This window comes from Ornithorhynchus anatinus, chromosome 9 (assembly GCF_004115215.2).
Source record: "Ornithorhynchus anatinus isolate Pmale09 chromosome 9, mOrnAna1.pri.v4, whole genome shotgun sequence".
In the NCBI taxonomy this organism is placed as follows: Eukaryota; Metazoa; Chordata; class Mammalia; order Monotremata; family Ornithorhynchidae; genus Ornithorhynchus; species Ornithorhynchus anatinus.
Window position 1 is genome coordinate 6,020,692 of NC_041736.1, and position 144,179 is coordinate 6,164,870.

Consider the following 144,179-nt stretch of genomic DNA (forward strand, 5'->3'; position numbering starts at 1 on the left):
GGTGCCGAGGGGGCCGGGGGAAAAGGAGACTTCTCGCGAGAGCCTCACGGTGCCAGGCCCCAGCAAGGAAGCGGAGAAGCAGCTTGGCTCAGTGGAAAGAGCACGGGCTTTGGAGTCGGGGCTCGTGAGTTCGAATCCCAGCTCTGCCACTTGTCGGCTGCGTCACCGTGGGCGAGTCACTTCACTTCTCTGGGCCTCAGTTCCCTCATCTGCAAAATGGGGATTAAGGCCGTGAGCCCCACGTGGGACGACCCGATTCCCCTGTGTCTACCCCAGCGCTTAGAACAGTGCTCGGCACATAGTGAGCGCTTAACAAATACCAACATTATCATTATTATTATTAAGGGGGAGGTTGGGGAGGGCGAGGCTGCATGGGGCCAACGGGCTTGGCCTCGTGGAGTCGCACCCAGACCCCAACTCCGGCCTCCGGGCAGCCCTCGCCTCAGCAACTGCCATTGCTGCCACGGCCGCCATCAGCGGGAAGCGTCCCCGCACGATCGTATGCTCTACTAGGAGAGGTGTATAGACAAATATCCACTCGCCCTCAACAAGGGAGTCTGTGAATCCAGGACCTCCAAAATGTTTTGTTAAATCGGGGCGATTTCTCTTTGGGTGGACCCCATCTCTCTCCCTAGGTAGGGATAGGAAGTACCCACGATCCAACCCTTGGTTTACAGGTCAGTCTATGAGCAGGGAAAATATAATTGCTAATAATCGGTTGAGCCCTTACAGCGTGCGAAGGACTGTGCTCTATGCTAGGAAGATACAATCAAATCGGATCGGACAGGGTCTCCGTCCTACCTGGGGCTCACGGCGTAAGGGGGAGGGAGGATCCCTAGTTTATAGGTGAGGAAACTGAGGTACAGAGACTTCTGTACTCGTCCGCTCAACTGTATATATTTTCATTACCCTATTTATTTTGCTCATGACATGTACATCATCTCGATTCTATTTATTTGCTATTGTTTTAATGAGATGTTCATCCCTTTGATTCTATTCATCGCTATTGTTCGTGTCTGTCCGTCTCCCCCGATTAGACCGTAAGCCCGTCGAAGGGCAGAGATTAATAACAATAATGTTGGTATTTGTTAAGCGCTTACTATGTGCAGAGCACTGTTCTAAGAGCTGGGGTAGATACAGGGTGATCGGGTCGTCCCACGTGAGGCTCGCGGTTAATCCCCATTTTACAGATGAGGTAACTGAGGCACGGAGAAGTGAAGGGACTCGCCCACGGTCACACGGCTGACAGGTGGCAGAGCCGGGAGTCGAACTCATGACCTCTGACTCCGAAGCCCGGGCTCGTCTCTCTCCGTTACCGATTTGTCCATTCCAAGCGCTTAGTACAGTGCTCTGCACATAGTAAGCGCTCAGTAAATACTATTGAATGAATGAATATTAGAGATTTGCCTAACGTGACTCATCGGGCAAGTGGGGGCTGGGACGATGATGATGTATTTTTGAAGTGCTTACTATGTGCCAAGCACGGTACTAAGTGCTGGGGTAGATAGGAGATCATCAGGTTAGACACAGCCTCTGCTCCATATGGGCCTTACAGTCCAAGTGAGAGGGAGAACAAGTATTGAAACCCCATTTTTCAGATGAGGAAACTGAGGCACAGAGAAGAGACTTTCCCAGGGTGACCAATAAGGCAAGTGGCGGAGCCAGGATTAGAACCTGAGTCCTCCCCTCTACATTGTAAGTCCGTTATGGGGGCGGAACACGTCTCCCGACTCCGTTATACTATATTCTCCCAAGGGCAGTACTCTGCACAGCGAGCACTCGGTAAGTACGATCGATCGATCGATTCGACTCCAAGGCCCGGGGTCTTTCTCCTGGGCTCCGCCGCTTCCCTAATCTGCCGGAAGGTTCTGCGGATCTCCGAGCGGCCCCTTCGACTCCAGGGACCCACCGAGCCAAGCACAGAGGCCAACGGGCCCGACCAGAGCCGCTCGACGGGGCGACGGTCCTTTGTCAGCGGGGAGGGGCTGAACGGGTGGAACTCTCCGGTGGAAAGAGGGGACATATAAGCGGGGGCCGGGGAGGAAAGCCCACGGGGGACAGATCGGGGTCATTAACGGCCCCTCGCCGAGACCTTCAACTTCAGCTTGGCAGTTGCAGACCTTGACCCAGATAGGCACGACGTGCCCGGAGGGAAAATGTGGGAGGTGGGAGGAGCGGGCCGGTGGTCTTGGGTGATGGGGTGAAGACTGTCAGCTTCGGGGTTAAATGAGGCTTTCGGTCTCCCCCCCCCCCCCCCGCCCCAGCACCCGTCGTCCCCAAGGCTTTAAAGCGGAAAGTCAAAGAAGGGGCCTTACGAGGAACCGGTGATGCGCACTATCGAGCGGCGTGACCTAGTTGAAAGAGCACGGACCCGGGAGTCAGGAACCCTGGGTTCGAATCCTGTCTCGGCCGCCTAGCTGCTGGGTGACCTGAGACAAGTCACTTCACTTCTCTAGGCCTCAGTCGCCTCATCCGTCAGATGACGATTCAATACCTGTTCTCCTTCCTACTTAGACCGTGATCCCCGTGTGAGACGGGGACTGGGTTCAACCTGATTCATTTATATATACCCCGGCATTCAGCACAGTGCCTGGCACGTAGCGCTTACCAAGTACCGTTGAAACAAAAATGACGAGAGGGCACCTCTATCATCTGCAGCGGCACGGAAAACCGGGTAGACCTTCTGGAGGAAAATACCCATCTAGCTGAAACAGGTCCAGTTTGGACGTGTTGCCTACTATCTAAGAATCACCCAGGACGATCTAGATAATGAGGGTTCTCCCAGTTAAACCGCCCAACTGCCCCACTGAGTCTTTTCTAAGTACTCTTTGTCTCATTTGGAGTTTAATCAAAATCTCACCTCAGAGAGAACTGTTGGTAGGGTCCCACAAAGCCCGAGCCGCACGAAACCCAAGTCCTCCGAGTCACCGTGGTGATTTCGAAAGGAGCTCAAGACACCAGAGCAGATCCCTCGTACCTCACCCACAGGCCGCACCCTGAACTAGAAACCCCTTCTCAAACAGAGATCTCTTTTTTCCGCAGCGGTGGATTCTCGTCACTCTGTAATTATCCGGGGGCTTTCGCCGGACGGGCTCTGGGAGAAATTCATTCGTCTCCTCGATGGTTTGGTAAACTGAGGGGAAAGACCTTATTTGATACGAACAGAACCACGGACATTAAATGCTAATAAAGAGAGCACACCGTCGCGAGGCAACGAGAGAAATCGGAGTCCGGCCCCATGGCTGACATCTGTCCAAGGGGGAAAGTCGGGTTTTTGAAACTTTTAAAAGCTCTCATTTTCTTATCGATCTATGTGGGATCTGAAGACTTCCCCCTCCAGGTTCTTGAGTGAGTAAATTACGTCATCTGTGGCCTTGCGATCTTCTCTTTCATCCCGTTCCCCGAGATACGTGGGTTCCCGGGAAGAGACCGCTAAGACGATCAGAGAGACGTGGCCGGCTCGTAATCGGGAACGCGGGATTCCGAGACCGTCCTTGACGAGGCAATTTCCCCGCTGGCCCGTTCTCCTGACGGCACCATCCTCCCGCTGACATTTAAGCCGACCAGTCGGAACGTCGGTCGCCGGGAAGAACATCTCCCCTCCTCCCTAAAGACCGGTGGGTCACAAGATAAATCCTGTGACATTAATGCTAAAACAGAGGGAAGAGCGTGGCCTAGGGGGCAGAACGCCGGGCTGGGAATCAGGGAGGCCTGGGTTCTAATCCTGGCTTCACCCCACTGTGTGACCTTGACCAAGTTACTGAACTTCCCTTGGCCTCGGTTTTCTACGGGGCTAAGATACCCGCCCTCCTCTCCCCTCAGACTGTGTGGACCAGGGAGGACAGGGACTGTATCCAGTCTGCTAACACTGCATCTCCCCCAGCACTTAGCGCAGTGCTTGGTACATAGTCAGCGCTCAACAATTCCACATACTTCCCCCACTTCAAAGCCCTACCGAGAGCTCTCCTCCTCCAGGAGGCCTTCCCGGACTGAGCCCCCCTTTTCCTCCTCCCCTGCCCATCGCCCCACCTCCCTCCCTCTGCTCTACCCCCTTCTCCGCCCCACAGCGCTATCTATGTACATATTTATTATTCTATTTATTTTATTAATGATGTGTATACATCTATGATTCTATTTATTTATATTGATGCTATTGTTGTCTGTCTCCCCCCTTTCTAGACTGTGAGCCCGTAGTTGGGTAGGGATTGCCTCTACCTGTTGCCGAACTGTACTTTCCAAGTGCCTAGGGCAGTGTCCTGCACACAGTAAGCGCTCCATAAATACGATCGAATGATCGAATGAACAATTATCAGTCAATCGTATTTATCGAGAGCTTACTGTGTGCAGAGCACTGTACTGAGGAGCGCTTGGGAGAGTACAATATAACAATAAACAGACACATTCCCTGCCCACAACTAGGTTGCAGTAGAGCAGGAGACAGACATTAATATAAGTAGATAAACTGCATATTCTGGACATAAGTGCTGTGGGATGAATATAGGGAGCAGGTCAGGGAGCAAGTCAATAAGGCTTTGAAGGCAGGGAGAGTCACCGTAGGTCAGATATGAGGTGGAAGGGAATTTCAGGCCAGAGGCAGGACGGGGGCGAGCGTCGGTGGTGAGATGGACGTGATGGGGGCCCAGCGAGAAGGTCAGAATTAGAGGAGCAAAGTAATAATAATAATAATAATGTTGGCATTGGTTAAGCGCTTACTATGTGCAGAGCACTGTTTTAAGCGCTGGGGTAGATACAGGGTCATCGACCCGTCCCACGTGAGGCTCACGGTCTTAATCCCCCTTATACAGACGAGGTAACTGAGGCCCAGAGAAGTGAAGTGACTCGCCCACAGTCACCCAGCTGCCAAGTGGCGGAGCCGGCATTCGAAGCCACGACCTCTGACTCCCAAGCCCGGGCTCTTTTCCACTGAGCCACGCCGCTTCCCCGGCAAAACACGCGGGCTGGGTTGAAGTAGGAGTCGGCAACATCGTGAAAGACCCGCAGCCGAGGGATTTCAGAGCCGGATGTCAGTTCGATTGGAAGTAAAAGGATCGTGTTCGTCTGAGAGGAATCTTCCGTTTCTTCCCAGCTCTCTCCCACCGGAAGGGTCCAATCCCCTCGGGAGAAGACCTTGGTGGAGTGTGGGGGGGGGGGGGTGAGCGTGTGAGTATCCTTGCTTCGGAGAGACAAATAAAATTCCAATGAGACTTCATTTTCACCAAACAATGGCTTTGATTTAGCGCTGGGTAGTTTATGGATTTATTTTTTTTAAATGTCACAGCCGCAGATACTAAAAATGCCTTCGAAGATAATATAGAGCTCCTCGTGTAGCAGAGTGAGCAACTGAAAAGCAAAAGACGAAAAACTAATGAAAAATGAAAAATGGAAGCGCCGTTGCAGCACATCCTGAAGGAGAGCTAAAAGGGTCAGAGGACCTCGCCGAATACGATAGGCGTGTTGACCGAGATCTCTTGCTGATCGTAAGAGCCTGAAATACGTGCAACCTTAATTTTCCCTTCGTTCCATTCTCCCAATATGCCAAACGAGCGTTGAAAGAGAGGTCGGATTTCCCTCCGATCAGTTAATTGGATCTGCTATCGCCACACTCTATCGCGGAGTTTGATTAAATTCTGAAATAAAATGCAGCCATTAGGTGCTCCGCGGCAGGTTTGCTGTTTAATAATTGTGAGTCGGGATTAGTTTCCGAGGAGGTGAAGTGATGAAAGTCTGCATTCCTGGACTTTGGACTTGGAGAAGCAGCGTGGCTCAGTGGAAAGAGCGCAGGCTTAGGAGTCAGAGGTCATGGGTTCTAATCCCAGCTCTGCCACCTCGCAGCTGTGTGACTTTGGGCAAGTCACTTCACTTCTCGGTGCCTCAGTTCCCTCAACTGTAAAATGGGGATGAAGACTGTGAGCCCCACGTGGGACAACCTGATTCCCCTATGTCTACCCCAGCGCTTAGAACAGTGCTCGGCACATAGTAAGCGCTTAACAAATACCAACATTATTATTCCTCAGAGGTTTCCACAGGACACAGATCAGAAATTCCACAGGACTACCATGATTGGTACTGACTTGTTTGCGGAGCGCTGTAGAGAGCACCCAGTGTGTGCGGAGCACTGTACTGAGTACTCAATGTTTCCAGAGCACTGTACTGGGCATCCTAACATATACTGAGCGCTTTCTATGGGTAGAGCACTATTCTGAGCACTTTCTGTGCTCAATAAATGCCACTGATCGATTGGGGAGCGCTCCGGAGTCAAAAACATGATTCCTAACACTTGGAGAAGATTCCCTTAGGTAGGGAAAGGACAGAGAACAGAGATGTAAGAATGGACGTGGCTAGTCAACTCTCTGCATTTCCACACCGGAGTGGAATTCACTCATTTAATCGTATTTATTGAGCACTTACCGCATGCAAAACACTGTACTGAGCACTTGGGAGAGTACGTTAATTATACTCCCGTGCCTGGGCTAGATTTTACGGAGTTGCTGTCCACCGCGTCCCCAACCGCATCCCGGGGCCGCGAAGGTTGATCTGACTCCAAACAAAGCTGTCTCGCTCAGATGAAGCAGCACGGTGTAGTGAACAGAGCACTGGCCTGGAGTCAGAAGGTCATGGGTTCTAATCCTCGGTCCACTGATTTTTTTTTCTGCGTGACCTTGGGCAAGTCATTCTGCTACTCTGAAGCCCATCTGTGAAAGGAGGATTGAGACTGTGAGCCCCACACGGGACAGGCACTATGTCCAATCCAATTCGCTTGAATCCGCCCCAGGGCTTAATAGAGCACCTAGCACATAGTGAGCGCTTAACAAACACCATTATTATTATTATGTGAAAAACACTTACGCAAAAGGAGACGTAGACTCTATCTACCCACGCAAATGAAGGACAGCAACCCCAGGAACAAATACGCAAAGTAACCCTTCTTCCGGTCATAATAATTAGTACTATTTTTAGGGTATTTACTAAGCGCTTACTATGTGTCAAGTTCTGTTCTCAGTTCTGGGGTAGATACGAGTTAATCGGTCCAGACAGAGTCCCTGCCCGCCTTGGGGCTCCCGCTCCAAGCAGGAGAAAGAACGGGTTTTGAATCCTCACTTTATAGTTGAGGCAACTGAGTCCCGGAAAAGGCCCTTAGTTGAGGCCCACTTCATTTCTCAGTGCCTCAGTTACCTCATCTGTAAAAGGGGGTGAAGACTGAGCTCCATGTGGGACATGGACTGTATGCATCCCAGCGCTTAATACGGTGCCTGGCACGTTGTGAGTGCTTAACAGATAACATTTTTTTAAAAAAAGGATGGATTCTAATCTCTCCTCTTCTTTGTGACCTTGGGCAAACCGCTTAACTTCTCTGTGCCTCCATTTCCTCAACTGCATAATGGGGATTCAATACCTGTTCTCCCTCCTACTTGGAGCCCCGAGTGGGACAAGGCCTGTGTCCGTCCTAATTATCTACCTCAGCACTTAGCCCAGTACTCAGTACATAGTAAGTGCTTCACAAGTCCCATAATCATCAATGATAACATTTCAAAAGAAGCCCCAAATCTGTCCCCAGTTTTCAAGAATCTGGAAGGCGGAAAGCATTTTCCCGAGCAGTGACGGTGCCGGGTCTGGGGAACACCGTGTCTGTTTTTCGGAGAGTAGGTCTTCCCAAAAACGTTCCTTTTGCATCAGGGCAAACGCTTGTCTGGCCACCTTGTGCACAGAGAACGGATCGCTCCCACCAGCCCCACCGCCCCCGTCCGCCCCCGGCTCTCCGGCTGTCCTTTCGCCAGCTCGCCGCAGCGCGGCCAGTCATTACGGGCCCCGTGACGGCGGTGACAGTTCCGCGCTGAGGTCAGCTGTGAGACAGATGAGCACGTTGCCAATGCGCTCCGGGTCCCCTGGGAGCCGGAAGATTGATAACGGCCACCGTGATGCCCGCTGGCCTCTCAGCTGCCTTTTGTTTTCCTGGCCACTTCCTTCCCTGCTTTTCTTTGAAGGGTTTTAATAACAATAATAATAAAATCACATTTGTTAAGCACTTACTCTGTGCCAAGCACTGTAATAAGAGCTGGGAAAGAGAAAAGATAATCAGGGTATTGTCTTGAGAATAGCTTAGACCGCCGTTCGACGCATAGAAAGCGCTTAACAGATACCGTCATTATAATTAGTATCATTGAGAATCGGCGTGGTCGAGTGGATAGAGCATGGGCTGGAAATCAGAAGGATGTGAGTTCTGATCCCAGCTCTGCCTCTGTCTGCTGGGTGGAATTGGGCAAGTCACTTCACTTCTCTGTGCCTCAGATGGGATTAAGACTGTGAGCCTCACGTGGGACACGGACTGTGTCCGACCTGATTAGTTTGGATCTCTCCTAGCGTTTAGTACAGTGCCTGGAACATAGTAGGTGCTCAACGGATACCTTTTAAAAGGGGCGGGGGGGGGGGGGAGACGGTCCTTGACCAACATGGCGTTGACAGTCCAAGGAGGTCACCCAGTACGTATGTGGCAGGGTTAGGATTAGAACCTAAGACCCTGGAGTCAGGCTTGTACTCTCTCCGCAAGGCCTCACTGCCTTTTGGGGGGCAACATTCCAACCAAAGTGGGAAAACCCGGCAGAAAGAAAAAACTGGTCCACTGGTCCGAGGAGGAAGGGAGGAACTGGCCTGAAGCAGCTATGAAGGGAGGGGATCGGGAACGGTGAATAACTTGGAGAGGAAGCTTCGCCGGATTGAGTCAGGGAAATAAAATTGGGAACAGACCTGGCACATTACAGCTTGGGTCCTCGGTCCTCACTGCCTGACTGGTGCGGAGACGATATAACCAAACCATCCAGTCCCCGAGCTAGGAGACCAATCGATAGTTGTTACTGAACGCTTACTGTGTGCCGAGCACCGTACTAAACGCTTGGGAGAGACGATGCAACAGAGTTGGTAGACGTGTTCCCTGCCCAGAATGAGCTAAAGGAAGGAGACTGAACTACAAAACTCTGGACTTCTGCTCTGAACTAAGCATGTTGGGTGTCGAAAACCATCCCACGTATGCCCGAATCTCTCGGAAAGAACCTGCGCAGAGCTGCCTAGACTTCCTGCTTCCTTGAAACCTTTTGCGCTTTCTTGAGTTTCCCTTGTCAGTGAGAAGGACCTGGCTTCTAATCCCGGCAAGGTTGCTTTTCTGCTGTGTGACCTTGGGCAGGTCACTTCACTTCTCTGTGCCTCAGTTAGTTCGCCTGTAAAATGGGGATTAAGATTGGGAGCCCTATGTGGGACGGGGACTCTGTCCAACCTGATTAGTTTGTAGCTACCCCGGCACTTAGCATAGAGCCTGTCACACATAAATTAAAAAATGACTGAGTTAACTTCAGCCAGCTAGCCTTCCTTGAGGGCAAGGATTTTGTCTATTAATTCTCTCCCAAGCGGTTAGATTGTAAGTTTTTTGAGGGCAGGGATCGCGTCTACCAACTCTACCGTACGACATTCTCCTAAGTGCTCGGTTCAGCTCCGCATATAGCCGATGCTCAGTGAATACTACTGGGTGACTAAATTAACTCCGGATTTTAAACCTGTAATCACTAGGATCCGTTCCGGCGGTCGAGTCAAGTGAAACGTATCTATGTCTATTTTTAGCAAGCTGCGTGAGGTTCCAGATTTTGGTCACTTAAGTGGACCTCGAGTAAACCATTCACTTTTGACTTGGGAATACGGGGCAGGACATCATTTTTCTATGAACAACAAAGAGAAGAACAAAAGCCATCCTTCTGATTAGACTGTCCTTCCGTTAATAGAGCGAATGCTAGCTAATGTAATAATGCCTCCGCAAGTCCCTTGCTCGGTGTCTCTCCTCCTTGAAGAGATAAATAATACTCTCGCTCCGTATGACACCGATACCGGAGTCAGACAAAAAGGGGCTTCACTGCAAGCCTAGGAAAGAGCTAATTTTCTAAAATTGGAACATTATCTGTCATGAGCTACTACTCTGTAATTATGACTGTTATTCTGCTTCAGAAAAGGGATATTTCAGGAAGGGAAAGGGATTTTTTGAAATGAGGCTTTTAATATAAAAGGGCAATTACATTAAACTACTGAATTCCATACTTAGTCACTGTGTGGATACATTATATGGTATTTGATGTAAATTTAGGAAATGATATGCAAGCTATCTCCCTCTGAAAACTTAAAAATATGACTTTTGCCTTAAGTAGGGCGGGGAATTATCTTCAGAAATATGTGCATGATTTTAATGCCGCCATAGCTTCCGTTCATTAATAATGCAGTGTTGTTTTTCTAGAAGAATGAATCGTTCTCATTTGGCCGTGAATCTGAAATTTTGCAAGAATGATTACATCTTTTTAAATGACCGGCTTCGTTGGACAACGGGCAAGAACGAAAACAGAAATTAGATCCGTGACTCGTCTTTGCCTGAGAGAAAAAAAGACGACACGTCCAAATTGCCTGGCCTTTCTGGCTCCTCTGCGCGGAGGACGACGGGAGGAAACACCGAAGCGGGAGGAGACGAGTTGATTCTTGGGGATGGGAGATGGGGAAGGGCGTCGTCAGTACCGGACGGGCCGGAGAGCGGACTGATCGAATCACGGTTCCGTAGCGTGGAAACTCCTCTCGGGAGGTTACGTTCTCTAGAAGCGGATTGACTCTCTTAGGCTACTAAGAGTCCGTTTGAAGTCCTGCAGCCGAGTTTACTGGTTCGCATCTTCACCGTCGTCATCGGCAAAACCTAGGTGCCCGTCATCGCCACGGTCCTCTTCCCCCTCGCCATCATCCTCTTCGCCATCGCCATCATCGCCATCCATCGATCAATCGTAGTTATTGAGTGCTTACCGTATGCACAGCATTACACCAAGAGCTTGGGAGAGTACAATGTAACAGTGTTGGAAGACACGTTCCCTGCCCGAAATGACCTTAGAGTCTGAAGGGGAGTCGGGCATTAATATAAATAGATAAATAATGGATTTGTACCTAAGCGCCGTCGGGTTGAGGGAGGGGCGAATGGAGGGGTACAAATCCAAGGCAAGGGTGACACCGAAGCAGCGTGGCTCAGTGCAGAGAGCCCGGGCTTGGGAGTCAGAGGTCGTGGGTTCTAATCCCGCCTCCGCCGCTTGTCAGCTGTGTGACCTTGGGCGAGTCACTTCACTTCTCTGAGCCTCAGTTACCTCATCTGTAAAATAGGGATGAAGGCTGCGAGCCTCACTAGGGACAACCTGATGATCTTGTATCGACCCCAGCGCTTAGAACAGTGCTGGGCACACAGTCAGTGCTTAACAAATACCAACATTATTATTATTATTATAATTAAGGGAGCAGGAGGAGAGGAAATGAGGGTTTAGTCAGGGAAGGCCTCTCGGAGGAGATGGGCTTTTAATAAGGCAAATCATGCCGTGGGTTGCGTCAAAATGAATTTGATTTCCACTGGCGTCATCATCATCGGTACCAATTGCAGCCATCATCGTCCTCACCATCATCTCTACTACCGTCTTTCTCAAAATCAGTGTCACTGTCACTTATGCCGGCGAGTCATCTCCGACCCACAGCGACACCACGGACACATCTTCCCCAGCACGCCCCGCTCTCCATCCGCGATCGTTCCGGTAGCGCATCCGTAGCGTTTTCTTAGTAAAAGTCCGGAAGCGCCTTCTGCGCAGCAAACTCGAGTCTCCGCCCTCGACCCTCTCCCGTCCCGCTGCTGCCCAGCGTGGGTGAGTTTTGACTACTGTCATCATTATTGATATCTCTATTATCGTCGTCAACATCATGATCTTCATCATCACCCGAGGCCTAATCATTAACATCGTCGTCATCATCGTAGTTGTCGACGTCAGCTGTCTCCTTGAGACCCTGTCAATCAGTTGCATTTATTTTTATTTGTTTGCCCTGCACTGACCTAAGCGCTTGGGAGAGTCCATAAAGAAACATCTTCCTTACCAGTCCTAATCCCATCTCTCGGGACCTTTAATATTCTAAAAGGGAAGGCAAGAATAACCGACCTAAAATCCTCCCAAATGGAGACGTATTTTCAGCTTTCCACCTGGCTTCTGAATCTAGTCCATCACCTCGTGTTGGAGAGAACTAATTCATTCAATCGTATTTACTGAGTGCTTACTGTGCGCAGAGCCCTGGACTAGGCGCGTAAGGAGTCGGGTTCCCTTTTCACCACCCTCTCCAACTGCTGAGAGAGTTGCCCACAATCCAGTGGTAGCATGACTCTGGTTGTCATAATAATAATAATAATAATAATAATAATGATATTTGTTAAGCATTTAGTTTACATCAATCACTGTACTAAGCACTAGGGTAGATATGATGTATGTATGTATGGTCCCTGTCCCACATGGGACTCACAGTTTACGGGGGAGGAAAACAGGTATTGAAGTGAGACCCGGGTCATTCTGACCTGGGTTCTAATCCCGGCTCTGTCACCTGTCTGTTGCGTGACCTCGGGTAAGTCACTTCACTTCTCTGGGCCTCAGTTCCGTCATCTGTAAAATGGGGATTGAGACAGTGAACCCCATGTGGGACAGGGACTGGGTCCAACCAGATTTGCTTGTACCCACTCCAGCGCTTAATAAAGTGCTGGGCACAAAGTAAGCCTTTAATACCACAGTTATTATTCTTATTACTATTACTATTATTAACGTGTGTCTACCCCAGAGCTTAATAGAGTGTCTGGCATATAGTAAGTGCTTAACACACAGTAAGTGCTAACAGATAACGTATGAAAAAGAAACCGTATGTTATAGATGAGGAAACTAAGGCCCAGAGAGATGTTGACTGACTTGAGCAAGCAAGTGGCAGAATCAGGATTAGAACCCAGGTCCTCTGACTCCCAGGCCCGTGCTCTTTCCCCTGTGGCTTCCCAGACCGAGAGGATGGAGGAGAGAGGAGATGAGATGGTAGAATTTCCATCTCTACCTGGCTTTCGGTTCTTCTCCGCTCCTCCCTCGATAACCCTACCTTCCGAAGGAAACAGCTGAAAGATTGTGAACTCCTCGTGGCCAGAGAACCTGTACTCTCCCAAGCGCTTAGTGCAGTGCTCTGCGCGCAGTAAACGCTCAATGAATACCAGTGATAGATTGACAGAAAGCGCAAAGAGGTAGAGTTCCACCCCCCTCGAAAATACCCCATCGCCCCGCTGCCCTAATCCCTTACCGGTTGGGGAACTGGGAGTTTTCATATTTCCTGCAGTATTTTGTCCAACCATGCAAATTATTTGAAAAGCGGGGTCGTTCTTGCAGAACCTGAGTCATGGCTGAATGAATAAATACTGCCTTATCTAGGAATGCATACAAATGCATTTCTCAAGGCAGCTCAGGCTTTCCCTCGTGGAAGGCAAAGTTCATCTTCTAAGCATTCCCTGAAGGGGATTCTTTGATTTAGCATATGGTCTTACTAAATTTGCTCTCTGTATGCAAGCCGGAGAAGCTGAGGGCTGCCGCAGGGAACCGGCCTGTGTGCGGAGACAGCGTCGGGCCCGCTAGCTGGTGTTCTCCTCCCTCGTAGAGGGCAAACTCCCAATGGGCGAGGAATGTGTCACTTTTTTATGGTATTCGTTAAGCGTTTACTCTGTGCCAGGCACTGCTATAAGCTTCCAAATTAATCAGGTTGGACACAGTCCATGTCCCACATGGGGCTCACAGTCTTATTCCCCATTTTACAGAGGAGGAACTGAGGCACAGAGAAGTGAAACGACTTGTCCAAGGTCTCACAGCAGACAAGAGGAGGAGCGGGACTAGCATCTAGGTCTTTCTGACTCCCAGGACCGAGCTCTGTCCACTAGGCCATGCCGCTTCTACAGGCCTTGCCTCTTCTTCACTTCAGTGCACTTAATGGAGTCCACTGAACCTCACAGGTGATCAATAAATGCTAATAATACTATGAATAGAAAGTTCATTAGGTTCAGTGCCCCGCAAGTGCTTGGGAAAGAACAACAGAAGCAATCGATCGTATTTATTGAGCGCTTACTGTGTGCAGAGACCTATATTGAGCACTCGGGAGAGGAGAGAAGAACAGATTTTGTAGATACGGTCCCTGTCCTCAACGAACTTACAGTCTAGAGAGGATAATAGCCCTGTTGGCTACCGTTGCTTGCCTCCAGCATTCTCCAGGCGGGTCCCACTGCTCAAGATGGAAACATGCAGATGGTGCCTGTTTCTCTGTCAAAGAGGCTAACTTTGAAAATTAGAAAACCCACATTTATTGAGCATTTTCCCAACCTGATGGAAAACATTCCCACTTTTCTGTATCCATTCAGGACCCTGGGTCCGTAGGGAAGAGTAAATTCTCATCGGACTTTCAGCATCCGAACAGACTGGACAGCCCGGCCAAAGAGAGACGGTTAAGAGAGACTGGCGAAGCGGCACGGCTTAGTGGGTAGAGCCCGGGCCCGAGAGCCAGGAGGTCATGAGTTCTAATCCCGGCTCCACCACAAGTCTGCTGTGTGACCTTCGGCAAGTCACTTCACATCTCTGGGCCTCGGTTACCTCATCTGTAAAATGGGGATTAAGGCTGCGATCCTTCTGTGGGACAGAGACTGTGTCCAACCTGACTCCCGTATATCTACCCCAGCACTCAGGACAGTGCTTGGCACATAGTAAGAGCTTAACAGGTACCATTATTATCCTTATTAAAGGCCCAGAAGCGGACAGAGTAATGATAGAGGGGAAATTAAAGGTATCGTTTCTCAGAGAAGACTACGGGGCGTGAAATTTGTTCGTGGGAATTGCCAATCTCCGGAGACATGAGCTGCCCTAATGCTGGAAAAGAAAAGCTTTTGAATGAACCACAGGATAAAGCAAAAGGTAGTGTGTGAAGGCTGCATTTAACTCACAGTGCTGTGATCAACCGGTCCCAGAATGAGGCGATTCAGCTGTTCGCTGAATTCTGTCAGGGCTGAGAATCAGAAACCCTTCTGAAACCTGATCCTGGGAATCCACTGGTGCGGGGAGCCGAAGGAGCCCCCACGGCTCGAGAGAGATCAATGAGAACCCGCGGCAAGCGGGGCCGCGGAAGGTGAGGAGGTACGGCCCGGGAAATGAGGCGGTACGGCCCAGACGCGGCGGGGGTGACCCTCGGGCCCGTCACTCATTCAACGCGTCGGGCAGAAGCCCAGGCTCACATCCCACCATCGGACGTTCATCGCGAGGACCGTCCCGACTCCCACGAGGCTCTGAAAGCAGGACACGAGAAACAAACCGACCAGGAAAGACCGTTTGAGACGGACCATTTTTCCCAAGACAGCCGGTGAGGTTTGCTACAACCAGGCGGCAGAGGGAAAAGCTGAACATTCACAGTCACGGACTTATTTACTCCGCGCTTTTCAAATGCGACACCGTGATCGGCTCCCACTGGCCCCACGGTCTCTGCTGCTGGTCCGTCAACGGTGAAATCTCTTCGCCTCGAGCCTCAACTAGCCAGCAAGCGATTCGATTCTTCATCCCGAGAGAACGCTATCGTCGTCTTCGGCGATTTCGCCAAGTCCCGCGGCGTTCCGAGGCTTGTCCGCGTCCCCTCTCAGAAATACGCGTGTCTTGTTTTCCGGAAATGAGTCGGCAAATTGAGAGATTATTCAATATAGAGAGAATAGGGCCAACCTAACCTTCTCCGAATACTTGATTATAATATTATCTCCCTGCCGGCACCTGCCACGGAGTTTATTTGCAGTCAATAAAATATTCGGGTTAGCCGGGGGTAGGGGATTTTCTCGTTGTTTCAGCCGCTCCCTGCGGTCATAAAGCCAGAAGTAAATCAGTTTAAATGATCATCTCTGAGGTTCTGAATGAGAAAGGAAAAGCAGAGATGAGATAATGAATAAACGTGATCTACAGAAGGAAGGAAATGATAAAGCAAATAATAAGCTGGCGGTTCTAGGGGCTAAACAAAGAGCTTAGGAATCTTTCCACTTCTGGTCCTGGCAGGCACCGAATCAAAATAGTTGTTTCTTTATGGTATTTGTCATGTACTTACTATGTGCCGGAGTCCACGTCCCACATGGGGCTCACAGTCTTAATCCCCATTTTAGAGATGAGGTAACTGAGAAGTAAACTGAGTCACCCTAGATCACACAGCAGACAAATGGCAGAGCCGGGTTTAGAACCCAGGTCCTCCTGACTCCCAGGCCCACACTCTAGCCACTAGGTCTTGCGGCTTCTTGTGATACTTTCTCCCGCCTGGAGTTTAAGTTCTTCACTTTCTGCTCCTTCGGGGCAGAGATCGTGTATATTTTATTGTAATACTAATAATAACTGTGGCCTTTTTAAGTGCTTACTATGTGCTAAGCATTGTACTAAGCGCCGGGATGATACAAGATAATCAGGTCCCACAGGGGGCTCACAGTCTAAGGAAGGAGAACAGGTATTGAATCCCCATTCTGCAGATGAAGGAACTGAGGCAGAGAGAAATTAAGTGACTTTCCCGAGGTGATCATCCAACTGGTAGGTGGTGGATGCAGAATTAGAACCCAGATCCTCCGTCCCCCAGTCCCCTTCTCTTTCCACTAGACCTCCCTGCTCATTCCATGGGTTTAGTAAAGAGGTCCGCACACAGTAAGCAGGGAGAATGCCTGCTAACTGTTCTACTGCGCTTGCCCAAGTACTCAGTACAGTGCTCCGCGGATAGTAAGCACTCAATAAATACCACCGATTACTTGACTTAGTGACCATCACCCTGCCAGACCGTAAGCTCCTTGAAGGCAGAGATCGGGTCCGCTAATCTATTGTACTCTCCCAAATTCTTAGCTCGGGGCTCTGCGCACACTAGGGGCTCAGTGAACACTTTTGATTGATTGTTCTTGGGTGGTCAACGCTTAACTGCAGGTTCTTCGGTCAACTGCTGGTGTCTCCGGGGCCCCTCCGAAGTGGGTGAGTGTCACCTCAGCCACCACGCTGTACTTCGGTGCCCGAATCTCCGGAGTCCGCACTTGATGAGGTGGGAGATGGAAGTGGATAGGCTGGGGGTCTGTCTTCCGTCGATCGGAGAAGGAAAATATGGGAGGTGAATGAGAGATTTGGCTTTCATCAGGCCAGCCCTTCAAACACAGCCACATCTGACTCCTAGGGTAGGGGGAGTGGAAGCAGGTCAGGGAAGGAGGAGAGGAAGCGGGAGGAGGAGGAGGAAAGTAAAAGGAGGTCAGGGATGGGGGAGAGGAAGGAGGGTGGAGAGGGGGAAGTGGAAGGAGATCGGGGAGGAGGATGAGGAAGAAGTCAGGGATGGGGGAGGAGGAGGAGGAGGAGGAGGAGGAGGAGGAGGTCGGAAGAGATGGGAGAGAGGAAGGAGGCCAGAGAGGGGGAAATGGAAGGAGGTCAGGATGGGGGAGAGGAAAGAGGTCAGAGATGAGGGAGAGGAAGGAGGTCAGGGAAGTGGGAGAGGAAGGAGGCCGGAGAGAGGGAAGTGGAAGGAGATCAGGAAGGGAGATGAGGAAGGAAATTGGCGGGGGAGAAGGAGGTCAGGGAGGGGGATGAGGAAGGATTTCAGAGAAGGGGGAGAGTCAGGAGGTTAGGAAGGGGTAGGGAAATGTCAGTGAGGGGAAAGAGGAAGGAAGTCAGGGATCGGGGAGTGGAAGGACGACAGAGAGGAGTGATGGATGTAGAGTGCGGTGGAAGTTCCTGGGAGAAGGCTAGTCACCCTCCCTAGAACTTGAAATGAGCTGCCGCCTTGATATTCAGGAGCGACCGGTCACCGCCGTTGCCGTGATGATAAAGGCCGGATCCCCTAAACCGGTGCCAGAACCACCTCTCTTCTGTACTCAGACAACCCGCACCTCAGAAACCGACCTTCCGTCTAACGCCACTGCAGCTTCTGATGCACATTCTCCTGATCCCGTCTGCCTGTAACATCGTCTCCCTTTTCATAAGCAAAGATGCCGAGGAGCCTCCCCTTCCCCGCTGCCACTGTCCTGTTCACACACACACACACACACACAGCGGCAGCTCGGGATTCGCTTTGTGTAATAAAACTGTCAAGGACAGAGTCCCAGTCAAAGGCAACTCCCCAGGGTCCGGCCCGGCCTGATGAGCTTCCAACCTAGAAATTCCACCGTCGGATTCTTAAGTGACGGCCCCTGATCGGACACAACTGCTCACCCCCGCCGGCCTCCCAGAAATGTGAGCGACCGCCGAGCCGGCCGGCTCGGCCTCGCGTCCGGCGGTACGGAGAGCACTAATAGGACATGGCTGAAACGCCGTTGTCTGCTGTCAGGGAGAGATAGCTCGCTCCCTCGTTAGGAGAACTCTGGTTCCGCGTTCGCCATGGCAACCTCTGGAGATGCATATCTCGCCGAAGTCAGTGACACGCCGACACCACAGTTTGGCTCCTTAAAAGCCGGACTAGATTTTATTATCGCCACTGGGCAGTGACTGTGATATGCCGGGTGGCGGGAGGGGGGAGAAGATAAACGGCCGTCCCAGATAAAAGCGGGGAATGTGTCCACCGCCTCTTTAACATCCTGTAGCAGAAGAAAGCCGGTTTATTCTGTCGAGACCGCCGGTTAATCCTGATAAAAGTCTAATGACATCTGACAAGGAATCCAATTTCTAGTTGGCCTCCGCCCAATTCTTTACCACTTTTATTTTTATTTATCTGTAAAAAGACTCTTGGGTTTTTCCCGCTCTTTGTTCGATTCGCCACAGAGCTAGTGGGTATGTTTTGTTTTTCTCGGGGTGTTGGGGGGTAGGGAATACGGTATTTGTTAAACGCTTATTATTTGCCAGGCGTTGCACCGAGCTCTGGAGTAGATACAAACTAATCGGACTGGAAAGCCTCTTGGGGGATTGATGACGGGGCGACCTGTAACCCCCCGGGATGGTACGATTCCATTTTAAGCTTCTTGAGGGCGGGGAGTGTGCGTCTTGCTACTGTGGCATTCTCCCTAGCTCTTAGTATGGTGCTTAAACATCCGGTAGCTGTTTAATAAACGGTCACTGAGTGATAAATCTTTTCTCGGAGTAAGAAAAGTGCCGTAGACTGATGTTGACTAATCTGAAAAAGTCTGAGGCTAAAGGCCAGCCCAACCCTGCCAAACACTATTTACAGGACTCCCCCTGGGAACACGGAGATACTGGTTATTTGGGCAACAAGGGCTAATGATCCAGGGAAAGATAAGGAAGCACAAGCCTGAATTATGAAGGCTAATAATAGTAATAATAATAATAATAATAATGGCATTTGTTAAGCATTTACTACGTGTCGAGCACTGTTCCAAGTGCCGGGGTAGGTATAAGTTAATGGGGTTGGACAAGATCCCCGAACCACATGGGGTTCACAGTCTAAGTAGGAGGGGGCGACAGGCCCTGAATCCCCATTTTACAGCTGAGGATTCTGGGGCACAGAGAAGTGAAGCGACTTGGCCAAGGTCAAACAGCAAGCTATTTGCAGAGCCGTTGGCGGAACTGGGATAAGAACCCAGGTCCTCTGATTTCCAGACCCGGGCTCCTTCATACCGGGGGAACGGATGACCACCGGATGCCCGAATGGCATCTCTGCAGTGAGCCGAAATGGGGCCGCAGCCATAGGCCGAAAAGGGCGGAAGAAGTGTTGAGGTTAACCTCAGATGACATGCTGGAGCCATGAACGCTTGGGAATCGGCCACAGACCGATAGATCGGCAGGGCAACAACAATCTTAAATAGTGGCCCTATCTTAAAGTCAATCATTCGATCATATTTATCGAGTGCTTACTATGTACAGAGCACCGCACTAAGCGCTTGGGAGTGAACCTTAGCACAGAATTAGCAGACACATTCCTTACCCGTGACGAATTTATGAGTGAAAAATCTTTGCTCCGCTGCTGAGAAGAGAGCAGCTACTCTACTCAATTCAATTATATCGATTGAGCACAAACAGTGTGCAAAGCACTGTACTAAGCACTTGGGAGAGTACGCTACAACCGTAAACGGAACCATTCCCTCTAATGTTTAATTTCGGTATTTAAGCGCTTACTATGTGCAGAGCACTGTTCTAGGCGCTGGGGTAGATACAGGGTAATCAGGTTGTCCTACGTGAGGCTCACGGTCTTCATCCTCATTTTAAGGATGAGGGCACTGAGGCACAGAGAAGTGAAGTGACTTGCCCACGGTCACTCAGCTGACAAGTGGCAGAGCTGGGATTCGAACTCATGACCTCTGACTCCCAAGCCCGGGCTCTTTCCACTGAGCCACGCTGCTTCCCTAAGACCATCAACCCGGCAACGCAACCCCCAGCCACCCCGGTGTGAGCTACACAGGTTCCCATCCCATCACTCAGGGGTTTCTGGATTAAGAACTGAAGGAATGAAGCTTCCGAAAATTAAATTATCTTTTTTTTTTTTTGACAGGTAGGGGAACGGTCAGACTACCCGAGCCAACAACTGGACTACGGAGAGTATCATTTATAAAGATCTCTCAGCTGCTCCTCTTCCGCACGGTGGGGAGAACGGATGTGTGCTTTCTGTCCGGACGTAGGGGGATTGCGCCTTATCCAACGATCCTCTCAGCTGTCTCTGGGTATAAACCTCGGTTCGATACAGTGGAGCGTTGAGAGCGTTGTCCTCTCGGTGACATATGGCTGGGGCCTCCCGATGGAAAATATCCCATTTCAATGGGAAACCTGTTCGGTCTTTAAAAAAAAAAAAAATGAAATGGCATTTCGGGACTTCCAGAACCATCAGTGGCCCGCGATCAATCGTTTACTGCTTGCAAAGAGTAGCGTACTAAGCGCTCGGGAGCGTACGGTATAGCAGAGTTGGTAGGCACCTACCCTGCCCACAGTCGGCTTGCGTCCAGAGGACTGACATAAGAACCGAATCTCAGAACCGTCGTATTTTTCTAATCTGAATTACGATCATTATTATTACTGGCTGACCCGAAGATCCTCTGGCCATGGGAGCCCTCGTGGTCTCTAACGAAGAGGGTCGCGGGGACGATTATCTGGCTAATTTGAGAAAGAGGGCCTGGTGGGTGAGAGGAGCGAGGCAGAGACGGAATGGGATAGGGTGCGTTTCTGGAAATCACCGGTGAGAAAGCAGCGGAAGAGGGAAAAAAAAAAAAAAAAAAACAATGGGAAAATGCTGAAGTGAACTGACTGAAATTCGTGAGGCAAGAGGGCAGAGGGAATTCTTGCCTCAAGGACAGTGAGATCTTGCGGTGTCAGTGTTAACTGCACTAAGCAGGGAACCGTGTCTCTTGTAGTGCACTCTCCCCATCGCTCAGTACAGCGCTCTGCCCACGGCAAGCGCTCAGTAAATAATACAATAATAATGGTGGTATTTGTTAAGCGCTTACTCTGTGCACTGTTACACTGTCACACTCTTACACTGTTCTAAGCGCTGGCGTAGATACAGGGTAATCGGGTTGCCCCACGTGAGGCTCACAGTCTGAACCCCCATTTTACAGATGAGGTAACTGAGGCCCAGAGAAGTCAAGTGACTCGCCCACAGTCACACAGCTGACAAGTGGCGGGGCCGGCGTTCGAACCCGTGACCTCTGACTCCAAAGCCCGGGCTCTTTCCACTGAGCCACGCCGCTTCTCATGGATACCACTGGTGAGCTCTATTTCTTCTCCCTCCGTCTCCTCTCCTCCCCAAACCCAAGCAGGCTTGTTCGATGTAGAGCGAGAGAGCTTTCTTACGAGTAGCTCTCCCCGGATTCCGAGAAAATGAAGACGACGGGGTGCTGATGAGTAGCCTCGGCTTGAGAGGTACGAGCCAAAACTTTTCAGGGCTAAGTGGATTCCAGCAGGAGTAAACAAAGGGGTCGTTGGCCATCCCAGACCAATTAGCGTTTGTCTGGAGGCCTCTGACAGGAGGTCTCGCTCAGCAGCCGGAACTTCCTGTCAGAATTTTTCTCGTAAAAATGTGAACCGGGACGTTTAAGTGCTTACTATGCGCCAGACACTGTACTAAGCCCGGAGACGGATACGGGCCAGTCGGGTTGATGCAGTCCCTATCCCACATGGGGCTCACAGTCTTAATCCCCATTTGATAGACGAGGGAACTGAGGCCCAGAGACATGAAGCGACTCGTCCAAGGTCACACAGCAGAGGAGTGGCGGAGCCGGAATTAGAACCCGGGTCCTTCCGACTCCCAGGCCCGGGCTCTATCCGCTAGGCCCCGCTACCTCTTTAGCCACATTTCTCCTCAGATGGTTTCGATTCCAAAGAGTCCTGATCTCCGCTCCTCCCCTGTGTCAAAAAGCCCCTCCAGCTGCGATACTCATATGTTTCTCTGAAAAATTAGGCATTCTCTCAGCCGCTCCCCTGCCTCAAATCGAACACGAGCCCCGCCGCCCGACGAGAAAGAGGCGGAGCCGCAACTGAAACCCAGGTCCCCTGACTTCCCGGGCCCACGCTCTTCCCACTAGACAACACGGTTTCCTATGGTAAGAACGTCAAGTGGCCACCGTGAGCAAAGCACTGGAGAAAATAGGCAGGTGACACAGGGCCCCCGATTGAAAGAAATAGGTGGGAGGAGGATGGGCGACAGATTCGTAGGGAGCTACTGAATTAAGATAATAATAATAATAATGGTGGTATTTGTTAAGCGCTTACTATGTGCCGAGCACCGTTCTAAGCCCCGGGTTAGATACTGGGTAATCAGGCCGTCCCACGTGAGGCTCACAGTTAATCCCCATTTTACAGACGAGGTCACTGAGGCCCAGAGAAGTGAAGCGACTCGCCCACGGTCACACAGCTGACAGGCGGCAGAGCCGGGAGTCAAACTCACGACCTCTGACTCCCAAGCCCGTGCTCTTTCCACTGAGCCACGCTGCTTCTCTTACACGTTCCCTGCCCTCAACCAGCTTTCAGTCTTGGGGGGGAGCGGTCAGGATTCCTCTGAGAAGGGCGCACTTCGGGTGTGACGAGCCAGCCGCGGGAGGAGTCCCTTAGGGTCAAACGTCGAATCAAGACGGATTATCCTCCGCTACAGCTGGGTGATGATCGGGGGGTGATTCCGAAGGACAAGACACAAAATAATTAGGAAGGAGAAGAAAGAGAGGATGAATTTCGGAACTCGGTAATGAGGCAATTAAATTCCATTAAGGACATTTTCTGACTGGGGATCTTATCACCTCTCTTCGTGATGTGTTCCAGAGCTCTTTGAACTCCTCTTTTCACGGCCAAACCACCCCTACAAAGAGTCACCTCCAACTGACATCCCATTGGCAGCAAAATTCTCCCCGCATTCAACTGTTGGGATGAACCCATCATCCATCAGTCGATCGATGGCGCCTACCACGTGCAGAGCACTTCCTTAAGTGCTCGGTTGGGAGAGTACGGTACAAAAAAGCTTGATAGATACATTCCCCGCCCGCAACGAGCTTCCAGTTTCAAATGCGATATTCTCCCCTTCCACCCAGCGGCCTCAACATCTGCCCCCGAAACTGATCCCTAGGAATTCCGGGGAGACCGTCGGGTCTCTCGTCGGGTCTAGGGAAGACCAGGGTTGCGGTCTAATGACCTCCATCCTGCTCTACCTTGTCAAGTATCTAGTGGTATTTAGCGAGCACTTACTGTGTGCAGAGCACTGTGCTGAGCATTTGGGGAAGTCCTTTTTTATGGCAATTACTAAGCGCTTACCATGGGCTAAGCACTTTACTGAGCGCCGGGGTAGATACGAGCTCATCAGGTTGGACACGGGCCACGTCCCACATGAGGCTCCCAGTCTTTCACCTCTTTTTAGAGGAGCAGCGCGGCTCGGCGGAAAGAGCCCGGGCTTGGGAGTCGGAGGTCACGGGTTTGAATCCCGGCTCCGCCACTTGTCGGCTGTGCGACTGTGGGCAAGTCCCTTGACTTCTCTGTGCCTCACTTACCTCGTCTGTAAAATGGGGGTTAAGACCGGGAGCCTCACGTGGGACAACTTGATTACCCTGTACCTCCCCCAGCGCTTAGAACAGCGTTCTACACATAGTAAGCGCTTAACAAATACCAACATTATTATTATTTTTTTTACAGATGAGGGAACTGAGGAGCGGAGAAGTGAAGTGATTTGCCCAAGGTCACAAGGCAGACGAGTGGCAGAGTCAGGATTAGAACCCTGTGCCTTCTGACTCCCATCTCCCAATCACGGTCAATCGGTCAGTGTTCATTCTTGAGCATTTAATTTTGTGCAGAGCACTTTACTAAGTGCTTGGGAGAGTATATTACCACACAGCTGATAGACACATTTCCAGCAGTTATTACCTGTCAAACACTGTCCTAAGCACTGGGGTAGCCACAAGACAATCCAGTTGGGCCCAGTTGCTCTCCCATACGGGGCTCCCACTCTAAGCAAAAAGTCGGACAGGTATTTAATCCCCATTTTACAGATGAGGCACCTGAAGCACAGAGAAGTGACTGGCTCAAGGTCGCACAGCAGGCAAGTGGCAGAGCTGGGATTAGAACCCAGATCCTCTGACTCCCAGTCCCACGGGAGTCCACCAGGCCTTGCTGTGTTACTGAAGTTCACATTCCGTTGGTTAACGGGACTTGAACTGCGTGGGTCACCCCTAGAGTACCAAGCATACGCGACTAATTCTCCGCCAGACCGTTTTTTCTCCGTAAATAAGGCAGGCAGTTGGTTAAGCGGCGTGGCTCAGCGGAAAGAGCCCGGGCTTGAGAGTCAGAGCTCACGGGTTCGAATCCCGGCTCCGCCGCTTGTCGGCTGTGTGACTTTGGGCAAGTTACTTCACTTCTCTGTGCCTCAGTCACCTCATCTTTAAAATGGGGACGAAGACTGGGAGTCCCATGTGGACAACCCGATTACCTCGTATACCCCCTCGGCGCTTAGAACAGCGCTCGGCACATAGTAAGCGCTTAACAAATGCCATTATTGTTTTATTATTATTATTATTATTAAGCAGGGCCTAGTGGAAAGACCGTGAAACTGAGAGTGGAGGGACCAGGATTCTAGCGGGACCTCAGGCAAAACAGGTAACCTTTCCGGACCTCGGTTTCCTCCATGGTTAAAAATAGGATAAGATCCCGGCTCTCCTATTAAATCGTGAACCTCATCTGGGACAGGGACTGTGTCCGATCGGATTGTTTTGTATCTACCCCAGGGTTTAGCATATTGTAAGCACTTATCGAAAGAAGAATTAGAATTTACTAGAAGTCGAGAATTCCACCCTTTTTTTAGCTAAAATTGGAGCTCTGGACAAAGGAAGGAAGGCAGGGAAAGTCTGAATCATGCAATTAAGTGCTACAGAATGAGCGGCTAAATGTTCCCAGTTAATCTCCCTGTCCTTTATGCTTGAGCAGATACTTTTATGGCTTCCAGTACTGATTTTTTTTTTTTTTAATGACAGTTAAATGCTGACCGTGTGCCAGACACTGTACTAAGCACCGGGGTAGATACAAGCGAATCGTGTTGGACACGGTCCACGTCCCACACGGGGCTCGGTCTTAATCCCCACTTTACAGGTGGAGTAACTGAGGACAGAGAAGTGAAGCGAAGCCCAGGGTCACTCAGTAGACGAGGGGGATCGGAACCCGCATCCTCTGACCCCGGGGCCCGCGCTCTGTCCGCTAGGCCAAGCTTTCCGCCAGAATGAACGGCATTATTCTCGCAGGATCGAGCCCTGGTTCGACCCTTTCTGTTTGGTTTTGTAGTTTGCCCGTTGTCCGCTGGAAATTTCCATCCCGGCGTTACGATCCGCGGGATCCAAGCAGAGCCGTTCGTGCTGGGTTTAAGCATTCCCTCTGACACGGGGAAATCTGAGCCGTCTGAGGGAGTAAAACCACCAGTGCGGTCTCTCCGTTTTAATACTGAACAAAATGCAAATCGAATCATCCCATTAAGTGAATTTAGTCTCCGGCATCATAAAATATGCACTGAACACCCGCTGCGTCCCCGCCTAGCCCAACGGGCCAGAGTGGAGCCCGAGCCATTCGTTCATTATAAAACAACAGATCAAACCCGGGTGTCACTTCCGAGCGTCGAGTTTCATTTACCTACCCGAAATACCCGCACCTCACCCACGGCAAATACGTTTCGGAGTCTACGGGCGGGGAGAGAGATGGTGATGATAACAGAAATGCTGAGAGAATTGTTTTATGAATTCCCTAAGCGTAGGCCTGAAAACCACGTTCCTCTTTCTTAAAGAAAAATATTGGGCTTAAAGCCTATTGAGCTTGGTGCTATTTGAAGGTTCTAACTTCTTTGGAGTGCAAATAGCCAAGCTTCAAAGAGAACGAAAACCCGCTCGGCATCTTTTCTCCCGGGGAAACCGAACGCGGTCGGATCCCATGTCGACGGAAGGTAATGCTGGGGAGGTGGCGTTACCTGCCCAAACTACTTCACAGGACACGCACGGGAATGATTTCAGTTGTCATTCATTCATTCGATAGTATTTACTGAGCGCTTACTACGTGCAGAGCACTGTACTAAGAGCTAGGAATGGGCGATCCGGCAACAGATAGAGACAATCCCCGCCCAGTGACGGGCTCGCGGTCTAATCGGGGGAGGCAGACGGACAAAAACAAGACAACGGAATCACGATAAATTGAATGAAGGGGATGGACACCTCGTTAACAAAATAAATAGGGGAATTAAAATATAGACAAATGAGCACAGTGCTGAGGGGAGGGGAAGGGAGAGGGGGAGGAGCAGAGGGAAAGGGTCGGGGAGGGGGCTTAGCTGAGGGGAGGGGAAGGGGGAAAGAGCAGAAGGAGCAGAGGGAAAAGGGAAGGGAGGGCCTCTCGGAGGAGGTGAGCCCTCAGTAGGTCCCACTTCGGGGGTAGGGTGAGGTAACCCCCGAAGGCCAGCTGGAGCTGGAGTGGACGGACCCCGGTGCAGGTTTGCGGGGGACATATTCAGGATCGTGGACTTTCCAGGCATTTAGCAAGTTTTTACTACGTGCCAAGCACCGTACTAAGCGCTGGGGTGGAGTCATTCCTTCAATCGTATTTATCGAGCGCTTACTCTTGCAGAGGACTGTACTGAGCGCTTGGGAGAGTACGGCACAACAGTAAAGGGTTACATTCCCTGCCCACGACCAGCTTACGGTCTTTACTAGATAATCAGGATGGGCCCCGTCCCCGTCTCCCACTGGGCTCACGGGATAGGGGGCAGGAGAACGGGAATCGAATCCCCATTTTACAGATGAGTGGAGTGAGGCCCAGAGAAGTAACCCTTCGCCCCCAGTCAGTCGATTTTATTGAGGGCACACTGCGTGCAGAGCGCTGTCCTAAGCGCTTGGGAGAGTACAACAGAACAGAGCTGATTGAATACTGAAAGGGAAAGTGTCTATCGTATTTACTGAGCGCTTGCTGTGTGCAGCGAGTTTACAGTCTAGAGGGAGTGCTTAGCGCAGTGCTCTGCCCCCAGGAAGCGCTCAGTAAATACCGTTGACTGACTGATGAAGCGACTTGCCTAGGATCACACAGCAGATAAGGGATAGAGCCGGCATTAGAACCCAGGGTCTCGGACTCCCAGACCCGAGGTCTTTCCACTCCCACAGGTCTATGAGGAAGTTGGGGTTGATAAAACAGAGCTGATCATGTCGGTATTTGTTAAGCGCTTACTAGGTGCCGAGCACTGTCCTAAGCGCCGGGGGAGATACGGGGTCATCGGGTCGTCCCACGTGGGGCTCACGCACTTTTCATCCCCATTTTACCGATGAGGGAACTGAGGCCCAGAGAAGTGAAGCGACTCGCCCACAGTCACACAGCCGACAAGGGGCGGAGCCGGGAGTCGAACTCATGACCTCTGACTCCGAAGCCCGGGCTCTTTCCGCCGAGCCACGCTGCTTCTCCGAAGAGGCTCCCCGGACGGCGAAACGCTCACTCCCAGTCAGCTCTTTCAGGCCATTTTTCTTAAGGAAAGCCCCGAGCTCGCTGTGGGCAGGGCGTGTGTCTGCAAATTCTGTTATATCGTACTCTCCCAAGCACTTAGTACGGTGCTCTGCACACAGCAGTCACTCAATAAATACCATCGGTTGATTGATTGACTGAGGACAGAAATCACTGTGCACGGGGATTGCTCTGCTGGAAGAGTCCTGCTGAAACCCTGAAAGGGCAAAGGGAAAAATCGGGAGAATACCAGATCGATAAATTGACCGATGGTATTTATCGAGCGCTTGCTTAGAACACTGTACTAAGCGCTTGGGAGAGTACGATTCAACACGGTTGGCAGTCACATTCCCCGCCCACAGTGACGAACATTCTAGGAGGGAGAGACAGCTATTAATACAAATAAATTGCAGATATAATAATAATAATGTCGGTATTTGTTAAGCGCTTACTACGTGCAAAGCACTGTTCTAAGCGCTGGGGGGGATTCAAGGGGATCAGGTTGTCCCTCATGGGGCTCACAGTCTTCATTCCCATTTTACAGATGAGGGAACTGAGGCACAGAGAAGTCACACAGCTGACAAATGGCGGAGCCGGGATTAGAACCCATGACCTCTGACTCCCAAGCCCGGGTTCTCTTCCCCGAGCCATGTGCTCGGAACTGAGGACGGGGTTCATATCAAGTTGCCAAAGGGTACAGATCTGAAGGCATAGAAGCGGCGTGGCCTAACGGATAGAGCGCGGGCCTGGGAGTCAGGACCCGGGTTCTAATCCCGGCTCCTCTACTTAACTGCCGTGTGATCTTGAGCAAGTCGTTTCACCTCTCTGCGCCTCAGTTACCTCATCTGTAAAATGGGGATCGAGAACGCGAGCCCCAAGTGGGACAGGGACCGGGTCCAACCGCTCCGGTTGTATCTACCCCGGCGCCTAGGACAGCGTCTGGCTCATAGTAAGTGCTCAACCGACACCGTAATTATCATCATCAGTATTAGGCCGTAAGATCCTCGAGATCTGGAATAGCTACTCCGCTCTCCGGGCGTGGCCTGGTGGATAGTGGGAGCCGGAAGGACGTGGGTTCTAGTCCCAGCCCCGCCGCGTGTCAGCCGTGTGACCCCTCGAACAAGTCGCTTCGCTGGGCCTCAGTCACCTCAGCCGTAAAATGGGAATTAAAGCTGGGAGCCCCCCGGCTAACGGGGACCGTGTCCGACCCGAACAGCTTGTCTCTACCCCGGCGCTCAGTACGGTGTCTGACACACAGAAAGGGCTTAACAAACCCCATCAAAAGAAAAGAAAAAGGGTCCTCTGACTCCCAGGCCCGGGTTGACGCTTTCGGTCCAAACCGGGCCAAGCCCCAGGACGGGGCCATGCCGGTGCCGTTTGAGAAATCCACAGAGAGTGATCTTTCCCTTCCCCGCAGAGGGGGAGAAGTCTCCAAAAATGTCATTCCCCCACCCAACCGGACTTGGGCAGCTCAGGCATCCTTTGAATTCTCAGCTGGTTCCCATCCGCTCAACTCCAGAAAACCCGTAAGTGTTAATTGCTTTCCCCTGGACTCCCTTAGTAGGCGTAAACCTTCCGTCTGAGGCCCGAGGGCCCTGCCCCGTGAACCTCGTTAGTGCTAATAAATAAGGCCGGAAGGCGGACGCGGCCGTCCTGCCAGAGCAAGGCCGACATATGGACTCAAGGTGACTGACGTGACCCGAGCGTGGCCGCCAGCAGCAGCTAGTGGTGGCTGAAAGGGCCCAAGACCCAGAGTCGGTCATACCTACTAAGCGCTTACCGAGCGCAGAGAACTGTACGGAGCGCTTGGGAGGCCGCCACAGAACAGACACGTCCCCGGCCCGCAAGGAGCTTAATAATAATTGCGCTATTTGTTAAGCGCTGATTCTGTGCCCGAGCACCGTACTAAGTGTTACCTTGTATCTACCCCCAGCGCTTAGAACAGTGGTTGGCACAGAGTAAGCGCTTAACAGATGCCATCATCATTATTATTACAAGTAAATTGGTTGGACACAGTCCCTCTCCCACGAAGGTAGAGAAGCAGCGTGGCTCAGTGGAAAGAGCCCGGGCTTGGGAGTCAGAGGTCACAGGTTCGAATCTCAGCTCTTCCACTTGTCAGCTGTGTGACTGTGGGCGAGTCACTTCACTTCTCTGGGCCTCAGTTCCCTCACCTGTAAAAGGGGGGTGAAGACTGGGAGCCTCACGTGGGACGACCTCATTCCTCTGTATCTCCCCCAGCGCTTAGAACAGTGCTCTGAACACAGTGCGCCCTTAACAAATACCAACGTTATTATCATTACTATAATTATGGCTCACGGTCTCAATCGCCATTTTGCAGATGAAGTAACTGGGGCCCAGAAGTGTAAAGTGACTCGCCCGAGGTCACACAGCAGACGTGGCAGAGCCGGGATTAGAACCCATGACCTTCTTTCTGGCTCCCGGGCCCGTGGTCTAGCCACTAAGCCACGCTGCTCTGAGAGTTCGAGAGATTTTAGCTTAAGAGATCTGAGTTTGATTTCCTCAGCCTCTGTCTTTCTTCCAGAGGTAATTAGGAGGAAACACCGGGAGACCAAGGTGTTTTGGTCAGTCGATCGTATTTTATTGAGCTCTTCCGTGCGCAGAGCGCTATGCTAAGCACTTGGGAGAGTACAATAAGCTTATCTTCTAGAGTGTAAACTCACTGTGGGCAGGAAAGCAGCGTGGCTCAGTGGAAAGAGCACGGGCTTTGGAGTCAGAGGTCATTGTTCGACACTTTTCAGCCGTGTGACTGTGGGCAAGTCACTTCACTTCTCTGGGCCTCAGTTCCCTCATCTGTAAAATGGGGATGAAGACCGTGAGCCCCACGTGGGACGACCTGATTCCCCTGTGTCTACCCCAGCGCTTAGAACAGTGGTCTGCACATAGTAAGCGCTTAACAAATACCAACATTATTATTATTATTATTTTGGTATTGTGCTCTCTCAAGGGTTTAGTACAGTGCTCTGCCCACAGTAAGTGCTCAATAAATCCAACCGAGCGAATGAATACAATGTAACAGACTTGGCAGACACGTTCCCTGCCCGCAATGAGTTTCCAGTCTAGAAAGGGTCCCTTCGGTTTGCCCGGATAAAGACCACTCGGACTTCACTGCTGGATTAGCGAACCTGAAACCCAGGGCACCGAACGCAGCTTACTGACAAAGGAATCCAATGTGCCGAGGGTCCCGAGAGGGCAGCGGGGTCTGAGGGCCGGTGGATGGAGCGGGGAGGCGGAAGGTCTGGGTCCGAGTCCCGGATCTGCCTCTGGTCTGCTGGGTGACCTCGACCAAATCACGAACCTCTCTGGGCTTCCATTTCCTTACCTGTAAACTGGGAATGCGTACTTTTTGTGGCATTTAAGTGCTTACAGTGTGTCAAGCACTGTTGGGAGCGCTGGGGCAGGTGTTATGATTGTCATTATGGTACTCGTTAAGCCCTTACTGTGTGTCAGGCACCGTTCTAAGCGCTGGGATAGATACGAGGTAATCGGGTTGGACACAGTCCCTTTCCCACATGGGACTCACAGTCTTGATCCCCATTTTACAGATAAAGTAACCGAGGCCTAGAGAAGGGAAGTGACTTGGCCACGGGCAGACGGCAGACGGGCGGTGGAGCCAGAACTGGAACCCAGGTCCTTCTGACTCCCAGGCCCCACGGGTTCATCCAACCAGATACGGTCCCTGCTCCACATGGGATTCGCAGTCAAGTAGGTGAGAGAACAAGTGTTGAATCCCCATTTTGCAGGTGAGGAAACTGAGGTACAGAGGAGTTAAGTGACTCGCCCAGCTTCACACGGCAGGCAAGTGACAGAGCCGGGATTAGAACCCGGGTCCCCCGGCTCCAACCCCGCGCTTTATCCACTAGGCCATGCCGCTTCCCACGTGTCCATAATTTTCCTCAGAGGTCACGGATGTTGCCACAGATGGAGTTTGCCGTATAACCTCAACAGACCGGTGAGGAATTAACTATCCCGACCGCTCCGGGCCCCCACAGAAATGGTCTCCGCCTTTCATCCTCACCTCCTCTAAGATCGGTCGTATTTACTGAGCACTTCTTGTGTGTGGAGCGCTGTGTTAAGCGCTTGGGAGAGTACGACAGAGTTGGAAGATGTGTTCCTTGCCCAGAACGAGGTTACACCTTCTCGAAGCTTCCGCAGCTCCTTTCCTAGTAGCGGGGAGCCATCCTGGCCCGTCTGCTACAGATGTCTTCTTGCGAACAATTATTATAATTATATTCATTAAGCACTTACTATGTGGCACGTAGGACACAGTCCCTGTCCCGCATGGCGCTCGAAGTCTAGGTGGGAGGGAGTAGGATTTACCCCCCCTTTTATAGTTGAGGAAACTGAGGCACAGAGATCTGCCCACCCAGCGCACGAGGGGCAGGAGTGGAATTAGAGTGGGAAGCGGCGCGGCTCAGTGGAAAGAGCCCGGGCTTGGGAGTCGGAGGTCACGGGTTCGAATCCCGCCTCTGCCACCTGTCAGCTGGGTGACCGTGGGCGAGTCACTTCACTTCTCTATGCCTCCGTTCCCTCATCTGGAAAATGGGGATTAACCGCGAGCCTCACGTGGGACCACCCGATTCCCCGTATCTCCCCCGGCGCTTAGAACAGTGCTCCGCACACAGTAAGCGCTTAACAAATAGCGACATTATCATTAGAATCCGGGTCTTCCGACTCCCAAGTCCGTGCGCTCTCGAGTAAAAATAATAACAACTGTGGAATCTGTTGAGCCCTTACCGTGTGCCAGGCAGCGTCCTAAGAGCCGGGGTGGATACGAGCAAACCGGGCTGGACACGGTACCTTTCGGCCACAGGGCTCCCAATCTTAGTCCCCATTTCGCAGCTAAGCGGAGCACATCTCCTAATTCTACGGCGCGCTCCCAAACGCTGAGAAAAGGGTTCCGCGCCCAGTAGGGGCTTCCGTAGATTCGACTGATTTCGTATCGCCGCGATTCCCCTCGAATGCCGGATCGCCTCCGTCTGCCGTGACTATTTCGATTCCGAGGGCCAGGAGCGTGGGCCATTCACCTGAAAATAGGCAGCTCACGTATTTGTTTAATGACTTCAGCGGGGCTGGATTGGAGGGAGACTCGGGTGCGGGGGGAAAACAAATCGCGGACACCGGCGCGTCGCTGCAAAACCGGAGAAGATGAAGGGCCGGAACAAAGGGCGTGATTTAGACCTGGCTCAGCTTGTCACTCTAGATACGAAGACCTAATAATAATAACGTTGGTATCCGTTAAGCGCTCGCTACGCGCCGAGCGCTGTTCTAAGCGCCGGGGGAGATACGGGCTCATCAGGTCGTCCCACGTGAGGCTCACGGTTGATCCCCATTTTACAGATGGGGTCACTGAGGCTCAGAGAAGTGAAGTGACTTGCCCAAGGTCACGCAGCTGCCAAGCGGCAGAGCCGGGATTCGAACCCATGACCTCTGACACCCAAGCCCAGGCTCTTGCCACTGAGCCTAACCTCTAACCTAACCTCCACAGAGCCCTCTCTTTGGCAGGGGGCAGGGCACGGGGCGGGGAAACCGATCACAAAACGAATGACTTGGAGGTGTGGCAAAAATGAGGCCGTCCCCTGGTCTATCGGACTTCGGAGGTCCGACGCTCGGAAAGGGAAACGGTAACAGCCGTTGTAACGTGGCCTAGTGGATAGAACACTGGCCTGGGAGTCGGAAGGACCTGGGTTCGAATGGCGGCTCTGCCACCCGTCTGCCGTGTGACTGTGGGCAAGTCACTTCTCTACTCCTCGGTTATGTCATCCGTAAAATGGGGATTGAGACCGTGAGCCCCTTGTACCCGCCCCAGGTGCTTAAAACAGTGCTCGACGCACAGTAAGAGCTAAACAGATACTATTATTATTATACTGACCATCCGCTGAGTGCAGTGCACTGTCCTAAGCATTTGAAAAAAAAAGTGCAATAGAAACATGAGACATCCCCCCTCCATGGGTTGCTAACATTCTAATCGGGGAGACGGACACAAAATTGTCTCTCTCGCCGTTTCGCCGGACCCTCGAAACAGGCGGCTATCGAGGACAAGCGGGGCGATCCCAGCTATTCCCAGGTTGGTTCGAACTCCTAAATACCATCTGACTGCTTTTACCTAGGAATGCCGAGGGGGAGGAGGGAGAGGGAAATGCCATCATTCAAAAGCATCTGGAAAATCAAGAGTTTCTCCAAAGGCATTAGAGCGGTATTTGGCGGTAGGGATTATTTCTTGCAAAAATATCAACATTTTCAGTGTAATTTCCCGGGCTCGCTCCCCAAAGGCTGGAAGCCAGCTGTTCTCACCACCACCGAAGGCACGACGAGACGTTCTTACATAGCGGCAAGGCGGGCTGCCGTGCGACGGCAGGAAATCGTGAGGTCTGAGACTTTCGAGGGAGGTTGGGGATGGTTCCTTCCCCCAGGGTCTTGGAAAACAAGAGATGCTGCTCGTTCTGCAACATTAGGGCGTGTCCTGCTGGTATTCCCCATTTCCTCATCAATCGGCGGGAGCTCTGACCCATCCTCTGTGCACGGTCTGGCTAGAGGAATCGTGCGGCAATCGATCATATTAAGCGTCTAACGTGTGCAGAGAACTGTACTAAGCGCCCGGGAGAGGACAACATCAGGAGAGTCGGTAAACACATTCCCTCCGGCCTAGAGGGGAGCGAGGGGTGGAAGGTCTGGAGTTAAGCTCGGGCGATCTCTTCCAGGCGCAGCCTGAAGTAAAGAGTCGAGCTGAATTCCGGCAGCTTAAATGGACGAAACACAAAGGAGGTTTTCGGGGGTGAGTAATTCAGGTAATTCCCTCGACTTTCCGAATCGCCTTGCACGTTTGGGCACAACCCGAGTCTGGCGGGTTAATCTCAATTAAGAGGTCTCTCTTTTAAAGGCCCGTTCTTGGGAGGGCTCAGAAAGTTGGAGATTTGCTGTCACTGAGGGCCGGGAAGTGAAGCGTCTGCATGAGGAAAACGACTAGAAAGGACGGAACGTCCTTCGACCTAGGCCAAAAGCCAGAGTTAAAATTTCACACGACCGCAAACCACCAGAGCCTCTTCCCATCCGATTTTCAAATCACGGCTCTTTACCCACCAGCCACCTCCAGTACTTATCCATTATCTATACTAATTCTCGGTACTTGCGGAGGTACGGATAATTTCACCGAGTGAAATATGATTGATTGAACATTCAGTTAGTTATTCGGCTTCCACTCGGTGAAGGTTTTTCAATGTCTGTTTACCCCATTAGAACGTCAGCTCCTTGTGGGGAGAGAACATCCATCAGTGGTATTTATTGAGCGCTTACTCTGTGTGCAGAGCTCTGTACTGAGCCCTTAGGAGAGTCCAATATAGTAGTTGATAGGCATGGTCCCTGCCCATAAGGACCTTAAAATCCAGGGATACGCCACCGTTCACCTAGCAGGGGCCGTTTAGTCCTCATTCAAGGTTCTCTCTGGCCCCTTTGGAACATTTAATACCCCGGTGAAGAATGCGGATAGAAAGTGCGGTGATGGTCACTTGTTTCTGAGGTGTGCTAGAGGACCCGTTCTCGAGCCTCGCTGCTGAAAATAGATTCTGCCTTTCAGGGCCTTCTCCGTTTTTCCCTCCCCCAGTTCTGGCTTGGCTTCGGTCTCCCCTGGGCCTGTCCGAAGTTCCTTCGTGATGTCTTTAAAGACAAAGTGAAGGCACTCAGAGCCTCTCCTCTTCCCGGCAGCTGGAGGTGGGGGAGACATTCCTTGGTCCACCTTTCTTGCTTAATAAGATTCCTTGGATGACCTTCTATAAATCAAATATAAATTTCTTTCCCGTGAACCTTATCTGCCCTCTCGGTCCCAAAGCCCTTTTCTCCCGTGGACAGACTCCAGAGCTGACTTCCAACATTGGCCTGGGGTGACTGATCCACTCTCCAAAGAGCGAAGAGGGAGGGAAGGCTTGAGCAACAGGTTAATGGTGTGAGAGATAAATGAGGCACAGGCACAGGAAACTGAAACCGGGGAGTTAAACGACTTAATGTCCATCAAAGTCCAACCCAGTTAGGCCAAGCAGCAAGATACACTTCCGAACAAACTCAATCAAGCCGTCGTATTTACCGAGCATTTACTCTGTGCAGAGCACTGTACTAAGCGCTTGGGTGAAAACAATATAACAGTATGAGTTGATAGACACATTCCCTGCCCGCATCGAGCCTTGCGTCTAGAGGAGGTTTGGGGGAACTTTGCCCTGCATTACAACCCTTCCTCTAGACTGTAAACTCGTTGTGGGCAGGGAATGGGTCTGTCTGTAAGCTTGTTATGGGCAGGGAACGTGTCTGCTAATTCAGTTGAATTATACTCTCGCAAGCATTTAAGGACAGTGCTCTCTACACGTAGTAAGCGCTCAATAAATACAATTAATTATATGGTTATATCCTACTTTCCCAAGTGGTTAGTACAGCGTTCTGCTCACAGTAAGCGCTCAATAAGTACGATTAATGGATCGATTCTTTGGCTCATCCTTGCTTCTCCTATTCCTCATCCTACGGAATCCGTTCACCCCAGAAGTGACTGACTGATTAGAGGTGATCTTCTTTCACTGATTAGTCGGAGATCTGCTCTTATCCTTTTCTTGGCTTTTGGGAGGTTTGATTTTTGGAACAGCACTGCTTTAAGTTTCCAAGTTAACCAGGATTTAGCAAGGGCTGATTCAGCTGCTCATTTCTTTTTTTCATTTCCTTTGCATTTCTCAGACCAACTCGCCATCTTTAGGTGGTGTTACTGGCAGACAGCCCCTTTCGGTCTGAACAGGGTAAAACGCCCAGACTGGAAGGAAATTTGTGGTGGAAAATTACTCCCGTGCCCCGAGTCCCTGACAAATCCAGCTGCGAAGCCCGTGTTCACAGCGAGGCCAGGGAAGGCCTAGCATCGTGTAACTCTTGTTCTCTCCTCCCAAGCCAAGCCGGGGGGACCCTGAACTCAGTCAATCGTATTTATTGAGCGCTTACTGTGTGCAGAGCACTGTACTGAGTGCTTGGGAGAGTATTAAACAGTGAACAGACACATTCCCTGCCCACAGCGAGCTTGTAATCTAGACGGGGAGACAGACTTTAATATAAATATAGAAATGACACGTACATAAATAAGTGCTATGGGGCTGGGAAAGGGGGATGAATAAAGGGGGCAAGTCCACACAACGCAGAAGGAAGTGGGAGAAGAGGAAAGAAGGGCTTAGTCAGGGAAGACCGCTCGGAGAAGCTCGCTGTGTCTGTTATATTGTACTCTCCCAAGTGCTTAGAATAATCCCCTTTCCACAGAAGATGAAATTCCCAACCCCATGGTCTTTCCACTAGGCCAACCTAGTTTTCGTGTACTTGTACATTCCTTCTGTCAGCTAGTTCATCCTGACGTCTGCATCACGTCCCGTTGCAACCCTGCACTTCCTCCCGCGATTTGTAAATCATTTTTATCTGAGATCTACCCCGCTGGATTGGAAGCTCTTTGAGGGCAGGAGGCCTGGGTCTTGCTTTTGGTAAACATTCATTCATTCATTGGTGTTTACTGAATGCTTACTGTGTGCAGTGCACTGTACTAAACGCTTGGAAGAGTTCTACACAGCAATAAACAGTCACATTCCCTGCCCACAACGGGCTTACAGTCTAGAATCTACAGTCTAAACACACTCAGGCAGCTAGTTTGGTTTAATGTTGGTATTTATTAAGCGCTTACTATGTGCCGGGCACTGTTCTAAGCGCCGGGGGAGACGCAGGGAAATCAGGATGTCCCACGTGGGGCTCACAGTCTTAATCCCCATTTTACAGATGAGGTAACTGAGGCACAGAGAAGTGAAGTGACCTGCCCACAGTCACACAGCTGACAAGTGGCAGAGCTGAGATTCGAACTCATGACCTCTGACTCCAAAGCCCATGCTCTTTCCACTGAGCCCCGCTGCTTCTCTGTGGTTTACGCTCACTGTGGGAAGGAAGAGTGTTTATCGCTATATTGTACTCTCCCAAGCGCTTAGTACAGTGCTCTGCACACGGTAAGTGCTCAATGAATACAGTTGAATGAATGTATAAAGCGTGCGGTGCTCAATAAGTACCACCAGCTGACCGACTTGGAATCCAGTCTGCCAGTGCCGATCCCGGTTTCCTCCCCTGGAACTTGCTCTCTGACTCAGACAGCTCATCTGAGGGACCTGAAAAGAAGGCAGTGGACTCCATCTGAGAAATGGCTCTAAAAATTAAGCCACGCTTCTCTTTCGGGCAGCACTTGGTTTATTTATTCCAGTGCCTGCTGACGAGGGAGATGGAACCACGGCGAATTGAGGTATCCATCTTTCCTGAGTATGGGAGAAAAGATAAACTGATGGAGCGGCGCACGGAAAAGGGTCTCGGCAAAAAGGCCCATCGTTCACGAGAGCGAGGTGCCGTGTCGGTTTGATGCCGAGGGCTTTATCGGAGTAAATCTGGGCTCTGACCGTCCTCAGCTGAGGAAGCTGAGTCGGTCTGTTTCAAAGGGAGGAAAGCAAGTTACCGGAGGACTGAAGCACATTCTCAGCCTGGGCCGGGATCCGTCATTTAATCGAAAAAAGTTAGCGCCGTTTCAAATGTCATGGGGGAAGAAATAGAGTTTCCGGAAAACCATCTCACTGAATGGCCACTGTCAGGGGTGGGCAGCTGGGCCTCAGACCCTCGATTAACAGGAACAAATGACAGCAGGAAGAAGTCGGCCTTATGCTTTGATAAGCGCTTAATGGAGGTGATCTAGAAACGATAGAGCTATTACAGTCTGAAAAATACAACGCTGCATGCCAGCTAAGAGGTACGTAGCTTCGACCTTACAGCTCTATAGCTATGTTGGATGTTGCAGGCCCGCCCGGTATTTAGAGAGAGTTGCTAGGCCCAGTTACCTCAAGTACACGACCCTCTCTCCCCGACCCACCTCAGCAATAGCTATAAGTACACACCTGGGAAGATAAGCAGGGGGTGTATTTTGCTAATATTTAAAAAGAAAACTCTATATCCCCCAGTATCTCTCTTCACAACCAAGCTACCTGTACAAAAGTGTCCTTTTTTTTGTCTCCCGAACTTATTGAGCAACACCATGCAGAGTTTTCCTGTAGGTGTTTGGAAAATTACAGTAGAATCAGCTGATGTTATCCCTACCCTCGAGGAGCTTACCATCTAGTGGTGGGAGACAGACACCAAAACGATTTATAGGTAGGAGGAAAAAGGAGGAGAAATAGTTATGTATTCAAGGTAGTCCCGTGCGTGTGTGAGTCCGGGGAGGATGATGGGGTGACATAAATATGCGTGCGCTGTTCATTAAGTGCAAACGAACATATTTTGTTAAGCTTATAGCAACGCAAAAAATCATCAATTCAGCACTTCACACCAAATTTAACTTTTTGGTAGAGAAGTTTGCTTATTTCTGGCAGAATACAGCACCCTGTTTAAAAAAATACTAAAATCTAAAATAAAAAAAGCTTCATAGGGTTACATTTTTAAAAGTGTAAAATGCTTCCTGGACACCATGTGTTCTTGCAAAAACAGCATTTTAATGATTTGAGAGTGAACCGGCCAGAAACATATGGGTTACATTTTGCCCAGAGTTCAAACGAATTTCAAAAATTAAGGGAAATGTGCTTGGCGAAAGCCGAAATGTTTTGAAAATGGTTCGCGATACTGAAAAGCATGAAAATTTAGCCGAGTTCTCCGCTCCAACCTCTCACGGTCTTTTCCTTTGCCCATCTGAGGTTTCCGAACAGATGGGCTGTGATGCTGAAAATAATTTGAGAAAAACACCCAAAAAAAAATCAGCGGACATTTTAACCTCCCATTTAAAATGGGGAAAGTTCTGGACTAAACGCTTAGTGGAAATGTTCGCCAGAAGCGAGTCGGAGGAGGATGCTGTAGCCGGTTGGTACTGACGCACGTTCTTCACTCTAACCCATTCCTCCAAATCGTCGATGCTCGTACGGGGTATGTGGCTGAGGCAGAGTGTCTGCCCAAAGACCAGGATCACGTGGAATCATTTTGGAAATGAGATTCTGCCTTTGGCTTGCTATTCCAGCTAGGTACCCAGCTGGTGTTAGTATGGGATATTTCACAGACATTTAGTCCTGTATTTAATTAATCTAAATTAGTGGCATCAAAATGAGATATTGTCATGCAAAGTTAGGCAATATGATGTGACATCTGCACCCTTGTCTTGTTTGTTTTGCGGTTTTTTTCAGGTCTACGGAAGAGATTAAACACGGATAAGCCGTGAGCTGTCTGCTGCCGCTTATTTCCCAAATTTTTACTCAGCTAAAATACAAATAATCATACTGAGAAGAATACGAACGTTGGCAGGTTTAGAGAAATAGAGTTGCTGTCGGACACTGCCGTGTCTCTGCCTGAGGTGTTTGGCGACCAAGCAACCTGCTCAGTAGGAGACTGGTCATTCCCTCTGTCCCTTCTCCCATCCCCTGCAGACAAATTACCGATTGCCATGGAAACCCAGACTCAACCACCCCCTCCAACACAACCCTTCCCCCCGCCCCCCCCCCCCGCCGCCCATTCCCATTCATTCCCAGTAAATGTCCAATTACTTCTTTTCTCTTCCAGTCCTCCCCTGTAAAGAGGGATTTCTGGGAAGGGAGAAATGGAAGGAGGGGATTGGGGTCGGGATAGAAGAAAAAAGAAGAACAGGAAAAAAAACGAAGGGAAGAAGACTTGGGGAAAAGGCGAAATTATTCAGATCATTTTATGCCCGGAGGAGCCCAGTGGTTCATCAACCGCTTCATTTCAGAGGAACGACCAGGACAACAGGCAATATTTCTGTGGTCAGTTGAGTCTTATCTCTAACTTAAGCACTTCCTCTTTCCCCCTCAGCAATATTTCAGAGTGGAAAAGTTAGAAAGAGGATAGGGGATGTAGAGTTAAAGGCTCGAGGGATCCTGGGATAACCAAGACTCCCAGAATGGTGTGAGGCCATTACTGAGCCAGAATTGAGCCTCATGCAGCCTGAACATGGAAGTCCAAGCAGTGTAATGTAAGAGCAGATGGAAATCATTGGTATATTTTCCTAAAGTTGCCCAGGAGCACCTACAAAACCCTGCGCCAGTCTCAGCGAAACAGAGACAAGAGGACAACAGTTTGCTTGCAAAATGAGAGCTGTAATGAAGTTCCCATTGTGAGGCAAGATGAGGGGTGGAACTTAGACAAGATCATTTGAAGCCAGGCACCGGGAAAAGGATGAACGCCACGTCGTTTGTCCCGACTGGAAATGTTTCAAAGCAGACACTCCTTTCTAACGTTTGTTCGGATCCGAGCCGAGCCTCGCGGACCTTGGCTTCAGGGGGATTGAGTCATCCCTTCACTAGCGTCTCTTCCGGCCGGCAGGACGCGACTTCTGGCTCGGCCCAGTTACCACGGCACCTTTAAATCCATTGGCCCCGCTCTGGTATGACTCGATTTTAACTTTCAATCAATGAGCTCTAGGCTGTGAGTTCGTTGTGGACGGGGAACGTATCTGTTTATTGTTATACGGTACTCTCTTGAGCACTTAAGTACAGTGCTCCGTGCACAGCAAGCACTCGATAAATACGACTGAACTGAATGAATGAATCAATGGTATTTATCGAGCACTTGCTGGAGCAGAGCACTGCATTAAGTGTTTGGGACAATAAGAATTGGGAGACACACTCCCCCAGGAGTGGGCAACCAAGACCTTCCCACCCTGTCATTTTTTCCTCATTTGTAAACCAAAACCTTGGGACCACCGAAAACTTCTCTGATGTTGGCCTACCCAGAACAAACCATTATGAGCCATTCCGAGGGCACGAACCATGTGCCCTCCAGACCCCTTCAACCTCGACTCCCGACCTCACTCATTCTAGGCTTCTGACAATCAATGGTATTTATTAAGCGCTTACTGAGTTCAGAGCACTGTACTAAGCGCTTTGGGAGAGTACAATATATCAGAGTTGGTAGATTCATTCCCTGTTCACAGTGAGCTGACAGTCTAGAAGAAGAGACAAACATTATTATTAATGAATAGATGACGGATATATACTCGAGTGCTGTGGGGCTGAGGGATGGGTGAATAAAGGGAGCAAATCAAAGCGCAAGGGTGACGCAGAAGGGAATAGGAGACAGGAAATGAGGGCTTAGTCAGGGAAGATCTCTTGGAGGAGATGGGTTTTTATTAAGCCTTGTAGGTGGGGAGAGTGACTGTCTGTCAGACATGAAGTAAACTTGTTACGGGCAGGGAATGCGTCTCCTAATTCTGTTTTACCGAACTCTCCCATGTGCTTCGTACAGGCTCTGCACATACTAAGTGCTCAGTAAATACCATCTATTAATGGAGAGGCAGGACGAGGGAGAGAAGATGGCAGTGAGATAGAGGAGAGTTCAATTCAGCGTTTAAGAGATTAAAAATGGTGGCTTTCCAGCCTATCAGCTCTTCAGAGTCTGTCTCTACCTCGCCCCTCCCCAAATCCCTGCCCTCCTTTCATTCCATGCTCAAAATGAAAGTTTGGCATCTATGTGCCAACCATCCCTTTCCTAGAGTCCCACATGCAGGGGCTTCCTAGGAAGATGGGCAGAACAACTGGAGGGAACAGTTCAGTGGGTGGGAATGAAGCTGATGGATGTAACTCAACAGAGCTGCTTCACGGCTAATGACAAATTGGACTAGAAAAGATTGTTTCCTGCGCTGGTCCAAGTATCGATAGTGATGTCCAAGAAGTGCCTGCCCAAGAACTCACCCTTAGCACCAATGGGCTGACAGGACCCTCTGTCATGTGATTTGGTAGGAGTCTAATGGAAAGGGCATCCATCTGGAAATACAATCCAAAATCATCGAGGAGAACGGACGCTGTATTATGATAACCTTAGTTAGGGCTATAAATCAGCCAAAGTATGTGTCACTGTAAATTAAAAATGACTAAACTCGAGTTCTTTTACCCCCTTTTCAGTAACGCTTCTTAATGACCTTAAATGAAACAGAAAATTAAAAATCTGTGAGATGAAGACAGTAGCAAATTGGAATACTTACTGAAGAATGATATCAACATGGCAAGATGTTCACGGTTTGGGTCTAAGTTCACTTGGCTTCTGGGAAGGTGGTTTGATCAGGAATTTCACCCAATAAGAGTCACACATGTTCATAAGTACTTATTATAACTGGGGTATTTCACAATTTCCAGTTTGCTGGTCACTAAAAATTGCCTAGTCCTTTAGAGGAATTATGAGAAATTAATCCTCAAAACAACAGATAATTTATATGGTGCCTAGACTTTTGATATAAGATCACAATCAATCATTTATTGAGCACTGTGTTCAGAGCACTGTACTAAGCGTTTGGGAGAGTACACTACAACAATAAACAGAAACATTCCCAGCCCACAACAAGTTTACAGTCTAGAGGGGGAGACAGACATTAATAGAAATAAATGACAAATGTGTACAGTCTCTTAGAACGGTCCAATCCAAGTCCTCATCCTGGTCTAAAAATATCCAGTGGCCATTGTCAATCCAGTACTGTACTAAGTACTGGGGTAGATACGAGCTAATGACACTGGCCACATTGGGCTCACAGTCTTAATTCCCATTTTACAGGTGAGGGAACTGAGACACCGAGAAATGAAGTGGGTTCAGGCAGCAGACAAGGATATCGGGCTCATCAACCCAAAGGTTTATTCCAATCAGAGGTTTATTTCTGTTTTGCAGTTATTCCTGACCCATATCTGCCTTATGAGCTGCAAACGGTAATTGGCACATCATAAACACGTCAATATAATAATAATAATAATCACTGGGATTTAATGAGTGCGACTCTAAGCTCATTGTGGACAGGGAATGTGTCTACCAACTCATATTGTAGTCAATCATATTTATTGAACATTTACTGCGTGCAGAGCACTGGACTAAGCATATGGGAGAGTAGATGATAATAGTACAGTGCTCTGCACAAAGCGCTCTTTAAATACGATTGAATGAATGAGTAATAAAAGCGGTGAACAATTGAGCCACTGATGTAAAAATCCTCCCGCCCAAAACGGCTGGTGACCCCGGTATGGCCACCTCAGAGAACGTAGCCTGGGAAGCGGCTCCCTGAAGCAGGGCATATTCTGGCGACGGGGCCGAGGAGATGGCTTCAGGTGGAATCCCTGAAAGATCCAAGCTCTAATCTGAGGGATAAACAGAAGCTTACGCTGCTAGCTTCCTGGAGTTCTCTAGGCTCTTCAAGACACTTTATAGATATTATTGACTGATCATTTGAGTTTGCCTCAGCCAGAATTTACCTGCGTAGATTGGCGCTTCACTCCTTAACCCTACATTTTAGAATGTCTCGACTCTTTTTGGGACTGTTCTCTTCACCAGGTATTCACCAGCCCACTTTCTAGAATCCTCCCAAGTGAACATTTTCACTGGGCCTCACTCTCACCTCTCCCACCTCCATCCCTTGATTTACTTCCCTTCCTCCTGCCTAAACCTCCCTCCCCTTTCAAATCCGTCAGGCCACGGCTCTCCCCGTTCTTCCAAGCCCTCTTGAAATCCCACACCTTCTAGGAGGCCTTTCCTGATTAATTTTCTTTTCCTCAGTTCACGTCCTCCCTCATCAGTACTAATGCACTCCGTTCCACCTGGAGCACTTTTCAATGTATCGATTTATATACTCTAATGTTCTTGTTGTTGTCTTACACTGTCGAGTCGTGTCAGACCCATAGCGACGCCAGCGACGCGTCTCTCCCAGAACACCCCACCTCCATCTGCAATCGTTCCGGCAGTGGGTCCAGAGACTTTTCATGGTAAAAAACACAGAAGCGGTTTACCATCGCCTCCCTTCGTGCAGTAAACCCGAATCTCTGCCCTCGACTCTTTCCCGTGCCGCTGCTGCCCAGCACAGGTGAGTTTTGACTTGTTGCAGATGGCCTTCCGCTCGCTAGTCACGGGCCAAGCTAGGAATGGAACCAACAGGCCTCTGCTTGACTCTCCCTCCCGTAGTCGAGACTGGTGGAGGACTGGAAACTCTCCAGGGGCAACCCTGAGAGGTGACATGTTCTACTACTTAAGGATTATTCACCCAGCCATCCATCCATTCTCTTTTTTCTCCTCCCTGTAAAACATTGTCTATTTACCCTAATAAACTGTAAGTTCTCTGAGGGTAGAGATCGTCTCTTACCTCTAGTGTACTCTCCCCAGTGCTTAGTAAAATGCTCTGTATTCATAAACAATCAATATCAGAGAGGGCTTACTGAGGGCAAAATACTAGGCTCTTCAAGTCACTTTATAGATATTATTGACTGATCATTTGAGTTTGCCTCAGCCAGAATCTACCTGCATAGATTGGAACGTCACTCAACCCTACGTTTTAGAAGCACTGTGATGGCAAGTAAAACATCTCAGCTAAATAGACTTCTCAACATTTTACAGACATTTTACTTGGGTTTGCCTGGTGACAGTGAATTCTTGTCACCTCAGATTCTGGATATTTCTGAGTTCAAATCCAGGTCTCAGCCCTCACCTGCCCCCTTTAAGAAGGATGACAGTTCTTGACAGAGTCGACGTTCCTAACGGCGAAGGAAGGAAGTCGCGTTAAACCTAAAAAACAAAACCATCTGCCGCTGCCCAGCTGTGGAAATATTGTGTCTCATTATTTATGGCGGTACCTGTGCTTAGGTCTTCTTTTATCCCAAACTACAGCTCCTCGTGAGTTCAAATTGACAACCCTGATGAGAGAGTGAGCTTGTTTGCTGAGGAACAGGGGTAGAAAAACTTCACAAGCGTTTAGTACGGCGCTCTCCACCCGCTAAATCTGTTCAAACCACCAAAAGCCTGGTCACCAAGCATAACAAGGAAGAAAAGGCAATTCCTCTGCTTCTGTTGCTTCCAGACAAGCATGATGTTCTACTAACCCTTTTATTCTCTTCCAAGCATTTAGTAAGTAAATGCTCCCTTAATGCTACTAATTGATTCCACTTTCAATCATTCCTTGAGCACTTACTACTTGCAGAGCATTTTCATTCATTCAATCGTATTTATTGAGCACTTGCCGTGTGCAGAGCACCATACTAAGCGCTGAGGAGAGTCCGATACAACGGAATTAGCAGACACGCTCCCTACCCCTAGCGAGTTTACGGTCTAGAGGGGGAGACAGATATGACTATGAATAAGTAATTTATAATGTATAATTTAAAGATCTGTACATAAGTGCTGTGGGGTTAGGGGTTGGGCCAATATCAACTGTCCAAATGTCTTTCTCTTTTTGTCCCCTTTTGCAGGTGGATTCGCGGATCCTCTGAGAAAATCCCAAAAACGAGAAGCGGGGCAGTTGTGTATTGGGTGGGGGCACGTTGGAAGGAGTCTAAATCATTTCAGAAAAACTCTGCTTATCTTACACTCAGGAGGAAAGTGTATTGAAAACAGTGGGGCTTCAGTACAAAAACCTTCTGGGTTGGAGTAGAATTTCAGAGCTCTGACCAATCTTAAAAGAACAGAACTCACCTGCCTCCATTTCCCCCTCTCCTGCCACAACCAGCTCCCTGGCTATCTTTTTTTTTAATGGTATTTGTTAAGCACTTACTATGTGGCAAACACTGCCCCACACCAGTGTAGGTACAAGTTACTTAGGTGAGGCAAACTCCCTCTCCCACATGGGGCTGACCATCTGAACAGGAGGGAGAATGCATATTGAATCCCCATTTTACAGTTGAGGAAACTGGGACCCAGAGAAGGTAAGTAACTTGCCCAAGATCACACAGCAAGCAATTGGCAGAGCCTGGATTAGAACGCAGGTCCTCTGACTCCCAGGTCCATGCTCTTTCCACGAGGCCACGCTGCTCATTTTGTGGACAACCCCTTCCCCCCCTCCGAAAAATAACTTGTGTCCTTTCACGCGGCTGAACAATCGATTCCCGCTTTGCCTTCGCAAGAGTCCCCTGCCGCGTGATCTCCGGGCATTCTGTTCTACCTGCGATGTAGACTTGCCCCAAGGATGGATCTTGGCGGCAGGGCCGTCACCTCCCATCTCAGCCCACCTAGTCGCCGGTCCCTCGGATACCCTGTCCAGCGAAACTGTCTTGAATGGGCACGACGGCCCTCCCCCGGTGAGGTCAACTTTTCTGCCTTGCAAAGGAGATCCTCGTCGGCTTTGAAAAAGCCATTTTCCTTGCTCCGGCACAATAAAGATCGACACGGGACCCTCTTTCCAACGGCTCGATAGAAAACGCTACCTTTTAGCGATCGGAGGCTGGCGGAGTACATTTGGGCCATTTAAAACAGCGGGGGGTAGCTTTAAATGACTTTTCCCCAATGCGAACGGAGAGATATAAATTGCTCCGCTCGCTAAAAGGGGTGGGTCTTTCTCCTTGCTGAAGAGCTGGATTTTTAGCGTGAGGAATGTTGTGGGAAAACCCACAAAGCTCACTCTGCACTATTCGCCATGGGCAGCCAAGCTTGTAGCGGTGTGAATAGCATGGATTTAGTACCCCCTGGGTACAATGCGCTGTACTGAGCATTTGGAAAATACAAAACAACTTGCAAACACACTCTCATGGAAACAGAACTGCGGCTGGTGAGTTCTTCACCCTCTAACATCCTCCTGCCAATCGGAGACTGGTCCAAGCCGTCCCGCTCCCGCACGAGTCTTGGGGTACACAACAACTAGATGTTTTTACACTCTAGTTTCAAGTCGATAATAATTATAATAATAGGATTTGTTAAGCTCTCGTCCCTCTAGACCCTAAGCTCCTTCTTATCAAGGAACGTGAGTGCTAACTCTGATATACTCTCAAGCACTTAGCCCAGTGTTCTGCACATAGGAAATGCTCAACAAGTTTACGGTAATAATAATAATGATGATGGTATTTGTTAAGCGCTTACTATGTGCAAAGCACTGTTCTAAGCGCTGTAGGATACAAGGTGATCAGGTCGTCCCACGTGGGGCTCACAGTCTTCATCCCCATTTTACAGATGAGGTCACTGAGGCACAGAGAAGTGAAGTGACTTGCTCAAAGTCACACAGCTGACAAGAGGCGGAGTCGGTATTAGAACTCACGACCTCTGACTCCCAAACCCCTGCTCTTTCCACTCGCCACGCTGCTTCTCTACTAAGCACTGATACAAGATACAAGATAATCAGGTCGGACACAGACCCTGTCCCACGTGGGACTCACAGTCTCGATCCCCATTTTACAGATGAGGGAACCGAGGCCCAGAGAAGTTAAGTGACTTGCCTAAGCTCACACAGCAGACAGACAAGTGGCAGAATTGGGATTAGAACTCGTGATCTTCAGACTCCCAGGCCCGGGCCATGCTACTTCTCAAACGCAGTTCAGATTTTCCTCAAGGCCCAAGACGGGCATACGAAACCTGTTTCTGCGGCCCTGGACTTAATGCCGCTGTCTTCCTACCCTGGAAATGTGACCTTATTGCCTGGGGCATCTTTTGGAGAGTCTAGATAGACTACGTGATCCTGACTCCACCGAGAGCCAGCGGCGAGCAAACAGTAACAAATTCAGATCACCCACTAGAGTCCTGATCTCTCAAATGTTCCTTTTTGGGGTTTAATAAATGAGTCAAAAGACCCTTTGAAAAGTATGGGGTGAAGTTGACACATACACTCTTCGAACTTATTATGACTAATATTATTTACCAGGCGCCTACTGTGCATGAGACACTATGCAAAGCACTTGGGAGACGAGAGAATTAGCAGACACGATCCCCTGCCCTCGAGGAGCTTACACTGCTTGGCACATAGTAAGCGCTTAACAAATACCATCATCATCATGATTATTATTATTACAATCCATAATCATTTCCCTCAGCATTTCGGGACATGCTACATATTGGATCTTATGAGAACAAAACATCCAAAATAGTTTTCTTTCTGATAAAGAGGTCTATTGTCTTTCATATTTGAAGATGACACAGTTGACAGAGCGACGGCGTCTCCCCGGTGAGAGTCGAAGCAGCTGCTTTCCCAAGATCTTAGCTCGGTGCATGGCAATCAATCAGGGGTCATTTTTTGAGCACTGTGCGTAGAGCGTTTTACTAAGCGCTTGGAAAGCGCAATTACGATAGAGTTGGTGTGCGTAATCCCCGCCCACAGTGAGTTTATAGCCTACGGGGGGGAGACAGACGTGAAAAGAAATTAGAGAGAGGAAAAATGGCGGAGGTATAAGGATGTGTACATGGGTGCCGTGGGGTTGGGGTGAAGGTGTACCCCCAAAGTGCGTATATAACCAAGTACATAAGTGATACAGCGGGGGAGGTGGATAGGTGAAGTGAGGGCTTAGTTAGGGAAGACCTCTTGGAGGAGACGTTTTTAGGAGGGTTATGAAGGAGGGGAGTGATGGATTGGTTTAATCAATTCCTTTCCTCCTCCTCCTTCTACTACTACTGTTAATATTTTTATCTCCGCTCCCACCTCCCACCCCGCCCCAGACAACTTAACTCTCCTCAGAGGGCCTATTGCAATCTGCAGCTCAGTCAACTTTTCAGAAGGACAAGGATGTGAGCGATGGAGGTAATTCTCCGGTGAATGGATGTGATAACTCCCGTTCCATCCAGAGAATCAGGCTCCACTGAGACATGAACTCAGAGCATCTCCCAAAGCATCATCAGCCAATTTGCCTGGCGTTTGCCTTTCATTCCATCAGCCGGCTGACACCTCGCCGGGTGGTGGTGTGGAGAGGAGGGTGGGGAGGGGAGTGAAGCAGCCAATCAGTGATGTCTACGGAGCGCTTTCTGTGTACAGAGCGCTGTGGTAAATTCTCGGGAGAGTACAATAATCCCCGCTCTGCCACTCGTCTACTGTGTGACGTTGGGTGAGTCACTTCACTTCTCTGTGCCTCAGTTACCTCATCTGTAAAATGGGGATGGAGACTACGTGGGACGGGGCTGTATCCAACCTGCATATCTCGCATCTACCCCAGCTCTTAGAACAGTGCCTGGCACCTAGTGAGCGCTTAACAAATACCATTACAAACTCGGTTACGGTGTACTCTGCACAGAGTAAGTGCTCAATAAATACAATCGATCGGTTGACTGGGATCGAGAAAGGCACCGAACAGACCACCAGCCCTGGAATCAATTCTTCTGCCCGGAATCCTCATCTCAAAGATTTCACGTGGGGATCGAGGCTCAGCTGTGGTTTTCGATGGAAGTCTCCATTCATCCGGAGGAGTCCGTTGACCCGTCTGCCCCATTAAGATGGGGTTCTCAAACACGGGGCCCCTCTAGCCTACAACCCGGTTGGGAATCTGGATTTCCTAAAGCCATCAGTTGAAGTTGGATTGTCTGGCGAGTGGCGCCATAAAATTCTGCAGAGTTTTGATTCACTAGGAAGCAGATCAAGTGTAGTGGAAAATCTTGCGGATTTAAGGAATCTAATTAGCTCAGACTAGGACCAGGAAAGCCTTTTTTTCCACTCCCAAACACAGAATTGTAAATTCTTTTGACTGGAACCATACAGGATTTTTCCTAAATGCTCTCCTAAGGTTTACGTTCTAAATGTCTCCCTCGGATGGGGCTTCATCAAATGCAGTCGTGTTTAACCTACATAAAGCAAAGAAATGCTTTAGTGAAACACTGCAAATGCATTATTAATAAATGATAAATGATGTCCAGATGTTTTCTCCTAATAAATGATCCTAAACCATGATAAAAACATCCTGAAAGGCCACATATAAATAGTTTTACATGCTCCCACTTACGAACCCTTTAGTACCGATTACCGAACCATTATCCACCACATGTGAGTCGTAGCATACTTAATCGGGCAATAGCAAACGGTATTGTAATTTTCGAGAAGGGGGTGCCCTCGATTCCATTCACTGTTCCCCTTCTGTGCCTGCCAATTCCAAATTTCCTCAGAGCTGACTGACAAGGACATTCCCGCAAAAGGTAGTCTCCAGTCCTCTAGACTGTAAACTTGTTGCGGGCAGGGAATATGTCTACCAACACTGTTATGTTGTACTCGCCCAAGCGCCGAGTACGGTGATCTGCACCCGGTAAGCGTTCAGTACGATTAACTGGGTGGCAAAACCTGATTTCTGGCCAAACAACAACTTCCTAATCTGGGTTTTGAGTCTCAGAGTCACCGATCGCGAATACGTATTCAACCGGGTACTCAGCAGCGGAAACGAAGGGGGTTCTAATCCCGGCTCTGCCACTTGTCCGCTGTGTGACCTCGGGCGATTCATGCGACTTCTCCGTGTCTCGGTCATCTCATCTGTCAAATGGGGATTAAGACTGTGAGCCCCATGTGGGAGTGTGTCCTACCTAATTACCTTTCATCTACCCCAGAGGTCACAACAGGGCAACACACATGGGGCTCACAGTCTTCACTCCCATTTTCCGGATGAGGGAACTGAGGCACAGAGAAGTGAAGCCCAATGTCAAAGCAGACAAGGGGCGGAGGCGGGATTAGAACCCGACTCCTTCTGACTCCCAGGCCAGTTGCCTATCCACTAAGCCACGCTGCTTCTCTGTATGCCCTGCATCCCTCGAGTGTTTAATAAATCCTATTATTACTACCGCATGTCTTTGGGCACGGCTTTATAGGGTAACGACTCCCGCTTTGTTTGGGGACCGGGATGGCTTCCCCAAAGATAGAGGCATGTTATCGGAGGGGAGGAGAGGGAATAGCTTCACTTGGAAGCTCCCTTTTGAGAATGAGGACTATAACAATTAGCATCGTGTTGGTAAACATTCTTTGGAAAGAGCTAAAATACCTTTCAGCTGCCAGATGAGGTGCTTTATCCCAACTTACGCTGTTTCCCTTAATTAAAATATGCTCAGTTGCAGAGATAAAGAACCTTTGAATCACAGTTAGATCTAATTGATTTCTGGGCCCAAGAAAGAAATGCAAAACAGTCCCACTTTTCAGTCAAAGAAGCTAAATAGCATGACTTTAAGGCCCAGGACTGTACTGGGAGAAGGTCGTAAACTCAAGATTTACCACGACCCAGACACTGTTCGATTCACCCTGAATTTGATTTAATGAGAAAGTCTGCTAACGAGGCAGGCAACTCGTTGTAGATTTCATCTCAAATGTTCAGAGAACTATTCTCTTCTCCCTGCCCTTTTCATTCTGCCTTGCTGACGTGTCCAACTCCGTAAAGGCCTTATTTTCGTACTTTTGCCTGCGGGCACTCGACCTTGAATGACTTCCGAGAGATATTTAATGAAAAGTGCAGAGATGCAAAGGCCCTGTGGATTGGCCTTTTTATGCATTCCGGAAGCAGGTGAACAAAACTAAGAATATGAAACGTACTATGAGATTACCCAATTCCTAGCTGCTCGATCTGGAGATTTTGGAAAAAAAAAAAAATCACTGGATAAATATTCTTCCCCTAACGCACCTGGGGACCTTTAATATTCATCCACAACGGACACACTTCTTCCAAAAAGCCTCTAGATGGTAAACTCCTTGAGGGCAGAGATCGAGTTAACCATCTTTGCTATATTGAAATCTCCCAAACGCTCAGTACAGTGGTCTGCATGCAGTCAGTGCTCAATAAATACCATTGATTGACTCCATTTCCAAGATCTTGCCTAGCTGAAACAGTTAAAGTGTTAAGCTCCTTGTGGACAGGGAATGCGACTCTTCTTGGTTTTGTACTTTCCAAATAACTTACTTCTTTCCACTCGGTGGTGTCCAATAAATACTATCACTAAAAAGCCTGTGTCCTATCAAAATTAGGAAACAGACTCTCTCCCTCAGAAAGATGAAGTTCCAGTGAAATCCAAACAGATTTTTGAATCTACAGGCAAACTCAGCAAAAAATTGATTTACAGATTTTCTGGCTGAAATAATTGCCATCCTCATTCTGCAGAGTAAGACATTCTGCTCTTGAAAAATTGCTCTGATATCTCTGCTAGTCCATGGCCTGAACACCAACTCATCAGTTCCAATCACAAAAGTAAATTATATTCCCTTTGTTTATATGATTTTTCTTAATTAGGCCCATTTGGAATTCGTCGTGTAATTCCTCCTCTTGCTGTTTACTTGGCTAAAATCCCTTCTTTGATCCGGTTTCAGAATTTAATTATCTTCCCCATTAATCAAAATCTACTCACCTTCAGCAAGTTGGTCTTTTCCCTTCCCTTTATAGCCCTTGCCACTTATCCTCATCTCGCTGGCTTGTCAGTCCAATAGGAAGGGCACGGCTCTGCCGATCGGGACACCTGGGTTCTAGTCTCCTGTGGAGGCTATACCGTCAGGGGTGAAAGTTTCTGACCGAAGACCTAGCTAGGGCCGTTCTACAAGGTGGACGGGCCCAGTAGGGACGCTGGGAAAACTGGTCGATAGAGAAGGGCAATCCTACAGTGGTTACCAAGGCAACCTCCTTCCTGGTCATGGAGCTCCCGCACAACCCTGGCACTCTGCTGCAGTCAATTCGGTCATAAATGATGGTGATGGTATTTGTTAAGTGTTTACTACGCGTCAAGCACTGTTCTAAAAGCTGGGGTAGCTACACGCTAATCAGGTGGCTCACGGTCTTAATCCGCATTTTACAGATGAGGGAACTGAGGCTGATTTGCTTGCTGTATTGTCCTCTCCCAAGCGCTTAGTACAGTGCTCTGCACATAGTAAGCACTTAATAAATCCAATTAAATGAACGAATTCATCCCCCCTCCCAGCTCCACAGCACTAACGTCCATATCCGAAATTTATTTATTTCCTATTTATGTCTGTCTCCCCCTCCAGACCGTAAGCTCATCGTGGGCAGGGAATCTATCCGTTATTGTTACACTGTACTCTCCCAAGCCCTTAGTACAACGTTCTGCACGCAGTAAGTGCTCAATAAACACAACTGACTGACCGAATAACTCAGCTCAGGTCCATCCACCAGGTTTCTCGGTAAGAATGTGTCATGAATTTCCCAACAAATATTTGTTCAGCAAATTGGCCCTCGAAAAATTTAAATAAACATTTTCAGCACAGATGGCTCTCTGCTTAAAAGTCAAATTACAGTGAACGTTCTAAGATTTTATTCTTCTAGACAACAACCGTGCCCTAGGTGCCAACTCACCGGGGGACATGGAAGCCGTTGCTCCCCCGGCTTTCCAGGGATGGGGCAAGACCAATCAAGTAATGGTGTTTATTGTCCACTTACTATGTATTTCACTAAGCACTTGAGAGAAGATAGTATAACAGAATTGGTTAGACGTGATCCCTGCCCCCAGTGAGCTTACAGTTTAGAGGGGGAAACGGTCCTTAATATAAATTACAGCTGTGTACCTAAGTGCTGTGGGGCTCAGGGAGGGATAAGGTGCAAAGCTAAGGATGATGCAGAGAGGGAGTGGACGAAGAGGAAATGACGGTTTAGTCAGGGAAGGCTTCTCGGAGGAGATGCGCTTTTAATAAGGCTTTCCACGCACACGATATTGAAGGGACCGTCTTCCACGTGTCCGTCTCATCACCACACTGGTGTGCGCACACACGCTAAACTGTAAGCTAGCTCGTTGTAGGCAGGGACTATGTCTGTTCACTGTTATATTGTATTCTCCCAAGCAGCGTGGCTCAGTGAAAGAGCCCGGGCTTGGGAGTCAGAGGTCATGGGTTCGAATGCCGGCTCTGCCATTTGTCAGCTGTGTGACTGTGGGCAAGTCACTTCACTTCTCTGTGCCTCAGTTACCTCATCTGTTAAATGGGGATTAACTGTGAGCCTCACGTGGGACAACCTGATTACCCTGTATCCCCGGCGCTTAGAACAGTGCTCTGTAAGTAGTAAGCGCTTAACAAATACCAACATTACTATCATTATTATTACAGTCCACTGCACACGGTAAGCGCTGAGATACATACAACCAACTGACACACACCGACACAGGTAAGTGTTGAAGCTTCAGTTGAAAAATGGCTCTGGGGAAGTGTTCCCTGAACTGTAAAAAGGAGGCGGCCTCCCCCGTGTCTTCATGCCCGCCAAACGCAAGGCAAACGAGGTCCCAAGTCCCACCTCCTCCTCCTCCCCGGGTCCCCCAAGGAACAGCACCAGATCAGAGAGGCCTCCCTCTCTTAGCCCTGCCGCTGTCCCTTCTGGACTCAGTCTTTTCCAGGGAAAACTGAGATACGGTCTTAGGACGGGAGACTCACTTTGAATTCTCACTGGGTGAAGCAACATGACCTAGTAGTAGCGCACGGGCCCGGAGTCAGAAGGATCTGCGTTCTCATCCCAGTTCTGCCACTTGCCTGCTGTGTGACCCTGGGCAAGTCACTTCTCTGGGCCTCAGTTACATCATCTGTAAAATGGGGAGTAAGGCTACAGGGACTGTGTCCAAACTGATTAGCTTACATCTATCCCAGCGCTTAGAACAGTGCTTGATACTTAATAAGCGCTTAAATATCATTTATTATTATTACAAAACATAGACACACACCAGCCCCTAGGCACGCATTTATTCTCCCATAGCTTCCGATCGACATATAAATAGACGTACTCTTCGGAGCTCCCCTCTCTGCCATAATCAGATCACTTACTTAACATTTCACTTCTAGATAATTACAAATGCTAAAATAAAATGTCAAGTATAATTTGGGCCTGTGAATATAAAGCAGGCAGCTGGTGACATTCGGAGCCTTGACGTGAACTTACCAGACATAGAAAGAGTAATAATGAAATAATCCCGACAGTCACTTTGGAGCGAACCGTGACGCTTCTCGCAAGAAGGGAACTGTTGCTTTTACTCTTCCTTGTTTAGAATGCACAGTGACAGATTAGAGTGTAAAGCTCCCTGAGGGCAGGATCCGGGTCTCAGGTTTAGCGCACGGTGCTCCGTATCAGTAGCGCCGAGTCAATTCAGATGAGACTCGCAGGCAAAGTGGTCAGAGGCCACTCAATCAATCGATGCTATTTATTCAGCGCTGACTGTGTGTCGAGCGCTTATTGTGCGCAGATCACTGTACCGAGAACTTGGGAGAATTCACTATAAAATAGTGGTCAGACATGCTCCTTGCCCACAGGGAGCGTACAGTCTACATTCAGGTCACAGACGTCATTTTCTGGGGTCCAGATATTTTTCCACACGTCAAGAGGAAGCCGGGGGCAAAGTCCTCTGTACGTCTCTTTGTACGTAAGAGAAGTCCCCACCAGTGACTCTTTTGGGCTCAGAAATGATTCATTCATCCCATCTTATTTGTTGAGTGTTTACTTTGTGCAGAGCACTGTATTAAGTGCTTGGGAGAGACAGACACGTTCCCTGCCCACAACGAACTTACAGCCTAGAGGGTAGCCAAGAGGACTGGGCTATGGTAGGGGCAGGAGTTGAGCAAAGGGGAGGAGAAAGAAGGAAGAAATGTGGGATAGAGGTGAATGTCAATATATCTATCTATCGTTGGGCCCTACTTAAAGGAAAGTTATAGGGATGGACCATATTTTTTTTTTACATTGCTCAGATACAGTGCATTTTACCCAGATTTACACCACGTCTTTGGGTACAAGACGTAAATGTCAAGAGGCAGGAGGGATTGCCCTGAAATTGAAAGCCTCAAAGCAAGCGCCTCCCCGCATTAGGGCTGAGAGCAGAGATGGTGTCTTCCGAGCCCCTTGTACTCTCCCGAGTGCCTAGTACTGTTCGATGCACACAGCAGGTGCTCAATACATTTTATTGATCAGGATATCTAGCAGAGCCTGCCACTGGGGAGAAAGGATGGGGCCAATGACAGAGAGGAGAGACCAGAGGTAGGTACAGACCAGGGATTTCTGCACAGATAATTGAAATGAAGAGTGAACTCCGGTCCAGAACTCCGGAATATGGTCCCTTTAATGTGTTGTTCTAATTAATCGTCACAGAATCGGCATTTTTATATGCAAAACAAAATCTGCCTGCAGTCAACCTGTTAACCTAAGAAAAATCTGTTTCACTGTATACAACCAAGCCTTTCTAGCGAGACAACCTGCCTCATTTTAACGGCAGTCGGCCCTTCTTTGGGTTAGTAACTTGCGCCTTCGATATTATCGCCAGCAGTAGAATTCGCAAGTGATTTTTGCCACTTTTCCACTTTCCTTTGAATGAGCCCTCACGATCCAGGGTAATGTTCCTGACACAATACGCATTATGAGCTTCTTTGGAAAACTGTAATCACCGAGTGCCTGTGACTCTAATGAGTAAACCCGCAATGCCCCAGCATCAGGCCGCATCAGCGAATAACCCGACAGACTGAAGTGAGAGGGGGAAGTTACCATCTTGGCTAATTGAAAAATCAAGCATCTCCCCTGAAAACGCTCAATCTCCGATTTCTCCAGAGGAAGCCCGAGACCAGCGCTTTATCATCTTTCGGTGATGTAAATTCTTTACCTGTTGCAAATTTAGAAGCTGAAAAATTATTGAAAATAATCCAGTGTCAACTCCATCCGTGAAGATGGAAGGAATATCTATCGCTGAGCCCTACTTAGAGGAAAGTAATTGGGATGGACAATATCTTTACATATATATATATATATATATTGCTCAGATACAGTGCATTTTACCCAGATTTACACCACGTGTTTGGGAAGGGTCTTGGTCCTTCATTCATTCATTCAATTGTATTTATTGAGCCCTTACTGTGTGCTCTCCACAGTACTAAGCGCGTGGGAAAATACAATACAAGAATAAATAGTTCGGGTCACTGCATATTCTTACATTCCCACAAAAGCATTCGGTGTTCCCCAACATCTTAAATTACCTCTCCTTTCTCCCCATTCCTGCACCTCCGCCTACTTGTCAAGCGACAATCAGTCTAGATAATCAAGTACTTCATAAAGCAAAATGCTTAGTGAATTACCAATCCACTGTACTAAGAGCTTGGGAAGTAGAAAAGTCAAAATGGCATGTTCCCCTCCAAAAGGAGTTTACATTATAAAGGGAAAGACGGGCATAATATTTCCTGAGAAATGGGGCTTTAGCTAGAGATGCTTCAGCAGGCTATCTCGGACTATTTCTAGACAGGATGAGGGAATCCTTTTTTCTCTAGTGAATCTCAAAAAAAAAAAACCCAAAAAACTACACGTCTGGGGAAGTCCAGTGATTTATATATCACCCTTAGGCCAGGAAACCAGAGCAAACTTTCAGCGAGATGTCTCTGTGTTTTCTTTTGGCTTTGGAGCCTTTGAACCTGATCAGATGCGGTTTAGCAGCAACGAGATCCTGGACACGAGACTGACCTCAGACTAAGGTTCTTCGGAGTCAGCTGGTTTGGGCTTTCTCTTGGGTGGTTTTCTCCAGATGATGCTCGACTTGGGTTTCCCCAAATAACGCCACTCCCTAATCCCAGAAGAATCACGGAGCCTGGGCCTGGGAGTCAGAAGGACCTGGGTTCTAATCCCGGCTCTGCCACATGTCTACTGTGCGACCTCGGGGGCAGGTCACAGAGCAGCCGAGAGGTAGAACCGGGACTAGAACTCAGGTCCTTCTGACTCTTCTCTGTGCCTCAGTTACCTCTTCTGTAAAACAGGGGTTAAGACCGTGAACACTGTGTGGGACAAGGACTGCGTCCAACCCGATTATCTGGTATCTACCCCAGCGCTTAGTACAGTGCCTGGCACATAATAAGCACTTAAATATAGCCATAATAATACTACCCACTCCACCATTTCCTACAATCCCCTCTGCCCACCCCCAGGAGGAGAAGATGGCTGATGAGACCATTATCCATCTGCATAAAACCAGCCCTGGCTTCCTCTTGACTCATCTCTTTAATGTCGGCCACCACGACATCTTGCGTGAGGCATTCCAGCCCGCCAACCCCCAAAATAGCAGCAATTCCTTACAGAAAGCGATGACTTTTGGAGCAATAAAACTCTTTAGCATATTAAAATGCTGAGCATAATTAAGCATTCCGGGAAGAAATCAAAGCCAAAAGCTGGATTCCTAATAGCTCCCTTTTTAGATACCCAGGGCCTTTGAAGCTCAAAATATTCATGAGCCATTTACATGAGAAATTTAGTCTGAGTGGAGTGCTGACTACAAGCTTCCTTTTTTTTTTTTAATCATTTTTTTAGAATTTGTTTTGCCGCCACCACTGAATGCTTACTGCTGGAAGGATGTCAAAAGCTGAGAAGTTGGAAGAAAATTGCATTTATTGATTTCCGTGATGTTTTTGAGGCCTAGCTCTGTCCTTGTCCTGAATGTCTTAGCAGCTAATGAATTATCTCTGCCGTTCCACAAACAAGAGGCGAGGAAACCCTCTGAGGAGCTTTTCAAGGAGAAACCGGATGAGTGGATCAAATTAACAACAGAGTCACAAATCACGGGATTTTCCGGGATTTGGGGTTTTCTGATGAAGATATAAGGGGGGATTTTCCTCCGGCGTTTTGTTGTTTGACCCCCCGTTCTAAGTGTAAGAGCAGAAATCTGGGGGTTTCAGCCGATGGCTTTCGGGTGATCTATGAGCCTCGGCAATAAGAGGCCGCGGAACGGCGGAAAGCTACCGCCTGGGTTCCTGTTCATTTCGCTGAGGAGCTTTCCCACTCCTCCCACAGAAGGAAGGAGGATTCTAGTGACAGTGTGGATTTTCTGACGGGAAACTCAGTCAACACTTGGCAGTGTCTAGTTCTTTCCCAGTGTAAGCGCTCTGCACACAGTAAGCACTTACTCTGCTTAATTCCTCTGCCGGGGACTGAGTCTAACCCTCCAGAGAGGCCAAAGCATCCAAGGGCTGTGAAGCTGAGCAGAGTAGGCTTGGGAACTTCTTGCCTCTTCCTGAGAAATAACGACAGTAATAATAATATCTTCTTAAAAGTCAAATTATAATGACGGTCTATGATTTCTTTCTCCCAAACATAAACGGTCTCCTAGTTGCCAACTCACTGGGTGGACATGAAGGCTCTTGTACCCAGAGTGTCCAGCAATGGGGCAAGATTATTCCATCAATTGTATTTATTGAGTGTTTACTATGGACAGAGCACCCTACTAAGAAGTTGGGGAGAGTACCATATAACAGCGTTGGTAGACACGTTCCCTGCCCGTAGCGAGCTGGCGGTCTAGAAGGGAAGACCATTAGTTAAGAATTTAACTGGAGCAGATGCAATACGAGCAGATCCGAGCCGCTTCCTTTCCCGCATGGAGCTCACAATCTAAAGGACAGGTATTGAATCTCCATTTTACAGATGAGGAAACTGAGGCACAGAGAAATTAAATGCCTTGCCCAAAGAGTCACACACAAGGCAAACAGCAGAGTCGGACTGAGGTGACTCCCCCTGGGGGAATGTGACAGATCCCATTTAATGGGAAGACGGGCAAACACAAAATAATTTCCAAAAAGCAGAGATTTGGCCAGCAGAAAGCAAAGCACGGAAAGGCCAATAAATAAATAAAATACAGAATACGGGCATTGCTAGGTACATAAATGCTAAGATTTGTTTTAGAAGTATAAGGGCCAAGGGTGGTTGTTAGAATAACATGACCTGATAAGTAAATATTTGCCTAACATAATAAAACATTAATATCACTGATTCATAGTGAAAAGTCAACTAAGGATGATTTGCATATAAAAACAGTCTGACTCAACAATGAGGCAGGAAGTTTCCTAGGAAGGAGAATGCTAAAATGTTTTTTTTCTATCTCTAATCGTCCCTCAGCACTTCAGATTCTAACCAGCCTGAAGACAGGAATTGTTTCTTTCACCTTGATTTATACTGAAAATATTTTCATGTTTGTCTCTCCCAATCCAGCATAAGCTCCCTGTGGGCAAGAACATGCCACTTTTTAATGGTATCTATGTGCCAGGCACTGTACTAAGCCTCGTGGTGGATCCAAGCAAATCAGGTTAGACACGGTCCCTGTCCCACATGGGACTCACAGTTTTAATTCCCATTTTATAGAAGAGGTAACTGAGGTGCAGAGAAGTTGAGTGACTTGTCCAGGGTCACCCAGCAGACAAGGGGCAGAGGCGGAATTATCATCGTAATCATCAACATCAGTGGTATTTGCTGAGTGTCTGCTTTATGAAGAGCACTCTACTAAGCATCTGGGAGAGTACAACAGATTCGGTAGACACAGCCCTGTCCACAGTGAGCTTTTAGTCTAGAGGGAGAGACAGATGTTAATGTAAATAAATTGATAATGTAATTTATAGATCTATGCAATAATGGTGAGATTAGAAGCCAGGTTTTCTGTCTCCCGGGCCTGTTCTACTAGACCTGCTTCCATACAGGGCAGGGAACAAACAAGTTGAAAACAGGACTATCCGGTTAGGATCAGATGAATGAATGCCCTAGTAATGCCTCTTTGAGCGGGTACAAATCCGGGATTTTTTTTTTTTTTTTGCCAATTAACAGGTGACATCCTTCAGGACTCTCCCACATTTCTCCAAAAGGCTAATCCATTTTGGCATCAGAGCCTTCCTGGGGAGGCTCCTGGGACTATATTGGAGAGAAGTGCAGAGAAGGCCTTGGTAATAATAACAGTAATAAATACAAACTTCGGCATTTAAGTACTTGTCCTGCATGGGGCTTAATCTAAGGGGTGGGCGTACAGGTATTTTGTCCCCATTTTACAGATGAGGAAACAAGCATAAAGAAATCAAGTGACTTGCCCAAGGTCACACAGTGGGCAAGGGGTGGAATGGGGTTAGAATAATAACAATAACCGCTTAGACTGTGAGCCCATTGTTGGGCAGAGACTGTCTCTGTTGCTGAATTGTCCGTTCCAAGCCCTTAGTACAGTGCTCTGCACATAGTAAGCGCTCAATAAATATGATTGAATGAACGATAGTATTTATTCAGGACTTGCTATGTGCCACGCGCTGTACTAAGCGAAGGGGTAGAAACAAGCAAATCGGGTTGGGTACAGTCCCTGTACCACATGGGGCTCACAGTCTCAATCCCCATTTTACAGGTGAGGAGACTGAGGCGCAGAGAAGTGAAATGCTTCCCCAAGGTCACACAGCAGACAAATGGCAGAGCCGGGATTAGAACCCTTTTGACTCCCAGGCCCGTGCTTCATCCACTACGCCAAGCTGCTTCTAGAACCCAGGTTTCATCTCTCCCAGCTGGCGTCAGCTGTCCCTTTCCCTCTGTCCCTTCCCCCTTCCCCTCAGCACTGTGCTCATTTGTATATATTATTTATAACCCTGTTCATTTTGTTATTGAGGTGTACATCTCCTCGATTCTATTGATCTCGATGATGTTGTCTTGTATTGCTCTGTTCGCTTTGCTGTCTCCCCCATTTACACTGTGAGCCCTTCACCGGGCCGGGATTGTCTCCATCTGTTGCCGAACTGTCCAGTCCAAGCGCTCAGTACAGTGCTCTGCACCTAGTAAGCGCTCAGTAAATATTATCGAATGAACGAATGAATCAGCCCTTCGGCTTGCAGCTCAGATAACACTGTACTGAGCACCGGGGTGGATACAAGACAATCGGGTCCTACATGGGGCTCCCAGGATCCCTTAGCTGGTGTATAAACCGGTTTATTTAAGGGCAAAATGGGAACGTAACCACAGTTTGGTCAAAACAGAGGAATGAATCACAGCGCCTTTCCCAGCAAGCTTGCGGTATTGACTTCTGGCAGCATTTAGATGTGGGAGTGGGGAGAAGATAGAAGGAGAGGACTCAACTCATCCCGTCATTCAAAATTAAAAACACTCTCCTAAGGCAGCCAGCCTGGTGAACGTTTCCGCGGTACGAAAGGCGGGATAAAGGAATAGTCAAAAAGGACTAATTACGGAATCAGAGGCTTTCGGGAAACAAGGAAGAAAACAAGGGGCTCGGAAGGAGCAGAGAGAATGGAGAGAGGGGAGACTGATTGGGAGGGGAGGCGTATTTACGTCCCCAGTTCTCATTTCCATTTGCAGCTTCGGAAAAACACGAAGCACCGAATACAGCCTGATGGAGAAAGAAAGCGGACGCCGATGAGTTGGAAATGCAGAGGGGAAAGAAGGGGATCGTTGTAAATAATGTCATTTGGGATGTTTTAAGAGTCTCTTATTTGTCCATCAGCACTGGAAAAATCTTCTCGACAAAAAACCCATTAGTATCACTAGTTCGGAGGAGCCCGGTAGAAACGCAGTTTCATTTATCGTTTATTACCGTGTGAATTATACGTCTGAGCCTTTGCCTCTGCCAAATCCGTGGAGGCCGGGGAACGACTTCTCGCCTTCGATCCTCCTTGTGGGAGGAGAATGTGTCTGTCTATTCTCATGCCGTACTCTTCCAGGCGCTTCGCACGGTGCTCTGCACACGGTAAGTCCTCAGTAAACATGACCAATAGCCATAAAAATCACTTTACCATCTGTCTCCGTTAGACCGTAAGCTCCTTGACGACAGGGGCCCGGTCTACTACGCTCTCCCACTTCCTCCCTACGGCGTTGTGCACACTGAAGGCGGCGAAGCTTGCGGGCCGGTGGCAAATGACATTCCAGGCCGGTCTCTGGAGCGGGGATCCTGGCAACCAAGGACTCCGGAAAAGACCGAGGGGTCTGGAAGGCCCGGGTTACACCGGGACCTTCCTCTCCCCGCCCCCACCTAGCGACGACGGGTTGAGGGAGGACAGAGCCGTCCCTTAACCGGACGTCCCCAAGCGCCAGGATTCGCACGCGGGAAAAGCCGCTAGGTGAAAAGACTGGTGCTAAGATGATCCCTCCGCCTGGTGTTCCTGCGGGTAAGGCCGGCGGCTAATCGAATCTCTTTATTCTACCCTGGGTTGTTTTTTGTGGGGGGGTTTTTTCCCACCCTCTCCCATTTTCCCTTTAGTAATCTTCCGATCCTTCTGTCTTCCTTTCACCCAGCTTTTCTCTTTGGAAATCCCGCCTGAACTCTGCCTGACCTCCTCCACCAAGGCGGCTGAATTTTTCCTGGGAACTCGTCCATGGCGGGCGGATTGGGTTTTCCCAACCTTTCCCAAGCTTTATCCTGGTTCTAGCGCCCTCTGCTGATCTCCAGCTCTTCCCAATAAAAGGAAAGCCGCAGAAATTCGGGAACAGCCCAAATCAGTGTCCCGCTCCACTAAACCTCTCCTTCCGGCAGTGTGGACGGCCGGGACTCCCCCCCCCGGCCCCGGGACAACTTGGACATCGCCGAGGAAGTACGGCAGATCCGACGATACGGGAAACGATGCCTGTCAACTGCCTAAACTAAGCGCTTGGATAGATGAGCAGCGCGGGCTTGGGGGTCAAAGGTCATGGGTTCTAATCCCGCTCCGCCGCTCGTCACTTCTCTGGGCCTCGGTGACCTCAGCTGTAAAATGGGGATGAAGACTGTGAGCCCCAAGTGGGACAAATAAATTGTGGTATTTGTTAAGCGCTCACTATGCGCAAAGCACTGTTCTAAGCGCTGAGTGATACAAGGTGATCAGGTCGTCCCACGTGGGGCTCACAGTTTTAATCCCCATTTGACAGATGAGGCAACTGAGGCACAGAGAAGTTAAGTGACTCGCCCAAGGTCACACAGCCGACGAGTACCTGATCACCTTGTATTCCCCCCAGCGCTTAGAACAGTGCTTTGCACATAGGAAGAGCTTAATAAATACCAACATTATCATTATTATCATATGATAACCGAGTGGGCACAGTCTCTGTCCCACACAGGGCTCGCACTCTAAAGAGGAGAAGCAGCATGGCATAGTGGATAGAGCACAGGCCTGGGAAGCAGAAGGTCATGGGTTCTAATCCCGACTCCGCCGCGTGTCTGCTGTGTGACCTCGGGCAAGTCACCTTACTTCTCTGGGCCTCCGTTACCTCATCTGTAAAATGGGGGTGGAGACAGTGAGCCTTACGTGGGACAACCTGACTACCTTGTATCTACCCCAGCGCTCAGAACAGTGCTTGGCACATAGTAAGCGCTTAATACCAACATTCTTATTTTGATTATTCTCTGGACCTCAGTTACCTCATCTGTAAAATGAGGCTTGAGACCGTGAGCCCCACGTGGGACGGGGACTGTGTTCAACCCGATTTGTTTGTATCCACCCCAGCGCTTAGGAAAGTGCTTGGCACATGGGTGCTTAAACGCTACAGTTATTAGTAGTAGTAGTAATATCAATAAGAACAGATTTGTAATCCCCACTTTACAGATGATGAAGCTGAGCACAAAGAAATGAAGTGACTAGTCTAGGGTCACACAGCAGGCAGGTGGCAGAGATGGGATTGGAATTTAGGCCCGGCTCTTTCCACTAGACCAGGCCAATCTTCCTAAATGGCAAGTTCTTCTATTTTCTTGTTCTGTCTCTTCCAGAGATCCATCACATCTCCTAGTATGGACAATGGCCCGAATCGGGAAGAACTTCTTTGATTTTGAAAATGTGTGACGTTTTCTGGTTTTAGACTCTGGGTGTCAGGTTGGGGGAAAATATATTTTCAAAAACAGCGATGGGAAAAAAATTCCCATGTCCGGGAGCTGTCTTTGATGGACTCCAGTCATAATGTGCCTTTAGTTTTAACACCTCAAAGTACGTATAAGAGACTGATGGCATCCACCCATCTTTCAGAGAGGAAAACTGAGACCCAGAAAGGTTAAGTCATTGCCCAAGATTAGTTGGCAAAGGAGGGATGGAGCTGGGAACTCAACTCGAAGACTGCAACGCCCTGGATCTATCATATTCTATCACAATTCCTCGTATCTACCAACTCTGTGGTACTGTCCTCTCCCAAGTACTAAATACAGTTAGAGAAGCAGCACGGCTCAGCGGAAAGAGCCCGGGCTTGGGAGTCAGAGGTCGTGGGTTCTAATCCCGGCTCTGTCACTTGTCAGCTGGGTGACTTTGGGCAAATCACCTCGGTTCCCTCATCTGTAAAATGGGGATGAAGACTGTGAGCCCCATATGGGACAACCTGATTATCTTGAAACCCCACTAGCTATTAGAACAGTGCTTGGCACATGGTGAGCGCTTAACAAATACCATCATCATCATCATCATTATTATTATTACAGTGCTCTATACCTAATAAGTGCTCAAAAAATATCATCAACTGACTAATTGTTATTTCAGTGGAAAGCAATGGAGAAGCAGCGTAACCTAGTGCATCGAGCACTGGACTGGGAGTCAGAAGGATGTGAATTCTAATCCCAGCTCCACGACCTGACTGCTAAGTGACCTTGGGCAAGTCACTCCTCTGGGCCTCAGTTAACGCCTCTGTAAAATAGGGATTAAGACAGAAGGCCCCATGCGGGATAGGAGACTGTGTCCAACCTGATAACCTTATATCTTACCGCAGCACTTAGTACAGTGCCTGGCACATATTAACAGCTTAACCCAGACCACTAAAATAAAAATACACTCCAACTGCCTCCACCAAACTCAACTGTTCCTTTTGGCTATTTTTTCCCAATGTCAGGGGTTCTGCTTTTAGGGGTACAGAATGCCAAGATACAGTGCAGTTCCACTACAGCTAAAACAGTCTTCTCAAAGACTTTCACAATTTTAATATCACGCACTGTCGTGAATTTTTCTCTCTCGCACATCAAGCTGCCTTTCCCAGACAATAGAAGCAGCATCAGAAACCCCATACAGCAGATCCTCGCTGTTGGAGTTGATACACATGACCATAGTTCTTATAACAGAAAAAAAAAGTCCCTTTGATCTCTAAAGCTCTTCACATGTACCTCTTCTTCAGTGTTTGAGATTATTCGTGTTTCCACCCAGAGTTGTGGGCAGTGGCTTTTGCCGGGGACATCTGGATCAGTCATCAGTATAACTTTCATTTTTAGCATTACCATTTTTAGCATTGGATGTGGATTATAAACCGGTCGTGCCTAGGTTAGATAGGGAAAACACAAAATGACAGGCCCGGGAGCTTCGGTAGAGACAAAACGAATCAGATTGCTTTCTGTGTGGGCGTCTGTGGGAGGGTGTGCGTGTCTCTTTGTTTGAGAACGCACCGCAATCACTAACACATACCTTAAGCTCATCCAGGATATCTCATTTCCCATATAGGGAATATATTTGTCTGCCCAGACTTAGCATGTCTCCTTTATTTTGATGATCTGAATGAAATGTTTATTCATTTAACAAATCTACTTCATCTTTTTTTGTTGTTGTTGTTGTTACCCTTTTTCTATATCACCATATTTCCTGGCATGTGTTGATTTGGACAACTCAAATCAAGGAGACCATCTCTTTACTGCCTTATCCTTGGCGCGTATTGTTCCCGCACCTGTTAACTTGTGGCCTGTATTCATTATCTTCGCAAAACAGAGCAACCTCCCAAGGAAAAATACTATCAAACTGTAATTTGCATCTCTGTAGTTTTCCAGTCCGTTAAAACTCTAAGCGTGATAGGAAATAAGGAAGAATGAAAATTAGCATATTATGAATCGGGCCCCAAGCCTGCCTGTGAGCCTGTTCAAAGCGTCTGTTCAAACAAAAGTTCCCAGTGCCACGCTCAAAACCGCAGATCCGACGCCATCGTTGCCGACCCGGAATTCTTCCGGGCTTCAAGTCCTCCCTTCTTCTACAGAGAACACAAGCTAACACCCAACCACCTCCTCCATTCCTATTTTCCTTCCCTTGTTTCCCTCATTCTTTTTTTTTGATGTGTGGTGTTGGAGAAGGCTGAGCCTCAGTTAACGCATCTGTAAAACAGGGATTAAGACAGAAGGTCCCATGCGGGATAGGGGACTGTGCCCAACCTGATAACCTTATATTTTACCCCAGCACTTAGTACAGTGCCTGGCCCATATTAAGAGCTTAACACAGACCACTAAAATAAAAATACATTCCAACTGCCTCCACCAAACTCAATTGTTCCTTTTGGCTCTTTTTTTTTTTTTTTAAATGTGGTGTTGGAGAAGGCATTTGAGAATACCACAGACTGAAAATCAAACAAATGGATTTTGGAGCAAATTCAACCAAGTGGTCTTTGGAAGGCCAAATGACAACTTAAAGTAGCATATTTTGGATACATAATCAGGGGGACTAATTCTCTGGAGAAGACACTAATGCTAGGAAAAGTCCAGGGAAAACGTGGAAGAGGCAGATCGGTAGCTAGATGGATAGAGACCCTAACAACGATAACGGAAGAACCATTAGAAAGGTTGCGGGTTATGGCAGAGCACAGGCTGTTCTGGAGAAAATATATCCATGGATCTGCTATGAATCAGAAATGACTCGATGGTACTTAATAATAATAATAATAATAATGATTCCCTCATGCTTCCCCTCCTTTCCCTTCTTTCTAATGGTGGTAATAATAAAGCATGTTTGTTAAGCACTGACTGTGTCAGAAGAACTTCCTCTCCGCTCTCCATTCCCATCTCTCTCTCTCTCTCAAACTGTCCTTTCCCGTTCTCCTCAACTTCCCACACTTCATCTCACTCCCTATCTTCCTCTAGGAGCTCATTCTAGGATCGCAACGCAGTCAATATGACTCACTACTTCTTTACTCCAAGATGAGGATGGCCGCCTCTCTTTTTTTAAAAAAAAAAGGTATTTGTTAAGCTCTTACTGTGTGCCAGGCACTGTTTTAAGCGATGGGGTAAATACAAGTTAATAAGGTTGGACACGGTCCCTGTCCCTTAAGGGACTCACAGTCTTAATCCCATTTTACAGATGAGGTAACCGAGGCCCAGAGAAGTGACTTGCCCAAGTTCTCACGGCGAAGTAGCAGAGTCCTTCTGACTACCGGGCCTGTCCTCTATCCTCTAGACCAAACTGCTTCTCTACCCTCACCTCAAAGCACTGCTCAATGAACCTGGGATCCCAACCTGAGTTTATCCTCTTGATTAAGGTGGAAAGACAATTACTCTGACAGACTCTAAGCTCCTTAGGAGACAAGGACCTTGTCTACGAACTCTAATGCCCCCTCCCAAGTGCTTAATATAGTGCTCTGCAAAGAGGAAGTGCTCAATAAAAGTTGTTCACCGAAACACGCCTTGTTTTCATTGTATTTCCCAAAGCCCCGCGTTCAGTGGGTGTCCACTTAATAGCATTTATGACTCCCACTACTCCTCCACCAAGAATGTCAGGATCAGCGTGGAACAGACACGTTCTAAGTACGAACGCTGAATCGGGACGATCAGACCTCTTCGCCTTCTGTTTGCCGAGCGGTCTCGAGATCGCTTCCCCGATATTTAGCAGCACCTTCCTCTTCACCCTCCACAATACCGACAAAGGCGGTTTCTCCAAGAGCAAGCTGGCCTGCCCCAAGATCAGAGGTGTGCTAACAGGAAGAAGGGGCGAGGAATAGGGTGACGAGGGTGACTAAGGGAGATGAGAAGTGAAAGAGGAGGGCAGATGCCTCGAGTCCAGGACAGGAGAAGAATGGACTGGCAATTACAGGAAGAACAAGGATGTGGGAAGTTCCTGGATCCCTGCCGGTTTAACCCTGCCATCTGATTTCTCCTCATCACCCGCTTTTCTTTCAGGGCTTGGGAAGGCACCCATAAGCCTGTCTGCCCGTCTCCCCTACGATACGGATTTTCCAGGAGTGCAAAGGGGAGCCATTCATGAAGAGGAGCGATGGAACTTTCTTAATGGGAATCAGTAAAGCGAATGCCAAAAATTGAGTTGAACTTGGTATCAGACCTCCCCGAAAATAGAAAATCTAATAAACGAATCAGCGCAGAAGGGGCTTTGACTGTCCAACACGAGGAAGTTTTTACTTTGCTTGACAAGAAAATAAAGACGGTGAATAGACTATTTGATGTAGCGTTGATGGCGATTATCACGCATTTTGGCAGGTGCACGGGGCTCAAATATCCATGATAATGGTTTAAATGGAAATAGGGTTAATGAATTTTAATATCCCGCTAAATCATCTATTCATATTTCCATTTGCACAGTGACTCCGGCCTCAGATCCTTTTGTAAATATTGTAATGAAATAAACATAAGAGGAGAGTACAAAGGATGCATAGAATTATCTCAGCAGATAGCTCTCTCTCTATAAAGGCAAATTAGAGTCAGATCGCAGATCAGAGACTGGCGGGAAGGAAGGCGTTGGCATTACGAGAGCTCCCACCATCTCCCCCATATTATAACAGAGGGGTGTCCCACACACCATCATGACTATTTCCTTTTCATGTCTCTAAGGGTATAAGCCAAGTACCCTCCCCAGACGGAGAAGGAAGAAATTTATTCCGACTTCCATGCCTCCTCTCTCCTTCATTCTCTCCCAAGGGACCCGAACGGCTTCCAAATGAAGATGGGTCAAGAAGGTGACGTTTCTCTAGTCTGGAAATACAAAAGCTGAGAGGGGAGATGATTGAAGTTTAGAAATAATCATGAACCGTGTGGACGGGGGGGAATGCAGAATTATTGTTCGCCAAATTCCACAACACCAAGATGAGAGGCACCCACTGAAGGCTGAAGGTTGGAAATTCAAAACAAACAACAAGGAAATACTCATTCTCCTGGAAGGCGGTTAATCCACGGAAGTCATTCCCACAAGAAGCCGTGCAGATCAAAAACTGTAGAAGATTCTACGATGGGTCATGGGTTTTTGTAAAGGACAAGTTCGGCCCACCGCTTCTTCCCTTCTCTCCCCCTCTCTTGAAGCGGTCATGAAAGTGGGGAATGGGGAGGGAAGATATCGATCTGGGTCTTCCCAGTTCTGTTTTCTCTGAGTTTTCTGCAGTAGAGTCCCCTCTCCAAACTATAAGCTCCCTGTCGGCAGGGACGTGTCTACTCTGTACTCTCTCAAGTGCTTAGCACAGTGCTCTATAAAGAATAATGTTGTTTATTATTATTAATAATAATAGTGATATTTCTTAAACACTGTGTGCCAAGCGCTGTTCTAAACACTGGAGTAGATACAGAGAAATCAGGTTGGACACAGTCCTTGCCCCACAGTCTCAATCCCCATTTTACGGATGAGTTAACTGAGGCACAGAGAAGTTGAGTGACTTACCCAAGGTCACACAGCAGACATGTGACACAGCTGGGATTAGAGCCCCCATCAAGTTCAGAGCTTCCTTAAACTGGGAAGCAGTGTGACCTACTGGATAAAGTAAGGGTCCAGGATCCAGAACTCATAACTCTGCCACTTGCCTGTGGTATGACCTTGGATAAATCACTTGACTTCTGTGCTTCAGTTCCCTCAACTGCAAAATAGGGGTTCAGTGCTTGCTCTCCCTCCTAGATTGTGAACCCCACATGGGACAGGGACTCTTATCCAGCCTGAATGACTTGTATCTACCCCAGCATTTCGAACAGTGCTTGACACACAGTGAGCGCTAAAAAAAGCCATTAAAAAAAGAAAAAGTTGAACAGCTGAGGTGTTCCAGTATCCTTTTCCAGGCCAGCCTGGGTCAGATCAGCCTGATCCAAGTCCAAGACGTCCAATCCATCGAGGGCTTTACCGTCATTATCAATGGTTATTTTATTGAGCACTATGCAATTAATTACAGTACGTACAGTAAATCGAGTAAATGCTGTATAAGCTAACAGAGCTCCCTAAGTCTGACCGAATGAAAACATCAGTCTATGTCAGGAGAGCTACTCTGAAGAATATAGATAAAATGGATGGAAAAAAAAAAATCACTGAATCAAGATTATGTCCCTTTTCCTGACAAAATTATTTTCTGGAGGCTTTTTTCCTAGTCTTTAATCTGCCCCAGTCATTCCTTAAATTAAATATTCTTTGAAATCCCTCTAGGCCATAAACTTATTGTGGACAGGGAGCATGTCTACCCAACTCTGTTATACTGTCCTCTCCCGAGCACTTAGTACAGTGCTCCGCACACAGTCAGCGCTCGATCATTACGACTGATTGATCGATATACATATCTATACAGTTCCTCCCTGAACTGGTGCTTTCTCTTGGTGTAGGTAGCCAGTTAGATTCCTGAGAAATATATCAATTATGCAGGAGTTTTTACTGTGGGCTTAAAGGGTAGACACACTATCGTTTTTAAGGGAAAGCAACTCAACCCAGCAGGCATATCAGGTCTGTCGACATCTGAAACACACTCTTTTGTCTGCGATATTTCTGGGACGATATGGCCCAGATCCTCTCTCCAATAGCCCAGCTTACCTTGCCTGAGGTAAACACAAAATTTCCACACTAGAGCGAGGGGCTTGGCCCCGGGCGTTCCGATATCGTTTGCTTCTGTTGGAAGAAAAGTAGACTATGAAAGAAAATCGAATGGAAAATTCAGAGAGGGAAGACAGGGTCTGGCATTTGTTGTCGATCGATCCCGCTTCTGTACTTTTATAAATAAAATTCCCCCATGATCTGGTGCTTTCTCCCAGTCTAGCCAGCTAGAATCCTGTGAAATACATCCATCATTAAACAGTTTTTACCGAAGAATGATTGTGTGCAGAACAGTGGACTAAGCTTGATAGAGTACAGTAGAGGGTCAAGTCCCTGTCCTTGAAGAGAATAGGATCTAAAGGAGGAGACAGGTGCAAAATGATCGACCATTAGGAGGAAAATGAGAATGTGAAAGCAGAGAAGTAAATAAACAAATGCTTAACTAGCAATAGGTGAATTGATTTGTACCCAAGAATTACCCGTGGCTGGGAGGAGAAAGTGGTAGTTGGGAGAATAGGTTTGGGAGGGGAGAAAATTAGTTGGGGAAGACCTCCTGGAGGATGTGGGATTTTAGGAGGACTTTGAAGATGGGAAGAGCCGTGACCTGAGAGATTTGACATGGGAGGGAGTTCGAGGCTGGGGGGGGGGGGGTTGACGGTGACAAAAAATCCATTTTTCCTGCAGGAAGCCACTTAGCCTCTTCTGAATGAATTGCCTTATGCAGTGTTACGCTGTGAAAATTAATGTTATATTCATGAGGCCTTATTCCATTTTAATGTGCCACACTACATCGCTGAGATCCCAGTTTCAACAAAATCAAATTATCCTAAAAGCTGATGATGCCATCTTAATTTTCCTATATTTCTGAAAATGCAGACTCCCGGACACAGTCCCTAGAGAAACTTTGCCTCACTCAGGTGCTTGAAATTATTTTTCTAATGGTTGCTCTGAAATGTCTTTTTCCATGTTCACCTGCTCTTTCCTGCTGGGACTAAAAATTATAATGTAGGCACAGAGCAGAGGCAGATTGAAAACAGTCCCTTCTAGAATGAAACAAACCAGACTTAATACGAAAGCGGTCACATTTCATTTTAAGGACCTTTTTATGAGGTAAGAAATAGGCAGTTAATTTTGATAGCTTTGCCTGAGAAACCTCCCTATATATTATTTCATTTGAGTTTTAGATTTAGTCTTTTGTAAAATGCTTAAATCAGCATATCTCTTCTCTTAAGTGACCAGAAATAGTTGCAGCATTTGCTGTGACAGGGAGCCTTCCATTATTATATTCTGGTATGTTTTTCCCTAGTGGGTAATAGGAGGGACATTTATATTTCATGCATATATGGGAGAAATTTACACATATGCATTCAAGCACTGAGTGTAGGCGCATATCCCCTGACGGTAAATTACATATCATGCTTATATATGAAAGACAGAATTACCCTTTAGATTTGAAGAGCACATCTGACAGTGTTACCCTCCAGGTGTAAAAATGGGACTGAAAAATGTGTGTTATTCGTGATCTTTTTGCTCACCAGTGAGCAAAGGACAATCAGTCTTCAGCGGGGCTACATTTGTTCGTGACTCCTACCCTCCCAAGCTCCTCCTCAGATGAAGATAGGAGATATATTATCACCCTGCCCCTCTCTGGAAGTCCTACCTGTCAGAAAGAGACACTTAGCACTATGCCACATGGTTTACAGTTGACCCTCAACCCCCTTTAGACTGGAAGCTCCTCGTGGGCAGGGAGCCGTATTCCACTTTGCCTCGCAAAGGCCTACTCAGGCAAACTGCTCTCTGACTGCTGCATCCGTTTCCCCCATTCTATTCGAGGGGAAATGGGAAACGGTTACTTTTGGAAAAAAACTACAGCTCCTGGTCTAGACTCAGTATCGCCGTGGTCCTTAATTCATAAGTGATGGAAGAGTGTGGACCTCCACAGAAGCTGAGTTCTCATGTTGGCACGACCTAATAATAGAAATAATTATGGTATTAAGTGCTTATTATGTGCCAGGCACTCTACTAAGCACTCTATTAAGCAAATCGGGTTGGGCACAGTCCTTGTCCCACAAGGGGCTCACGGTCTCCATCCTCATTTTACAGATGAGGAAACTGAGGCACAGAGAAGTGAAGTGACTTGCTCAAGGTCACACAGCAGACAAGTGGTGGAGCCAGGATTAGAACCCAGGCCTGTGATCTATCCACTACGCCATGTAATGGCAGCTGTTGGGTTGGCAGGCCTGAGGTCTTGTATACCAGGGGATCAATCAATTAAAAATATTTACTGAGCTCCTATTTTTGTGCAGAGAAGTGTATTAAGCACTTGGGAGAGTGCAATACAATAGAATTGGTGGAGACATTCTCTGTCCATAATGAGCTTACAGTCTTATAAATCATTTATAATAGAATTTAATGGTCTCAAAAAGGGTGTGGAGAGGGCCAGACTGAACAAGGAAACAGGAAGAGCAATTCTCTGTCTGGCTGCAACTTAGAGTTCCCACCTTGGCCTCCCCTATCCATTAATCAATGACATTTATTGAAAACCTACTTTGGGCAAAGCACTGTTCTAAGCCCTCGGCAGAGTAAGATACAAGAGTTGGTAGACCGTGGCCTAAGGAGCTTACAATCTATCCCCAAAGAGGAGAAATGGACTCGATATTCACAGGACACCATTTTGCCATCAGGGCTTTTTTGGATATTATACTTTCACAGACACGCAGCCAAAAATTTTCCACTCTGGGCACCGAGTCTGGTGCATACCGAGAATCGTGCTTACAGACCTAGAGAGGCTGACCCAGCTAGAGGAGAAACGATTCGTGGTCATAAAGGACCTGAACTTCTCTTGCTAGTCTCCCTGAGGTAAGGCTAATCCGAGAAACCAAAAACCCTACCCCAGTGTGGTTCGAGACTCTGCCCGTTAACTTTTTTAGACTGTGAGCCCAATGAGGGACAGGGGTTGGGTCCAATCTGTTTAGCTTGTATTCCCAAAAGCACATAGTAGCTTAGAGAAGCTTAGAGTAGCTTAGAGAAGCAGCGTGGCTCAGTGGAAAGAGCATGGGCTTTGGAGTCAGGACTCCGATTAGACTGTAAGCCCGTCAAACGGCAGGGACCGTCTCTATCTGTTGCCGACTTGTTCATCCCAAGCGCTTAGTACAGTGCTCTGCACATAGTAAGCGCTCAATAAATACTATTGAATGAATGAATGAATGACTCATGAGTTCGAATCCCAGCTCTGCCACTTGTCAGCTGTGTGACTGTGGGCAAGTCACTTCACTTCTCTGTGCCTCAGTTCCCTCATCTGTAAAATGGGGATTAAGACTGTGAGCCCCACGTGGGACGACCTGATTCCCCTATGTCTACCCCAGCGCTTAGAACAGTGCTCGGCACATAGTAAGCGCTTAACAAATACCAACATTATTATAGTACAGTATCTACCGCCTTAGGGCCAAGGACTGTGATCAACCATCACCTGAATATTTTTCCCTCTCTCTCAGCACAGCGTTCTGCACATAATGCTCAATAAACATGATTGAGAGAGCGAATATAGTTTGTGACTGTGTGAAGAGAGCACTGTGCTAAGCATGTGGGAGAGTACAGAGTAGACACGTCCCTGCCCACAGGGAGCTTATAGTTTGGAGAGGGGACTCTACTGCAGAAAACTCAGAGAAAACAGAGCTGGGAAGACCCGGATCGATATCTTCCCTCCCCATTCCCCACTTTCACGACCACTTCAAAAGAGGAGGGAGAGGAGACTGGCTATATTATGACCCATCACCCAGCCGAGTCCAGCCATGCAGCGGACTGAAGGACACAAAGGGAGACAAAGAGGACATATGACTGAACGAGGGACGCCGAATTAATGGATATTTAGTTTCAGTCGAAACCGGCTGCCTGCAGGGCCACCATTAGCCAGCCCTTGGGGCAGGCTTATCCCTCTCCCTCTCGGGGAGGTAGGTTTGGCTTCGGCCGTTACCGGGTGATTCTGCCACATTGAGGAGTTCCCCCCCGCGACCCCCAGAATGGGCCCCAGAAGCCAAGACCAGGTGGGCCTCCGTGCCATCGGGCCGCTTCCCCCCTCTGCGGCTCTCCGTTCTGGCCCGGGCGGTCTCCTCAGGGGAGGCCGGCGGCTATTCCATCCCTGAGATCGGGTCTGCGGCGTCCCCGTCGAAGCCCGGATACGGTCTGGCCCACGGCGGGAACTGGGCCAAGGGAAGCTTGGCTCCGAAACCCGGCGTTTGGCATCTTTGGGTCGTCCCAGAAGAGGCCTCGGGGCAGCTCCCTGAGCAGGATGGGAAGCCAAGCCATTATCTGAAGAGATCTGTAACCATGTAGGACGGTGGGTTGCCAAACGGACTCAGCTGTTGGGATAATCCGCAACAGCCGCATCTCTGATTTGCCAGGTTAATCACAGCTGCCTAGAGCTGAGAAAATTAAAACATTGAAAAGCCGCTCTGTTTCCACATTAAGGGAGCTTCCTATTTATATTTTCCCTTCAGCAGTACTAATGAAGGGCTCGTGCGAGGTCTCATTCAGACCGAGTCAATTTCTTGGTGTAATTGTGCTACGAGCGCTTGACTATGAAAGCAAACTCCGGATTGCAGAATATTTCAATTGCGCTGCTGGAAATCTGAGAGAGCTCTATTAGAGACCGCCACCAATTGCCTCTGGGGTCCTGGAGATCAATCAACGAATCGTATTTATTGAGTGCTTACTGTGTGCAGAGCACTGTTCCAAGAGCTTGGGAAAGTACAGTATAGCAGAGTTGGTAGAGATGTTCCCTGCCCACAACGAGTTTACAGTCTAGAGGGGAAACAGACTTTAATAAATACATTACAGATATGTATGTAAGTGCTGTGGGGCGAATAAAGTGCAAGGGTGACACAGAAAGGAATTAGAGAACAGAAAACGAGGGCCTCGTCGGGGAAGCCCGGTTGGAGGAGATCTGCCTTCAAGGTGGGGAGAGTGATCGTCTGTCAGATATGATCATCCTGTGCCTCAGTTTTCCATAAAAACAGAAAGGTTAGCTCCCACTTCCCAGGTCTCTGTTGAAAGGCTTCTGAAATGTCCCAGTGACTATTTCTCTGCCATTGCGGGAGAAATGATAAGTTGGAGGAAATAATTGCCTCATCACAAAAACAGAGAACTGAGATCTACATCTGATATATAAAAGTTCCTTTGTATCCCTAAATGGAAGAACAACAATTTGTGCCTGTTTTATCTGGAATTTGGGGGCACTCTTAAAACCTCAAATAAGGAAAATTAAGAATTCTAGGCAATTTACCTGGGAAACCGAATAAAAGGGGAGTGACGAGGTGACAGTCACCAATAATGGAATCTTGAAGTTGATGAGGATTCACTGAATAGTGAACAACTAAAGCTGCCAAGAGTAAGAAATTATGTCCACTCGCTTCATGGAGAACATTTCACTACTTGTTTTGGCTAGATCACGATGGCAGAATTAGGAAACTTTCTTCCAATCATGTTAGCTGATTATTTGGACATAGCACATTGAAATTCCAGGTGAAAAGCTGCCGCGCGCATAGATCTGCAATACTAATTTTCTTTAACAGGTTCTTCAAGAATACACACCTCACATTATAGGAGATCTAGGCGTGTTCTACCCTACGAGCCTAACTAGCACTATAATTAGCTCAATTTGTGCTCAATTTCAGAGAAAGGCTGCAATTATCAGTTTGTTGTGAACTAAGGTTGCAATCTGATTTTTAAATTAAAAGATTAATGTACCTCTGTGCAATAATTTTGAGACATTTTCCCAGATTCCCGATACTAAGGAGTTAGGCCCTCCAGGGAAAAATATCATCCAAAAGTCATACTTTCAGGAATTTGGGAGCTAACTTTCCGGCACCCAAGAGAGGCACTCCCATTCCCAGCTGCTGAAATCTGAATAACTCCCTCCTCTTGTCTGAGTTGATGACAACTACCGGCCCTGCAAATGACCACGAGTCTGACCTGCAATGTTGTCTTCAATCCTACAGGCCAAGCAGCCCCTCCAGTTAAGGATTTAAGGGGGAAGGAAGAAAAAATCAAAGGATTTGCTTCCCGAGAAGCATCTAAGTGAGCCTTTTAGGCCTGAAGCTAGCCTCCAGCAACCAGCACTTTCTTTCCCTGCCACAGAAACTGCTTCTGGTTTCATACATGGAGGCTTGATTTTTTTTTTTTTTCCATCTTCATCCATAGAAGAGGAAATGAGGGCCTAGTCGGGGAAGCCCTCTTGGCGGAGCTCTGCCCTCAAGGTGCCGAGAGTGATCAAATATCCCTTGCACATTTAAGACTGCCCAGCGGGTACTGATGCCTGTTAAACCAAGGGATTCCAATCAAAAGCAATAACTCCCCCAGTGGGCTGCATTTTCAACTTCTTCAAGAGTGAATATTTCTTTAGCTCCACCTTTGGCCCATCCAAGGCAGAAGATGCAACCATCCCTAGGTGTCCTTAATTGTAAAATGCCCCTCATCTGTAAAATACGGATTAAGATAGTGAACCCCATGTGGGAAATAGACTGTATCCAACCCGATTAGCTCGTATCTGCCCCGGCAGATAGTACATTACCTGGCACTCAGTAAGCGCTTACCAAACACCATTTTTTTAAAAAACTGGCTTCATCCACTCATCTAATGTTGACTTGCCTTGTGGAGCCCAAGCATTAAAGCTTGTTTCTACCCCAGTGCTTAGGACAGTGCCTGGCACGTAGTGCTTAACAAATACCATTAAAAAAAGAAGCTATACTCCTTATTGATTTGTTGGGGTAATTGTTAGTTATGACAAAAGGGAAAGCCTAGAAGCAGCTGAATGTACCGGGATCTTCTGCTCCTTCGGTGTAGTTCTCAACTAGGACGAGTCAATCCGATTTATTGAGCACTTACTGAGGGCAGAGCAACTGGGAGGAAATAATCAGAATTTGTAGACACATTCCCTGCTCTTAACAAGCTTACAGTCTAGAGGGGAGAGAGACATTAAGATGAATAAACATTATGGATTATGCATAAGTGCTGTGGGAGGGGTGAATAAAGGGTGCCCGTCCAAATGCAACACAGAAGGGGAAGAAGAGGAAAGGAGGGCTTAGTCAGGGAACACCTCCCGGAGGAAATGTGCTTTTAATAAGGCAAATGGAGCCGCACGGTCTAGCGGAAAAAGTGCGGGTCCTGGAGTCAGAGGACCTGGGTTCTAATCCTGATCTGCCATGTGCCTGCCGTAGGACCTTGGACAAGTCAGTTTCTCCATGCCTCTCTTCCCTCATCTGTAAAATGGGAATTCAACACCTCTTCTTCCTACTTAGGATGTGAGCTCTGTATGGGACAGGGACTGTCTGACCTGATTCTATCTTCCGCAGTGTTCGACACATAGTAAGTGCTTAATGCCACAGTTAGTAGAAGGATTTTAATAATAATAATCTCCCGGCTTTCCTTCTGGGGGCAAACGGTTATGATTGCTTTCCTGCTTCTTTGACATCAGAGGTAAGAGGAAAGGGGGATTGATTGGAGGAGAGGTCGCCATTAGATGAAGTAGAAGAGTGAGCAGATAAGGGGGCAGGGCCTAGGCTCTGGAGGGGTTGGGTAGCACAGGAGGGAGACAGTTATACAACCGGGAATGGCTCCTGCTTTCAAGAGGTCCATAAGGCCCAGGATACTCCAGATGTTGAGAGAATATTGGAGCCCAGTCAGATTTTCATCCAGGGGCAAGAAGACACCCACATGGCCGATCTTAACTGCTTCAAAATCTCCTTTAATTTCAACATTGATTAACAGTAACAGTGGTATTTGTTAAAGCACCTATTTGTACTAAGCCCTGGAAGATCTGGGATTGGGAGGAGGGAAAAGGATGAGATTACTTATTTAATCGTTGCTCTGAAACTACCCACTTGTCTCATCTGTCAGACTACAGAGGGGTCTAACCAGAGTATTTATTGATTTCCTACTCTGTGCCCGGCCCGGTGCTCAAAAGTTGGGAGAGTGCAATAGAATCAGTACCCGTGAACCCTGCTCTCAAGGAACTTTAACTCTAATTGCAATAAGACCCCAACAGATCAGCCCTTCCAACGCTGGGCCTTTTGGCTAATACGTGATAACACTGACCTTTTATACCGACTCAGTACAGCGGCAGTAAGAAAGCATAAGGAGCTGATGAAAAGGAGAAGAAAGATAAGTAAAGCAGTGCTCCAAACTGGCTGTTCTTTCCAAACTTGTTATGCCATGTAAGTAGTAAGAAGAGTACTTACTGAACTTTCACACGGGTACAATGTGGGAAAGGTACAACAGAAGTTCAATTCATGTCCCCTGCCCTTGAGGGACTTCCACTCTAAAACGGGTGACGTAACGAGGGGCCGAGTGACCGAGGAGAAAGAGCACGGGTCTGAGGGTCAGAAGGACCTGGGTTCCAATCCCGACTCTGCCGCTTGTCGGCTGTGTGATCTCAGTCAAATCATTCATTCAATAGTATTTATTGAGCACTTACTATGTGCAGAGCATTGTACTAAGTGCTTGGAATGTATAAATTGGGCAACAGATAGAGACAATCCCCGCTTCCCCAGGACTCAGTTACTTCAACTGTAAAATGGGGATGAAGAGCGAGATCTTATAATAATAATATTTGTTAAGCACTTACTACGTGCCAGGCGCTGTACTAAGTGCTGGGGTAGATATAAGCAAATCGGGTTGGACACAGTCCCTGTCCCATGTGGGGCTCACAATCTTAATCCCCGTGAGAAGTAGCGTGGTTTAGTGGAAAGAGCCCGGGCTTCAGAGTCAGAGGTCGGGGATTCTAATCCCGCCTCTGCCACTTAGCTGTGTGACTTTGGGCAAGTCACTTAACTTCTCTGTGCCTCAGTTCCCTCATCTGGAAAATGGGGATTAAGACTGTGAGCCCCACGTGGGACAACCTGATTACCTGGTATCTACCCCAGCACTTAGAACAGTGCTTGGCCCATAGTCCATGCTTAAATACCATCAGCATTATTATTATTGTACAGGTGAGATAATTGAGGCACAGAGATGTAAGTGACTTGCCCTAGGTCACAGGACACAAGTAAAGGAGCCGGGATTAGAACTCATGACCTTTTGACTCCCAGGTCCGTGCCGGGCCGCTTCTCACGTTTAGCAGGTGGTAAACCGTGAGCAGATGGCTGTGCTGTTTGCCCATAGTGTGCAATCACCACCCACCTTCCCCTCCTGTGGCAAGCCAGCCTCTCCATTTCTCCAAGTGATCTTTTCCAAGGGAATATTAAGAAATGCCAGAAGCAATCTTCAAAAATCTGGGTTGCAATCATTTGCATGGAAGCTTCCCAAAACAATTTTAGAGTGTGGCATGTTTATATGAAGTTTGGCGGAAGAGAAGCCGTTCCAAAGCAAGCAATAGAAACATCATCACGCATTGTATGACAAGAATATCATCCGGGCCCAGTTCGGAGGAGTCGAAGATTGTTTTCCCCCCCCTCACATTTTGTATTGAAATGTTTCCTGTGGGTGTCTGTGTCTACATTGGAGGCCTTTCAATAAACTGCTATTTGGACTATATTTTCAAAAGGCTTTCACAGTGCATAAGGAAATCCTATTTGTCAGTGCTGACTTCTGGCTGGAGTGTAAACATGGGTTGAAAAACAAGCTAAATCCTCTATTCCTTGCGGAGCGTTCTGCCAGGGAAGCAAAATACCTCCTTATCCCGCTTCCACGAGGTCATTTGCAGTTTGAGAAATTTGAAGGAACAGCACTTTCTCCTAGGGCTGGTCAATTCCCTATTCAGCCTCTTATCTTTCATTTCTTATATTCATTTTTAAAATGCCCCCACTCTGAGATTTAATTATCTATATAATCTCTCTATATGTCTGTCCTCCCACACCTACATTAGTGAACCTCTCATGGGACGGTCACTTTGAACTGTTTTTATCATATTCACCCCGGTGCTTAGCACAGTGCCAGGAACATAGTAAGATCTTAAAATTCCATAATTATTACCGTGTGGGAATCATGGGGGACAGAAGAGGAACAAGGAAGAGGGAATGGTACGATGGGTTCACAAATGCCTGCTCTGCTAGAGCCGGGGGGGGGGGGGGGACAGGAACTGTGCAGAGGCTATAAAAATGGGGAACTTTTCAAAAATTGCATGCATCACACAGTTCTCCGCCTCAGGATAATGTGGATAATCCACGAGGCATTTTGGGAAAGAAGGTCAACCACTGATAGTTGGAGCGGGGCCAGAAAATGATTTGGAGGCATCCTGAAAGTTTTAAAATCATACATGGTAGTCATAGGCACCAGAATTCTAATGTAATACAGAGAGAGACAAAGAGACGGGCTAAATTCAATCTCCTACAGTTAGATTAAGCAAATTTTGGAATAGACTTCCAGTTCTTTTGGGCCCGATTCCACCTTCCGAAGCAATGATATTTATTGAGTGCTTACCGGGTGCAGAGCACTTGGGAAAGTAGAAAACAACAGAATTGGTAGACACATTCCCTGCTCACCATGAGTTTACAGTCTAGAAGGAGAGATGGGAATTAGTAAAAAAAATAATAATAATAATTACAGACAGGTACATAAGTAGCGTGGCTCAGTGGAAAGAGCCTGGGCTTGGGAGTCAGAGATCATGGGTTTGAATCGCTGCTCTGCCACTTGTCCGCTGGGTGACTGTGGGCAAGTCGCTTCACTTCTCTGTGCCTCAGCTACCTCATCTGGAAAACGGAGATTAAGACTGTGAGCCTCACGTGGGACAACTTGATCACCCTCTATCCACCCCAGCGCTTAGAACAGTGCTCTGCACATAGTAAGAGCTTAATAAATACCAACATTATTATTATTGTAAGTGCTATGGGGCTGAGGGTGGGGTGAACACCTAATGCCAAAAAGGTACGGATTCAAGTGAGCAGACAACGCAGAAGAGAGAGGGGGTTTTGGAAAGAGAGGGCTTACTGGGGGAAGGCCTGTTGGAGGAAGTGTGACCTCAGTAGGATTTCTAATAGGACTTAAAATAGGATTTAACTTTCCTCCACAGGGATCCTACAAGGCTGTAGTCCCTGTGATCTAAGAGAGCTGGGTGTGTATATAGTAGCATTTGTTAAGCACTTACTCTGTGCCAGGCACTGTGTAAAAAGCTGGGGTAGATACTACATAGGTTAGACACAGTCCCTGGGGCTCACAGTCTTACTCCTCATTTTATAGATGAGGTAGCAGGCACAGAGAATTTAAGTGACCTGCCCAAGATCACAAAGCATGGAAGTGGCAGATCTGGGATTAGAACCCAGGTCCTTCTGACGCCCAGGTCCGTGCTCTAACCAATAGTCCACACTGCTTCCCAACTTGCCCAGTCAGGATCTAGCCACGAGTGTCTTTTCAGTAACTGTGGTCATATAGGTATCTGGCCTAAAAATGGTTGTCTGTGTTATTCATTCATTCAGTCTTATTTATTGAGCGCTTACTGTGCGCAAAGCACTGTGCTAAGTGGTTATTTCCCCACCTCCACTCTAGGACTTTCAGATGAGAGAAAGCATGAGTCAGTCTTGTCTTTCCAGATCCATTCTTCATCACTGGGGGCGGGGAAAGTTGTCTGCCAACTCTATTGTACTCGCCAAAGCAAGCGCTCAATAAATACCACTGATTATTGTGATATTTCCTATTATTATATTTGTTACTTTTCAAGCACTGGAGTCGATACGAGTTAATCAGGTCAAGCACAGTCCCTGACCTCGTGGGGCTCACAGTAGGTGAGAGAAAGACATTAAATCCCCATTTTACAGATGAAGAAACTGAAGCACAGAATAGTCGATCAATTGTATTCATTGAGGACATCCTGTGCGCAGAGCACTGTACTAAGCACTTGGGAGAGTACAATATAGCAGAGTTGGTAGACTCTGCCCCCTGCCCGCAACGAGCTTACAGTCTAGAGGAAGTCACACAGCGGGCAACTGGCCGAATGGGGATTAGAACTCAGGCCCCCCGACTCCCAAACCTGTGCTTTTTCCACTCGGGTCTCACTGATTCTCCGGTCACAGTCGGATGGTCGACGATAAAAATGGCGCATGTGTCTCAGAGGTCTGGTTTCGAGGGAGAAATCATCATCGCTAGCCACCCCGTCTCTGGGTCACCGTAGGGTTTAAAAAGAAGGCGAGGGGAAGACAGAAGGCAGATCCATCTGGTCACTCGAAGACTAATGTTCATGGTAAGGAAATCACAACACATAGCTAGAGCCATTTCATCTTTAATCTAGTGTTTCGTCGCCCAGTGTGGAGATTGATTAGGGGGTGTGTTGAAGAGATTTGCAACAGGCCTGGCTGTTTTATGTAATGGCAAGTTGGGAAGGCAAAATCATTACCAGTCAGCCACGTTTGCAGAGAATTAAGATGGAAAATTTGGGCTAATGGATTGAAACCATTTTCTCTACAGGGTGGGAGAGAGTAGGGGGTGTTTTCTTGAAAAGGTTATTTAGAGGATTAAAGTTGCAGCTACTGGGCTTTCTGATTAATTAAAAAATGTTCACTGGTGCATAAAAGCAGAAATAAAATATCCTGACCTGGAGCCCATTCTGATGCTGATAAAAAAAAAAAATCAATGTTTGTTTAACCGTCTCTTTTCCGAGACCGTCACAGACGTGACTTAAGAATTCAAATCCTCTGGACATTTGGCATGCACTAAAATGGAGGAAACTGAGGCTTGTGTTATGGGAAACATCCGTCCCTTATAAAGAATCCGTTTATTACAACTTAAACCCTCAGCTCTGAATTTTCCGTGGTAACTAAGTAGAAGCGATTTCCAATCTCTTAGAATCGTGTAGTGAAAGATAGGGAGGCAGCTAGATGCAGCTGTCCCCCCTACGCCCAAAAAGAAAATCTATATTTTACAGGTCTGCAGTAATCATACACTTCTCTACTCTATTTGGGAAGACAGAGTTCAAGGCTCTGGACAGGGATTCATTCATTCAATCGTATTTATTGAGCACTTACTGTGTGCAGAGCACTGTACTAAGTGCTTGGGAAGTACGATTCGGCAATGGATAGAGACAATCCCTACCCAACGGGCTCGCAGTCTAGAAGGGGGAGGAGACAGACAACAAAACGAAATAGTTCTGGGGTCTCCAAAACCGAACTGAAATTCAGCTAACAGCCACCTGCCCAATTTCTGGGGTCCCTCTCCCCGTACTTTGGGAATCCCCCTTCCAAAACACACAAACATATACACCATGAGGGTTCCAACTTCCTGATTGTGTAGGTGACTGCAGAGAATTAGCCGGAGTTTCACAGATTCACCTCCCTCAGGAGAGATAGAGAGCCGGTCGATGGAACCCAACAAATGGAAGTGAAGAGACATGAGAGGTTAAGATTTCAATCCGCTTTCTATTAACCCATTTCCAACCTGGGTGTTGTGGATTAACCGGGGGTGGACACGCCGAATTAGAAATACAGTCCCCTCAGTTTATTTCCTCACGCTACTCTTAGTAGTAGGAAGTCCTAAATTCCAGATCAATCAAAGCCTCACGGATTGGAAACTCATTCAAATTAGGTGGATTACGGCCATCTGAGCTGCCCAGAGTGTCTGAATCTGTCACCCTCCATCCCCATCATTCCCCGACTGAAATGAAAACGGAGGCGACACTCTCCTTGCTCCTGCTTTTCTAAAGCCTTCTCTCTCTCAATCTCTTGTGACAGGTACCTCATCCCACTTCTTCCTGTACCCCTCAACGTCCCCCCTCCCCTCCACTCCCCTCTCCCGCAGTTGACACCCTTAGGGTTGCTGGAACCTTTTGACAAAACAGTTCTCAGCCGCACCGTGCCGGCGTAGCGTATAGTCTCCCGAGATTCCCCGGTGAGCCGTGGTTTGATCCTGAAAGACCACCCTGGGCCTGCTGAATCTGATTATTAAAAACAAGGCCCCGTGACCCTCCGCTAGCTGACATTTTCCTTCGCCGCTCCCCTGGCCGCCCTATTTTGCCGTCGTGGATCATATCTCATACCACTGGCCGAAGCCACGAGGCGAATCTTTCCGCTAAGAGCCGGCGATGGCATCGTCCTCCGGAGGCGGTTGTAATAAAAAGCTACCACCAATTCACTCCTGCCCCTCCCCGCCTCCTTCCCACCCCCCGCTGAGCTGCCAATCAAACGCAGGACCCTTTTAGTGCCTGCATGTTTCTCCTTATGATAAAGTAATTACGGTGAATGTTGCCATTGTTAAGGCAAGGCCTGTCTGAGCGACGGAGGTGCAGCTGGGTATCGATGGTGTTTTCTCTCTGGGGAACGACGGTCTCGAAAATGTATTCTTCCTTCGAATCCGTCAGTGGTTCTTGGCACCGCGATGACACGTTTGCAATATGGACAAAATGATTTCTACCCAGAAAGTGTCATTTTTGAGAAGTCTACGTCCTTCTCTAGCACGTTCTCTGCAGGTTAAATCTTCTCTTCCTCCTCTGCACACCTATAGCTCACAGAACTTACTAGCCCCTGACTATTTAAAGCACTACTTGAAGTTTTTATCCTCTCTTTCACTTGCATAGTTCCCTGAATTTATGGTTTGAACTACCCTTCTTTGCAACCCATTGAGAATTCAATTTAAAAGACTAGAAGAGGGAGAAAAGAAATAGCAATAGAAACTCCAACAGAAAAAGTCACAACTAATACTAGCGATAGGGTGTTTTCCGAAACTTTTCCTCTGCTCCTCTATCTGCTGGCTGGGGGCTAGTGATACTAAAGACATTATAACCTCAGAGTAAGTTAGAAGATTATCCAAGAGCCTCGACCTAATAATAATAGTAATTGTGGTGTTGGTTAAGTGCTTACTATGTGCCAGACACTCTACTGAGCGCTGGGGTGGATACAAGCAAATCGAGTTGGACACAGTCCTGGTCCCACTTGGAGCTCTTAATCCCCATTTTACAGATGAGGTAACTGAGGCACGGAGCAGTGAAGTGACTGGCCCAAGGTCACACTGCAGACAAGTTGCAGAGTCAGGATTAGAACCCAGGTCCTAGAACCTACGTGGTGATGGACCAGAGCATGGGTTATCCCCGAATGCAGCAGAGAGCAACCTCAGTAAGGGGAGACTAGTGGCCACCGAGGAGGAGGAGAGGCTAAAACAGAGCATCGTGGGATATACGGAGGTCCAATCTGATGGCCGTCAGAGACATCGACCGTGGTGACTGGAGTGGGGAATCTACTTTGGGTTACTGAACATTCCTACCCCATTGTCTGGTGATATCAGCTGCTAAGTAGTCCCTTCATAGCCAAAAAAAGGAGGACAAGTGGAGAGAAGAGCACATACAGGGAATCGGCCGGGGATGACTAACCACTTTCCTGGCCACACCAGAATCTTCAACCAACTCTGTTCCACAGGAGGGAGATTATTCTAAGCAGAGGGAAAGCAAGGGGAGAAACTGTGGGACAGTTTGCCTTCACTGGATTAACTTCCCTCCCTTCCTCTGTAAAAGTGGGGTGACGCCCAGAGAGGCAATTGATTCGGTCGTAGTTATTGAGCACTTACTGTGTGCAGAGCACTGTACTATGAGCTTGGGAAGTACGATTCAGCAACCAATCCCAGAAGACCCTCCGTCCAGTGAAGTATCAACTCCTGACGTGCCACAATCAAGCCATTCCAACTGACAGACTCATTTTCTAATCCGAAGGCCAGTGCCCATCCAAGATTGAATTCCAACACCACCGCCGACACGGAATCCATTTTTCGATGTCAGTTTACCCTCGAGTCAGCAAAGGTCCATCCCGGCTCTGTTGAGGGCTGGATCTAAAGATAGACTGCAGAGCACCTGCCTCCTAATTTTACGTTCATGACTTGAGGTGGGAAAATTGGGAGTGGGGCAGCAGATTTCCCACTCTTTCTCCCCCTCTTTCCTCCCATCTCTTCTGGCGCCCAGATAGAAAGGTGCTTTCTCCAGAAGACTTCGAGTGTCTCAAACTGCCAACATACTGGTTTAAGAGTGGAAAGGGGGGTACGAAATGTCTTTTTTCACTGTGTAAATAACATTTTATTTTTTCCCATTGAAGAAGGATTTTTTTTTTGAGGCAGAGAACCAAGTTCACCCCCACTTGGAAGTCAAACTAGTCCAGATGGAGTGACTTTGCCTTAAAGGAGGGAAGCCCCTCAGGGGTTGATCACTTCACACCTAGTGGAACTATGCTGGAATGCTGCTGAGAGAAAAGGCCAGAGCAGAAGGTCAAACCGAAAGGCATAAGGAGCACCAGGGCGGTCCAGAAGTAGCAGGGTCTGTCATGAGGATAAACAATAAGGCTTGTGTGGATTTTGTGGGAAGGAGCTTAGTTAGACCTGGGAATCTGGGGTTTGCCCGGATTTTATGAGAAGGAGGTTGGGCCTGGGAGTTTGGAGACCTGGGTTGCGGCCCCAGTTCCGCCACTGGCCTGCTGTGTGTCCTTGGGCAACTCATTTGATCTTTCTGTGCCATCCTTTCCCCACCTATAACACGGAGATAAGATGTTTTCTCTCCCTCTCAGATCTGAAGCAGCAGCATGGCCTAGTGCGTAGAGCATGGAGCTGGGAGTCGGAAGGCGTTCTAATTCCTCCACTTGTCTGCTGTGTGACCCTGGGCAAGTCACTTAACTTTTCTGTGCCTCAGTTACCATCTGTTATACAGGGATTAAAGACTATTAGCCCCACGTGGGACATGAATTGTGTCCAATCCGGTTAGTTTGTATCTCTACTGTATTGTTCTGTCCCAAGCACTTACTATAGTGATCTGCAAAACTAAGCGCTCAATAGATACTACTGACTGACCAATAATCTTGGATCTACCCCAAGACTTACATAGCAAGCAACAAAAACTATAATTAATATTGTGAAGGGATGTGAAATTGAAACCTTCACAACTAGGAAAAGAAAGGGGATCAGGAAATGTGGAGCAGGTTGAGGAAGTCAAATATCCTAAGTGTATCTTTTAATAATAATGATAATAACCGGGGTATCTGTTGTTCACTAAGCACCGTACTGAGTCCTGGGGAAAAGGCAAGATAATCAGGTGAGACGGTCGCTGTTCCACATTAGGGCTCGTAGTACGAAGAGGAGGGAGGACAAGTATTTAATCCCCATTTTACAGATGAGAAAACTGAGGGGTAGAGAAGTGTCCCCGGGGTAATAATAATAATAATAATGTTGGTATTTGTTAAGCATTCTAACTTCTTCTAACTCCACCAGTTTAAAGGTGACATCATGAGTCACCCACCCCTGATTGTTTCCTGAGGAATTCACCAGATAGGTGGCTCACTATCTATAAAGCCATATTGGCTTCAGGGTATTCAAGTACCTTGTATGCCAAGAAAAGAAACACTCAACCAGCACTAAACCAAGATTCCAGATGTCTTCCCTATGAAATAATGAGTTGTTTTAAAAGGGACCCCCCCACACACACCTAATCCAAGAGAAAAGAAATAAGCACTCCAAAGGACTCATGATAAAACTCCTGGATTTTGACACTCATGAAGAGCCAAATAATTGTCACCTTGATCCAATGGAAAGTTAACCAGCATCCCGGTCAGACCGAATGCCTTGAGAGGATAGTTTTCTCCTAAAGCTTGAATCTTTAGTCCAATCATGAAGATAAGCATAGGACTACAGGGGCTAAGAGAAATCAGAGTGAACCTAACAAGGGAAAGGTTGTTTTTTTTCAGGAAAACCTTCTCTAGAAATTATCTTTCTCTGCAGAGGATTACTCAGTAGAAGCCAGAAAGTCTGATAGTCAAGATGAACAGTCGTTCACTCCTGCCCATTCAAGAGTTACTTCTGTTTTTGATTTTTTGATTTTTAGTTCAACAAAAGCAATAGCATTCTCAAATGGAGCGATGCTCTGTCTTCCAGAAAAAAAATCATAAATTTGAAATATGCTGCTTCCTAAAGCAGCCTATTAAAATGGGATAATATAGCTATTTAATATTCTAGGCACATGCACGCATTTGTGTACATGGGGGTGGGGAACGGACTGTGCACGTTCAAAAAATTAAAGCCCAAGAAGTACCCTTTCACCAAAAAGACAGTGGGAATATTTGCCTCACATCTCATTCAAGATACCAGGTTTACAGGTAAGATCAAAAGTGGCCTGCTAGCAATGCTTTGCTTATCTCTCTAGACTACAAGACGCAGGTTGTTTTGAAGCTTCCGAATAATGAAAGCTTCCACTCCCAGATTTGCCTTCAGATTCTTGAAAAGAAGCAATATCTAGACACTCTATTCCTAACCCGTAATTTCAATCAGGAGATTTTAATTTTCAGAGCAACTTCAGCTCGTCTCCACAGTGTATGTACCTTTAATCATATTTTTCCCTCAACTGGAAGAATTTAATGTGTCCATGCGGGGGGGAAAGGCAATGTCATTATTAAGAAATTCAGAATAAATTGAAGATTTCTCGAGTACATTTATTGATGACTACCTCCATAGATTATACCTTTCACAACACACCCATCCTCCACCCCCCATGGTTTTGTTATGGTACAATAATCACATGCTCCACTGAGTATGCGAGAGTTAGTGAAAGGTTAGGTGAACAGTGCACTGGAAAAATCAAATCTATGGAAATAAGGCTATTCGGTTTGCTGTCGTTCCATAAATAAAAAGAAACATGAAGGAGAGATTTGGAAGACACAAGTGAGGAAAGCTTCCTTTTGTTCCAGCTAAACAGGCTCCCACCAAACCTAGTTTTCCATTTCTGAAGATTTTTGAGGTGCCACACGTAGGCTTGCCTGGGGGTAATAAATGTTCACTTTGGATTGTTGCCTTTTGGTCTGCTGGTTTTTCTTTGGCTAGGAAATAAAAAGCCTTCCTCCCAACTCAAAGCGGTTTTATGGAAACACATTCCGAGGTCAGATTGGTTTGTCGCCATCAGCCAATCGCTTATGGATTCTGCAGGAAGACTCAGTTCCCTCTTTCTCAAGATCATCATTCCATTTGGAGTTGATTATAAAAAATCGGATGAGGTGATAATGAGTGCAAGAATAGAGGAAGTCCTTAGTTTGCAGTTTGGAACTCTCTCAGTTATTCCAACTATCAAATTCAGGACTCGGGTAATCGAGCAAATTAGAGCCGAATCTTTTTTAAGACGTATTAGCGTACAACAGAAGAAGTGCTGTTCAGAGTAGTGAAAAGTATGAATTGGCAAATAAAAACTACTTAAAGATAAAATTTTTACAAGAAAGCAATATTCCAATAGTTAACTGTAGATTTGCTGACTTCCAGAATTCCTCAAATTCAACAAAATATCCAACTCCATTCAACGGTAAACGTGTAACGTCTTAAAAATCACCACCATCATCCCTTGCCTTCACTCTCTCTAGTAACAACGCTACAGAAAAATAGGGATGCAAAGGGACAATCTTCGTGTGAGCACAAGGCAATAGGGAGTGTGGATCCTGCTACGGTCTTTCAGTAAGAGACACTTTCACTTAAATTTCACCAGGGGCATCTTCATCCCCTAACACAGACAGAAGACGCATCTTCATCCCCTAACACAGACGGAAGATACACTTTAGTTTATCAAAAATACTTCCAAAAGCAAACCATCAACACTACAAATAGAGAGAACATCCCCCCCAAAATGCTAGGTATTTACAAACTTAAATATACAATGTGTTCACCTAAATGCCTTCAACTGCCACATATGTGCTGAATGCCAAATACACAAACTAAGCCCAACCTGCTGATGTGTCTTATCCTTTCCTCAACAATTTGAATTTTCGGCCTTTTGGGGTCGATGGTTCCAGTTTAACCTGTGGACCAAAGCATGTGCACGCTCAAGACGTCTCTCAAAAAGCACTCTCGGTCACGGAAGAAGGCTCGCCGACTCCTAACCGGAGGATAACCATACCAACAGCAGTGTCTGGCCGAAGGCATTGGGATTCTCTGGAAAATCAGCTCTTTCACCCTCTAGGACCCAATTTGACTCATGTTTCGTGACTTCCCTCAACATCAGAATTCATCACTTAGGTTTTCTAGGTCTTCTCTTTCCATTCCATCCTGCAGGAAGGCCTTACCAGGGTCTCTGCTGATGACAACACCTCTGTCTGAACGGATACTCCCAAGAGCAGTCGGATGATCCCGTTCCGTGATTCTTTTACTGCTGTTGAGCCACGTCACTGTTCTGCTTTTAGACCTACAGAGAGGATAGCACACACGCATATGACAATTTGAAACTTGTTTTGGATAATAATGATGATAATAATAATAATGTATTTGTTAAGCTCTTACTATGTGCCAAGCACTCTTCTAAGTGCCGGGGTAGATACAAGATAATCAGGTCGCCCCATGTGGGACTCACAGTCTCAATCCCCATTTTCCAAATGAGGTAACTGAGGTACAGAGAAGTTAAGTGACCTGCCCAAAGTCACACAGCTGATAAGCGGCAGAGCCGGCATTAGAACCCACGACCTCTGACTCCCAAGCCGGTGGTCTCTCCACTAAGCCACGCTGCTTGTCTTTTAACAGTGATAAAAAAGAAAATCATTAAGTCTGATCTTCCTATGGCTTCTGGAAGTATCTCAGAACTCAAAGTGACTTGTGCCTTTAAAAATAAAAATTAAAAACAGGGTGTCTAAACGATTCAGTCAGTCAAATCTATTGAGAGCTTATTGTGTGCAGAGCACCGTACTAAATGCTTGGAAAGTGCAATTCAGCAACAAATAGCTGGTCCCGGATCCCTAGGTCAAGGACAGCTTAGCCGTAGAGTCTTGGGGCTGCTAGATTGTCAACTCTTTGAGGGTAGCCATAATACACACTAATTCTATTGTCTTCTTCCAAAAAGTCAGTACTGTGTTCTGCACAAAGCAGGCATTCATTGGACTGATTAAATCCTTTAGTGATATTTCTTTACATGACTGAATTTGTATGGCCTTTCTGATATCTAAAATGTTCTCCCCCAAAAAACTCATTTTATTCATCCATTTGTATTTACTGAGCGCTTACTTTGTGCAGAGCACTGTTTTAAGTGCTTGGGAGAGTTAAATATAACAATCAGCAGGCACATTCCTGCCCACAGTGAGCTCACAGTCTCACATTACAGAGGCAAGGGAGGAAGAAGGGAGGAAGAAGGGAGGAAGAAGGGAGGAAGAAGGGAGGAAGAAGGGAGGAAGAAGGGAGGAAGAAGGGAGGGAGGAAGGAGAAGGAGATGGAGAAGGAGATGGAGAAGGAGATGGAGAAGGAGATGGAGAAGGAGATGGAGAAGGAGATGGAGAAGGAGATGGAGAAGGAAGAAGAAGGAAGAAGAAGGAAGGAAGAAGGAAGGAAGAAGGAAGGAAGAAGGAAGAAAGAAGGAAGAAAGAAGGATGAAAGAAGGAAGAAAGAAGGAAGAAAGAAGGAAGAAAGAAGGAAGAAAGAAGGAAGAAAGAAGGAAGAAAGAAGAAGAAAGAAGAAGGGTGGTATTTGGTAAGCACTTAATATATGTGATCTTATCCTAGAAGTGACTTATCCAAGGTCATACAGCAGGAACGTGGCAAAGTCAGGTTTAGAACCCAGGTCCCCTGACTCCCAGGGCTTTTTCCACTAAGCCAAGCTGCTTCACTAACCCTTAACACACTCCCCCAAATCCATCAAATCAATGATATTTAATGAGCATTTACTGTACTAAGTTCTTAGGAGAGTATAATACAAATGAGTTGGTCGACACAAAGCTCCCAAACCAACTTTACATAGCCATGCACAGAGAATGTGTTATATTGTACTCTCCCAAACGTTTAGCACAGTACTAAGTATTAATAGAGTACGGTGAGTCCCACGTGGGACAGGGACTGTGTCCAACCCAATTTGCTTGTATCCACCCCAGCGCTTAGAACAGTGCAGGGCACAAAGAAAGCACTTAAAGTACCACAATTATTATTATTACTACTCTATACACAGCAAGCGAGCACAGGCTTGGGAGTCGGAGGTCGTGGGTGCTAACCCCGTGTCCACCACTTCCATCTTTGTGACTCTGGGCAAGTCACTTAACTTCTCTGTTCCTGTTACCTCATCTGTCAAATGGGGATTAAGACTGGGAGCCCCACGTGGGACAACCCAATTACCTTGTATCTACCCCGGCGCTTAGAACAGTGCTTGGCACATAGTAAGCGCTTAGCATATACCATCATTATCAATACAATTGATTCCAGGAAATAATTTGTCCCCTTACCCAGCAGTTCGGAAGTGCTCAGTAGAGTGCTTTGCACACAGTAATCGCTCACTTAATGGGATTGTACGGAGGATCCGGGTCCTCTCGGGCAAACGATCCTATTAATTGAGCACTTACTGTGTGCAAAGCACTGTACTAAGCACTTCCAAACTGCTGGGTAAGGGGACAAATTATTTCCTGGAGATAATTGGTCCAACCTTGAGAGGCCCTGGCCGAAGGATCATCCAGCCCATACGGAACCGGACTTTCCGTTATCTACAGGTGACCTTCGATGCCCTCCAACTTTACCCACTCTTGCCCAAAGGCAACCCCCTCCCCAGAGTCCCCAGTCCCTCTGCCAGAGGGGCTATTTGTTTCCAAAGCCCTAGAGCCTGTGTAGGGCCCAGATCAAAGAACAGAAGTCCCCTCTGCCCTCACGGGAGCCTCACAGGGGTCCACATTGTCCCTGGCAAACCCCGAGTCCCCGTGATTCCCAGGCCTCAAAATGGCAGCATTAATTGGACTTCATTATTTCGGCTCCAGCAAAGGTTTGAAAGGGTTTGTAATTAGCGGAGTCCCGATCAATTCCGCACTCCAGTTTAGGCTGATCCTTCCAGGGGGAATAGCGCACTTAGGATCCGTTTACCATCGTTACGTTCGTTCGGGGTCCCTTTGTGTTATTTTCGCTCGGCCTCGTGGACCCGCCCGCTCCTTTCAGTGAGGGCAACCCACCCTTCCAGAGCCTCACAATGACCCATTTGTTACCCCCTCCTAACTATCACCAGCCCCGCTTTAATTAGAGGCTCTGCAAGTTATTCGTCTAAGATTCCGAGACCCGCAGCCAAACCCGGCCATTAGTCCCACGGTGCAACTGTAGCTTCCAAGAATTCAGAGGGCGCCCGTGCATAAACAGCATTCGGCTAAAACCGCGAGGACTGGCAAAAATGACTTTCTAACACACCTGAGGATAATAACTGTCGTCTTGTGCATGTGTGAAGGTGCGGGTGCGCGAGCTTGGTCTAAAATTGCACCGGGCACACTTGTTTATTACCAAATACTTCTCTTCTAACCCGTTCCAGTTGTTACCCAGAATATAAACATTTCCCTCTACAAGTTCCCAGAAGAGTATATAAAAATTTAAATTGGATTTGGGATTACTTTAACTTTTCATTGTGGGCCATATAGAGTAAATTATAATATTTAGATAAGATGAGTCTTTAAATTGGCATATGATTTATTCACTCTCCCCCCCCCCACCCCTTTTTTCAAATACAGTGAGTATCGGGTTAAGGCTGAACACTCTGAGCCATAAGAACAAAAGGAATCTTGCTGGAGGCTTTTCTGTTTGCACTGAGTATTTGGAGTTGCTAGACACAGAGAAAGGAACCCGGTTGGGAGTTAGGGAGATGTTTCAAAGAATGCAAAAAAGCTAAAGGCCCTCTCTTCTGCCTAACCAAGCTTTCAGAATAGAGGGGCCTGGAGAAATTGCTTGGCCCTCTGAAATCAAGTAGGTTTACTGGGAAAGTGGCTTTTTTTTATTTTTATTTTTAAAAAGCAGCATCTTCCCTGACAGAGAGAAATTCAATAGTATTTATTGAGCGCTTACTATATGCAGAGCACTGTACTAAGTGCTTGGAATGTACAATCTGGCAACAGATAGAGACAATCCGTGCCCATTCAGGGGTTTACAGTCTAATTGGGGGAGACAGACGGACAGAAACAAGGCAACTTAATCACGATAAATAGAATCAAGGGCATGTTCACCTCATTAACAAAATAAATAGGGTAATAAAAATATATACAAATGAGCACAGTACTGAGGGGAGGTGAAGGGAGACGAGGAGGAGCGGAGGGAACGGGTGGAAAGGGGGCTTAGCTGAGGGGAGGTGAAGGGGGGGGCAGAGAGGCAGCAGAGGGAAAAGGGGAAGCTCAGTGTGGGAAGGCCTCTTGGAGGAGGTGAGCTCTCAGTAGGGCTTCGCAGAGGGGAAGAGAGTGAGTTTGGTGGAGGTGAGGAGGGAGGGCGTTCAAGGACCGCGGGAGGACGTGGGCCGGGGGTCGACGGCGGGATAGGCGTGAACGGGGGACGGTGAGGAGGTGGGCGGCAGAGGAGCGGAGCGTGCGGGGTGGGCGGCAGAAAGAGAAGGGAGGAGAGGTATTTCACACCAAGCCTCCAGTGAGTTGGTGTTTTCTAGCTTAGTGGGCTAATCGGGTGACTCAGCAAGCGTGATCTTGGGTAAGAAGCAGCAATGGCCCAGTGGAGAGATTCCCCAGCCTGGGAGTCAGAAGGACCAGGGTTTTAATCCCAGCTCCTCCACCTGTCTGCCATGTGACCTTGAGCAAGTCACTTAACTTCTCTGTGCCTCACTTACCTCACCTTTGAAATGAGGATTAAGACTGTGAGCTCCCCTTGGGACATGGACTGTGTCCAACCTGATTAGCTTGTACCTACCCCAGTGCTTAGTACAGTGTCTGGCACATAGTAAGTGTTTAACGAATACCATGAAAAAAAAAGTCACAACTTCTCTGTGCTTCAGTTCCCTCATCTGCAAAATGGGGATTCATTTTCTCCCTCCTAAACTGTGAACCTCATGTGCGACCTGCATAGCTAAGTGGAAAGAGCACAGGCTTGGGAGTCAGAGGACTGGAGTTCTAATCCCCGCTCTGACACTTGCCTGCTGTGTGACCTTGGGCAGGCCGCTTAACTTCTCTGTGCCTCTGTTACCTTATCTGTAAAACGGGGATTAAGACTGTGAGCCCCATATGGAACAACCTGATTACCGTGCATCTACCCCAGAGCTCAGACCAGTGCTCGGCACATAGTAAGCGCTTAACAAATACCATCATTATTATCACTATCCTTATTAACCCAGTGCTTTACTACAAAGTAAGCACTTAATACTACAGTTATGATTATTATTTACTCGGTGTATGAAAAAAACGATTTTCTGAAGATCCGGTGGATTATGCAAGTCCCAAGTGCTTAGTATGGTGTTCTGCACACAGTAAGCGCTCGATATAATTGATTAGCTACACCCAGTGAGAAACATTAACAAACGAGGGGACTGAGCGGGCATCGGAATTACCCTGCAACACTTCTTTCTAGCCAGTGTCCTCTCCCTCCTGTCGCTGATGAGCTGGGTTCTTAAATGATCTCACGCTAATCCCCAAGATGGACTCCTCATCCCAGCAGGCCGTTGAGCCCGGTTTCTCCTCCATGTGTCATTCCTACCATTAATCTCTTGCCCATCGTGAGATGTGCTCTGCTCTTCTCTCCAGCAATTCACTCTCCTTGGAAAATATGCAGCAGGCACGTCTCTCTGACGGACACGATAAGACTTTTACCTTCCCCTTTCCAGGAACGGAAACCCTGTCACTCCAGAACGTAATGAATCTAACCGGCTTGAAGGTATACAGGATGTTCTAAGATCGATATGGCGGGAGTAAACTCACGGACGTCTCAAAAGGATGGTAGCGAAAAGTCCATCCGTTGGTCAGGTGTCAGTTTTGATTCTACCCTGTCGATATGCAGATCATCAAAGGCTGACCTAATTTCGCTCCCTGGTGAAACTGGGGCTGGATAGGGTGGCCTGGCAGCAGTGATCCTTCAAGGTTTCCTATTCCTTAACGGATAGGGGTCGGCCGGTTAGCTCAGTTGGTTAGAGCGTCGTGTTAACACCTAGGTTGTGGATTCAATTTTCCATATTAACGCCAAGGTTGGGGATTCAATTTTCCATACCGTACGGACCGCTTATCCTATTCCTCTAGACTGTGAGCTCTCTATGGGTAGAGAATGTGTCTGTCTATAAAATAAAAATAAAATAAATGGTATTTGTTAAGCGCTATGTGCAAAGCACCGTTCTAAGCGCTGGGGAATACAAGGCGATCAGGATGTCCCACCTGGGGCTCACAGTTTTAATCTCCGTTTTACAGATGAGGTAACTGAGGCACAGAGAAGTTAAGTGACTTGCCCTAAATCACACAGCTGGCAAGCGGCCAAGCTAGGATTAGAACTCACGACCTCCGACTCCCAAGCCCGGACTCTTGCCACTGAGCCACGCTGCTTCTCTATTGTTACACTGTACTCTCCCAAGCACTGAGTACAGCGTTCTGCGTAGAGCAAGCGTTCAATAAATACGATTAAATAAATGAAGCAACCCACACCAAAATTGGAAATTCAAATCACTGTAATCGTGTCTACAAACTCTCCAGTGAACCCAGGGAGTGGTGGTGACACATATTCACTGAAAAATTAATAATCTGGATTGGGCATCTGCATGGACTGAATTCTTTGAGTAATTGACCATCAACTCTGCTTTGAGCAAAGGTACAATTATCTATGAATATGCAATACAGAGGAAGCCAGGCAGCCCTGAGGCATCAGTAGAAACCCAGACACCTGCCATTCTGTTATTTATAGCTTACTCTACTACATTAACTAGAACTTATTGTCACTGAGACCTCTTGAGATGTGTGGTCCAGAATAAATTTCAGAATCCAACCAAATTCACTGACCAAGAGAGGGAAAAATGGAGGGAGAAGGGGGATGGGGGGAGGACACCCCCTTTGGGGAAGGACGGGGGGAGGTGGAAATGACAAGCCAAAGAAGGATTCTCAGCTTAAACAACTCATCTCTCCTATGAATCAATGCCTCATCGTGGCAGGAGAGTTTGCGTACACAGATGAAGTTTAGAGCTACGCCACATAGTGTTCCCCAGAATGGAAAGGTCTAAACCAAAGCGTCGACGTGTCGATTCGCCTGTGCTGAGGAGCAGCGGCACGGGGAAGTCAAGGGCGGATGATAAAGTGATCAAAATGTTGATCAAAGAAAACAGCAGAGACTCAAGTTTTTAACTGAGGGGGAAAAAGCCAAAGGTAAACCACTTCCGTGTCTTTTCCCAAAAAGCTCTATGGCTACACATACCAGAACGACTTTATAGCCGCAGATGGAACATTCTGGAAAGGATGACCAAGGAGTGGCTATGGGTCTGAAGCACCTCGATGGCATTTGAAGAAGAAGATCTCTACAAGCTGACAGTTTTTCTTTCCCAGATATCAAGCCATCCCTCTTCAAAACCAAATATAATCAGCTTCTATCACCAACAAAATAAAACTTCCTACTCCCACAAATTCTTTAGTTTTCAAAAGGAAGAAAAAATCTTGGCACCATCAGATTTGCAGCTTTTAAATTCTGGCTGGTAAATATTGTATCAACAAAAGGAGACTGCCCTCCCCCGCCCGGTGCATACCGAAGAGGATAAAACTGTACATTAACTTCACCGCGGGGGAGGAAACTCCCCTGCATATAAAAAGTTTTGACAAATGTGGTGAAATTATCCCGAGACACTTTACCTGAGTGGGAGCTTTTAAATTGAGATCGCAAGAGAAATGTAAAGAATGCCAATGATTGAGCTATTCCAAGCTCCTTTCAGTTTCTTCCCGACAACCCCCTTTCCCCCCATGGCAGCCTATAGATCATTCCAGCTAATGCCCTCGAAATAGGTAAAATCGGCACGCCAGCAAAGTCATTATACTCAAATTAGACGGGCTCTCCCACTGCATGGAAGAAACCGTTTAAAAAAAGCAGACAAATGCCCCCACAGAAATCAGAGAATGTCTCCTTTTACATCCAAGCTCCTTTATGTTTCCCCCTTAAATGCAGACAATTTCCTCAGACTGTACCATTCTGCCACTTTCCAAGAAAATGGGAAATCTGCATTGTGAGTCAGTTCAAAAGATGGGTCTGGTCCTTGTCTGAGCCCTCACGCTTTGATCCCGACTTTAGATTAAGCAAAATGTTCCAAGAGGAGGAGACTGAAAGAGGGGTGACTTGTAAATCATTTCTTCCCTCGGGGGTCTTGAGAAAGAAAGGCTGATGGGTTAGTGTTTTCCAGAAGATTTTTTTTGAGGATAATACAAATTTACGTCCATTGAAATATTTGAAGTGAAAAAAAATTACTTTCAAAAATAGCTGGGAGAATAATGCCCGTAAATGTTTAGGCCAAATTAAACAGCTTACGAATGATCAGAAATCACCGTTGCCATGGTTTCCGATGCCAGCAGGACGGTGTTTGGACTAAATATCACCCTTGCCGCAAAAATTCCGGGGCCTAAGTGCCGGCCACACAAAAACTAATTATAGCGTTCTGGGGCACTTGGCTTCCTTCAGAAATATAGCAATAACGATGGTGAAAAATCCAACATGTGACTCCGGCCTGCCTGGCTATAGAAGAGTTTACACCTCGCTTCCTGAGCTCAGTTTCCAAGCTCATCGCTTCCCACACCCCTGGCACCATGGACAGTCGCAGTGGGCTCTGACCTCCTCACGAAGAGAGTAATTCCTCTTCTCCCAACGAGTAGCCCCGTGCTTTTGAACCAAGTCAGAGTTGCTTTCCCCCATCCATGGGGATTGTTGGTATTCAGGAAAAAAGCACCAAGTAATTAAGTGCCACTGAAGAAAAAGGCGAACACGAGGCAACTCTGAGGCAAAAACACGACTCAAGGGAGAAGGTGGCAGCCAGTTTATCAGTTAAAAACGGCCCCTGAGTTACTAAACTTTCCTATAACCTGCCAAGGACTGAAGGAAAAGACGTTGAGACCCCCTTTCGTCAATGACCCAATCAATCAATGGTATTTGAGCACTTGGTGGGTGCAGAGCACTTGACTAAGTGCTCAAGAGAGTACAACATAACAGAGTTGGTAGACAGTCCCTTAATGTGCTCGATTCTGTCATAAATTGTTACAGCTCTTCCCAAACCGAAGAGAAACCTCTCTCATTCATTCGAGTTTACAATCTAGAGCGTGAATTTACAGGCCAGAGGACTGTAGGAGTCATTCAAGGAATGATTCCCCTACTTTGAGTCTTTGGGGAACTAAAGGAAATGGCTTCTGTTTAAGCAGGCTCAGTTACAAAGGAATTGTAACTAGCCTCCACTTGACTTCTTGTTTTTGGTCTAGTTTTCAGAGGAAAATTTGACACGCCTATAATCTGCACAGAAAAGGGATTCTGTGTTAACATTAAGTGAAAACTGGATCACTGCTAATGGTTGTCCTTGATCGATGTTCTTTTTAATTTTTTTTGTATTTGTTGAGACTTACTATGTATCAAACACTGTTCTAAGCACTGGGAGGGTGAGTACAAGTTAATCAGGCCTGACACAATCCGTGTCTCACACAGAGCTCACAGTCTAGATAGGAAGGAGAACAGGTATTTAATCCCCATTTTACAGTTGAGGAAACTGAATCGAGGAGAAAATAAGCGACTTGCCCAAGGTCACCCAGCGAGCCTGGATCTACGCCAGCGCTTAAAACAGTGCTTGGCACATAGTAATCACTCAACAAATACCATTTTTATTATTATTAAATGCCATTAGAAAAGAAAATGTGCTCCAAGTCAACGCTACAGTCATCTCTCCCTGGAAGACCTGCTACAACCGGGTGGCCTTCTCTGGGAAAGCACTTTCATTGAACCACTGAGTTGGTCTCAGCCCCATTAAGCTAGACGTGACCCTTAATTGCCTGAGCATATGTGTTTTGTGGCTCGTGACCAAGGGAATAATCTCTGGACACAGATTAATGACCGTGGGGCAACTCAAAAATATTACATTGTTGCCAAGTATGTTGCCTCCATTAACAGACTAAACGCAAGGCTGCAAACAAGTACCAGATGATGGGAGAGTAGAAATCTGAATCTGGATTAAATCTACTATATACAAAACTCCTATTAAAATGCCATTAGGAATGCGAGACAAGCCCGTAAAAATACGGCATATTCAAAATACCCCCCACTTGTACTCATATCTTGGCCTGTGTGGCATAAACGATCACCCACGATTAAAGAATATTCTGGATAAGGACTAATCCAGGCGGTACTTTAGTATTTTAACGGTGACTCTGAACGTTCTGGTTTGATTTTGTTGGATGAGACTCTACAGTGCCTTCACATCATGTCCTTTTTACCAGACTCTTCCTCCTCTCTTCTGTCCTTTCGCAACAGTGCCTTTCTGGAAAGTTTCCTTTCCTTTAGGAAAGTCAAACTTTAAAGCTTTTTACATTTTTCATGCCTTTTAAAAAAAAAAAAAATCCGACTGAATTCCCTCTCGCATTCAGCATTTTAATACTACCCCTCGGCCAGGAGTGACAGGATTTTGGGTACTTTGAGGAGAGATGAATGACCTCCTAGGATTCTCTCCTGTTCCAAGCTTCAGAGCAGGATAACTCCGCTTTAGCAGAGAGGAGGTGGGCTTGAAATATCTGATCCACTTAGCTACAGTACTGCTCAGTTTAAAAAGCAAATGGCAACATTTAACTAGTGTCGTCTTTTGCTTATTCCGTATTTGAGTAGACTGTGAGCTCTAGAACTGTAGACCTTCGTAAGCTCGTGGTGGGCAGGGAACATGTCTACCAACTCTGTTGTATGATGCTCTCCCAAGCTCTCAGTAAAGCTGATTGATTTGGGGTCCAGTCTGTGGATTCCTCAAGCTCTCTGCTGTTTCCTATTATGCCTTCCTGCTGGACTGCCTTTTGACTATTCCTCTGACAAGTGTCACTTCCACCCACACATCTGACTCTAGAAAGGAGAAACGAAGACAGAGTCCACCAATTCCTCAAAATGCGAGGCCCATGTGGGACAAGGACCCTGTCTGATGTGACTGCATCTCCCCAGCGTTTAGTACAGCGCACATAATTGTAACATTTAAGCTCTTACTATCTTTTTCTCAAGTTCGTAGCTCTGGGGAAGGGTTTTGGTGTTTCTTTAAATGGCTTTTTTTCACTATGTGCCAGACACAGTACTAAGAACTGAAGTAGACTGTAAGCTCCTTTGGGTGGGGAATGTGTCCACTTGTTGTATTTTACTCTCCCAAGCACTTAGTACAGTGCTCTGCAAACAGTAATCGCTCAATAAATATGACTGATTGAAAACAATCAGGTTGGACACAGTCTATGTCCCATATGGGTCTCACGGTCAAATCCCCATTTTTCAGATGAAGGAAATGAGACTCAGAGAAGTTAATGACTAGGCCGAGTCACACAGCAGAGAAGCGGAGGAGCCGGGATTAGAACCTGGGTCCTCTGACTCCCAGGCCCATGCTCTTCCCATTAGGCCATGCCGGTGTAGGGGATAGAGCATGGGCCTGGGATTCAGAAGGTCATGGGTTCTAATCCCAGCTCTGCCCCTTGTCTGCTGTGTGATCTTGGGTAAGTCACTTCACTTCTCTGAGCCTCATTTACCTCGTCTGTAAAATGGGGATCGAGACCGTGAGCCCCATGTGGGACAAGGACTGTGTCCAACCCGATTTACTTGTCCACCCCAGCATTTAGTAGAGTGCCTGGTACATAGTAAATGCTTAACAAATACCACAATTATTACTATTATTATTATTATCCCAAGGGTTTGGGAAGACAGTTAAAAACTTACTAAAATGGATTTGGGCATCATCTGTGGATTTTATCCACTGCAGTTCTCCCCCTGAATGTTGTGGATAATTAAGACCGCGGTGTCCTCCAAATGGATGGGAGAGTGAAAAGATATAGCTCAGATTCCTCGCCTCCCTCTTGGGGCAGATCCCCACTGCATCAAAATCACTCGAACCTCCGAAAGCTTCAAACAGCTGACTAGCAAGGGAACCTTTATTCAAGTTTTCAATTCACGAGTTTCTCCCGTCACTCGGCACCTTGGCCTAATCCCCTTGCAGTTCCCCTTTGCTCTCTCTTGGGCTGACTATCCTTTAAACTTCAAGCCAACCGACTTAAGACACTTGAAGGGATTCTGAGAAGTATCATGCCCTCAAGGCCCTGAATCAGCCACTTAGCCACAACTGCTAAAACCATCTCACTTACCACCTCCTTAGCAAAGCCTTCAGAGAAGACAGCCTCCTTCCCTGTTACCATTCCCAGATGAGTCGTCCCTGGTGGGAATCTCATTAAAGGGAAGCAGAGCTCTCTAACTCTACCCCTTCTGTGAACAGAAATAGATTTGAGGCGAAGGTCTACTAAGGCAGCAACTGTTCTGAGATTCTGGGTCACATCTTTTTCTTGGACACTGAAATGTCTTTGATTCCGTTTGCAAAGTGATTCCTTGTTGAACTGTGGACCAGTTTGGGTCTTTATAAAATGTCCTGCTGGTAGCCCGCACAAAAAGAAGCAGGTAAGGTGAAGGAAAGCCACCGAGCATGTCTGAAATTCATTTTCGGAATTTAGTTTCTTGACCGTTTGGGGAATTGCCTCATTTTACCAAGCTTAGCAAAAAAGAACCCCATCACCGTGAATCCGCTTCAGCCGGACAATTGCTTTGCAGAAAGTGAAATCCACTCTTTATGTAGTTCAATAATGGTGAGCCATTGATAAGCAGCATAGACTAGGTTTTGGACACTTGCCTCTAGACTATAAACTCCTTGTGAGCGGGAAATGTGCCCGCTTACTATTATATCGTACTCTCCCACACGCTCCCAAGTACATGCAGTAAGCCCTCAGTAAATACGATTGAATGAATATCTTCCCATTCTCAGAACCCTGCTTTATCCATTGGACCCTCAGCGGGACTAATGGTAAGTAGCATAAAAGCTACCCTATTTTTTTTTTTTTACGGTATTTGTTATGTTCTTCCCATGTGCCAGACACTGTATTAAGTGCTGGGGTAGATACAGGCTAATCAGGTTGGACGCGGTCCACGTCCTACAAGGGGCTCACAGTCTCAATCCCCATTTGCCACGTGAGGAAACTGAGGCACAGAGAAGTGAAGTGACTTGTCCAAGGTCACACAGCAGACAAGCGGCAGAGCCGGGATTAGAACCCAGGGCCTTCTGACTTTCAGGCCCACACTCTACCCACTGAACCACACTGTTTCTCGTTGCCAGGTCCTGCATATACTCAAGGGAGTTACAGAAGTGGGGCCAAAATTCATTAGATTGTAAACTCCTAAAGGGCAGTAATAATGTATCTTGCTTCTGTGGTGTTTTCCCAATGCTTAGGACGGTGGGCGGCAAACAGAGGGCACTCAATAAATGTCACTGATGATGATGACCCAACTGGATAAACCTTTCTTGAAATTGGCTAAGAATTGCCACAGCTTCCTTGGAGAAAAGCAACTTGCAGCAGCAACCTGAGAGGCAGCCAAGGGCTTGAAAAGTATTGAGTCTCCTGAGAGTGGCTTCGCAGAATTGTTCTGAAACCAAGACTTTGCCCCAAGTGTTAGCTCTAGAAAATAAAGGGTCACCTTAAGGATGCCATCTCCAGCTCCAGAAAAGAGAAGGTTACCTTAAAAACCACCACCTAAGCAATTACTTTTCTCTTTTGATTTTGTGCCCTGAAGGAGCAGAGCCATTCTGCAAATGAAGTTCATTCATTCATTCAATAGTATTTATTGAGCGCTTACTATGTGCAGAGCACTGTACTAAGCGCTGGGGATGAACAAGTCGGCAGTGCTTAGAATTAGTCGATTTTCAGTTCTTGAGGGCAGGAATCTTAACTAACATGGAATCTACCTTATGCTCCTAAATATCTAGTACAGTGCTTCGCACACAGTAAGGGCTCAATAAGCAATAGTGACCGATAATCAAAAATTAGAGGCCTTCCCTAACTAGACCATCATTTCCTCTTCTCCATCACCACTGTTCTTGAATTTTCACCCCTCCCTCAACCCCACAGCAGTTTTGTCCATATCCATAATTTATTTGTTTACACTAACATTCATCTCCCCTCCTAGAGTCTAAGATCGCTGTGGGGAGGGAATATGTCTACCAACCCTGTTATATGATACTCTCCCAAACGCTTAGTACCGTGCTCTGCACACAGGAAGTGCTCAATAAGATTGACCGACTGAAAATCCGAAGATCTGCATCTCTTTTGGATGAGAACACCCAACATCCTTCATTCCAGTCTGGCGGCTGGAGAAATCCGAAAGGGTTTTTTTCAGGCGCTGAAAGGATTTAAAATTCAACCCAGGGCAAGTTCTGAGTCTACTAGAAGACAAGCATATTGATCGGCCTCTATACTGTGTGAGAGGAACCTGAATACGTACGTGTCTGTGGGCAGCCTGTGAATCTGGGTTGGCTGACTTGAATATTTAGGCCTCCAGTATGGAGGCACTGCAGAGAGAGGGACAATTAAGGAGCTTAAGAAAGCCGTAAAGAAAATACGCAGACTTCAGTGGAAAAGTAGGAAATGACTGCCCAGAGTAAAATAGACGGGGCCATAGTTGCCAATCCCTGTCTCATACGGGGTTCACAGTCTTAATCCCCATTTTGCAGATGAAGTAACCAACGCCCAGAGAAGTGAAGTGATTCGGTCAAGGTCACCCGGCAGACGAGTGGCAGAGCCGGGATTAGAACCCCCGACCTTCTGGCTCCAGGGCCTGCGTTCTATCCACTAAGCCACATTGTTCATTTGTTCATTAGACATCTGTTCATCCAAAATAACAACATGATCACGATTGAATAGTTATCAGTGTTCTTTTGAAATCCGGATTACGTTTTCGACAGAAAGTCTTGGATCTCACTTTCGGTGATCCCGTCCTGTCATCCCATACTTAGTGTGATCGGCACGGAGCGCTCACCATTCAAGGACCAACTTCACTCTATTCAGAAAACTGCCACGAGAGATAAAAGCTAAAACATTTTAACCTTTGGAGTGGAGTGACTTTTTTTTTTTTTTTTTAAGGGGAGTAAAATTCCACCAGAACTCTATTTCAGCTAGCATTGTGGTGGAGCCCCTTGGCTCCTTTTAAAAAGGGCCAGGAAGGGAGAGAGTTGAAAACTGACATTTTTGTGGGGTTGTAAGAGTCCAGAGACTAACCTCTCTCCATAGTACACTCATTTTTATAATAGGAGCATGAAATTTCCTAACCTCAAATTTTATAATTTGGGCTGTTGAATAGGCAGAGGATTAGGAAATTCAAAAGAATAATTAAACCTCCATTTTGGGTCTAGAAAATGAAAACAATTCAGTGAAATGAGATGGTTTTCAGCTACTGCCAGGCGATATAATCTAAGCTGTCTAGGATGTTAAGAAGTAGCGGACACAATTTCACCCTAGCTTTCTCTATTTCTGTTGAAAAGACAACAAGAAAAATCTTTGTTCCCCGACATGACACAAATTTCTGATTCTGGTGATTGGTGTTTGGTTTTTTTTAAAAAAAGGAATTGGATTTCAATAATTCTTCAAGGTATCCTTGTATGTTATTCCTTTGCCCTACCTGTGATTTAGTATCTAATGTCCCTGCTAGACTGTAAGCTCCACGAGAGCAAAGATCAGGTTTACTAACTCTATTGGACTCTCCCAAACACTTAGTACAGGGCCCTAAACAGTGTAAAGCACTCAGTAAATATGGTTGGTTAGGACGCTAAGCACTTGGGAAAGTACAATGCAACAGAGTTGGTAGACACATTGCCTGCCCACAATGAGCTTACGGTCTAGAGCAGTCTAGAGAGTCTACAGTTTTAGAAGCAGCGTGGCTTACTGGAAAGAGCATGGGCTTGGGAGTCAGAGGACGTGAGTTCGAATCCGCGCTCCGCCACTTGCCTGCCGTGTGACCCTGGGCAAGTCACTTAACTTCTCTCTGCCTCAGTTACCTCATCTGAAAAATGGTGTTTAAGACAGTGAGCCCCACGTGGGACAACCTGATTACCTTGTATCTACCCCAGGGCTTAGAACAGTGCTTGGCACATAGCAAGGGCTTAAATACCATTATTATTATTAGAGGGGGGAGATGGACATTAACATAAATAATTTACAACGTATAATTTATAGCTATATCCATAAGTGCTGGAGGCTCAGGGCTTGGCCGATACTAAATGCCCAGAGGTCACAGATCCAAGTGCATAGATGACTCAGAAGGGAGGAGGGGCTGGAGAAAAGAGGGCTTAATTGGGGAAGGGAATGCAAACAGCTGGCCTAGAAGGGGGACCTGGGTCTTGTAGCTGAGAAATGCATTTCCCAAATCCATTGAACTGTACTTGCCTAAACACTTAGTACACTGCTCTGCACATAGAAACCCAGCCCAAACATTTGGCTCCCCTAATGCCAACCTACTCACTGTACCTCCATCTCATCGATCTCCCCGCCAACCTCTCGCCCAAGTCCTCTCTCTGGCCTGGAATCCCCTCCCTCTTCATATGATGATAGCGGCATTCGTCAAGCGCTTGTGTGCCAGGCGCTGTTCTAAGCGCTGGGGTAGATACAACATAGTTGGATAGGGCACCGTCCCTGTCCCACATGGGGCTCACAGTCTTAATCTTCATTTTACAGAGGAGGGCACTGAGGTCCAGAGAAGTTAAGTCACTTGCCCAAGGTCCCACAGCAGACAAGTGGTGGAGCTGGGATTAGAACCCATGAGCTCCTGATTCCCAGACCGGTGTTCCACTGGCCAGGCTGCTTCATGTCCGACAATTACTCTCCCCACCTTCGAAGCCTTATCGAAGGCACATCTCCTCCAAGAGGCCTTCCCGAAGCCCTCATTTCCTCTTCTCCCACTCCCTCTGTATCACCCTGCTTTGCTCCCTTGATTCACCCCTCCCTCAGCCCCATAGCGCTAAGGTATGTAGCCATAATTATTTATGTCTGTCTCTTCCTCTAGACTGTGCGCTCATTTTGGCAGGAAATGCGTCCCCCAATTCTGTAATATTGTACTCTCCCAACTGCTTGGTACAGTGCTCAATAAATATGATTGATTGCTCAGTTAATGCCACTGATTGGAAAGACGTGGAGTCAGGAAGGAAGCGGGAGGAGAAGGGAGATGAGGTATCAGAGAATAAAAAGCCGTAGGAAGACGGGTCCCTGGAGGAGAGGAAGATGGCAAGAACAGCAAAGGGGCATTCTCTTAAGGACTGAACGTAAAACTATACAGAAGGATGTTACTGGGTCAGAACAGTGCCATCTTATCTGTTAAATGGAGATTAAGACTGTGAGCCCCATTTGGGATACGGAGTGTGTCCAACCTGATTATCTCGCATCTACCTCAGTGCTTAGTACAATGCCTGGCACATAGTAAGTGCTTGACAAATATCCTAAAAAAAAAAAAAAGGTCCAAGTCACCCAGTATTTTATCTCCATGGCAACAGCTTGCTTGTGGGAAGACATGTAATGGTTGCCAATCAATCAAGAGGATTCAGCCATTCATTCAATAGTATTTAAAGTATTTATTGAGCGCTTACTATGTGCAGAACACTTTACTAAGCGCTTGGAGTGAACAAGTCGGCAACAGATAGAGACAGTCCCTGCCCTTTGACGGGCTTACAGTCTAATCGGGGGAGACGGACAGACGAGAGCAATGGCGATAAATAGAGTCAAGGGGAAGAACATCTCGTAAAAACAACGGCAACTAAATAGAATCAATAGTCATCTTTATTAAGTTAATTACTGTGTGCAGAGCACAGTATGTACTGAGACTCTCAACTGGTTGTAGGCAGGGAGCTGGTCTAATGTTGGTATTTGTTAAGCGCTTACTATGTGCAGAGCACCGTTCTAAGCGCTCAGGTAGATACAGGGAAATCAGGTTGTCCCATGTGAGGCTCACAGTCTTAATCCCCATTTTACAGATGAGGTAACTGAGGCACAGAGAGGTGAAGTGACTTGCCCAAAGTCACACAGCTGACAAGTGGCAGAGCCGGGATTTGAACCCATGACCTCCGACTCCCAAGCCCGTGCTCTTTCCACTGAGCCATGCTGCTTCTCTCCCAACTCTGATGCTCTCCCTGATGTTCAGTACAGTGCTCAATAAATATCACTGATTGATCCTGAGCATCTGTGTGTAGAGCTCTGCTTAAGCAAGAGGGAACGTAAAATAGAGTTAGGACGCATAATCTCTGCCTTCAGGAACCAACTCATGTCATTATCTGATTTTTCTCTCTCTGCATCCTTAGTTTCCCCATCTCTAGAAGCCAACCTATGAATTGAGCCAGACCCTCTTGCTATTTTCTTCCTGCACAACGGAACTTGGTGACGAATTCCATGTGCTGACCACCCTCTGTGTGAAGTTTTCCCTTTTGTTTGTTTTGTGCTTACCACCTTCATGCTTTAAGCAAGTAACTCCTCTCTTCATAGCCAGGGAGATGATGAACAGCAATTCTGCATTCCTATTTCCTTTCTCCCCTGTAGCCTCCCATCCCTGCCTTGGTGATTTTTGTAAACTTCAATCATGTAAGCTCCTAGAGGGCAAGGACCATGTCTCCTACTTTCATTATACTGCCGTCCGGTAGGTACTCAAATATCACCGGAAAGCAGCATGGCGTAATGGATAGAGCACGGGCCTCAGAGTCAGAAGGTTGTGGGTTCTAATCCCGGCTCTGCCACTTGTCTGCTGTGTGGCCTTGGGCGAGTCACTTCACTTCTCTGAGCCTCGGTTTCCTCATCTGTAAAATGGGGATTACGACTGTGAGCCCTGTGTGGGACAGGGACTGTGCCCAACCCCACTTGTTCGTATCCATCCCAGCACTTAGCACAGCTCCCGGCACGCCAGTAAGTGCTTAACAAATACAGCAATTATTATTTTTGACTGATAAATGCCTCCATTTCTCAGCCTTCTTTCCCCCACACTCTGAACCCTCTTAAATTGCCAGCCCATCATTCTATGGAAGCTGTTCCGTCCCTTTGAGCATCTAGGTTGCCCTTTTTACCTTTTCCAGTTATTTTTTCCTTCCTAAAAAGCAGCAACCAGGATTATGCAGTATTCCTCTAGGCTGTAGACTCATTATGGGCAGGGAACATGTCTACCGATTCTATTACATCGTACGCTCCCAAACTCTTAGTACGGTGCTCTACACAGAGTAAGTGCTCATTAAATACCACTGATTGATTTGGTAGGTCCAAATGATACTTCCGGCTCTTGCACCTGAAATCATCAAACCCATTTTTTGCTCCCTTTATTTATCCCTTCTCCCAGCCCCACAGCATTTAAGTATGCATGTCATTTTTATTAATATCTGTCTCCCCCTCTAGACTGTAAGCTCACTGAGGGCAGGGAATGTGTCTGCTTACTGCTGTATTGTCCTCTCCCGAGCACTCAGTACAGAGCTCTGCACACAGTAAGCACTCATTTAATAGATATGACTGACATTTTTAAAAAAGACCGCATACGGCTCAATCAACAGACCGCCCTATAGAAAGAGGTTTCAACCTCTACTCCATTTTCTTCTGTGCTCACCCTTAGCTGTCAGGTATGGTTCTTCAGCAAGGATCACCTCAAAATAACAATAGCTCGGCTTGCTTAGCTCCACCTCGTCGGCTGTCACATGGCAGTTGTGAAACCAGAGGGTACGGTGAGCTCAGCTATTGTTTGGACTGACACGTCAGCCTTATTTGACATTTTCTAATAAAAAAAATTAAAATGAAAGACACTTTGCTCATTACTGTCCCCTGAAAAGGAATAGCTTTTCTGCTCTAATCTTCCACCATCTCCCGTGACATCCAGGACTGGATGTGATTTTGCCCTGGCTGCATAAATCAAAAAGTAACAATGCCTTTTTTTTTTTTTTTTGAAGAGCCAAATTCCTCATTATGCAAAACGTTTCATAAACTACGAAGAAAGCTACGCTTCATAATGAATGGCTTTAGTAAAAATCAATTAGCACGTCGTGCCTATCATAATTAAATTCGAGTGGAGAAGCAGCAGAGACCCAGCGTTGATGTTAATAAGCCTTGTGTTATTGTGTGCTTCAAAAAACTGATACAACAAGGATACACACGGATCATCCAAGCAAGAAGAGAGGTTGGGAGCTGAATTACTCAAATAATTCCCTTTGTTTCAGCTGCAAAGCTTGATTTCCCCATCGATTTCTGGCTTGAAAAACAAATAAACAAACAGAGCGCGAGGCAACGACCGAAGAACTGAATGACTTGAATGGGATGCTGATCTGTTGGTTTGTCTGTACCGTGGCCCTAGGAATTTTTCAAAGCCAAACAAGTTTCCCGCGAGTTGAGCGATGAGGATGGAGACCGAGGGGCCTTCTGAACACAGGACCAGGCATCACGTCGGGCACCTGATACAACATGACGACATTCCGGGAGCCATTTTGTTGGAGGATGGAAACTGTGCGGATCCTAGAATATTGTTCTGATAATTATGGCATTTATTAAGCGCTTACTATGTGCCGAGCACTGTTCTAAGCGCTGGGTTGGATACAAGGTAATCAGGTTGTCCCATGTGGGGCTCACCGTTTTAACGAGATGTCCATCCCCTCGATTCTAGTTATTACTATTGTTTTTGTCTGTCTGTCTCCCCCGATCAGACTGTAAGCCCGTCAATGGGCAGGGACCGTCTCTTTCTGTTGCCGAATTGTACATTCCAAGCGCTTAGTACAGTGCTCTGCACATAGTAAGCGCTCAATAAATACTATTGAATGAATGAATCCCCATTGTACAGATGAGGTAACTGAGGCACAGAGAAGTTCAGCAGCTTGTCCGAGGTCACACAGCAGACAAGTGGCAAGGCTGGGATTAGAACCCGTGTCCTCTGACTCCCAAGCCCGGGCTCTTTCCTCTAAGCCACACTGTTCTAGAGAGAGACCTCCATTGGCTCCTGAGCCTTTACAGTCTCGGGGTCATGCAACTTGGCAGCAGAAGCCACTGAAGAAGGACAGGTCGCTAAAAACAACTGAAAAAAAACCAGAGAGGTGTCTAGTTCTATACTGCTGTGGTGATAATAGTAATAATAATGACATTTATTGAGCACCTACTATGTGCCGGACACTATTTTAAGCATTGGAGTAGAGTCAGCAGATAGGAGACATCTTGGCCTAATGGAAAAAGCACAGGCCAGGGGGTCAGGAGATCCGGCTTTGTTCTTTTTAATGGTATCTGCTAAATGCTCTCTGTGTTCCAGACACTGTACTAAGCACTGGGTTAGGTACAAGATAATCCGGTTAGACACAGTCCTCGTCACACACGAGGCTCACGCTCTTCGTCCCCATATTTCAGATGAGGTAACTGAGGTGCAGAGCTGAGGTGCAGAGAAGTTAAGTGACCCACCCAAGGTCACCCCAGACAAGCGGCGGAGTTCGGCATTAGAACCCAGCTCCTGCTGGTTCCCAGACCTGTGCTCCATCCACTAGGCAACACTGCTTCTCACTAGTCCCAGCTCTGCCCCCCGGCCCGTTGTGTGACCTTGGGTAAGTCATTTAGCTGCTGTGCGCCTCAGTCTTCTCATCTGCATAATGGCAATAAGAGACTTCCTCTCCCCACCTCTTATTCTAGGAGGCCCTCAGAGGACAGGAGCTGTGTCGGACCAGCTTATCATGTGCTGAGCACATAGTAGGCGCTTAATAAATAAGAAAGCAGCTTAGCTTAGTGAAAGCATATAAACCTGGAAGCCAGAGGACCTGGTTTCTATTCCCAGCTCCGTCACTTCTCGGCAGTGTGCTCTTGGGCAGGTCATTTCACTTCTCTCTTTCCTCAGCTGTAAAATGGGGATTAAATCCTACTCCTTCCTATTTAGACTGTGAGCTCCACGTAGGGTAGGCACTTTGTCCGACTTGCTTATTTTGTATCTATCCCAGCTCTCGGTACGGTGCTTGGCACATAGTAAGCACTTCGCAAGTACCACACAAAAAATTATATGCCATCCTCGATTCGAGACTAATCTGGGGAATTTCAAACTCTATAAAATGTCCCCGTTCAAGGCTCCAAGCCCCAAGATTGCTCTTGTTATCTGGGTGGCATCCAGGAGAAGCTGGTCCATCAAGGATGGTGGTGGAAGAGTCAGAGAGATATCTGCGTTCCTGCGAGCAGCCTCTCAAACGCTCAGAAGGTTAGTTGAATTGCACAGCCATTAACTAACGTTAAACTAAGCCAGGGAGAGAGAAAAGCATGGCAGGGAAGCAGCACGGCCTAGTGGAGAAAGCACAGTCCTGAGAGCCAGAGGCCCTGTGTTCTAATCCCAGCTGTCTGACGTTAAGCAAGTCACTTAACTTCTCCGTCCTCAACTTTCTTAGCTGCAGAAGGGGGATTCAATACCTGTTCTCCTTCCCACTTAGACTGTGAGCCCCATGAGGGAAAGGCACCGTATTCGGCCTGACTCGTCTGTCTCTACCCCAGAGTTTAGAACAGTGCTTGATACATAGTAAGTGCTTAACAAATGCCATTTTTTTTAAAAAAAGGGGGTAAGAGGGGAAGAGAAGGCTAGAATAGATCTGAATGCTTACATTCCACCAGCCAGACAGGCTCGGACACCCACGTGAACAGAAAGAACACACCAGCAAACCCCTTAGAGAGACTGAGCACGGATACTCACGGGTCAGCAAGCAGAGCTGGCCTCCCGGGACAAGCGCCCACGGCGTGATTCGACAGGAAAAGAGCCCACACCTGTTCCCTCTCCCGACTTAAATGCCCCGCCCGGCTTGCTGATTGGGCCCCGTTCCCAGATAATTCTGCTAACTGGAGAACTACGGCCTCTAAGAAATGTGGTTCCCAGGCAGCGGCTTTAGGGAGGTGGGGGGAAACGGTGATGTCTGTACATTTCAGCTGGGATCTTCCACTCCTAGCGGCACACTGAGTTTGGCCCTCATATCTGTACCCAGGCCAACCTCCCCTCCTTGAGTGGTTGGTTGGCATAAGTCATCGATTCCTGGATGTTAAATACAATTTAAATGCCTTGATGTAGGAGAAAATAGGGGACGTTTTAAGTTATTTTAGGGAACACATGAGAGAAGCGATATGGCTTGGTGAATTGGGTTCTAATCCTGCCTCTGCCACTTGTCTGCTGTGTGACCTTGGGCCAGTCATTTAACTTCTCTGGGCCTCAGTTACCTCATCTATAAAATGGAGATTAAGACTGTGAGCCCCATGAGGGGCAGGGACTGGCCAACCTGACTAGCTTGTATGCATCCCAGCGCTTAGTACAGTGCCTGGCTCATAGTAAGTACTTAGCAGATACCAGTTTCTTCATCTATAAAATGGAAACAATAATAGTTCCTTTCTACCTCACAGGGATGTCGGGAGAACAGAATGAAGCCCCTTGTCAGCTGTGTGACTGTGGGCAAGTCACTTCACTTCTCTGTGCCTCAGTTCCCTCATCTGTAAAACGGGGGTGAAGAGTGTGAGCCTCACGTGGGACAACCTCATTCCCCTGTATCTACCCCAGCGCTTAGAACAGTGCGCTGCACGTAGTAAGCGCTTAACAGATACCAACATTTTTATTTTTAAAAGGGAACGGAAAAGTGCTTTGAAAAATGAAAGTGCTCTATAGAATCAAGGAATTAGTAAGAGAATCCTGCAAAAGGGGCTGGGATCTGCCCCCAGTTCTCCTATAATATGGGGGATGCGTTCCTGGGAGACCCCATGTGAAGAAAAACTCACATCGTACTACCTATCCTGGGTCTGACTCCACTCTCGTGAGCTGAGTTGTTCCTTCTGACACATATTGGAAGCAGATTCCCTAATTCTGCTATGGAGTGTTAGCCAAAATATGTAGTAAAAATTGTAGCATTTATTCAGCCCTTGATGTGTGCTAAGCTCTGGCAATCACCCCTCGCCCACATCCTCCCTCTGGCCTGGAAATTCCTCCTCTTTCATATACCACAGACGGCCACTCTCCCCACTTTCAGAGCTTTATTAAAATCTCATCTCCTCCAAGAGGCCTTCCCTGACTATAAATCCTCATTTCCCCTGCTCCCTCTCCTTTCTGCATCGTCTATTCACTTGGATCTCTACTCTTTAAGAACTCGAATCACCGTACCCTCAGCCCCACAGGAATAATGCACTGTATTTTCTTAAAATATATGTCCATCCCTCCACAAAGAGTTTATGGGCAGGGAAAGTTTCTAGCAATTCTGTTGTAGCAATTCTCTCCCAAGGCTAAATACAGTCGCACACGAGTGCTCAGTAAATTATTATTATTATCGTTATTAGTAAGTGCCGTCGAGTCGCTTCCGATTCATAGTGACTCCATGGATCTACTTTCTCCAGAACGTCCCGTCCTCTGCCATAATCCGCAACCTTTCTAACGGTTCTTCCGTTATCATTGTTAGGGTCTCTTTCCATCTAGCTGCTGGTCTGCCTCTTCCTCGTTTTCCCTGGGTTTTTCCTAGCGTTAGTGTCTTCTCCAGAAAATGAGTCCTCCTGATTTTGTGTCCAAAATATGCTCAATCAAATTATTTGGTCTTCCAAAGACCACTTTGGCTTAATTTGCTCCCAGATCCATTTGTTTGTTTTTCGGGTATTCGCAAGACCCTTCTCCAACACCACATTTCAAAAGACCTGATGTTCTTTCTATCCTGTTTCTTCACTGTCCGGCTTTCGGATCCATTCGTCGTCACTGGAAACACCACAGAATTGACGATTTGTATTTCTGTGGCCATTGCTACATCAGCGCATTTCATGACTTTTCCAGGGTCTTCATAGCAAGTCTTCCTAACATTAATCCTCGGTATATTTCTTGACTACTAGATCCTTAATTATTGATTGTCGACCCCAGGAGGACGCAACCCCTACTCGACACTGGGCCCACCACCCATCTGTATCTCCACTTTACAGATGAAGAAACTGAAGACCAGAGAGTTTAAGCGACTCCCCCGAGGTCACACGGTAGGCAAGGGGGAGGCTAGGACTAGAACCCAAGTCTTGGGACTTCCACTCCAATGCTCTTTCCACTAGACCACACTGCCTCCCCTCACAGGGATTAAGGCAGACCAGAGAGTAACGTGAAGCCCGGAAGAGAGACAGTGGGTGGGAAGCCACTCTCAGCTAGGGATCGTTAATAAAACAGCACGGAACGGCCACTCAGAAAAACAACGTTCGCCGTCCACGTCCGCCTCAACTTCGGGGTCTCCGTGGACGGACCTTCCCCGGAAAGGCGGCCCTATTCCTCGGATGACGTTTCGGCCCCGAGACTGGAGATTCCTTTCGTTTCAATTTTGCTTCTTATCTGAAGCGGGAGGTTGCTGTGGCGAGGTGATGGGAAGCAGCGTGGCTCAATGGAAAGAGCCTGGGCTTCGGAGTCAGAGGTCGTGGGTTCGACTCCCGGCTCTGCCACTCGTCAGCTGTGTGGCTATGGGCAAGTCACTTAACTTCTCTGTGCCTCAGTTACCTCTCTGGAAAATGGGGATTAACTGTGAGCCTCACGTGGGACGACCTGATGACCCTGTATCTACCCCAGGGCTGAGAACAGTGCTCTGCACATAGTAAGCGCTTAACAAATGCCAACATTATTATTAAAGTTCTACTTCTGCGAACAGCCCCGCCCCTCTTCCCTTAGAATTCGGGGCTGCTGGCTCTGTCTGTAGGGTCTTGATTTCCCCTTTCTCCCGCTTCCTCTCCATAAGGTGCAGGCCTCACCTGGGCCGGAGATATTTCTCCCACAGGCAGCCAACGGGCAGAAGAACCGGACTTGGTCTTCGCTTCGCTGTCTGCCCAGGGAGACTAGGGGACGGGGGCTTTGTGATCAAAAATCACAAACTAGCATTCCTCCGCCACTACCCTACTATTTTAACCCCAATCAAGGAAAGGCCATGAGAGAAGCAGTGTGGCTTAGTAGGAAGAGCCCGGGCTTGGGAGTCAGAGGACTTGGGTTCTAATCCCAGCTCCGCCACTCGTCCGCTCTGTGACCTCAGGCAAGCCACTTAACTTCTCTGTGCCTCAGTTACCTCATCTGGAAAATGGGGATTAGGATTGTGAGCCCCATGTGGGACCACCTGATGACCCTGCATCTACCCCAGTGCTTAGAACAGTGTTTGGCACCTAGTAAGAGCTTAACAAATACCATAGTAAATATTATTATTATTATTCTCTGTGCCCCAGTTACCTCATCTATAAAATTGGGATGAAGACTGTGAGCCCCATGTGGGAAATGGATCGTGTCCAAGCTGATTAACTTGTATCTACCCCAGCGTTTAGTACAATGCCTGGAACATAGCGAGCACTTAACAAATACCATTAAAAAAAAAATAGAAAGAGAGCAGCGTAACTGAACCTCCAACCCAAGGAGCATGGTGTAGTGGATAGAACCTGGGCTTGGGAGTCAGAAGGTCATGGGTTCTGGTCCTGGTTGTCTGCTGTATGACCTTGGGCAAGTTGCTTTACTATTCTGTGCCTCAGTTACCTCATCTGTAAAATGGGGATTGAGACTGAGAGTCCCACTTGGGACAGGGACTGTGCTTAACCCAATTTGCTTGTATCCACCCCAGTGCTCAGTACCGTGACTAACGCATAGTAAGGGCATGACAAATACCAACATTATTATTAATAATTATTCATTATTATCATTACGGTTTTTGTTACGTGTTTATGTGTCAAGCCCTATACTAACCGATCGGGTGGATACAAGATAATCAGCTTGGACATAGCCCCTGTCCCAAATGGCCCTTCACAGTATGAGTAGGAGAGAGGACAGGTGTTAACCTTCTAGCCTGTAAACTCGTTATGGGCAGGGAACGTGTCCGTTTACCGTGATGCCGTACTCTCCCGAGTGCTTAGTACAGTGCTCTGCACACAATAACCGCTCGACTGATACGACTGAATGAAGGAATTAACCCCCATTGTACCGATGAGGAAACAAGGGGCCCGAGATCACCCAGCAGGCAAGCGGAAGAGTGGGGATTAGAACCCAGGTCCTCTGATTCCCAGACCTCTGCTCTTTCCAAGATCTCTTGTTTCTTCAGACATGAAATTCCTATTCCCAAGGCTCAAAGACCAACTCGTGCATCCTTCTCCCCGGGATCTATTCTCAATTTATACGGGGCTGTCCAATGGTGGCCAAAAGGACTTTATTCCCGGGTTAGCTTGATCTTGGCAAGGGAGAATGGTGTGTGAGCGCCTTCTTGTGTTCCTTAGGTTTTTGGCAGTTTGATAAACCCAGAATAATAACCAGTTTGGGTTAATATTTCCCAAACTCCCCTTTATCTTTAACCAGAATAAACCTCTCATCACTCCCTAACGAGAAGGGCATTTTTACCTCTTTTTCAGACGAGGCCCAAGGCTTTAATGCCAGGGGAGTGGTGACCAAGAAACAGAATTCACGACCGTTTTGTTCTCCCAACCCCTGATAATCCCACACCTCCGCCCTCTGGTCCCTGAGAACCCGGCTAGGTCTACACCATCCCTTTTCTTGCCCCTATGACTCTTCCTGATAAGACAAGTCTGGGGGGAATGGGAATTTTTTTTTTTTCTAAATCCTTCATGATAATAATAATTGTTGTGTTTGCACTTACTATGCCCCAGGCACTGTACAAACATTTTGATGTCTGTCTCCTCCCTTCTAGTCTGTAAACCCGTTGTGGGCAGGGATTGTCTCTCTTTATTGCTGAATTGTACTTTCCAAGCGCTTAGAACAGTGCTCTGCACACAGTAAGCGCTCAATAAATACGAACGGATGAATACAAGCAAATCGGGTTGGACACGATCCCTGTACCACACGGGCCTCACATCCTCAATCCCTATTTTACAGATGAGGTAACTAAAACACAGAGAAGTGATTCGCCCAAGGTCACACAGCAGATAAGACAGGATTAGAACCCAGGTCCTTCTGACCACCAGGCCCAAGCTCTACCGACTGGGCTTCACTAAACTGCCACAACTTTCTTTTGGGGGGAAGAAGGGAGAGAAATGAGAACATTCGTATCTCTTCCTGCTGTTTTCTTGTTCTTCCTCCAGTTCCCATTCTTTGTAAATAATTTTTGATAGGTTCCCCGGTCAATCAGTCCATCAGTAGTGCTGGGTGCAAAGCACTGTACTAAGTGTTTGGGAGAGTGTGATCCCTGCCCACGGGTTCCTTACAACTTGTCTGCCGTGTGACCCCGGGCATGTCACAGCTTCTCTGTGCCTCACTTACCTCATCCGTAAAATGGGGACTGTGAGCTTCATGTGGGACAGGGACAGTGTCCAACTCGATTGGCTTGTACCCACCCCAGCGCTTAGTACAGTGTCTGTCACATAGTAAACACCTAACAAATACTATAATTTGGGGAAGCAGCGTGGCTCAGTGGAAAGAGCTTGGGCTTCGGAGTCAGAGGTCATGAGTTCGACTCCCGCCTCTGCCACTTGTCAGCTGTGTGACTGTGGGCGAGTCACTTCACTTCTCTGTGCCTCGGTTCCCTCATCTGTAAAATGGGGATTAACTGTGAGCCTCACGTGGGACAACCTGATGACCCTGTATCTCCCCCAGCGCTTAGAACGGTGCTCTGCATATAGTAAGCGCTTAACAAATACCAACATTATAATTATTATAAGTAACGGTAATAATAACGATAATCTGAGGAGACAGACAAAATAATTTACAAATAGAAGGAAGAGGTGCTCAAATGGAACAAAGAAAAAAGGATTTCAACGAAAGTGAAAGGAGAAGTAATGTGCAAAAGTGCTCTTGTCTTGGCTTATGCTGTCGAATCCAAAGAGACTCCACGCACGCATCTCTCCCAGAACGGCCCTTCTCCATCAGGTAGTGGATCTATAGAGTTTTCTTGCTAAAAATACAGAAGTGACCTCCTTCCCTGCAGAAAACCCGAGGCTCCACCCTCAATTCTCTCCCATGCCACTGTTGCCCAGCCCGGGTGAGTTTTGACTCGTAGCCGATGGCCTTCCACTCGCTAGCCGCTGCCCATGCTAGGAAGGGAATGGGTCGGCCTCTGCTTGACTCTCCGTCCCGTAGCCGAGACGGGTAGAGGCCTGGAAACTCTCCAGGTGCCACCTTGAGAGGGGAAGTACTGGGGAACTAACCGACTAGTCAAGTCCTAAGAGCCATTAATGTTGATTTATTCCTTCTGGAAGAGGATTTTGCACTAGAGAATAGTTCGCTGAACCAGATTGAGCAGAGGAAAAACGAAGAAGCAGCACGTCTAGTGGATAGGGCATGGACTTGGGAGTCAGAAGGACCTGGATTCTAATTCCGGCTCCCCCACTGGTCAGCTGTGTGACCTCGAGCAAGTCGCTTAACTTCTCTGTGTCTCCTTTACCTCATCTGTAAAATGGGAGTAAAGACTGGAGTAACGCAATTTCCCGCCTCATTTCATCAGAAACATTCTGCAAGTTCTCAGGTAAAAGTCTGCTTCGCTAAAATTCAGCTCATATAGGTTAATACTATTCTAGGTGACTTGGTTCGCCTCCGGAGAAATCAGTGTTCATGAACTATCAATCAGGATTCAGTAATTGGATGCAAGGGGAGTTTTCTGAATTCAGTATGGCCTTCTGAGCGTCTGTTATAGCTTTACGGTCTTTGAAACAATCCAGCAGTTAGAGAAGCAGCAACGGAATGATAAACTGACTCGTAAAGACTGACTTCTGAGAGCTATTAATCTCTTTTGTCCTGGACACTAGGGAACTAGGATTTCAGTGACTGAGTTGCTTTTTCGTGGTCATTTTATAGCTCTGATTTAGAATCAGAAATGGCAGGAGCATCGTATCAGCAAAAACACAGGTCAATAAAAAGATGCCTCATCCCGTATCGCTGATTTATTCCCTTATTTGCGTAAGATTCAGCTGCCTTGAGCCGAAACGCTTCATGTACAAAAAACTGTGATGGGTGATTTTTTTCGAAGGTCACTTTTAGCGACTTACTATGGATTTGAGATTTTGCCTGAAGTCGATTTATTTTTGCCTTTCCTCTTCGTTAGTGGATGGATAAGCCAAACAACCTAATTGGGGGAGGATCTCAACGAGGCCATCCCAACCAGAAGACAAAATTAAAATTCAGCTATATTTTACAAATTATATTAAATTATAAATTCATTTAAAATAATTATTAATAATAATAATGGGGAATGTTAAGCGCTTTCTTGGTGCCAAGCACTGTACCAAGCCTGGGGTAGATATAAGATCATCAGGTCCCACATGGAGCTCACTGTCCAAGTAGGAAAGAGAAAAAGATATCGAATCCCCATTTCATCAGTGAGGGAACTGAGGCACAGAGAAGTCAAGAGGCGTGCCCAAGATCCCACAGCAAACAAGTATAATAACAATAATAATGTTGGTATTTGTTAAACGCTTACTATGTGCAGAGCACTGTTCTAAGCGCTGGGGTAGACACAGGGTAATCAGGTTGTTCCACATGAGGCTCACAGTCTTAATCCCCATTTTACAGATGAGGGAACTGAGGCACAGAGAAGTGACTTGCCCACAGTCACAAAGCTGACAAGTGGCAGAGCCGGGATTCGAACCCATGAGCCCTGACTCCCAAGCCCGGGCTCCTTCCACTGAGCCATGTAGACTATGAGTTCGTTGTGGGGAGTGAATGTGCCTGATGTTATATTGTACTCTCCCAAACGCTTAATGCAGTGCTTTGCGCACAGTAAGCGCTCAATGAATGCGATTGAAGTGGCAGAGCTGGGATTAGAACCCAGGTCCTCTGACTCCGAGAGCCATGTGCTTTCCACTAGACCGTGCTGCTTCTCTAGGAATCGCTGGCCCTCCGAACTTCACAGAGGTGTTGTGGTGCTTTTCAATTAAATAATGAATGGGAAAGTGCTTTGAGAAAATTAACGTGCTTTACAAATTCGAAGCCGTACTGTTAATGTTCCAAAGCCTCCTAAACCAGAGGGGTGGGAGAAGGATTCACCTAATAATGTTGGTATTTGTTAAGCGCTTACTATGTGCCGAGCACTGTTCTAAGCGCTGGGGTAGACACAGGGGAATCAGGTCGTCCCACGTGGGGCTCACGGTCTTCATCCCCATTTTACAGACGAGGGAACTGAGGCACAGAGAAGTGAAGCGACTCGCCCACAGTCACACAGCCGACAAGTGGCAGAGCTGGGATTCGAACTCATGAGCCCTGACTCCGAAGCCCGTGCTCTTTCCACTGAGCCACGCACGCTGCTGCTACCTGTTAATGAATATGATGTCTCACAAGAAAACTCTTCTGGAGAAGAGGTTACGGGGTCAGCCAGGGAAGCTCCCTGTCTTCAGGCAAGATTGACAGGAGCATGGGTGAGAAAGATAATGAAACTCACCTACGATGGAGTGTGTACTTGAAAAAGTCACCACACCCCCCACACAAAGCTATCTGCCAATACTGTATCGTAATACAGCTATCAGCACACTACAGAGAAGCAGCGTGGCTCAGTGGAAAGAGCCCGGGCTTGGGAGTCAGAGGTCCTGGGTTCGAATCCCGGCTCTGCCGCTTGTCAGCTGTGTGACTGTGGGCAAGTCACTTCACTTCTCTGGGCCTCAGTTACCTCATCTGTAAAAAATGGGGATTAAAAAATGTAAGCTCCACGTGGGACAATCTGATTACCCTGTATCTACCCCAGCGCTTAGAACAGTGCTCAGCACACAGTAAGCGCTTAACAAATACCATAATGATTATTTACCTAAACGGGACCGAGCCCCCGTGGCCTAAATGGGATTTAGGACCCCCAAAATGTGTCCTCAGATAATTCCCAATCCCCAAGGTCCTCCACGCCCCAGCCCACCCCGGTCTTTGGCATTAAAACGTCCTGTTTCCCAGCAGAATCACACAAAGACCCCGATGAGCCTCACTTAAGGCCCATCTCCTCCGAGAGGCCTTCCCAGACTAAGCCCCACTTTTCCTCATCTCCCACTCCCTCCTGCGTCACCCTGACTTGCTCCCTTTGCTCCTCCTCCCAGCCCCACAGCGCTTACGTATAAATCTGTCGTCTTATTTATTTGTATCCATGTCTGTCTCCCCCGCCTCTGGACTGTGAGCTCGTTGTGAGCAGGCAGTGGCACTGTTCATTATTGTATTGTACTTTCCCAAGAGCTTAGTACAGCGCTCTGTACACAGAAAGCGCTTAATAAGAATGAATGATGAAATAACGCCAAACTGGACGACTTCCCCAAATACCTAGAGAAGCAGAGTGGTCTAATGGATAGAACCCGGGCCTGGGAGGCAGAACAGTTTAGAACAGTGTTTGACACACCGCTAGTGCTTAATAAATACCATTAAAATAGAAGAATCATACTGACATGGCTTCTTTTTCCCTACCTGGGCTGGTTTTGATGTGATCCTGGTGAAAGACTGGAGGACACCTACTGGAAAGAGCACGGGCCTGGGAGTTCATTCATTCATTCATTCATTCATTCATTCAATAGTATTTATTGAGCACTTACTATGTGCAGAGCGCTGTACTAAGCTCTTGGAATGTACAAATCGGTAACAGATAGAGACAGTCCCTGCCCTTCGATGGGCTTACAGTCTAATCAGGGGAGACAGACGGACAAGAACGGTGGCGATAAACAGAATCGAGGGGAAGAGCATCTCATTAAAACAATAGCAAATAAATAGAATCAGGGTGATGTACATCTCATTAACAAAATAAATAGGGTAATGAAGATATATACAGTTGAGCGGACGAGTACAGTGCTGAGGGGATGGGACGGGAGAGGGGGGAGTCAGAGGAGCCGGCTTCCTCTCCCGGCTCTGGCACTCACCTGCTGCGTGACCTCAGGCGAATCACTTAACCTCTCTGGGCCTCAGTCTCCTCACCCGTCAAGTAGGGATTCGACGCCCGTTCCCCCTCTAATTTGGACCACGAGCCCCCGTGTGATACGGGGACTCTGTGAAACCTTGTATCCACCATAGTGCTTGGCACAGAGTAGGCATTGAACAAACACCACAATCATTACGATTATTAGGTCCTTTCCTGTTCTGATTCCTCGGCAGCAATTTGGACTTTGCCCGACGACAGTGTTTAGCACAGAGTTAGAGCTTACAGAATACCATCACGGGCGAATGGACCGACCTACCGACCGCGAGAGGGAGCCACAGCTCCTCCGATCTCTCCCCTCCCGCTGGATTTGGACCAGACGGTGCTTTGGATACGACGCTTTTATTTATCTGTAGAAGCCGCACGGTCTGGCCGAGGCCCTGAAATAAATCCCAAACGTCCATCATTTGCAAATACTCTTCCCAGATGCAAACAGTCAAGATACTATCTCTTTGTCTCTCCCCAGCACCACCTTGTGAAGAATCCTCTCTTCAGGGTGCAATCTCTCCACCTCCACAAACTAAACTATGTCCGCGAGGTCCCACTGGATCTGCCCCCGCAGAGACGGCAGGGCGGGGAGGAGAAGAAGTTGCCCAGAGGAAGGGAAGCCTGAGCAAAGTTCTCTGTGACGCCTTGGCCCTGAAACGAAGGAAATCGGTTGGGTCTCCTGAGAACGGTCTAGGCAGAGAGGGAAGAGGGATGGAAGGCCTGGTGGAGGCCCCAGCCCTCTGTCATAAAAACTTGGAAGCGGTTTCTCTCCCCCCGGGTGACAAGGAGCAAGCGGGTCTTAGTGACGGCCAATTACATAACCGGCTTTTAAAAGCATCTTGGACCTTGCGTTACAGAGTCGGAGAAGGCCTGGCCAATGTTCTACTGCTTGGACCGAAGCAATGAGTCTCGAAGGAGCGGCGTGGACCAAATAAGCAGTAGTGAACATTTAGGCACGGTCCAGTGGCTAGAGCAAGGGCCCGGGAGGTCCGAAGGACGTAGGTTCTAATTCCCCCACCGCCGCTTTCGTTCATTCATTCATTCAATAGTATTTATTGAGCGCTTACTATGTGCAGAGCACTGTACTGAGCGCTTGGAACGGACAAATCGGCAACAGATAGAGACAGTCCCCGCCCACTGGCGGGCTTACGGTCTAATCGGGGGAGACGGACGGACCAAAACAATAGCGATAAATAGAATCAAGGGGATGGACATCTCTCTAAAACAATAGCAATAAATAGAATCAAGGTGAGGTACATCTCATTAACAAAATGAATAGGGTAATTAAAAAAATATATACAAATGAGCGGACGAGCACGGTGCTGAGGGGAGAGGAAGGGAGAGGGGGAGGAGCGGAGGGAAAGGGGGGGAAAAGGGGGCTTAGCTGAGGAGAGGTGAAGGGGGGGCGGCAGAAGGAGTAGAGGGAGAAGAGGAGCTCAGTCTGGGAAGGCCTCTCGGAGGAGGTGAGTTTTAAGTAAGGTTTTGAAGAGGGGAAGAGAATCAGTTTGGGGGAGGTGAGGAGGAGGACATTCCAGGACAGCGGGAGGACGTGGCCCGGGGGTCGACGGCGGGATAGGCGAGAACGGGGGACGGTGAGGAGGCGGGCGGCGGAGGAGCGGAGCGTGTTGGGGGGGCGGTAGAAAGAGAGATGGGAGGAGAGGTGGGGGGGGGCAAGGTGACGGAATCTGCTGGGTAACCTTGGTCAAGTCATTTCACTTCTCTCTACCTCAGTTACGTCATCTATAAAATGGGGATTGAGGCCGTGAACCCCACGTGGGACGGGGACTGCACACAGCTCAATTTGCTTGTATCCGCCCCAGTGCTTAGTACAGTGTCCGGCACAGAGTAAGCACCATAATTATTATTTAGGACTGAAGCCCGCCCCAAGCCAGGATGTCCAGTGTCCCGAGGGAGGCTGCGTGATAGAAGACGGAGTCCCATCTCTGCCCCTCCGTCCGGCCGCAGCGTGGGTGGCCGATGAGGGCTGGGGAGGTGAGAGGAATCTGAAAATAGTAAAAAACTGTGAGACTTGTTAAGCACGTACTTTGTGCCAAGCACTATTCTAAACTCTGGGGTAGTTACAAGTTCACCGGGTTGGACACAGGCCCTGTCCCACATGAGGAACAGACTCTTAACCCCATTTTACAGAGGAGGTAACTGAGGCCCAGAGAAATGAAGTGACTTACCCAAGGTCACACAGCAGACACGTGACGGAGCCGGGATTAGAACCCCCGTCCTTCTGACCCACCGGCCTGCGTTCTTTCCACTAAGTCACGCTGATTCTCAGTGGGTTCTAAGGCTATCTGGGGCTACGGCCTTAAGGAACAGTCCTTTGAGCTCCAGTGGTATCGAAGGAGGAGAGGCCAACAGGCAAGTCATTCTCCAGAGCCCCAGCATAAATACCTTTACTTCCGTCAGCCGGCTTCCTAAGCACTGAAGCAGCACGACTTAGTGCAGAGAGCGCAGGCCTGGGAGTCCGGAGACCTGGGTTCTAATCCTGGTTTCACCACTTGGCCAGCTGTGGGACCGGGGGCAAGTCTTTAACCTCTCGGTGTCTCTGTGAAAGAAAGATGCCTTATTCTCTCTCTCCCCATGTGGGACCTGGACTGGGTCTGCTCAATCAATCACATTTACCAAGTATTTACTGGGGGTGGAACACTGCACTTGGGCCTGTATAATATCTGATTGACGTGTATCTACCCCAGAGCTTAGTACAGTGTTTGGCACATAGAACAAATATCATTTTATTATTATTATCGTTGTTGTGGTGGCTACTGGGGTTGTTATTCTTACTGTCGTCACCGTTGCCGTGGTGCTCATCCGAGTCGCTTTGAACCCTGAGGAAGTAAACCAGAAGGAACCAGACATGATCCAGAGCTGCCCACATTGTTCCCACCATCCTATGGGCCAGTCCATTCTGGTAAGGGGCACGCCAGAGGTGCTGTAAATTCATTCATTCATATTTATTGAGCGCTTACTGTGTGCAGAGCGCTGGACAAAGCGCTCGGAAAGTACAGTTGGGCAGCAATTGAGGAGACACCCTCCCCTACCCCCTTGCCTCCGACCTTCTGTCCGGCTGCCCGCCTCAGGGGCCGCACGGCCTCGGAGACTATTTCAAAACAAAAAAGTTCTGGAGAAAGAGAGGCACATAATCCTCTGTGGAGAAGGAAAGTGAATCTTCGCAACTCTGGTGGTGTCGAGGATTTCCAAACCAGAGAAGGAAAATGGCGCCAGGAGGAAAAGAGTTTCCTGGGATTTAGGAGTTGCACTGCCATTGCAGGCTAGTCACGCTTGTGCCTGATGACCTACTTTCAGGGCATTAAGAAAGAGTAGTTTTCTTAATTTTAAGGGGAAATTGGGCCCACTTGCCCTATAGTAGACTTTTGAAAGAAAACCCCACCTACTTTTATGCAATACCTGAAATAATTGGCTGAAAAAAACACTTTTTCGTGTGCTACGACTAGGTCATCAGCACAGCCTAGTGGAAAGAACGTGGGCCTGGGAGTCAGAGGACCTGGGCTCTAATCCTGCTTCATCACCCACCTGCTATGTTATCTCGTGTGAGTCACTTTACTTCTCTTGGCCTCCATTTCCTCACCTGTAAAATGGTGATTTAATACCTAGTCTTCCTCCCCTTCAGACCACAGACTCTATCTAGGAGAGGGATTGTGTCCGATCTGATTGTCTTATGTCTATGTCTATGCTTGGCACATGGTAAGGGCTTAACAGATACTAAGGTTATTATTATATACATATAAATATACCATTATTCTTATTTCTGTAAATAAACATCAACACCTTTCCCTTGAATGTCTTCACCTAAGCTTTATCTCCCGATAAACCTAAGCTTTATCTCCTCAGCACCCCGGACTGGAAACCAAGCTATGCACCCACTTTCCCAGTCAAGTAAAATTTGGCCACACCCTGCTTTTCACAAAAAGGAAAGTTATGCCAGTTTTGGATGGTAACTTCAGATTTTGCCATAAGAGACATCTGTGGGCCAAAAAAAACCCCCAAAAATAAAGAAAGCTCATCGTGACAGGCTGCTCTCAAACCTCTTCTTTCTCATCACTAAAGATATTCCTTCCCAATATGCGTCCTGTAGCCTGGATCTGGGTTTATTCATTCATTCATTCAATAGTATTGATTGAGCGCTTACTATGTGCAGAGCACTGTACTAAGCGCTTGGAATGGACAAATCGGCAACAGATAGAGACGGTCCCTGCCCATTGCCGGGCTTACGGTCTAACTGGGGAAGGCAGACAGACAAAAACAAGAGCAATAAATAGAATCAAGGGGATGGACATCTCATTAAAACAATAGCAATAAATAGAATCAAGGTGATGTACATCTCATTAACAAAATAAATAAGGTAATAAAAAATATATACAATTGAGCGGACGAGCACAGTGCTGAGGGGAGGGGAAGGGAGGGGGGAGGAGCAGAGGGAAAGGGGGGGAAAAGGGGGCTTAGCTGAGGGGAGGTGAAGCGGGGGTAGAGGGGAAGCAGAGGGAGCAGAGGGAAAAGGGGAAGCTCAGTGTGGGAAGGCCTCTCGGAGGAGGTGAGCTCTAAGTAGAGCTTTGAAGAGGGGAAGAGAATTAGTTGTGAGTCAGGTATGCAGCTATCTAATTTGAGAAAGACAGAGACTTTAATGCATCACGTTGCCTAAAGAGGCAGCTAATACACAAAGATACCCGAGATAAATGTCACTCCCCTTTATAAAAGGACCACCAAATGATGTTCATTTCATCTTTAAGCATAAAAAGAGATTAGACCATTCTAGATTTGTTATTCTAAAGAGAGGAAGACCTGCAGAGTCTTTTTAGTCCAGAGTTCAAACGGTGGTCGAATTCTGTGTCCCCGATCAGCCGGCTGACTTCACATACTCTCCTTTTTATCTTCCTCAAAATAGACAGTCAGAGGCTGCTTCAGGGCACACTTGACAATCTCTACCTCGCCTCCCCCGTTTCTCTCCTTTTGAAAGTAAGTATGAACCAGATCCTCCAAGTCTTCTTCTTCCTCTTGGATGTCTTTCAGACCAGTCAGAAGGATAGTTCTCCTGGAAATCCCTTCAAATACCTGCCAGGAAGGAAAGACAACAGGCATGAGTTCCTCGCTCTCTGGCTCTCTGCACAGAGACAGAGTGGAAGGAGCATAGGGCCGAGAGACGGGAAACATTAGTCTTAATAATAATGATTTTTATTAGGGGCTTACTCTGGGCCAAGAAACGGGGCTAAGCACAGGGATAGATGCGAGAAAATCAGATCAGACCCAGCCTGTCTCACGTGGGACTGGCGGTCTAAGTGGGAGGGAATTTTATTCCCATTTTACAGATGAGGATACTGAGTCTTAGAGAAGTTAAGTGACTTGACCCAAGTCACCCAGTAGGCAAGTGGCAGTGTTGGGACTAGAGCCCAGATATCCTGACTCCCTGTCCTATGCTCTTTCACACTGGCGCCGCTGCTTTAAAGGTCCAACCCCCGCCCCATTTCTGTCCAGCCTGTCCCAGCCTCAGTTGCTGGTGGAGCACACAGGGTGGGGGTAATAATAATAATCATAATAGTAATTATGGTACTTGTCAAGCTCATACTACATGGCAAGCGCTGCTCTAAGCACTAGGGTAGATACAAGTTCATCAGGTCGGACAGAGTAGACCACGTCTCATCTTCGCAGGGCTCCAGATTCCCACGGGGACAGGGAAAGCCTTTCTCTTCCCCCATCTTTCCCTTTCCTCCTTTCCCATTCCTCTCCCCGCTCTAGACTGTCAGCTCCTTGTGGGCAGAAAACTTGCCTACCAACTCTGTCATGCGGGACTCTCCCAAGCACTTTGTACAGAGCTCGGCACGCAATAAGCACTAAATAAATTCCAGTGATTGATTCCCTTCCCTCCCTAGCTCCTTTTCTCTCTACATCCTTTCTTCCTTCTTCACCTGTATTTTCCTTCCCTATCACACAAAGCCCTGCCCCTCAAATACCCTGGCCCCTGAATCAGTGCTCCACCCCCAAGTTCACTCCTCCAACCCCCAAATTGAAAAGGTGGGTCCCCCATTGTATGCCATGTAAACTAAGAACTCCAGTGTTAGCACTCAACTTTCTCCAATAAATCTGTGGCCTTTACAATTTATCACTGCAGTTTGCTTGAGAAAACACAACTTCAATTTTTCTTTCTAATAAAGGAACATTGGAGTTTACTTTTTCTTTCTAATAAAGGAACGTTGGAGTTTTCTATAACTAAGTGGCTTACGGGTGATTTAAACCTTGCCTTAAAAACAGTCACTAGCCACTGCTACTGGACAGAATTAAGTCGCTTTTTATCAGTGACTATTGCCTTTTTACTTCACAATATGGAAAAATTTTAAAAACAAAATGACTTTACCTGAAACTTCTCCAAGTGTGTTTCTGTATATGGAGAAACAGCAACGTCATAGCAGTTTTCATTTGTTTTGAGAGGGTATACTTTATTTCTCAAAATGTTTTCAGCAACTGGAAAGATAAAAGAAAAAAAGGCCAGTTACCTTTGTCTAGAACATTTCATGATGCTGCTTACCCAATTTGTTCTGATTCCCTCATTCCCAGAGGTGATTCATAAAATTATCTCTGCAAGTGATTTTGATTTAGAGGACAAAATAAAAAGTAATAGGGAATTGTCCATAAATTTCTGCTCTACCTACAGAAAATATACACTTACATCATCCCCGTTATTTCATCTCTGCCAAAAAAAAAAACCAACCCTGCCCATGAGAAAGCTTTCCTTCCCCATTCTTCAGTTAGCTACAGCAGGAGATGCTCAAATTAGACATTAGGAAGAACAAGTAATGGGATCCAGGCCACAGAACCACAGGAGACTGTCGAATCGCCTTCTCTGGAAACTGTTAAGCATCCGAAGGAGGAATGCTCGGCCTGAGAGGAAGGACGGATTAGATCCACGTGGAGGACTCTCTTCCAGCCTTGTGATTCCATGGAATCTGCTAAACTTGTCCAAGGAGTACATTCACTGCTCACTACACCCACTTTACACTTAAAAACATTTGCATTCGTGCGGCTGAAAAACGGTCCAAGACCTAACTGGTTTGATCCACGGCCACCCGGCTCGCCTTCTCAACATGGATATTAAGTAGAGACTACTTAATTCGATTAGACTGTAAGCCCGTCATTGGGCAGGGATGGTCTCTATCTGTTGCCGCATTGTATATTCCAAGCGCTTGGTTCAGTGCTCTGCACATAGTAAGCGCTCAATAAATGCTATTGAAGTAGAGAAAGGAAGAGCCCTCCTAAAACCAGCCCCCCATTATTCTTTTAAAGCTGGGCCACGGAACAATTAGCGGACACCAAGAAACCAAGCCAGACATTTTAGTTCCGGGACGGCAGGCGGGGAATTTAGCTAAGGTGTGGAAAGATCAAGTCCTGAGCAAAAGGAGCCACACGGGGAATCCCTTCAGAGGCTGGAGACGTACTAAGCGGAGACACGCTAATGTAATTAAAGTCTTGTCCACATGCCAGGCAACTGCCCGAGTACCTCCTGCCTCCAGGAACGTAATGACAGCAGTTTGGGCCCGGGGATCGTAATCCACGCTTTCGACCTCGCCTCCGCCCTTGTGGGATTTACAGAAGCTCAGTTCTAGTTTGTCTCTCATCTGCTCTCTGGGTAACTCCTCGGGAATGTTGGAAACGTTGATCTTCTTTTGAGAAACCGTTACGTGGACCTGGAAATGAACGAATTTCATTTGCACGAGCCATTCGCCTACCAGCTGCGCTCGGACCATCAGAGAAGACCCGACGCATTTGACAATTCCCGGGAGCTTTGAGCTTGGTTCCCCCTTATTCTTACCCACACTTCCCCACTCTGCATAATTGCCCCGGATCATCATCATCGCCATCCTCAGAAGTACGTACTGAGTGTCTAATGGGTGCGGAGCACTGAGATGAGCACTTGCGTGCAGAGCACCTTAATAAATCCCTACAATGTACTGTATTGAGAGTCTACGGCCTACAGAGCGTAACGAGCTTCTGTGTGCGGAGAGCTGTACTGAGTGCCGGTCAAATGAGGACTGTACTCAATCGGTCGTATCTACTGAGCGATTCCTGCGTGCAGAGCGCTGTACTAAGAGCTTGGAAGAGTACGACAAAAGAATACATACGGGCATATTCCCACAATGAGCTTACAGTCCAGAGGGGCCAATCAAGTACAGAGTCTCTTGTCTTATGCCGTCGAGTCGTGTCCGACCCACAGAGACTCCACGGACACGTCTCTCCCAGAACGCCCCACCTCCATCAGCAATCGTTCTGGTAGTGGATCCATAGAGTTTTCTTGGTAAAAACAGAGAAGTGGATGACCAGTGCCTTCTTCTGTGCCGTAAACTCGAGTCTCCGCCCTCGTCTCTCTCTCATGCCGCTGCTGCCCAGCAGAGGTGACTTGTAGCAGATGGCCTTCCACTCGCTAGCCACTGCCCAAGCTAGGAATGGAATGGTTATACCTCTGCTTGACTCTCCCTCCCGTAGCCACACCTGGTAGAAACTCACCAGGTGCGATCCCGAGAGGGGAACTACAGAGTACCCTACTATATTAAAAGTTCGGGACCTGGTCTCTCCCCTCAAAGTGCTTACGGTCTCCGTGTGACTTCCTTAGAGGAAAGAAACGAGCTCTTTGCTCTTCGGTTACCTGAAAGGTGACACCTCTTTTGAGCGGCACAGGCTTAGCCTCCAGTTCCACCTTTACATCCTCCAAGTTCACGAGATGTTTTCCCTTTTTGATCACATTCTGAGCAACTGAAAGGTAATTTAGAAAGTCTTAAATTTCTCGACGTTAAGAGGGTTGTGGAAAACTTTGATCTCAAAGTCATCTTTTTCTCACGAACGTGTGTTTTCTCCTGTGGGAGGAGAATCTTTGTCCCAAGTTAAGCACTGAGCACCGTCTCTAGAGTAGGAACAATTTTCCTTAAAAAAAGACAAATTTCCCCAGCATTTTGACAATATAAGGATGAGTACAGCTTAAAGATTCCACACTAATTATCCAAACCTCAACCTCCCTACACTCCATCAGATTGTAAACTCCTTAAGGGCAGGGGTTCTGTCAACTAATTCTACTGTGCTCTATTGTACTGTTTAGTCACTAAATACAATCGATTGATTCATTGATCCTTTTTTCCCTTGATGACCAGCACTACTAAGCATGTTGGCAATAGGCGATCTTATAGGATAAAAGGCTGGAAATGAATCATAAAGCGGGTACTACATTTATCCTATAGAATTTCGTTAAATTATACTTCCAATCAACATTACGCCTAGAGTTCATGGACTGTGACCTTCTCACATGGATTACAAGTTTGTTTTTCCTTAATGAAGACGCAGAATAACAAGGAAGTCTAGAAGGCTAGCAGTACTCATGAATTTTACCACATTAGAAATTAGGCCAACTAAATGTAGGATTATTTTTCAGTTATGAATAATCAATCCATCAATCAATCTGCCGATCACTTGTATTAACGGAGCACTTACTGAGTGTGAGACACTCTAATAAGCACTTGGGAGAGTTACATTTCCTGCCCACAATGATTTTACACTCTAGAGGGGTAGACGGACATTAATATAAGCAACTACATTACAGATATGTACAGAAGTGCTGTGGGGCTGAGGGAAGGGTGAATAAAGGGCGAAATCTAAGTGTAAGGGTGATACAGAAGGGAGTGGGAGAAGAGAAAATGAAGGCTTAGTCAGGGAAGGCCTCTTGGAGGAGGTTTAAATAAGGTTTTGAAGGTAGAGAGAGCGATGGTCTAGCTATGATTCTTATCAAAATCTTATGTTCTTACATCTAGTCTTCTTATAAAAATACAACAGGATCAAGAGTTAGTTGTGGGAAGCATATGTGTCTATCAACTGTGTTGTATTGTACTCTACCAAGTGCTTAGTACAGTGATCTGCAAATAGTATGTGTTTAATAAATACCACTGATGATGATGAAGAGTTTGGTTAAAATTGGGGTTGGATTACTAGAGAAGAGTTAGGGATGTTAGATGGCAGATTGTTAACGATGAAGGTAGCTTTGGCCTACCACGTAGTTCCTCCAAACTCTTGTTGTCATGGAGACAGACACAGGGCTGGCTGGACCAATAATCTGCCCCAAAAATGACATGGTTTATGTTCTTATGACTACAAGCATGATATCACACCACCCACAACCAATTTTCTAGGCTCCAGAGAAGATTCACGTCGGCCTCAGGCTCCTTTATGTTTAAGTCCCGAGTAGAACAGTGCTTCCCTTAACAAATGCCATCATTATTATTATTACTAAACAGATTCTGAAAAATGAATCCATCATTTGTTGACTGCTTATTGGGAGCAAAGCACTCTAATAAGCACTTGGGGGAGTACAATATGATAGAGTTGGTAGACATTACCAGCCCACAAGGAGCTTACAGTCTAGAAGGAGTTTACAGTATAGAGAAGAGCTCAGAGTCTAGAGAGGAGCTTATGGTCTAGAAAAGCAGCACAGCCTAGAGGCCAGAGCCCGGGCTTGGGAGTAAGGAGACGTGGGTTCTAATCCCGGCTCCGCCACTTGGCTGCCGTGTGACCTCGGGCAAGTCATTTCGCTTCTCTGGGCCTCAATTACCTCATCTGTAAATGGGGATAAAGTCTGTGACCCCCATGTGGTGCAGGGACTATGTCCAGCCTGATTACCTTGTGTCTACCCTAGTGTTTAAAACTGTTTGGCACATAATAAGCATTTTAAAAATACCATAATTATCATTAATTATTATTACTATTATTAGAGCCATACCTTCTTCCGACTCAAAAGTGATGAGTGCTTGCCCTTCCTCCAGTTCATATGGAATCTGGGCTGTCACTTGGAACAAGCAGGAAATATCTAAAACCCTCTTGTCATCCTCGAAGACCTCAAATGATGTAAACTTCATGTCCTTTTCAGGGATATCCTGTTTAATCTAATCCAACCAATACAAGATATGAATCGTAAATCTCTCCCACTCAGATTTCTATTAGATCATCAGATCCAGCCTCCCACCTCTGCCTCACCACACCTTCTAGTACGTTGAATCCCCAATGTGTTGGATCTCTCGAAGAGTGAGATTTTGTCGGCCTGTCTCGAAAAGCTAAGCTGCTTCCCCATATCCGATCATTCAATTCATTCGTTCATTCAGTCGTATTTACTGAGTGCTTACTGTGTGCAGAGCACTGTACTAAGCGCTTGGAGATTACAACAATAAAGTCATATTCCCTGACTGCGATGAGCTTACAGTCCAGAATGGTAGTGCTCAGCCCCACTTCAAGAGTTGTCTTCTTTAAAATGCCCGAAGGGCATCTCAAGCAAATGTTCAATAATTGGCAATTAGGTGTTCTTAGATTCTTGGCCCTCAACGCCCCTGTTATGGCAAGGCAGGTGAATCCCTAATACTTCCTGGTTTGATCCTAGGTGATTAATCTCCCTCTCAAGATACCAGTCCAGAAGACAGACTCCCTCCCCATCCCACTGGCTACCCTTCCCGTGATGGAGGGAACTGGTCCTGGGCCGATTTTCCAGCCGCCCCATTGGTTCCCTGTGGGCTCTCCAGAAAATGGAGGCGATAGAGAACTCACTGAGACTCTCAGAGATCTCACGGGATAATCTGAGATGTGGTTTATAGATAGATGCCTCTCTCTCTCTCCCCCAACTTTCTCTCTTCTCCTTACCCCTTCCTGCTGCTGTCTCATTTCTTCCTTCCGGTGAGGAACCGGGAATCGTGTTGAGAGAAGGAAGGATGGGAGAGATGCCAAGTCCCCTCCCGGAAAGCTCCAATTTGTCCCCACCGGGGTCAGTGACAAAAAGCCTGCCTCTCCTCGAGGGTTGTGTAATAAGGATGCCCCCTCTCTCTCCACCCATCTTTCCCGGTTCCACGTGGCTGGGCCCCCTGGACTTTATCCTTACTCTTTTTTTTTCCCTCCCATCTTCCCATCCTGCTGTTGTTTCTGTCTCCGCTAATTTCTTTGCTCAGAATTTTCTCTTCCTCTTGGCGTCCAGATATTCTGCTCCTTTAGACTCTGGTTAATTCTGGCTTCTACCTGCTTGGAATTCCCTTCGCCCTTGGTGGTTATTAGTGTTCACAGTATGAATTCTCCTGAGGAAAGACCACTAAACTTAAGGCCTTGAAAAATACAAGAAATAAAAGTCATCCCTGCTTACAGCTTTAGACACACCCCGGTCTCTCCTGCTAGAGTGATAGTTTTGGGTGGGCAGGGAAGACGTTTCGTGCTTCTGTTGTACTTTTTCCAAGTTCTTAGTACACTGCATTATACCAAGTGGGTGCTCAATAAATACTATAATTTTATTACCAGTTCTACAATCATGACTACTAAATTAAGAGAAGCAGCATGGCTTGGTGGCAAGGGCACAGACTTGGTGTCAGAGGACGTGGGTTCTAATCCCAGCTCCGCCACTTGTCCGCCGTGTGACCTTAAGCAACTCACTTAACTTCTCTGTGCCTCAGTTACCTCTTCTGTAAAATGGGGCTTGAGACTGTGAGCCCCACGTGGGACAACCTGATTACCTTGTTATCTACCCCAGCGCTTAGAACAGTGCTCGGCACGTAGAAAGCGCTTAACAAATACCATAATTATTAACTGCTATTAATATTACTAAATCAAAAAGCCAGGAAGAATGAATAATTTCCCTTTATTTCCTATCTACATACTCCTTAGACCTGATCTCCCATTCCTCCTGTAGAACTCCCACTAGCTCCAGTGGGATTTTAGAGCAGGGGAAGATCAACCTTTTGGAAACAGCGGAAACAATCCAAACATTCCAAAGAGAGCAGAGGGTCAGGCGGAAATGGGCAATTATTCAACGTCTCTCAAAAGTTTCCATTTCTTCCAGGTTTCGGAAAATGTTAATCCAGCCAGCGAGACGTGGAATTTAAGTCAAGGGGCCCAACTCTACCTATCTACTCCAGTATACCCTCTTGGAAGTTTTTAGACAACTCCAGAGGTTGAGCACGATGGACCGATTCGGCTAAAGTAGAGGGAGAACTCTAATGGCGTGAAACTGAGATCCAAATGTAGAACTCCACATATTAATCACATCTCCTCCAAGACGCCTTCCCTAAGACTGTGAGCCCGTCACTGGGCAGGGATTGTCTCTATCTGTTGCCGCATTGTACGTTCCAAGCGCTTAGTACAGTGCTCTGCACATAGTAAGCGCTCAATAAATACTATTGAATGAATGATTAAGACTTTATTTGCTCTATTTACCTTCCCTTCTGCGTCACCTGTATACTTGGATCTGTACCTTCTCGGCATGTGATACTCACCCCATTCTCAACCCCCCAGCATTTACGCACACATCCTTTCACTCTGCCATTTCTCCTCTCCGTAATTTATTTTAAGGCCTGTCTCCTCCTCTAGACAGTAAGTCCCCATGGGTGGGCATCATTGGGAAGCAGCATGGCTCAGTGGAAAGAGCCCGGGCTTCGGAGTCAGAGGTCATGGGTTCGACTCCCAGCTCTGCCACTTGTCAGCTGTGTGACTGTGGGCGAGTCACTTCACTTCTCTGTGCCTCAGTTACCTCATCTGGAAAATGGGGATTAACTGTGATTAACGTGGGACGACCTGATTACCCTGTATCTCCCCCAGCGCTTAGAACAGTGTTCTGCACATAGTAAGCGCTTAACAAATACCAATATTATCATTATTATTATTATTACCAACATATCATCTCATATTATATTTTATTACATTACTTAGTACAGTGCTCTGCAAACTGTAAATGTTCAATATACACCACTGACTGATTAAATCTCAGAGTCATTCAGAAATCCCAGTATTCATGAGAACAAAGAATACTGTTCAAGATTGCCGTGTTCCCTCTGGTCTACTGGGGGGAGACAGTGAGAAGCAGCATGGCCTAATGGCTTGGGACTCAAAGGACATGGGTTCTAATCCCGACTCTACCACTGGCCTGCCGTGTGACTTTGGGCAAGTCATTTGCTTTCTCCTTGCCTCAGTTTCCTCATCCGTAAAATGACGATTAAATGTCCATTTTCCATCCTAAGTAGACTGTGAGCCCCATGTGGGACACAGACTGTGTCCAATCTGATTAACTTGTACCTAAGCATTAGAACAGGGCTTGTTACGTAGGAAGCATTTAACAAACATAATAATAATCATAATCATAAAACCAATAAAGCATACCTGAAAATCGACCTTGTTCTTCTGCAAATCAATTTTACCCTTCTGCCATCTGAGCTCTGGTGTGCCTGTTTCATCACTGGCTCTCTGAAAAGTAAACCGAAACCATCGAGCATGGCGGATTCTCCTGAATAAAGTGTGGATGCCAAATCCTCTCGTTTTAAGGTTGTCCGCGTACCTGCTTTTCCTCCTGGTGTGGCCTCTCTTTACATCCTTCTGTTTCCTCCAACAGCTCTGCTAGTTCTTGCTCTGCCTTCTTTTTCTCTTCATATGCAATGTGTTTCTCGAGAAGCAGCTGTGAGTTTTCTCTTTCGGCGATGGCCACTTTTTCCTTAAAAGTTGGCAACCACCTAATTCTCCCCTGACCACCCAAGAGCCCTTAGGGCCCAAACCATTCTGGGACAATGCACATTAGCCTTCCCTTTCCCGGCAGGGGCCACCCAGCTCTGGCCAGGCCCAGCCCCAACCCTGAGGGCACCCAAGCCTGACCCTAAGGCACCATCTCCAACCTTTTGTTTTAAGCCTGAAAAACCCTCATTCTGACTTTGAGGCAGTGCCTCGGGCTAGCAAGACTGGCCCAGGGCCTGAAAGCACTAAACTGGAGGGTAGAGAACAGCTGAAAAGAAAAGAATCCAGAAAGCCACCACAGACACACAGGCTCACACCGGCGGCATGACGCACCCAATAGAAATACTACTACTAATAATAATGATAATGGTATTTGTTAAGCGCTTTCTACGTGCCAAGCACTGTTCTAAGCACCAAAGGATACACCAACAGTCACAAAGACACCCGGAGGAAACAGAAAGGACACACATAAGGAAACACAGAGGAAGATAGACACACGCGCACCTGGACTTGGAGGGACCCATATTCACAAGAAAACCAATCTATGGGGGAGCCCAAACGTAGAGAAAGTAACAAAGACACAAACAAGGACATGAACCCAGAGAGACAAAGGCAGACCTCTCGCCTGCAGGTGGATTCTCTCCTAGTTAAAACACTGAATTTCTACAGAATGTTCACTTGAGGCCTTCAAACTGTTTCCGGGGGGCAAGCGGACTGATTTTTCTTTTTTTCTAGAAGTAAAACTTAGCTCAAAATACCCGCATTCCTTACATACCTGCCACATGGTCAATTCTTCTTGAAGTTTTTTTATTTCAACCGGGTCGTCATCTAACTGCGGGTGATCTTGCAGACACTAGGTAAAAGCCCAAAACCAAAATGCTCACTTGAGCGCAGCTCAGAAATAGTTGGAAATTCATAAAATCCAGGTGTCACCTGCTCAAAAGACTGAGATTACATCAGGAAGGAGAAAAACCATTCATATCATGCAATAATGTTCCTCTAGTGCGGACAATCACCTGTCAGTGGTTAAGAGCATTAATCCTACACTCAATAATCAGTGTATTTGTTGGCTTGCCCTTCATGTTTCCCCTCATCAGCACTGTCCAGTTCAGAGTAAAAGCTCCTAGATAACGGGCAGAGATCCTGTCTTTCTGTTCCGTACAGCCCCACGCATGCTCTTATTAATATCAATTATAATGATAATAATGGTTTTAGTTAAGTGCTTACACTGTTCTAAGTGCTGGGGTAGATACAGGTTAATCAGGTTGGACACAGTCCCTGCCCCACATGGGGCTCACATTCTCATCCCCATTTTACAGAAGAGGTAACTGAGGCACAGAGAAGTGAAGTAACTTGTCCGAGGTCACGAAGTAGATACGTAGCAGAGCCGGGATTAGAACCCAGGTCCTTCTGACTCCCAGGCCCATAGTCTATCCTCTAAGCCACGCTGTTTGCCACTTGTCAGCTGTGCGACTGTGGGCAAGTCACTTAACTTCCCTGTGCCTCAGTTCCCTCATCTGTAAAATGGGGATTAACTGTGAGCCTCACGCGGGACGACCCGATTCCCCTGTATCTCCCCCTGCGCTTAGAACGGTGCTCTGCACATAGTAAGCGCTTAACAAATACCAACGTTATTATTAACATTATTATTTCTCCACTTAAGGAATGCACTTAGGAATAATGATGTTGATGTTTCAGATCAGAAGTGCCTCCCCCCCCCCGATCTCAAGGTCTCTTGATCCTTCCGCTGCCTTGAAAATCAGCCGGGATTGTTAGTCTTTAGTTTAAAACAGACTTCATTTTAATACCTTGTATTTACACCAGAGCTTAGAACGGTGCGTGGCACATACTAAGTGCTTAACAAATTCCATTTTTATTATGTTGTTATTACTACTACTACTAATAATAATCCCAGCTCCGCCACATGTCCGCTCCGTAGCCTTGGGCAACTCACTTCACTTCTCTGGGCCTCGGTCACCTGATCTGTAAAATGGGGATTAAGAGTGTGAGCCCCACGTGGGACAGGGACTGTGTCCAATCTGATTACCTCTCATTTACCCCAGCGCTTAGAACGGTGCTTGGCACAGAGTAAGCACTTAACAAATACCACGGTTATTAGTTACTATTATGCTCTTGCTCTCTCATTTCCTCTTCACCATCAAGACTCGCAACTTTCTGGGGTCATCCCTCACCCCAGATTTCTGGGTGCCGCATCAGCTTCAACAAACACCTCACTCCCAAGCCTCTCGTTTCGCCGTCGGTTTCCTCCTTGTCATTCATTCGATCGTATTTACTGAGCGCTAACTGTGTGCAGAGCACTTGTACTAAGTGCTTGGGAGAGAACCATCCCTCTGGACACAGGTACCTACTTACGTCAAGGTCCGATTTCAGTGACTCTGGGTCTGTGGAATCCATCTGAACCTGGAGAAGGGAAACAGAGAGAAACTGACTTCGTCCCAGTATTTCTCCAGGAGACGTGGCTCTTGGCAACCTTCCATCCTGGAAATCCCATCTAAGGCGTTTTCTGGGAACAAGTTATTTAATGGAACACATCATATCATTTTATGTTTTTGTCCAGCTTGGAAAATGCATTAGGAATGAAGACTAAGAGAGTATTGGAGCACTTCCGTCGCTGAGCACTTATTTTCCCATGTATGTCCACATCAGACCAGCTGCGTTAAGTCCCACCCCCAGCCTTCGCTGGACTGCATTAAAACCCACGCAGCTGATGAGAGGCATTGCGGCCTAATGGATAGAGCCCAGGCCTGGGAGTCAGAAGGACCTCTGTTCCAATCCTGGTACCCCCACTTGTCTGCTGTGTGACCTTGGCTATATCACTTCACTTCTCTGTACTTCAGTTACTTCATCTGTAAACTGGAGATAAATCCTACTCTTTCCTCCTAGATTGGGAACCCCATGTGGGGCAGGGACCGTGTCCGACCTGATTAGCTTGTATCTACCCCAGTGCTCAATAATGACGCCCGGCAATTCAATCAGTCATATTTATTGAGCGCTTACTGCATGCAGACCGTGTACTAAGCGCTTGGGAGAGTACATTCTAACAGAGCTGATAGACACGTTCCCTGTCCACAGTGAGTTTGTCTAGAGGGATGCAGTAAATGTTTAAGAAATACATAAAAAGTGTCTACCAACTGTTATAGTGTAATAATAACAATAATTATGGGGGGTTTTAAGTGCTTACAGTGTGCAAGGCACTGCTCTAAGCCTGGGGTAGATACAAGGCATACGGATCGGACACAGTCCCTGTGGGGACTCCCCATTTTAAAGATGAGGTCACTGAGGCCCAGAGGAGTGAAATGACTAGCCCAAGGTCACACAGCAGACACGTGGCAGAGCCAGGATGAGAACCCACGACCTCTGACTCCCAAGCCCAGGCTCTTGCCACTAGGACATGCTGCTTCCCACTGAGTGCACTCGCAAGTGCTTAGTTCTGCGCTCTGTAAGTCCTCAATAAATACTATTAATTAATTGATTGATTACGGTACATTACACTGACTGAAGCTTCCAAGCCAGCAAGGGTGTCTCTGCTTCTCCTTCCCTTCTTCCCTCTTCAAATCAGCACTTCCCCCAGCCCTGTCCTATAGCACCAGCCTTTTTAATCACGCCTTTAACCCCTGCATCACTGCTTGGAGCAGGAAGAAGCTTGCACCCATTAAATTCTGTTTCAACTGCTCACATAAGGTGGCTAATTTGGCAATTTGAATCTCCTGTTATTGCTCATTCTAATACCTCCTTATTGTTCTGGTTGTCTGCCCTCTCGAGTTTGGGGTTATCAACCCCTTGTATTATTGATCAGCAGCAACTGGGTTTAATCCAGCACTTCTCACAGTGCTCGGCCCCTAATAAAGACTAATAGATACCATAAATAAACGGGTTCCCCCCTTCTTTTATGCTTCTAGTTTCTGAAAACCGAACTCAGGGCCTCAGGATTCACTAGTAAACTTAATGTCCAGCCCCGGGCTCGCCCCAAGCTCAACCAAGGAAGATCAGGACTTTTCTTTCCACCCTCCTCTCTGATCTCTCCTTCCTACCTCGGAGCCTCCGGTGGCCTCCAGCTCTGCCTTCACTCCCCCTTACTGCTGGCCCGACCCCGACCCCTGGATTCTGACGGGTTTGGGGGCTTAGAGGCAGCAGGTTTCAGGATCTTCAAACCAAACTGTGGGACTTTCAGGGGGAGCCTCTTTCAGTTTCGTTTCGTTTGGAGGCTGAATCCACGCCCTCAGCTGGCCTAGGAGGAGGGGCAGGAGGGCATTCATTCATTCAGTGGCATTTATTGAGTGCTAACTGTGTGCAGAGCACTGTACTAAGCGCTTGGGAAAGTACAATAGAGTAATAAAGAGAGACAATCCCTACCCACAGTGACCTCCGAGTCTAGAAGGCTTTTGGGGCGAGGATGCTGGCACAGGGATGGGGACAGAGATGCGGGCGTGGGATAATACTAATTGTGTTATCTGTTAAAACACTATGTGCCAGGCACTGTACTAAGCGTTGGGGTGGATGCAAGCAAATCAGGTTGGACAAGGTCCCTGTCCCATCGATTAGACTGTAAGCCCGCCAATGGGCAGGGACTGTCTCTATCTGTTACCGATTTGTACGTTCCGAGCGCTTAGTACAGTGCTCTGCACATGGTAAGCGCTCAATAAATACTATTGAATGACTGAATGAATGTGGGGCTCACAGCCTCCATCCCCATTTTACAGATGAGGTAACTGAGTCACAGCAAACTGAAATGGCTTGCCCGAAGGCACACAGCGGACAAGCGGGGGAGCCGGGATTAGAACCCATGACCTTCTGACTCCCAGGCCCGGGGTCTATCCACTACGCTACGCTGCTTCTCAAGGATTGTGGACTGTGGACAAGGGATTGTGTCCGATATGATTATATGGTATCTACCCCAGCGCTTGGCACAATATAGTTAAATAAATAAACCCAGAACGGGGCAGTAGATCCCGCTTCTAAATCCTAGTCTGCTAGGCGACCGTGGCTAAATTTGCTGAACCTCCCTGGCCTCAGTTTCCTCACCTGTAAAATGGGGATCAGGATCCGTATCTGATCTCGCCATCTTGAATCTATCCCAGCGTTCAACACAATGCTTGGCCCATAGTAAGTTCTCAATAAATGTCATAATTAAATTAGATCTTTTCCAAGTGTCGTTGCTTTGCTTCAACACCGCTCTGATTGCTTTTATCACTAAGATCGTTCGATTCCTTTGTGCAACGAGCTGTTTCTACGAAGGTTTAATGAAGGATCAAAAATTCCCCACAGATTGAAAATGAAGTTTTGCATATCTGACTTTTCCCTAGAAGACCATCTCCATGGAATTTCTGACAGTTCACAAGACAAGTCCGGGAAGAAAGGAGAGGACACTTCATTGCGGGCCTTTTGAAATCTCTCCAAAAAATCTGGAAAAAATGAGAAAGCTTGTTGACTTTGCTCCCTCTAGTCCCACTTAGGCAACTTTCTCAGATTTGTTTTGTTTGTTTCATGGTGATGATAGTAAATAAATGCTTCGCTAGGTGTGAACTTTTTACTGTGAATATAAAAGCTGCTGGTTTATTTCAAGCGCAGCAGTCTCTGGAGTTTCACCCACAGATCCAACTCTTAGCTCTTGCTCCCCA

At 47.4% G+C, this 144,179-nt stretch overlaps 1 protein-coding gene and 2 long non-coding RNA genes across 3 annotated transcripts; all 3 read right to left on the minus strand.

Moving 5' to 3' along the window:
- Positions 1-15,186: 15,186 nt before the first annotated feature.
- On the minus strand, positions 15,187-18,219 carry LOC120638618. Its single transcript, XR_005660369.1, has 2 exons — positions 18,069-18,219; positions 15,187-15,762 (listed from the first exon to the last, which is right to left on the minus strand). It is a non-coding gene; the product is annotated as an uncharacterized LOC120638618 (long non-coding RNA).
- Positions 18,220-20,310: 2,091 nt separating this feature from the next.
- LOC114814196 lies at positions 20,311-113,970 on the minus strand. The gene is made up of 3 exons (XR_003761944.1): positions 113,895-113,970; positions 91,569-91,687; positions 20,311-20,576 (listed from the first exon to the last, which is right to left on the minus strand). It is a non-coding gene; the product is annotated as an uncharacterized LOC114814196 (long non-coding RNA).
- Positions 113,971-128,646: 14,676 nt separating this feature from the next.
- On the minus strand, positions 128,647-142,096 carry NMI (N-myc and STAT interactor). The gene is made up of 10 exons (XM_007671129.3): positions 142,052-142,096; positions 140,914-140,961; positions 139,316-139,393; positions 138,371-138,523; positions 138,196-138,279; positions 134,795-134,957; positions 132,680-132,786; positions 131,537-131,723; positions 130,397-130,503; positions 128,647-129,099 (listed from the first exon to the last, which is right to left on the minus strand). The coding sequence occupies exons 2-10, from the start codon at positions 140,953-140,955 to the stop codon at positions 128,899-128,901; spliced, it is 1,122 nt and encodes a 373-aa protein (XP_007669319.1). The 5' UTR covers positions 140,956-140,961; positions 142,052-142,096; the 3' UTR covers positions 128,647-128,898.
- Positions 142,097-144,179: the final 2,083 nt, after the last annotated feature.

Coding starts and splice junctions, on each gene's coding strand:
- NMI (XM_007671129.3), bottom strand. CDS start 140,955: ATGGATTCCACAGACCCAGAGTCACTGAAATCGGACCTTGAC. Junction 139,394..140,913: donor CACTGAAATCGGACCTTGAC/GTAAGTAGGTAC, acceptor GCTTTTACCTAG/TGTCTGCAAGATCACCCGCA. Junction 130,504..131,536: donor TACGTTCCTGGAGGCAGGAG/GTACTCGGGCAG, acceptor TTATCTTTCCAG/TTGCTGAAAACATTTTGAGA.